Source organism: Bos mutus, chromosome 16 (assembly GCF_027580195.1).
Source record: "Bos mutus isolate GX-2022 chromosome 16, NWIPB_WYAK_1.1, whole genome shotgun sequence".
Lineage (NCBI taxonomy): Eukaryota > Metazoa > Chordata > Mammalia > Artiodactyla > Bovidae > Bos > Bos mutus.
Window position 1 is genome coordinate 45,950,861 of NC_091632.1, and position 144,179 is coordinate 46,095,039.

The 144,179-nt window shown below is 38.2% G+C and overlaps 1 protein-coding gene across 6 annotated transcripts; it reads right to left on the bottom strand.

Annotated features, from left to right (window-relative positions):
* Positions 1-29,171: 29,171 nt before the first annotated feature.
* Positions 29,172-118,681, bottom strand: SUCO (SUN domain containing ossification factor). 6 transcript variants are annotated; one of them, XR_011467298.1, is made up of 25 exons: positions 118,475-118,681; positions 95,185-95,293; positions 93,096-93,206; positions 90,659-90,819; positions 86,049-86,186; positions 85,664-85,817; positions 81,676-81,799; positions 80,850-80,986; positions 79,749-79,816; positions 73,006-73,113; positions 70,586-70,691; positions 68,044-68,064; positions 67,788-67,843; positions 66,976-67,067; positions 66,136-66,201; positions 60,231-60,299; positions 59,203-59,293; positions 54,467-55,627; positions 46,803-46,890; positions 44,014-44,118; positions 41,957-42,111; positions 41,418-41,509; positions 41,059-41,149; positions 32,402-32,457; positions 31,127-31,201 (listed from the first exon to the last, which is right to left on the bottom strand). XR_011467298.1 is itself a non-coding variant. In XM_070385281.1 (24 exons), exons 1-24 carry the CDS (start codon positions 118,534-118,536, stop codon positions 30,758-30,760), a joined length of 3,762 nt encoding a protein of 1,253 aa, XP_070241382.1. In that variant the 5' UTR covers positions 118,537-118,681; the 3' UTR covers positions 29,172-30,757. The 6 variants fall into 6 exon arrangements, 5 of the variants coding, with proteins under 5 accessions (XP_070241382.1, XP_070241381.1, XP_070241380.1 ...); XM_070385281.1 differs by lacking the exon at positions 41,059-41,149 and having other exon boundaries at positions 29,172-31,201; positions 80,850-80,974; XM_070385280.1 differs by lacking the exon at positions 41,059-41,149 and having other exon boundaries at positions 29,172-31,198.
* Between the last annotated feature and the right edge of the window lie 25,498 nt (positions 118,682-144,179).

Consider the following 144,179-nt stretch of genomic DNA (forward strand, 5'->3'; position numbering starts at 1 on the left):
TGCAGAAATCTTTACAGAGTACCTGCACTTTTTCACTGTAATGTAATTCACTCTGTAATCATCACCCCATTTTTGGTAACAACAGTCCAATTTTCTTTGAGAAATTTTCCACCCTCTCTGTCTCTGTGATTCAGTTGTAGCTGATTCCACCCGGAATCGTACTCCAGGGATGGACTCAGGACTCAGACTTGGTCAGTAAACCATGAGTTTTAGTGGCCTTAGTGACTGGGTCAGAGCTGGCCAAGTGCCACAAGCTAGGCCATTACTGAGCAGCTCTGGAACCTTACTGGAGCTATTAGGAAAGAAGTACTCTTGCTCTTCAGGGGTTATTTGTAACATAGAGAGGAGGCCTAGACCTGCTTGTCTAGTCATCTATGTGGTAGTGTCTAAGAAAGCAAAGCTGAGAGGGGGGCAAAGGTAAGTACCTGAGGATATTACCAGAGTATCTGATTCTAGGGGCCCTTACTCTTGGAGATCTACCCCTAAATTTTATAAACTGCAAGGGCCATAAAATTTTATTTTTAAGTCCAAACCTATTTGAATTGGGTTTCTGTCACTTAAAACCAAAACAGACTGAATAAACCCATAACAAGAAGGGTGGATGAATGGACAGAGTTGGGAGAAGAGGAAATATTTCATTGAGGAGGTTAACTCTGGGGTGGGACTTGAAGAATTATCTCCACTGATTTAATTTGATGTCTTTAAAAAAAAGTTTGGGTCCATTCAACTGAACATTCATATGAAGCAAGGAAACAATTCAAGAGAAAGTGCAAATCTCTCTGGCTGCTTAAAAAGAGTAGGATCTGTAATGAAAGGGCAGTGACAGTGTTTGGGGCAACTGGCCTAAGTCTTGCCAGTCCGTGAGAAGAGGAAAGGTCAACACTGCCCGAAAAATGAGGGCTGCCAGGTGGCAGAGCAGAGCTCACCAGAAGAGCAGGGCTCATCCTGAGCTGACAGAGAGACCTCCACCCACCTAACCTTCCAGTGAAATTCAGTGTGAGAACATGAAACTGCTTTTCATGAGGTTTCACCTCCTCTAACTCCCACAATGCTTTCCAGGTCCCCAGAACATAATTTGTATTTTAGAGGCACCTGAAGACGTCTGAATCAGGGTTCATCATCAGCCACATTTTCTCTATTGCTCAAAACCCAAGTTTGTTTTTTTTTTTTAATAAAAGCTATCCCCGATCTCAAGGTCCTTCCTTTTCTATGACTTCTGTCCCTCCCTGTGTTTATCCAGAACAAACAGGGTGGACATTAGTCCTTTGATAAAAGCACAACATTAGACCTTCATGACTGACTGCAATCCTACTTTTTGGGCAGATGGCTTGAATTCTCATTGCCCTTCCTGATTGATTTCCTGATAATCATCAGTCCCACTTCCCTCCTCCCCAACCCCCCGCATCTGAAGTCGAAAGAAAAAACAAATTAGACTGAGGTGCCACCATAAAGCCAGGAATCAATCAGTCATTCCATCAACAGCTCCGAGCACTTGGCACTACAAACTACCGTGGGCATACAGTGGACACAAGCTACACCCTGTCCTCAGGGAATTTACACAGTAAACCACCAGTGGGGACCTTGTGTGTAGCTCTCAGATTATAAAACGGCTATAAAAGTTGGGGGCAGTCAAAAGATTTCACAGTGATGTCATGATGTCATCGATTAGTTATGATTTCATAAAATACTAACTTAAAAAATATATATATAATATGCATGCATGCACAAATGTGTTTGTATATACTTATATATGATGTATAGCACTCATTCTATTGAATATTCCTAATAATTAAACAATGTCAAATGGTAAAAAAAAAAACCATGATACATTTCTGAAGCCATGTCATACTGTGTGTTCTAACAACCGCATTTATTTGAAACATTTTTAAAAGATCTCCTGGCCATCTCCTTCCCTGAATGGGGACAGTGCTGGTGGCTGGTTACCCGCAGTGGGCCCGGGAAAGGAGCACATCTCAGAGCCCCTTGGCTCCTCTCTTCATCACTGAGCTCCTACGTGTGACGCCCTCACCACCCACCTCAGGGAGGCAGACAGAGCAAGCCAGTCCTCCAGCTCAGGCTCCCCGTGGTTAGAAAAGCCGCGCTGAAGCAGAGAAGTCCTCATGTAACAGTAACTGCATTACAGGTGTGATAAATATTCTAGACACCTTAAAATTAGTGTTGTATTAAAAAGGAGTAAATCCTACTTGGACTGAGGGTGGAGGAATGGACAGAGCTGGGAGCAGAGGAAACACTTCATTGAGGAGGTTTACTCTGACATGGGACTTGAAGAATTATCTTCACTCATTTAACCTGATGTTTAAAAAAAAAAAAAAAGTTTGGGTGCATTCAACTTAAAGCTCATAGGAAGCAAATAAACAATTGAAGAGAAGACAAACTGCAGATTTGATCTGTGACCCGAATCTCCCTTGCTCAGTGTGATCAGAACCCCTGGACAGTCCTGCCAGCCTGGCTCTGCCCGTTCCCCAGCAGCGAGGTCAGTGGCAGCTGCAACCCTGACTGTCCCATCCATGACTAGCCCTCCTCTTCCAACGTAAGGCACACACAAGTAATGCCCATGGGTGAGCCTTTCCCTGCTGCCACCCTTTCAAGGCACAAGCTTCCCAGCCAGCTGCCCAAGGCCACTCCTTCCTCCTCCCCTCACCCGGGGTTCAAGCCTGGTCACTTTCTTCTGGGGCGGCTCTGACACAGCTTGAAAGTCAGGGTTTCCAGAGATGAGACACATCAGAGGCTGCTCTGCCCACAGCCCTCTGTGGTCTGGCTCCAGATCTCAGGTGTTCCAGAGTGCAGTGGAACAAGAGTGTGCTCCACTCAAGAAACAGAAAATCAGCCCTCATCTTGTTCCAGGGGTGGCAGCACACGGGCAGAGGGAGCCCCAACCCTGCGTCTTCTAGAAAACCGAGCCAGCCTCTAGGCACCGGCACTGGGGTTCTCAGAATTTTAGACAAAGGATGCTTTAACCACGGAAACTCAGGCGGCGGCAGCCAGATGCGACCACAGCGCGCAGCAAGTCAGACGCGCTGGTCAGAGGTGGAGCTGTGCCAGGAGCAGCGATCAGTGTTTGATGCTTGTCAGTCATAAATATGCATCCTGTTTACCTAAGTCATACCGAGTAAGTACACACGGTTAAGTCCTAGCCTGTTGGCACAGGACATATGTTCTTCATCTTATGTGTGTGGTGTGTGTGTGAATATGCAAATATGAACGTGCAAATGTGATATGTGAATGTGCAAATGATGGGTACACTAGTATCTGTTTCACAACCGGGGAAAGTCAGCTTTGCCTCCTTTGACTCACTAATACAAGACAGTATTTTACACTCATTAAGAAGCTGCCCCTAAACCAAAGGACACAAACAATGTGTGTCCTTTAACCTGGTTTTCTAGGTAACCACGTGCACCATTCTGTGATTTGACAGCAGAAAAAAATGCTTTTCTTACTGGGAAAGAGCATGAAGAAAAGACAGCAGGATTCTCCTCCCACCCGGCAACTCCCTTACTAAAGACCTTCACAAAGATGTCCCTTTGATTGTCAAATATTTATAAAATATTAAGGAAATACCAAGAGATACCAAGGGAACATTTCATGCAAAGATGGGCTCCATAAAGGACAGAAATGGTATGGACCTAACAGAAGCAGAAGATATTAAGAAGAGGTAGCAAGAATTCACAGAAGAACTGTAAAAAAAAGATCTTTATGACCCAAATAATCACGATGGTGTGATCACTGACCTAGAGCCAGACATCCTGGAATGTGAAGTTAAGTGGGCCTTAGAAAGCATCACTACGAACAAAGCTAGTGGAGGTGATGGAATTCCAGTTGAGCTATTTCAAATCCTGAAAAGATGATGCTGTGAAAGTGCTGCACTCAACATGCCAGCAAATTTGGAAAACTCAGCAATGGCCACAGGACTGGAAAAGGTCATTCCAATCCCAAAGAAAGGCAATGCCAAAGAATGCTCAAACTACCACACAATTGAACTCATCTCACACGCTAGTAAAGTAATGTTCAAAATTCTCCAAGCCAGGCTTCAGCAATATGTGAACCGTGAACTTCCTGATGTTCAAGCTGGTTTTAGAAAAGGCAGAGGAACCAGAGATCAAATTGCCAACATCCGCTGGCTCATGGAAAAAGCAAGAGAGTTCCAGAAAAACATCTATTTCTGCTTTATTGACTATGCCAAAGCCTTTGACTGTGTGGATCACAATAAACTGTGGAAAATTCTGAAAGAGATCGGAATACCAGACCACCTGATCTGCCTCTTGAGAAATCTGTATGCAGGTCAGGAAGCAACAGTTAGAACTGGACATGGAACAACAGACTGGTTCCAAAGAGGAAAAGGAGTACGTCAAGGCTGTATATTGTCACCCTGCTTATTTAACTTATATGCAGAGTACATCATGAGAAAGTCTGGGCTGGAAGCAGCAGAAGCTGGAATCAAGATTGCCGGGAGCAATATCAATAACCGCAGATGAGACCACCCTTATGGCAGAAAGTGAAGAGGAACTAAAAAGCCTCTTGATGAAAGTGAAAGAGGAGAGTGAAAAAGTTGGCTTAAAGCTCAACATTCAGAAAACGAAGATCATAGCATCCGGTCCCATCACTTCATGAGAAATAGATGGGGAAACAGTGGAAACGGTGTCAGACTTTATTTTGGGGGGGCTCCAAAATCAGTGCAGATGGTGACTGCAGCCATGAAATTAAAAGATGCTTACTCCTTGGAAGGAAAGTTATGACCAACCTAGATAGCATATTCAAAAGCAGAGACATTACTTTGCCAACAAAGGTTCGTCTAGTCAAGGCTATGGTTTTTCCTGTGGTCATGTATGGATGTGAGAGTTGGACTGTGAAGAAGGCTGAGCATCGAAGAATTGATGCTTTTGAACGGTGGTGTTGGAGAAGACTCTTGAGAGTCCCTTGGACTGCAAGGAGATCCAACCAGCCCATTCTGAAGATCAGCCCTGGGATTTCTTTGAAGGGAATGATGCTGAAGCTGAAACTCCAGTACTTTGGCCACCTCATGCGAAGAGCTGACTCATTGGAAAAGACTCTGATGCTGGGAGGGATTGAGGGCAGGAGGAGAAGGGGACGACAGAGAATGAGATGGCTGGATGGCATCGCTGACTTGATGGACATGAGTCTTAGTGAACTCCGGGAGTTTGTGATGGACAGTTAGGCCTGGTGTGCTGGGATTCATGGGGTCGCAAGGAGTCGGAAACTACTGAGTGACTGAACTGAACTGAACTGAAGGAAATACAGAAGTCTTCGAATGATTACACACTGTCTGGTGGGAGATACTGAAAAGTAATTATATACTTAAACCTTGTGGTGAGAGCAGGGACAGGTGCCACATAAACCAGGATGGGGGTCACCAATGTTCCATGGGCAGGGTGGGGGTCATAGAAAATATTTCAGAGGTTGTGATGGGTCTCGAGCAGCTAAGCCCCAAGGAAGGGAGAGTCATTCCCAGCAGACACAGAGCAGAACAGGAAAGCAAGGCGTGTTCTGCAGGCTGCCAGGCAGGAGCTTACCCTGCTGACTTTCCCTATGGTACTTGGTGCCATCTGTCATTTTGTACCTTTGCTTGTGTCTGTCTCCCCTAACTAGAACATAAGTCCCCTGATGGCAGGGACTTTGTTTTGTTCTCTGCTATACCCTCAGCACCTAGAACATACTTAGAATGTAGCAGGAATCATAAACACTTGCTGACTACATGGATGTTGGCAGGAGTGTGAAATGAAACTGGACAGTCAGGCAGAGTAGCCCACACCTCCGTGAGGGTCTTGTGTGAGTGTGGGCATGAGCTTTGAGATCTGGCGCAGCATTTACAAACTGGCAGCCCATAATTTACAGACTGCTCATACAGCTGAATATCAAAAACACAAACAACTCAATAAAGAAATTGGCAGAGGACCTAAACGGACGTTTCTCCAAAGAAGACATACAGATGGGCAAGAGGTACATGAAAAGGCAATCAACATCTCTAATTATCAGAGAGATGCAAATCAAATCTACAATGAGGTATCACCTCACATCACTCAGAATGCCATCATCAAAGTCCACAAACAATAAATGCTGGAAAGGGTATGGAGAAAAGGGAACCCGTTTACACCATTAATGAGAGTGTCAATCGGTGCAGTCACTATGGAGAGCAGTACAGAGGTAAAAATAGGGCCACCATGAATGTTTGCATGCTAAGTCACTTCAGTCATGTCTGACTCTTTGCAACCCTATGGACTATATAGTCCACCAGGCTTGGTTGTCCATGAGATTCTCCACACACGAATACTAGAGTGGGCTGCCATGCCCTCCTCTGTTGGAGTTGCACTGAAATAATTTTCACAAACACACAGGATTATGAGAAACAGTGCAGGGAGAGCTCGTGAAAGAGTAATTCCCTGAGGAAAGTGCTGAGAGTATATTTATTAGAAGCTTATCTGACAGCTCAGTGGAGTATCACAAAGACCAGAAATCAGGAACAAAGGCAAACATCTGAGGGAAATGGAATGCACATGTACACTACTTCCTTGAGCTAAAAAGGATTATGTGGGAATCATAAGGAGCTGTTCTGTGTGCAGAACAACATCTGTAGTGGGCTGATATGTCAGCCAAAATATTTGTCTTAGGGGCATGAGAATGGCTACACAAGAAAGAGCACAGCTATAAGACAGCAGCATCAGGAAGCTTCCATCAGCCTCTTATCCTCTCCATCAGAGGGTAGAGAGAATGAAAACCACAATCACAGAAAACTAACCAAACTGATCACATGGACCACAGCCTTGTCTAACTCAGGCTGAGTTAGAAACTGAGCCATGTTGTATAGGAACACCCAAGAGATGGGTCATAGTGGAGAGTTCTGACAAAACATGATCCACTGGAGAGGGGGATGGCAAACCACTCCAGTATTCTTGCCCTGAGAAATCCATGAACAGAATGAAAAGGCAAAAAGATATGACACTGAAAGATGAATTCCCCAAGACGGTAGGTGCCCAATATGCTACTGGAGAAGAGTGGAGAAATAACACCAGAAAGAATGAAGAGATCGGAGCCAAAGCAAAAACAGCATCCAGTTGTGGATGTGACTGGTGATAGAAGCAAAGTCCAGTGCTGTAAAGAACAATATTGCACAGGAACCTGGAATGTTAGGTCCATAAATCAAGGTAATTGGAAGCAGTCAAACAGGAGATGGCAAGAGTGAACATCGACATTCTAGGAATCAGTGAATTAAAATGTACTGGAATGGGCAATTTTAATTCAGATGACTACTATATCTACTACTGTGGGCAAGAATCACTAAGAAGAAATGGAGTAGCCCTCATAGTCAACAAGAGTCTGAAAATGAGTATATGGATACAATCTCAAAAATGACAGAATGATCTCATTTTGTTTCCAAGGCAAACTATTCAATATCACAGTAATCCAAATCTATGCCCCAACCAGTAAAGCTGAAGAAGCTCAAGTTGAATGATTCTATGAAGACCTACAAGACCTTCTAGAACTAACACCCAAAAAAAGGTATATTTTTATAATATGGGGCTGGAATGCAAAAGTAGGAAGTCAAGAGATACCTGGAGTAACAGGCAAGTTTGACCTTGGAGTACAAAATGAAGCAGGGCTAAGGCTAATAGAGTTTTGCCAAGAGAATGCACTGGTCATAGCAAACACCCTCTTCCAACAACACAAGAGAAGACTCTACATATGGACATCACCAGATAGTCCATACCGAAATCAGCTTGATTATATTCTTTGCAGCCAAAGATGGAGAAGCTCTACACAGTCAGCAAAAACAAGACTGGGAGCTGACTGTGGCTCAGATCATGATCCCATACTGCAAAATTCAGACATAAATTGAAGAAAGTAAGGAAAACCACTAGACCATTCAGGTATGACCTAAATCAAATCCCGTATGATTATACAGTGGAAGTGAGAAAGAGATTCAAGGGATCAGATCTGATAGACAGAGTGCCTGAAAAACTATGGACAGAGTTCATGACATTGTACAGGAGGCAGTGATCAAGACCATCCCCAAGAAAAAGAAATACAAGAAGGCAAAATGGTTGTCTGAGGAGACCTTACAAATACCTGAGAAAAGAAGAGAAGCAAAAAAAAAAAAAAAAGAAGAGAAGCAAAAGGCAAAGGAGAAAAGGAAAGATACACCCATCTGAATGCACAGTTCCAAAGAATACCAAGGAGAGATAAGAAAGCCTTCCTAAGTGATCAATGCAAAGAAATAGAGGAAAACCATAGAATGGCAAAAACTAGAGATCTCTTCCAAAAAAATTAGATACCAAGGGAATATTTCATGCAAAGATTGGTACAATAAAGGACAGAAAGAGTACAGACTTAACAGAAGCAGAAGGTATTTAGAAGAGGTGGCAAGAATACACTGAAGAACTGTACAAAAAAGATCTTCATGACCCAGATAACCACAACCTCACTCGTCTAGAGCCAGACATCTTGGAGTGCAGAGTCAAGTGGGCCTTAGGAAGCATCACTAAAAACAAAGCTAGTGGAGGTGATGGAATTCCAGCTGAGCTATTTCAAATCCTAAAAGATGATGCTGTGAAAGTGCTGCACTCAATATGCCAGCAAATTTGCAAAACTCAGCAGTGGCCACAGGACTGGAGAAGGTCAGTTTTCATTCCCATTCCAAAGAAAGGTAATACCAAAGAATGTTCAAACTACCACCCAATTGCACTCATCTCACATGCTTGGAAACTAATGCTCAAAATTCTCTAAGCAAGACAGCAAGAGTACATGAACTGAGAATTTCTATATCTTCAAGCTGGTTTTAGAAAAGGCAACGGAACCAGAGATCAAATTGCTAACATCCATTGGATCATAGGAAAGCAAGAGAGCTCCAGAAAATCATCTACTTCTACATTATTGACTACACCAAAGCCTTTACCTGTGTGGGTCACAACAATCTGAGGAAAATTCTTCAAGAGATGGGTATATCAGACCATCTTTCCTGCCTCCTGAGAAATCTGTATGCAGGTCAAGAAGCAATAGTTAGAATCGGACATGGAACAATGGACTGGTTCAAAATTGAGAAAGGAGTACGTCAAGGCTGTATATTGTCACCCTGCTTATTTAACTTATATGCAGAGTAAATCAAGCAAAATGCCAGGCTGGATGAAGCACAAGCTGGAATCAAGAGTGCCAGGAAAAATATCAATAACCTCAGATATGCAGATGACACCACCCTTATGGCAGAAAGTGAAGAGGAACTAAAGAGCCTCTTGATGAAAGTGAAAGAGGAGAGTGAAAAAGTTGGCTTAAAGCTCAACATTCAAAAAATGAAGATCATGGCATCCGGTCCCATCACTTCATGGGAAATAGATGGGGAAACAGTGCAAACAGTGTCAGACTTTCTTTTTCGGGGCTCCAAAATCACTGCAGATGGTGACTACAGCCATGAAATTAAAAGACGCTTACTCCTTGGAAGGAAAGTTATGACCAACCTAGATAGCATATTCAAAAGCAGAGACATCACTTTGCCAACAAAGGTTCGTCTAGTCAAGGCTATGGTTTTTTCTGTGGTCATGTATGGATGTGAGAGTTGGACTGTGAAGAAGGCTGAGCGCCGAAGAATTGATGCTTTTGAACGGTGGTGTTGGAGAAGACTCTTGAGAGTCCCTTGGACTGCAAGGAGATCCAACCAGTCCATTCTGAAGGAGATCAGCCCTGGGATTTCTTTGGAAGGAATGATGCTGAAGCTGAAACTCCAGTACTTTGGCCACCTCATGCGAAGAGCTGACTCATTGGAAAAGACTCTGATGCTGGGAGGGATTGGGGGCAGGAGGAGAAGGGGACAACAGAGGATGAGATGGCTGGATGGCATCACTGACTCGATGGACGTGAGTCTCAGTGAACTCCGGGAGTTGGTGATGGACAGCGAGGCCTGGCGTGCTGCGATTCATGGGGTCGCAAAGAGTCAGACACGACTGAGCGACTGATCTGATCTGATCTGAGTTCACCAGGATCTTTTCCAATCTAAATTGTCTTGCTAAGGCTTCCTTCTTCACATGTCACCTGCTATTCTATCTTGATAAATGGGTTTCCAACCTCTTAGCCTGAGTTCCTGAGAAAGCAATGGCACCCCACTCCAGTACTCTTGCCTGGAAAATCCCATGGATGGAGGAGCCTGGTGGGCCGCAGTCCATGGGGTTTTAAGAGTTGGACAAAACTCAGCGACTTCACTTTCACTTTTCACTTTCCTACATTGGAGAAGGCAATGGCAACGCCCTCCAGTGTTCTTGCCTGGAGAATCCCAGGGACGGGGGAGCCTGGTGGGCTGCCGTCTATGGGGTCGCACAGAGTCGGACACAACTGAAGCAACTTAGCAGCAGGAGCAGCAGCAGCCGGAGTTCAGAATGTCTGGTTTAGAGATCCCAACATGATAGCAAGCCTCCAAAATAATCTCCCAATGACCCATACCTCCCAGTATTTATGACCTCCCACAGTGAAACTGAGTTGTTACAATGCAACAAATAGAATGAGACAGAAGTGACATTGTGTGACTCTAAGGACAATTCATAAGAAGCTAATCATCACACAAGAAGTCGGACTACCGTGAGGCCTCGTGCTGGGAGGAAGCCTAAGCTAACAATGGGGAGATGCCATGTAGACAGAGTCCCCTCGTGTCCCACCTGAGATGCCAGACATGTGAAAGCCATCTTGACTCTCAGAACCCATCTAACTACATACAAAGAGGTCCATCATATGAGACTCCAAGCGAGAACCAGCCAGTTGAACTCTTTCAACCCACAGAACCATGACAAATATTAGTAAATTGTGTTAAGCCACTGCGTTTTTGGTGACTTGTTACAGAGCAAAGGTAACTGAAACACACACATTGCCACTTATTCAGAATGTGGCCTTAAGGATATCATTTGTCATCTTCAAGCCTCAATTTCTTCATCCTTAAAATAAGGAAAATATCAATAATAGTACTAACTTTAGAGTTTTTGAAATTCAAATTAAACTATGAATGGGAGTACTTAGCCTTGAAGCAAGCGCATCATCAGTGCTCAATAAATGTTAACCATTATTTAATTTTACTTTTCATTACTACTGTTGTTGAAGTCTGTCTAGTGGGTAGCATCTTTCACAACCAGAACACTGAAAAGGGAAGAGACAGGGAAGGTATGGATCGACAGAGTCAAGGAGGGTGTACATGGAGAAGGCATTTCTCAGTGTGGTGTGTATGTCTTGCTCACACGAACTCTAGAGTGCCAGGCAATTGGCTATTTTCTCCATTTTGGTGCCTGCACTAAGGATTCTGGAAACTCCTATCAAGTCAATAACTTAATCAAAAAACTTTATTGAGCACTGACACTAAATGGCAGGCACCGTTCTAGGTGCTGAGGATACAGCAGCAAACAGAAACAGATAAAGGCCTCTGTCCTCATGGAGCTTCCATTCCAGTGTTGGAGGAGATAGCAAATAAATTTTAAAAAGATGTAGTATGGCAGATAGTGATAAGTACAATGGAAAAAATAAGTAAGCTAGGGTGATAATGTAGGTGGGGTGGAAGAAACTGGGTTGTAATTATAAGTAAGTGGGTCAAGGAAGGGCTCCCTGAGCACAGCAGAAAGTGAAAGAGGTCTCTGGGATGGGGAGGGACCATCATATAGAAAGACCCACTTTGTCCTGTGAATGTAACCTGTAAGTTCTAACATTCTCCATTTCTGACTGATTCATTTAATAATTCATTGCCCTTGTAATAATATTTGAATTGTTATCTGTTTTCTGAAAAGTATAATACTTGTGAAGTTCTTTTTAAAGTAAGAACAAGAGCTTTGGAATTTCCCTTTTCTTTATCATTAAAGAATGTCATAAATCTTGAAAAACAAAAGAAAGATCCAAACATAAAAATGAACTAAAGTCTCATATTGTTACCTCTACTGTCAATCACAACTGATAAATATTTATGTCTTCTCCCAATAATTCTGTGAGGTAAATGCTATTATAAATTATCCTTAATTTACTCAGTTATTTTTTTATCCTACTGTGCTCAATTTCTCTTTTAAGCTACTTTAACTTCTTTTTGGAGCAAGGCAAGATGATGCATTAGTCAGGTGAAGGTGGGTTAAGCAACAAATAACCCCCAAGTCTCACTGGCCTAACACAACAGCATATTTCTCATGCACAGAAAGTCCACAATGGCTGGGCTCCACTATGTCTTCATTCAGGGACCCTAGTCAGCTGAGGCATCACATTTACACTGTCAGCAGGGAGAAGGCAAGATGGACACTGTCACCAGCTCTTCAGTGTTTCTGCTGAAAAGAGCACAAGTCATCACTTCTCCTCAGTGAGGGAGGGAAGGAGGGGGAGAGGGAGGGTGTGTGTGTATATGTTCTAAATGCCTAGAAGTAAAAGAAAATAGATACTGATGAGAAGTTTGTCTACCATAGATGGATAGATGGAAATGATAGATGATAGTAGGTAATAATTGATGGAAGGGAGGGAGGGACAGAGGGAAAAAGAAAGAAAAAGGAAAGGAGGAAAGGAAGAGAGAGAGAAAGAAAGAAAAGAAAAACTAGGTGAAAGAAAAGAAAAACTAGTAAAAGAAAGGAAAACTCAGGCTTAGAAATGGTCAAACATTTGCACATGGTGAAAATGTTTATAAACAGCCAAATCAAAATCAGAACCAAATTCTACTTGCTTTTTCATACTAGTCTTAGAGATAGAATACCTGGACTCCCTGCTGCTGAACAGAGTTCTCTGATACCAAGTCAGATGTTATTTCATATCAGGTCAGGCACTGAATGTGCCTCTCTGACTGGGTGTTAAGTGGATCTCTGAATTTTGTTTTCATGAAGCACAATTTGAGAACCTCTACACTTTTTTTCCAGCAAATTTTAAAAACTATCATTATTCAAATATCAATCACCACAGAAAACCTCAGCTCCACAAACACCACTGTTCCATGGGAATGTGCTTTGAGAATCACTATGATGAATGTCTCACTCTGGAGTATTTTCTACCACCAACAACAAATTCTCTGATTCTCCAGACACCAACTGTGTATTCAACAACTCAATGCAGTTCTGACACTAACTTCCCAGAGTCCCTCAGCATTTAAGGGCTCAGTCTCACAGACTGTGTTCCACTTCAGGTGCCAGTCAAAAGCCCTGGGCCTCCCATACTTCTGACTGGCTATAAAACAGGGTTCAAGCTTCCATGCTGTTTCAGGTCACACCACCCTCCTAGCACACCTTGTGCTTACCAATCTCAGACTCTCCAAACACCATTGATTAGGAGGTTTTAATGGAGGTTTCATTGTGTAGGTGTGATCAGGTAAAGCATTGACCACTGGTGACTAATTCAATCTCCAGCCCCTCTGCTGCTACTGCTGCTGCTAAGTCGCTTCAGTCGTGTCCGACTCTGTGGGACCCCATGGACTGCAGCCCACTAGGCTCCCCCGTCCCTGGGATTCTCCAGGCAAGAACACTGGAGTGGGTTGCCATTTCCTTCTCCAATGCATAAAAGTGAAAAGTGAAAGTGAAGTCGCTCAGTCGTGTCCGACTTAGCGACCCCATGGACTGCAGCCTACCAGGCTCCTCCATCCATGGGGTTTTCCAGCCCCTCTACCTTCCCCAGAAACTGGGGGTTGTCTTTCTGGCAACCAGCCCGCATTCCCTACTTTGTTTAAGAATATCTTTTCTTACCTCTCCAGGCTGAGACAAGATGCAGTTTTTCTGCCGGCTCTGTTGTCATATCCTGAAATGAAGATCCTGCGTGCCGCAACAAAACCTGGCACAGCCAAATAAATAAATTAAAAAAAAATTTTTTTTAAAGGAAATCACTTTCTTAATAAAAAAAAAAAAAGAAACTTCACCAGATTTGTTCCCACCACCGACCCTGACCCTAAAAGGGGGGAGGGGCAGGGGCAGGGGCAGGAAAGACTTAAAATACATTGTATCAAACTTGGAATTTTAAACTTATTTGAGAGTGAAAGAGTCCTTTGAGAAACTGATAAAAGCCAAAGACAAATACCAATTAGCTTGAAATTCTGCAGGTTCCTCAGATACCTTCTCCAAGCTCAGATGAACTTCCATCCCAGACCCTTGCTTCTCAAAGGTTGGGGGTCCAGGGAGACCCATCAGATCCCTAGGCAGAGAGATTCACACTCTACACTATACTCCCCCCTACTGTAAGGGACACACCTGGAACCACCATCTGAGAAACCTTTTGAATAATTAGAAGTGGATCCCACATGTGTCCTCAGTCTTTGAGTTGCTCAAGAAAAATCCTTCCTCCAGGTGGGTCACCTCTTTGATGTGAAGTAATTCTTCCATAAGCGAGAGTCATTAGGGAAGAGGGAAATTTTCCTGAAATAAAATACATGTCAGGATTTATCTTGGTTTTGATCCAGACTTCTGAACTCAATCTTCCTGGTCATTTGTGTCTTTAGTTTATTCCAGGCCAGTTACTGGGACTCCCCTGGTAGCTCAGTGGTAAAGAATCTGCCTGCAAAGCAGGAGACACAAGAGACACGGGTTCCATCCCTGGGTCAGAATGATCCCCTGGAGAAGGAAATAGCAACCCACTTCAGTATTCTTGCCTGGGAAATCCCATGGACAGCAGAGCCTTGAAGGCTACAGTCCACAGGGTTGCAGAGTCAGATTCAGAGTCAGGGTTGCAACTGAGCACTGCTGCTGCTGCTGCTAAGTCGCTTCAGTCGTGTCCAACTCTGTGCGACCCCAGAGACGGAAGTCCACCAGGTTCCCCCATCCCTGGGATTCTCCAGGCAAGAACACTGGAATGGGTTGCCATTTCCTTCTCCAATGCATGAAAGTGAAAAGTGAAAGTGAAGTCACTTAGCCGTGTCCGACTCTTAGCAACCCCATGGACTGTAGCCCACCAGGCTCCTCCATCCATGGGATTTTCCAGGCAAGAGTACTGGAATGGGGTGCCATTGCCTTCTCTGCAACTGAGCACAGCACATGCCAATTTTAAAATTTAGATTTTTCTCTTATTTGACTTGGGAATTTTTTTCTATGTCCTTCATGGAGAAATGCAATGAAGAAAATGAGGAAGTGACACTTTTCCCCACTCCGTGCCTGAAAGAGATTAAAAATTCCTAAAGTGTCACAGATTATAGATCTATAAATTAATTCAGCGGATTAGCCCAGAATAGAAAGGACCTGTAAGGTTCCATAATCACAGCAAAGGCTACTTTCTTAATCCCTGTTGGCCATTATCTTAAACATAAGCCTCCAGTCTCAACGTAACTGAGTGGGACCCTATGGGGGATCCCATGTCCTCTGCTTTAGCTCCTCTTGCAAGTATCTAGATAACAGTATCTGATGCACATTTCCCAAGTTGTTTTACAGATGCCAAAGTGAAAGCGTTAGTTGTTCAGTTGGTCTGACTCTTTGTGACCCCACAGACTGTAGCCCGCCGGGCTCCTCTGTCCATAGAATTCTCCTGGCAAGAATATTGGAGTGGGTTGCATTCCCTTCTTCAGGGGATCTTTCCAACCCAGGGAAAATCTACCACCAAATGGCAGAAATTACTTGATACTCAGGAGCACAGAGGCTCTGACATACTGGAGCCTGAGGATTAACGATGTGACTCCACCCTATTACCTCACCATCAACCAATCAGAGAATTGTCTATGAGCTGATCCCATGCCCTGAGATGCAAAATGCCTTGCTGAAATCCACTGGGGAATTCAAGCTTTTTGAGCACTGAAGTGAAGTGAAGTGAAAGTTGCTCAGCCATCTCCAACTCTTATTACCCCATGGACTGCACCCTGCCAGACTCCTTGGCCCATGGGATTCTCCAGGCAAGAATACTGGAGTGGGTTGCCATTCTCGTCTCCAGGGGATCTTCCCAAACCAGGGATCGAACCCGAGTCTCCTGCATTGCAGGCAGATTCTTTACCGTCTGAGCCACCAAAGAGGTTTTGAGCACTAGCTGTTCCGAACTCCCTACTTGGCACCCTGCAACCAATGCTTTACTTTCTTTCCCCACAACCTGGTGTCTGGAGACTGGCTTTACTGTCACAGGCAAGCAGACCCAAGTTTGGTTTGGTAACAACAGAGAAGAGATAATATTTGGAGGCCCCACACCTACTAATTAATCTCCATAAGCAGAAAAACTCATGTGGTGTTTCAATAATGGCATCTTCATATAATAAGAGAAAGCCCAAGATGAGAGGTAAGAATCTGATGATCTTTGCCTTGGGAGAGAAACTGAAGTCCATCTGGTTAGTGACCAGCTATGGTCATGAAGCTCAATGTGCCTTATGCCTCTGAGCTTTTCAGGGCTTTTTGTGGGTAAAATGCCCTCTGATGGCCATTCAGGGTAGTCTCAAATCCTACCCTTGCCCAACAATGTCTACCACCACTGCTTCCATTGCCTGGGAAACTCCTATTCATTCAGTTTCTCTCTGAAATCTGTTCTGCCCAGACAGTGGTACACCCTCTGTGTTCCTCTAACTAGAGCACTTAAACATGATATACTATTAATGGCTGTCTCTCTGCGTTTCTCTTGTCAACCCCTGCTTACTAGACTGAAGTTCCTAAGTTAAGGGACTGTCTTAAAACAGCCCCATCTGAGGCCTCAGCATTTTTTCTTGGGGAAGCTTCAAAATTACAAAGTAACCCAAATGATGTTTTAGACAGACTTTAACTAGGAATACCTGAGTTAAGACATAACTGAAGAAGGCATATCCTTTTAAGTATGTAATCTCAGAAACCTCACAGTTCTAGTGAGGGAGAGGAGACAGAGATATCTAAGAAAATTTTTATCATTATACTATAATAATAATAGTACAGGGATACATGAAAGGACAAACGTTGTTAGAACATCTTTTTCTAAATGAGTACATACACAGTCTTCTTCTGAAAGTTATGAGGTTTGTTTCATGGAAGTCACGTGTGTGTGTGCAGGCAAGTGGGTGGATGCCCACATGGACTTGTCCAAGCTGTGCCCATGAGAGACAGGAGTAGGCCCAGACTAAGGCAGGAGATCAGGTGGACCTGACTTTCGCTTCTTCGGAGGCTATGCCATGAAAGAAAATGAGACAAGACTTGACATAGCCCAGCAGCACCTGGATTGGGTCTGCTTGGTTGGCCCTTCTAAAGGGCTCCTTACATTAGGAGAATGTATTCTCGGTCTATGAGGATTTTCAAGTACTGGGTGGCACGCTGAAATGTTACTATTTTGGATATATATTTGATTAAATTAAAAATTTATTTAAATTAAAAAAGTTTTTAAAAAAGTACTGCGTGCTGTATTACTCAGGAAAAGTGTTTTGAATAGGAAGTTTTGAAATGGGTCAGGCAATAAAGGGTCATCTGTTGGATCCTTTTTGAACTAAGGGTAATAAATCAGTTAAGTTGCTTGATTCCACAGAAAGAGTCCTAGACCTACAAAACTTGTGATGAGGGGGAAATAAGTTCATCTAACTACCAGTGGAAGTTTGCATCTGTAATTCTTCTTATAGGAAGTTGAAATATATTAGTAATTAATGTTCCCCAGTGGCAATCTTGAGGACAAATCTTTTCTTTAAATTTCATTTAATTGTCTTTTAGTTATGTGACTCCTCTTTCATGAATATTGCAGAATAGAAATACAAACTCACAGCCATTTTTCAAAAATAGATGAATTGATCATTTCTTTACTGTAAATAATAGTCTCTGAATCAGTTTACAGTTCAGACTCTCACTTATTTTTACAATCAAACAGCTGACTGTGTGTGTGTGTGTGTGTGTGTGTGTGTGTGTAGCAGTGTCTGACTCTTTTGCGACCCCATGGACTGTAGTCTGCCAGGCTCGTCTGTCCATAGGATTTCCAGGCAAGAGTACTGGAGTGGTTTGCCATTTCCTCCTCCAGAGGATCTTCCTAACCCAGGGACCAAACCCACATCTCCTGCACTGCAAAGTGAATTCTTTATCACTGAGCCATCAGAGAAGCTGTCAGAGATAGCTCTAAACTGATCCACACTATAGTTAAAAAAAAAACACCACCACTCTAAAATGCCTGCTGCTGCTGCTGCTAAGTCACTTCAGTCATGTCCGACTCTGTGCCCCATAGACGACAGCCCACCAGGTTCCCCTGTCCCTGGGATTCTCCAGGCAAAAACACTGGAGTGGGTTGCCATTTCCCTTTCCAATGGAAGAAAGTGAAAGTGAAGTCGCTCAGTCGTGTCCGACTCTTAGCGACCCCATGGACCTCAGCCTACCAGGCTCCTCTATCCATGGGATTTTCCAGCCAAGAGTACTGGAGTGGGGTGTCATTGCCTTCTCCCTAAAATGCCTAGAGTTCTTTATTTGCTCTAACTATAATTAGGCAAACAATTGCCAGGGATTTCCAGATGGCACTAGTGGTAAAGAACCCACCTGTCAATGCAGGAGACTCAAGAGACGCTAGTTCAAACCCTGGGTCCCCTGGAGGAGGAAATGGCAATCCACCCCAGTATTCTTGCCTGTAATCCCAGGGACAGAACAGCCTGGTGGGCTACAGTCCATGGGGTCGCAGAATCGGACATGACTGAGCAACAGAGCACACATAATGAGGCAAACAATGGCCAGAGTTAGCCTGGGATAGGCAATATGGCCCTGTGATAAATATTTAAGGTATTTCTGAGTGATTTGATAAACTTGGTCACTCTGGGATTCATAGAAACATGCAGATCAAAACCCTAGTGAGGCTCTTGCGATTCATGTGAAGGGTGCTCTGAGGCTGTAGGGGGAGATCAGAGACTCTTGGGGGAGAAAAGAAGAGCCACAATTTCCGCTCTCTGCTGTGTTACTAGTTGTTATATTTAAGCTGAGCCTCTTTGATGTAAGACACATTAACATTTCACACTCCCTCAAATCAATATTCTTTTTCATGTGGGGATTTGAGTCATTTTTATACTTACTCTTTAAAGTTCCATAAACCATCAGTTCAGTTCAGTTAGTCCCTCAGTCACGTCTGACTCTTTGTGACCCCATGAATCGCAGCATGCCAGACCTCCCTGTCCATCACCAACTCCCGGAGTTCACTCAGACTCATGTCCACTGAGTCAGTGATGACATCCAGCCATCTCATCCTCTGTTGTCCCCTTCTCCTCCTGCCCCTAATCCCTCCCAGCATCAGAGTCTTTTCCAATGAGTCAACTCTTCCAATGAGGTGGCCAAAGTACTGGAGTTTCAGCTTCAGCATCATTCCTTCCAAAAAAATCCCAGGGCTGAATCCTTCAGAATGGACTGGTTGGATCTCCTTGCAGTCCAAGGGACTCTCAAGAGTCTTCTCCAACACCACCGTTCAAAAGCATCAATTCTGTGGCGCTCAGCCTCTTCACAGTCCAACTCTCACATCCATACATGACCACTGGAAAAACCATAGCCTTGACTAGACGGACCTTTGTTGGCAAAGTAATGTCTCTGCTTTTGAATATGCTATCTAGGTTGGTCATAACTTTTCTTCCAAGGAGTAAATGTCTTTTAATTTCATGGCTGCAGTCACCATCTGCAGTGATTTTGGAGCCCCCAAAAATAAAGTCTGACACTGTTTGCACTGTTTCCCCATCTATTCCCCATGAAGTGATGGGACCAAATGCTATGATCTTAGTTTTCTGAATGTTGAGCTTTAAGCCAACTTTTTCACTCTCCACTTTCACTTTCATCAAGAGGCTTTTTAGTTCCTCTTCACTTTCTGCCATAAGGGTGGTCTCATCTGCATATTTGAGGTTATTGATATTTCTCCTGGCAATCTTGATTCCAGCTTGTGCTTCTTCCAGCCCAGCGTTTCTCATGATGTACTCTGCATATAAGTTAAATAAGCAGAGTGACAATATACAGCCTTGACGTACTCCTTTTCCTCTTTGGAACCAGTCTGTTGTTCCATGTCCAGTTCTAACTGTTGCTTCCTGACCTGCATATAGGTTTCTCAAGAGGCAGGTCAGGTGGTCTGGTATTCCCATTTCTTTCAGAATTTTCCACAGTTTATTGTGATCCACACAGTCAAAGGCTTTGGCATAGTCAATAAAGCAGAAATAGATGTTCTTCTGGAACTCTCTTGCTTTTTCCATGATATAGCAGATGTTGGCAATTTGATCTCTGGTTCCTCTACCTTTTCTAAAACCAGCTTTGACATCTGGAAGTTCACAGTTCACGTATTGCTGAAGCCTGGCTTGGAGAATTCTGAGCATTACTTTACTAGCGTGTGAGATGAGTGCAATTGTGCCGTAGTTTGAGCATTCTTTGGCATTGCCTTTCTTTGGGATTGGGATGAAAACTGACATTTTCCAGTCCTGTGGCCACTGCTGAGTTTTCCAAATTTGCTGGCATATTGAGTGCAGCACTTTCACAGCATCATCTTTCAGGATTTGAAATAGCTCAACTGGAATTCCATCACCTCCACTAGCTTTGTTCGTAGTGATGCTTTCTAAGGCCCACTTGACTTCACATTCCAGGATATCTGGCTCTAGGTGAGTGATCACACCATCATGATTATCTTGGTCATGAAGATCTTTTTTGTATAGTTCTTCTGTGTATTCCAGCCACCTCTTCTTAATATCTTCTGCTTCTGTTAGGTCTACACCATTTCTGTCCTTTATTGAGCCCATCTTCGCATGAAATGTTCCCTTGGTATCTCTAATTTTCTTGAAGAGATCTCTAGTCTTTCCCATTCTGTTGTTTTCCTCTATTTATTTGCATTGATCGCTGAGAAAGGCTTTCTTATCTCTTCTTGCTATTCTTTGGAACTCTGCATTCAGATGCTTGTATCTTTCCTTTTCTCCTTTGCTTTTCACTTCTCTTCTTTTCACAGCTATTTGTAAGGCCTCCCCAGACAGCCATTTTGCTTTTTTGCATTTCTTTTCCATGGGGATGGTCTTGATCCCTGTCTCCTGTACAATGTCATGAACCTCCGACCATAGTTCAACAGGCACTCTATCAGATCTAGTCCCTTAAATCTATTTCTCACTTCCACTGTATAATCATAAGGGATTTGATTTAGGTCATACCTGAATGGTCTAGTGATTTTACCTACTTTCTTCAATTTAAGACTGAATTTGGCAATAAGGAGTTCATGATCTGAGCCATAGTCAGCTCCTGGTCTTGTTTTTGTTGACTGTATAGAGCTTCTCCATCTTTGGCTGCAAAGAATATAATCAATCTGATTTCGGTATTGACCATCTGGTGATGTCCATGTACAGAGTCTTCTCTTGTGTTGTTGGAAGAGGGTGTTTGATATGACCAGTGCATTTTCTTGGCAAAACTCTATTAGTCTTTGCCCTGCTTCATTCCGTATTCCAAGGCCAAATTTGTCTGTTATTCCAGGTGTTTCCTGACTTCCTACTTTTGCATTCCAGTCCCCTATAATGAAAAGGACATCTTTTTTGGGTGTTAGTTCTATAAAAGGTCTTGTAGGTCTTCATAGGACCGTTCAACCTCAGCTTCTTCAGCGTTACTGGTTGGGGCATAGACTTGGATTACTGTGATATTGAATGGTTTTTCTTGGAAATGAACAGAGATCATTCTGTTGTTTTTGAGATTTCATCCAAGTACTACGTTTCAGACTCTTTTGTTGACCATGATGGCCACTCCATTTCTTCTGAGGGATTCCTGCCCGCAGTAGTAGATATAATGGTCAACTGAGTTAAATTCACCCATTCCAGTCCATTTTAGTTCACTGATTCCTAGAATGTCGCGTTTACTCTTGCCATCTCCTGTTTGACCACTTCCAATTTGCCTTGATTCATGGACCTGACATTCCAGGTTCCTATGCAATATTGCTCTTTACAGCATTGGACCTTGCTTCTGCCACCAGTCACATCCACAACTGGGTATTGTTTTTGCTTTGGCTCCATCCCTTCATTCTTTCTGGAGTTATTTCTCCACTGATCTCCAGTAGCATATTGGGCACCTACTGACCTGGGGAGTTCCTCTTTCAGTATCCTATCATTTCGCCTTTTCATACTGTTCATGGGGTTCTCAAGGCAAGAATACTGAAGTGGTTTGCCATTCCCTTCTCCAGTGGACCACATTCTGTCAGACCTCTCCACCATGACCCGCCTGTCTTGGGTGTCCCCGTGGGCATGGCTTAGTTTCATTGAGTTAGACAAGGCTGTGGTCCTAGTGTGATTAGATTGACTAGTTTTCTGTGATTATGTTTCAGTATGTCTGCCCTCTGATGCCCTCTTGCAACACCTACCGTCTTACTTGGGTTTCTCTTACCTTGGACGTGGGGTATCTGTTCACGGCTGCTCCAGCAAAGCGCAGCCACTGCTCCTTACCTTGGAAGAGGGTATCTCCTCACCGCCACCCCTCCTGACCTTGACGTGGAATAGCTCCTCCATAAACCATAATAGATAAGAATTCTGATTGTCTGCTCCTGAGGAGAGCAGACCTTTTGTGACCAGTGATAAAAATACTGTTCATTTCTACTGAATGTTGCCTGGTTCTTAGAATTGGATTGTGCAAACTTCCTTACCCCTTAAAGTTAAGTGTTGTGGTGGTCCATCCCAAATACATAATGATCACAAAATATTTTACCTCATTGAATAAAATATCTCTTGAAAGAAAGACTCATCCTTTTTCTTTTTACTTAAGTATAGTTGATTTGCTGTGTTGTATTTGTTTCATAATAGTGTATGAAGTAGTGTATAATCCAGTTAGACATATATTTCTTTTTCATACTCTTCTCATATTATGAAATAGTGAATATAACTCCCTGTGCTATACAGTAGGTCCTTGTGTATCTATTTTATGTATAGTAGTGTGCATTTCTTAATCCCAGATTCACAGTTTATCCCTCTCTCTACTTCCCCTTTGGAAACCATAAGCTGGTTTTCTATGTCTACTTGTATGTCTGTGTCTATGTTTTCTATGTTTTCTATGTTTTCTATGTCTACATGATTCTACTTATGTTTTCTATGGTTTACTTGTATCATTTTTCACATTTCGCATTTAAGTGCTATCACACAGTTTGTCTTTCTCTGTTTGACTTTCTTCACTTAGATAATCTCCAGGTCCATCCATGTTGCTGCAAAATGCATTACTTCATTCTCTTTTAAGGCTAAATAATATTTTATATATATATATGTTCAGTCACTCAGTCATGTCTGATTCTTTGCAACCTCACAGACTACAGGACTCCAGGCTTTCCTGTCCTGGACTATTTATTGGAACTTGCTCAAACTCGTCCATTGAGTCGGTGATGCTATCCAATCATCTCATCCTCTACTGTACGCTTCTCCTCCTGCCCTCCTGCCCTATCTTTCCCAGCATCAGGGTCTTTTCTAATAAGCTGGCTCTTCACATCAGGTGGCCAAAGTATCGGTGCTTCAACTTCACCATCAGTCCTTCCAATGAATATTCAGGGTTGACTTCCTTTAGGATTGACTGGTTGGATCTCCTTGCAGTCCAAGTGACTCTCAAGAGTCTTCCCCCACACCACAATTTGAAAGCATCATCTCTTTGGTGCTCAGCCTTCTTTTTGGTCCAATTCTCACATCCGTACATGACTACTGGAAAAATTATAGCTTTGACTAGACAGACCTTTGTTGAGCAATGTGATGCCTGGGCTTTTTAATATGCTGTCTAAGTTTAACATGCTGGGCTGGAGGAAGCACAAGCTGGAATCAAGATTGCTGAGAAATATCAATAAACTCAGATATGCAGATGACACCACCCTTATGAGAGAAAGTGAAGAAGAACTAAAGAGCCTCTTGATGAAAGTGAAAGAGGAGAGTGAAAAAGTTGACTTAAAGCTCAACATTCAGAAAACTAAGATGGTGGCATCCGGTCCCATCACTTCATGGCAAATAGATGGGGAAAGAGTGGAAACAGTGGCTGACTTTATTTTTCTGGCTCTAAAATCACTGCAGATGGTGATTACAGCCATGAAATTAAAAGACGCTTACTCCTTGGAAGGAAAGTTATGACCAACCTAGACAGCATATTCAAAAGCAGAGACATTACTTTGCCAACAAAGGTCCATCTAGTCAAGGCTATGGTTTTTCCAGTGGTCATGTATGGATGTGAGAGTTGGACTATAAAGAAAGCTGAATGTCGAAGAATTGATGCTTTTGAACCATGGTGTTGGAGAAGACTCTTGAGAGTCCCTTGGACTACAAGGAGATCCAACCAGTCCATCCTAAAGGAAATCAGTCCTGGGTGTTCATTGGAAGGACTGATGTTGAGGCTGAAACTCCAATTCTTTGGCCACCTCATGCGAAGAGTTGACTCATTTAAAAAGACCCTGATGCTGGGAAGGATTGAGGGCAGGAGGAGAAGGGGATGACAGAGGATGAGATGGTTGGATGGTATCACCGACTCGATGGACATGGATTTGGGTGGACTCCAGGAGTTGTTGATGGACAGGGAGGCCTGGCATGCTGCGGTTCATGGGGTCGCAAAGAGTCAGACACGACTGAGCGACTGAACTGAACTAAGTTTGTCATAGCTTTCCTTCCAAGAAGTAAGCGTCTTTTAATTTCATGGCTGCAGTCACCATCCACAGTGATTTTGGAGTCTTTAAGAAAATAACATCTGTCACTTTTCCCACTTTCCCCCCTTCTATTTGCCATGAAGAGATGGGACCAGATGCCATTATCTTAGTTTTCAGAATGTTGAGTTTTAAGCCAACTTTTTCACTCTGTTCTTTCACCCTCATCACAGTACTCTTTAGTTTCTCTTTGCTTTCTGTCATAAGGGTGGTGTTACCTGCATATCTGAGGTTGTTGATATTTCTCCTGGCAATTCTGATTCCAACTTGGATTCCTCCAGTCCAGCATTTCACATGATGCACTCTGCATATAAGTTAAATAAACAGGGTGACAATACACAGCCTTGATGTACTCTTTTCCCAATTTTGAACTAGTCTGTTGTTCCATGTCTGATTCTGTTGCTTCTTGATCTGCATAAAGGTTTCTCAGGAGACAGGTAAGGTGGTCTGGTATTCCCATCTCTTGAAGAGTTTCCCACAGTTTGTTGTGATCTACACAGTCAAAGGCTTTAGAGTAGTCAATGAAGCAGTATGTGTTTTTCTGAAATTCCTTTGCTTACTCTATGATCCAATGAATGTTGACATTTTGATCTCTGATTCCTCTGCATTTTCTAAACCCAGTTTGTACGTCTATCTGGAAGCTATCAGTTCATGTACTTCTGAAGCCTAGCTTGAAGGATTTAGAGCATTACCATGCTAGTATAGGAAATGAGAGTTAATTTTATGGTAGTTTGAACATTCTTTGGCATTGCCCTTCTTTGGGACTGGAATGAAAACTGACCTTTTCCAGTCCCGTGGCCACTGCTATTTTCCAAATTTGCTGACAGATAGAGTGCAGCACGTTAACAGTATCATCCTTTAGGATTTTAAATAACTCAGATGGAATTGAATCACCTCCATTAGCTTTGTTCATAGTAATGCCCAATTGACTTCACACTCCAGGATGTCTGACTCTAAGTGAGTGACCACACCATTTTGGTTATCTGGGTCATTGTTTTTTTGCAGCTGGGTATTCTTGCTGCTACTTCTTAATCTCATCTGCTTCTGTGAAGCCCTTACTGTTTCTGTCCTTTATTGTGCATATCCTTGAATGACATGTTCATTTGATATCTCCAATTTTCTTGAAGAGATCTCTGGTCTTTCCTGTTCTATTGTTTTCCTCTATTTCTTTACACTGTTCACTTAGAAAGGCTTTATCTCTCCTTGCTATTCCCTGGGACTTTGCACTCAAGTGGGTTTATCTTTCCCCTTCACCCTTGCCTTTCAGATCTTTTCTCAGCTATTTGTAAAGCCTCCTCAGACAAACACTTTGCCTTCTTGCATTTCTTTTTCTTTGGGATGGTTTGGTCACCACCTCCTATAAGTTACAAACCTCCATTCATAGTTCTTCAGGCACTCTATTCACCACCCCCACTGTATAAGGGATCTGATTTAGGTCATACTTGAATGGCCCAGAATTTTCCCTACTTTCTTCAGTTTAAGCCTGAATTTTGCAATAAGAAGCTCATGATCTGAGCCACAGTCTGCTCCACAGGTCTTGTTCTTGCTTTTTTGCTGAGTGTATAGAGCTTCTCCATATTCTGTTGTAAAGAATATAATCAACCTGGTGTTGACCATATGTTGGTATCCATGTGTAGTCTCTTGTGTTGTTGGGAGAGTGTTTGCTATGACCAGTGTGTTCTCTTGGCAAAACAGCCTTTGCCCTGCTTCATTTTGTACTCCAAGGCCAAACTTGTGTCCAACTCTTTGTGGCCTGCCAGGCCTCGCTGTCCGTAGGAATTCCCAGGGAAGAATACTGAGGTGGATTTCCATTTCTTTCTCCAGGGGATCTTTCTGACCCAGTGATCAAACCCACATCTCCAGGACTGGTGGGCAGATTACCACTGCGCTACCAGGGAAGCCCCTATATATATAGTTCTGGCTCCTATGGAGTCACTGCTTTGCCCTGGGTCGCAGTGCATGTGAAATCTTGTGTGTGCCCTCCAGGAGTGGAGTCTCTGTTTCCCCCAGTCCTGTGGAGCTCCTGCACTCAAGCCCCACTGGCCTGCAAAGCTGATGCTCTGGGGGCTCCTCCTGATGCCAGGCCCTCAGGCTAGGGATACTGATATGGGGCTCAGATCTCACTCCTGATGGGGAGAACCTCTGTGATAAAATTACTTTCTAGTCTGTGAGTTGGTCAACTGCCAGGTATGGGATTTGATTTACACAGTCAAAGGGCCCCTCCTACCATCACATTGAGACCTCATCTTTGGATGTAAAGTATCTTTTTTGGTAGGTTCCAGTCTTTCTTGTCAATGGTCTTTAAGCAGTTACTTATGATTTTGGTGTTTTTATGAGAGGAGGGAAGTTCAAGTCCTTCTACTCCTGCCACCTTGTCTGGAATTGAAGGACTGCTTTTAGTTTGGATGCTTGCTGTCTTTTCCAGCAGTGTGTGCTGGCTGCCATTGCCTTGGTATTTGGTGTGCAAGCACAATGCACAAAGGCCCATGCACACTCCCAGTAAGCAGGGACCATGATCAGGACCCCCTCCCAGGCCTCCCAGGGGCAGCAGTGGTCCATGATGTCCCGGGACAGCAAGGCTAGCAGTTGGCACTTGCTCCTGTGTTTCTCAGTAGCAGTGACAGCCTGCCTACTCCCAAGGAGAGCAACTGGTGCCTGCTCATGGGTCCCTAGTTATGGGAGTGGCCTGTGCCCATCTCTGGAGCCCGTAGCAGTGACAGCAGCTTGCACCTACCCCCAGAGCTCATGTTAGGTGGTGTCTTGTTGCCAGAGAGCCCAGGTACAGGAAACAAAGCTCCCCTATGGTGGTCCTGCCCCTCTTCTAACGTACCCCCCCCTACCCAACAGTGGTGTCTTGCCTCTCTGGCAGGCCCCGGCCTCCTCTGGGTGCACGATTAGTCGCCACTCTCCAGCCTCATCAGGCTGTCTCTACACCGCCAATCCCTCTCTCTCTGGGTCTGACTCTGAAGCCCGAGCTTTGGCACCTAGCCTCACCACACCAACAGATGAGCATGTCAGCCAGGGTACACAGGGCAGAGGTGTGAACCATCTGTGCAGGTCCTTCCACTGTAACCAGTTGCTGCACTCTTCCTCCAAGGCTCTGAAGCTCCCCCTCCATCTAAGTTGATCTCCCTGCAGGTGAGGGGACTTCACAGCATGGGGGAACCTTTCTTCCTTCACATCTCCCTCCCTAGGGTGCAGGTCCTGTCCCAATTCCTTTCTCCCTCTTTCTTCTTTTGTCCTACCTTGTTACATGAAAGGTTTTTTGCCTTTTGGAAGTCTGAGGTCTTCTGCCAGCATTCAGTAGATGTTCAGTGTGAATCATGCCACTCGTAGATGTGCTTTTGCTGTATTATGGGAGGAGGTAAGGTCCACATCCTACTCCTCCATCATCGTGATTCCTCTCCTGTAACTGTTGACTTTTAAGGGTGTTGAGTTGAAATGGTAAAAGGGAAGTCCATCTTTCAGCCACTCTTGGAAGTCAAGGACAAAGACAGGAAGCACTGTCTTTGCCCTAACAAAAAATTAGGTTTATCTGAAAATGTTATTTGGAGAGTGTCAGCTTTTCCCCTCCCCTACAGCAAAGAGAACTTTCCTTTTAGTGAAAGAAAAATGATTTGGGAATGGGATAAGAAAAATCAGGGTGTAAAGGGAGCTTAAGAAAGCCATCATTGTTGTATTGTTTGGAGGGATGTCTCATGCTTCTGTTGCATGGTTTTGTTATATAAAATGGAGAATTAAAACAATTCCAAATGGACATGTTGGTTATTATACTATGATTTTAAATTTGTTTGACTAGAGTAACAAATATACATTTATATCTACTTTATATTCATGCAGACAAGTTTACATATTCAAATTAGGGGCACATCAAAAACTGGCAAGTAAGTAAGTGGCAAAATAAGCACAGTGACTGGCGATACAGTGCTGAAAACAGCTGCTGCTAGGCAGAAAGAAATCCTTGATTGGCAAAGGTCAGGGTGCAACATGGGAGTGTGGGGGGTGTAGTGACAGAGAATAGAGAACTGCTACCTTTCTGTGCAAGGCTTACTTAATAAAATGATTTCATTCCTCAAATTTTATAACTCTATCTGAAAAAAAATCCAATTAAAAGGACTTCTTTACTTTGTATTCTTGCTCTTACAGATCCCTCGGTTTCTTCTTACTGTTTTAAAGCTTTTCTTAATATCAGAAGAAATAAAATGAAGCTAATTACCAAGGAACATTGAAAGCCTATTTTATACACACACATACACATAATTTGCTTCTCACCAGGCACAAATCTATTATTGGCAAGACTTTCTGCTTTTATCCTTCATGTAAGTATAATCTGAGAGAGGAAAAACAAACCCCAAATTGTAAAATGTGCTATATTTATATATGTAAAAAATTTTAAATTAGTCTTAGAGATGGCACCTAGTAAGAGGAAGGCACATATGTGTAGCCCACTGAATATTTAAAACTCTCTTTCAGTGTTTGAAATGGTGCAATTCTGACTGTATAGGGAACAAAATATTTATGTGAAAGTTCAATCCGTTTGTAGTTGGCGGAATGTAATCACATATTTAACAAGATGCTGCTGTATTTAATTTTAAAAATTCGTTTTTAAAATTTAAAAAATTTTAATTTTAAAAACGAATCTATGTTCAGAGTATTAAGTTTGTAAGTTCTCCTTCAAAGAACAGAAGAGCCAGTGATTAATAAAGACAAGTGTTCAGATTTATTTGGAAATTCACAGTTTCTAATGGCACTACAGCTCCGTAGTTATATTATTAAAAGTCTTCTTTCCACAACCCTGGATGCTGCACACAGATGGTGTAACTTCCTGCTCTACCTCTGCTCTCATCTGGACCTCTTTTCAATGGGTTTCTATACAATCAGGCCCTCTTGCTCTGAATGGCTAATTGTACAGACTGGAAAAAAATGTAAATCATCTAAAACATATTGTTACCGTAAAGCAGCAACTTAAACAAACAAAAGAGGCTTTAAATAAGTCACATTACGAACAATACCCCCATAAGGTATTAGACAAGTTTAAAAGTTATTACTAAAAGTGCTCAATAACTTATAACTTAAATTTTACAACACAAAACAGTGAATTCTCTCCCTTTCAAAAAGAAACTTTCCACTTTTACTCCATTACTGTATAAACACATACTTAGAAATCATTTGATTCAAAGTCACTGCCAATTATTTTTAAAGAAAAGAGACAAAATGAATACAAACACATTGACAACACACATGTATATCTGCACATTTGTAGCCAATACAAAGCAAACACCAAGGAGTAGTAATCCCTTTAGACTTGACCAATTAGACAAGGCTTGACAAACTCACTAGCTGGTTCTGTGCATATGTACATAGGCAGTGATTATGAGGCCTGGACTCACTGGACAAACTTTTAAATTTTCCTTTTTTAAGAGAAAACAACAATCTCAAAGTCAAGAGGATTAGTGCTTATTGTGAATGTTTAAAATGTACCATAGCTAAAGGAAACCCTTAAAAGTGGCTAAATGTGTTTAACACGTGAATTTATAGGAAAAAAAAATTATTTGCAAATACCAATCATTTGAAGAAAAAAAAATCACGTAGTTGTTTTTTCCTCTCACTGAATTAGTAACCAAAGGAAACTAGTGTGAATAAGTTAACTGAAAATAGCATTAAAAGTATCACCACTTACCTAGAAGAATAGACCTAAAAATTCCATCAAGTGTCTGTTTCAGGTGAGTTTGCTAAACAAAAGTCTACCTGGCCAAGTCTTTAGGATCTTTACACTGTCTTAACTGATTTTTACTGAACGCCAGGCACAGATCACTTTAAAGCCTTGTAGTGTTTGCAGCTTCAAAAACTAACAAAGTTATAAAAGAAATCAAATGACAGAAAAAGTTCTTCCTCCTCTTCCAGTGGCATTATAAATAGACAAAAGGCACATAAATATGGGAAGGTGCAAGAAATAGGAACAAAGCTAAAGGAAGAGGTTTAGGCTTTCATTCCTATCCCACCCAAGCAACTGGGCTTCCAAATTACTTTTGTCCCAGTAATTAATTAATCTGTGAAAAAACATCTTTATAAAATGTCTACCATTGTCCTTGCAGTCTTGTAAAACTGCAGCTCATTAACCAAGATTGACATAATCCCACCTACTTTTTAAAAAGGCAGAAATCATAATTTCTGAATACTTTTCCCATTAATATGTTCTCCCTCCCCATACCCTTCAAATACCACAGACTGTTCTTCAAATAACAACAAGGAAAAGTCTCCACTATGAAAAGTTTGATTAATTTTAGATATGTCCCGAGACTGCTGTAACACCAAATGTTCCCACGGTGAGCTCTTTGTTTCCTTTGATTATGTCATGCAGACTCGGCAGTGATCCTGACTTAGTCTGTATTAAAGTTTTTATCAATTTTCCTTGGTCTTGGACTTTAGATCGCCTTCGTTTCAAAGCCCTCTTCTCAGTTTTTGTCTTTTGAGACTGTCCATTGCACAGACTTGTGCAAGCTGAAATGCCACAAAAATAAGACTCTTCTGACTGTGATGAAGTTTCTGAGCTTCCTTCAGATGGAGGACCCTTATAAGAAGAGTGATAAACTTCTCCCATATTAGAAAAATCTCTCTGGTTTGTAAAAGGCTTTCTTCCTTTTATGTCTCCGTTGGCTACAGGGTGCAATGGATCAGCCGGCTTTATGGTCTCAATTTTTTCAGTTTTGTACTTGCAGCGTTTCTTCTTTAACACAAGTAAAAGAAAGGGTAGGAATTAGACCTCTGACAGTACCTAATCAAACATTCAGAGAGCTGAGCTACTGGAGTAAAGTGCCACCTCCTGGTGGAAAGTGGAAGTGCTATAAACAGCAAAACATACTGTTATGTTCTATACAGATACTGCCATAATTAGCTTTCCACTTTGTAATACTACTCAACCAAATTCTTCATTTATCTGTCACCTCTGAATATAGATTAGGTATCTGAATGCTTATTATGTGCTATATATTCTTCCAGTTGCTTTCATGTGTATCTTACTAACCCTGAAAGGTGAGCATTTTGTCCTTGACTACCAAATGAGAAAACTAAGGTTCATAAGTTTGATTTCCTGTCCAAGTTACATGGCAGTAAGTGGCCAAGTTAGGACTGAATCCTAGGCTATTTGGTTTTAATGGTCAAGTTCTTCAGCCTAGAGACAAACGTTGTTTGCTTAGTTGCTAAGTTGTGTCTGACTCCTTTGTGACCTCATGGACTCCTCACTCCATGAGATTTTCCAGGCAAGAATACTGTAGTGGGTGGCCATTTCCTTCTCCAAGGGATCTTCCAGACCCAGGGATAGAACCTGCGTCTCCTGCATTGGCAGGCAGATTCTTTACCACTGAGCTACCTGGACCTCTAATGAGTACAACTTACTTTCAGAGGCAAAATGGGAAAAACCCGCACTTGTAACCAAAAAAGTCTAAGTATATTTTGATTTTTGCCACCTCTTTAATAGGTCATTTAAAGAAGATACAAATTCTGAGTTTCAGTTTTCCCACTTAAAAAATGGGGAAAGTATCATTTTCAGGTTGATATGAGGATTACAGGAATAGGTATACACACTGTCTGACATGCACTGATAATAAAGAATGAGTATCAACAAGCGGTCAGCAAGTTTTTTCTGTAAAAGCCAGAGACTAAATATTTTAGGCTTTTCAGGTCACATACTCTCTCTCCTATTCACTTTTATTTTATAACCCTTTAAAAATGGTTCCAGGATCATAATAAAACAGGCCATATATGGCCTATGGGCAACAGTTTGCAGACCCTGTAAACAAATCATTATCATAACTGAAAATAAACAGTAAGTTTAAGGACCAGTAAAGGTTATAGTAAAACTTTCACCTATTTCTTCATCTACATCCACATAACACACCAATACACTTGAAAGGAAACAAAGCATTACCTTTTTTTCTGGAGAGAACTTGAGGGGTTCTACAATGTACAAATCACTTGGGTCTACTGTAAGAAAAAACAAAAAGGCAGATATAAAATGTAAAGTAGATTCTACTATGATTAAATACTATAACTATTATCCATTTATGATTATTTTCATAACAGAACCAATGAACTTATATTTGTAACAGGTTAAACATATATTTATGCATTTGAAATTAGTAAACCTAAAGCAACAAGGTAGAAGAGGGCACCATTCTTATCCTGGGCTTGACTGGTCATCATTGAATAACTTGAGTTTTTAACTAACAGCTGGCTCTCAACCAACACAGTAAGGATCCTTGTTTGGACCAGCTTTACCCTCTTGTTGTTTAGTCGCTAAATCGTGTCTGACTTTTTTGCCACCCCATGGACTACAGCTCACCAGGTTTCTCTGTCCATGGGATTTCCCAGGCAAGAATACTAGAGTGGATCTTCTATCTTGGGGATAGAATCAGTGTTTCCTGCATTTGTGGGCGGATTCTTTACCACTGAGCCACCTGGGAACCCTCTATCCTCTGAACTTGATAAGAAAAATAACATTACCAGGTAAGCTAATACCAAACTTACAGATCATATGAACATTTTTCTAAAAGACTAAACTCCACATTGTGTTGCAATTATGGGTTAATTATGTGCAACAAGCACATAGTATGAAAGTCAGTTCAAGGAACATACACACAAAAGGAAGTTTAACAAGTTTTTCCTAATTGTTTATTACTATGATTTACTGTGATCAAAACTATGATTTATTGTGATCAATACCAGAACACTCTGGTACGATAAGAAAATCAAAAATACTTAAGGTTCTAAGGTTTCATTACTTTAAGCACATTCAAGACAGCTTTACTGACAAGATAAATGTACATATAAAAGAGGGGCTATGAGATTTTAGTCCTATTCAACCCACTAAAAGTAAATGATTTATGGTTTGATGCAGGCGTTAAGTTTGTAAGTAACAAATTCATAATAAACTTCATGTACCAGAAATTTACTAATAACATGATTCAATGAATTATTATTTTTCACATTATGTCTTAGAAACTTGTAGAGAAAGTCATCAAATATATAAAAATATCCAATGATTCCTTTAAATAGTCATTTCTACTAGATTACTAATCTCATTCAAATTGCTTTTTAAAAAAAAACAAACACGATGTCTACTTCTAGGAATGATTGCTAATGGTTTTCAGATCGAATTTTCCACTAAAAGCAATGTTTTTTGTAAGTCACCAACAGCACTTCCCACTCCAGTACTCTTGCCTGGAAAATCCCATGGACGGAGGAGCCTGGTGGGCTGCAGTCCATGTGGTTGCGAAGAGTCGGACACGACTGAGCGACTTCACTCTCACTTTTCACTTTCATGCATTGGAGAAGGAAATGGCAACCCACTCCAGTGTTCTTGCCTGGAGAATCCCAGGGACGGGGGAGCCTGGTAGGCTGCCGTCTATGGGGTAGCACAGAGTTGGACACGACTGAAGCAACTTAGCAGCAGCATCAACAGCACTTACTTAGGCTGTCAAGACTAAGTAAGTAAGTAATCCCAGGCCACAATTGAAGGAAAAGCAGGAATCCAGGCCCGTCAAGTGAAACGCAAGTCATTTTTTCCCAGAGACCTTGCCACCACTGTCTGGCAACATGGAATCATACTGCATATTCCTAGCCAGGGAGACATCAACAACCGAAGTACAGTTTCTACTGAATGCACGTTGTTTTCACACAATCATAAAGTTGAAAAATCAAGTCAAATCATCATAAATTAGAGATGACCTGTACATTATACTCTTTCAACAGAAAATTACAAGGCATTTTAAAAAGGGTAAACATAGTTTGAAAAGACTAAACAAGCATCAGAACCAGAGTTAGATGTGACAGAAATGTTGACATTATTATTAGATCAGGAATTTTTTTAAAAAATACATTAAGGATGTAAATTGAAAAAAATCAGACAACATGCAAGAAGAGATGGATAATATAAGCAGAAAAATTCTAAAAAGGAGTTTAAAAAATGCTAGATAGAGATCAAACACAGGAACAAAAATGAAGAATCCCTCTGGGTTCATTAATAGACTGAGTAAAGAACCACTAAACTTGAGAATATGATGATAGAAATTTCCAAATCTAAAATACAAAGAGAAACAAGACTTAAAAAAAAAATTGAACAGACTATCCAAAAACCATGGGATGACTCCAAAAGGTGTAACGTACAAGTAATGAGAACACAGGAGGATAAGGAAGGGAGAAAGGAATAGATGCAATATTTTAAGTAATAATGACAGAATCTTCTCAAATTGACATCAGACTGTAACCACAGCTCCAGGAAACTTAGAACAACAAGCAGGACAAATGCCCAAAATACTACAACGAGGCCTATCATATACAAATTTCAAAAAATCAAAGATATAAGCTAAAATTGAGGACCTAAAATTGCCAACAGACCTGCTTTACAAGTAATGTTAAAAAGCAGTTCTTTAGAAAGGAGGAAAATAAGGTAGGTTAGAAACCCAGTTTTGCATAAAGTAAGAGCATCAGAGAAGGAATAAAGGAAGGGAAGATAAAAACTTTCACTTTTCTTATTCTTAATCCATAACATAACAATTTGTTCAAAATAATAATAGCAACAAAGTACTTGAGTATGCTTATGTAAATAGACAAGATTAGGTAAAAATAAAAAGAATGACAGCACTGATACAAGGGATGGAAGGGAGGAATTAGAAATATTTTGTTGTTACAAAATATATGTACTACTTCTAGAGTAATATAGTGTTATTTGAAAGTGGACTTGTATTAGTTGTAAATGTATACTGTAAACTCTGGGACCCTAAAAAAAAAAGTCATAATTTTTTAACATATGCTATGAAAGGAAAAAAATGAAAACATATAATTTGCTCAGTTAAAACCACAAAAGGCAGAAAAAATGTGGAAGACAGTAACAGGAATAAAGAATGAGGGCAACAAATAGAAAACAGTAACAAATATAGCAAATACAGTTGGATAAATATCAAATCACTTTAAACTTAAAGGCCTAAATACACCAATTTATAAGACTGTAAAAGTGGATCAAACAACAAGATTCAACCATATGTTGCTCATAAGAAGTCCACTTTAAATATAAAGATATATAGAGATTAAAGACACAAGGATGAAGAAAGATATACCATGCTAACACAAATCAAAAGAAAGCAGGAATGGCATATTAATTTCAGAGAGAGTAAACTTCAGAGCAAGGAAATTTATTCAGGATAAAGAGGATATTTCATGATGATAAAGGGGTCCATTATCCAAAAAGCATAACAATCTTTACTCTGTATGCATCTCACAGAATGGCAGAATACATGAGGCAAAAACCGGTAGAACTACAAGAAGAAACAGATGAACCTACTATTACAGCTGGAGACTTTAACACTCCTCTATCTGAAGATCCAGCAAGCAGAGAATCAAAGAATATGGAAAATGTCAATAGCACCAAAATCCACTGCGTTTCTACATACCAGCAATAAACACAAACACACACAAAACGCAATTTTCAACAACATCAAAAAATATTCTAGAAATAAAACTTTCAAAAGTTTGGCTTTTTGGAGTACACAGAGATGCTACGTTCTTCCCAAATTGATACGTAGAATCAATGTAATCAACCAAAAGCCTAATAATTTTTCAATGAAACACTTAATAAATGATTCTAAATTAACATGGAAACAAAGACCCAATAATGGCTGAGCAACCTAAAACAACTGAATTTCATACAAATTTTACAATGGATTTCCTACCTAAAACCACATACAAAAAATCAATTCCAGGTATCTTAGAAATCTAAAAATAAAAACCAAACACTAGAACTATAAGAGAATATCATTCATAAACAGTAAAAAAAAAAAAAAAATCTGTTTAAACAACACAGAAGAAGCAATAACCACACCGGGAAAAAAAAATCCCAGAAGTTTGATTACATTAAAATTAAAAGCTTCTTTTTCTTATTTAAAAAGACTCCATGTAAAAGAAAAGAAAATAAATAGCCTCAAGAGTGAAATAAGATTATCTGCAACATTAACGAACTAACAATTAGGATACAAATTTTAAAAATAACTATAAGCCAACAGGAAAGAGGTAAACAACCAAATAAAAGAACAGGCAAAAATTTCAATGTCCAAGAAAGTCAAATGATTAAAAGGCCTAAGTAAGCATGCTCAACTTCACTAGTAATCAGGTAAATGCAAATTATAACTAAAATAAGGTTAACAAACACTTTAAAACTTGACAATTCTGACTGTGCGCTGGCCAAAGTGTAGACAATGGAAATTCTCATGGTACTGGTGGAAGGATAAACTGATACGACCACTTTGGAAAAGTATGCCATTATCTTGTAACTTATAGATTAGCATACTCTACAACCCAGCAATTTTACATCTAGGTAATATTCCTAGAGGGGGCTTCCCAGGTGGCTCAGCAGTAAAGAATACGCCTGCCAAGCAGGCAGCTTCAACTCCTGGGGCAGAAAGATTCCATCCCCTACTCCCTCCACCCCAGATGGAAATGGTAACCCACTCCAGTACTCTTGTCTGGGGAGTCCCATGGACAGAGGAGACTGGTAGGCTTGCAAAAATCCATGGACTTGCAAAAGTATAGGAAATGACTTAGCAACACAACAACAAAAATATTCCTAGAGAAACTTAGGCAACTCTCTGCCTATATACAAACAAAGGGAATGTTTACACCAGCATTATCTGTAATAACCCCAAACTGTAAATAACACAGCAGAATGGATAACTACATTGTAATTTAGTCAGTTACTGAAATACTATACAATATTGAAAATGAAGTACAATTATGTATACGAACCTTACAAATAGAATGTTGAAGGAAAGAAGGCAAAAGGAGTATATATAGTATAATTTCATTTATCAAAAGCTCAAAACCAGGCAAAAATCCAATTGTATTGCTGAGAAACACAAACACTGATGGTAAAACTTATGAAAATGAAGATGACAACTAATTCAAAAATCAAGATAGTTACCTCTACAAAAAGCAATACCAAAAGTGCTGGTCTTGCTCTATTTCTTGATCTGGGTGTTAGTTACACAGGTGTTCACTTTATAATTACTCTGCATGTTGTACATTTCAGTTTTATGCACTTTTTGGTATTTCACAACAAAAATGTATTACAAAAATCAAAATAGTTTAGGTCTACTTGGATGGTCAACAGAAGTGAGAGATGCAAATCTAAGTATAATCTATAAAACACTGATGAAAAAAATTAAAGAAGGTACAAACTGAGCAGTATCTCATGTTCATGACTGGAAGATTTCATATTGTCAAGATGTCCATATACTACCAAAACGACCTACAGATTAAGTATAAGCCCTATCAAAATTCCAATAGTATTCTTTTTTTTAATGAAATGCATCTTAAAATTCATATCAAATCCCAAGTACCTTAAATAGGCAAAGCAATTGTGAAAAAGAAAAATAAAATTATAGGACTCACACTGCCTGATTTCAAACACAGTAATCAAAACAGTACTGGTATAAAGACAGACATACAGAACAACAGGGGGAAAGAAAACAGTCCAGAAATAAACCCTCACACAAATGGTCAAATAACCTTCAACAAGGGTGCCAAGACCCTTCAGTGGGGAATGAACAGTCTCTTCAATGAACACTGCTAGAAAGCTGGATATCTACATGCGAAAGAATGAAGTTGAACCCTTATCCTACATCATATACAAAAATTAACTTAAAATAGATGTGGTCCTCTTTGTTTTTGCTTTTGTTGCTTGTACTTTAAATGTCACATCCAAGCCCAGTGTTACGAAGTTTCTTTTTCCAAAAAGTTATAAAAACTTTATAACACTGGCCTTGGCAATGATTTCTTGGATGTACTAGTTAAAGTACAAGCAACAAAAGCAAAAAGAGACAAAGAGGACTACATCAAACTTAAAAAGATTTTGTCCATCATAGGACAAAATCATCAGAGTGAAAATGCAACCTACAGAATGGGAGAATGTATCTGTGAATCATATACTTGATGCAGGATTAATATCCAGAATATACAGAACTCCTACAATTAAGCAAAAAATAACCTGGTTTTAAAATGAGCAAAGGACTTGAATAGACATTTCTTCAAAGATGATTTACAAATGGCCAACAAACATATGAAAAGATGATCAACATCACTAATCATCAGAGAAACACAAATCAAAAGCAAAATGAGGTATCACCACACACCCATCAGGATGGCTACTATCAAAACAGAAAACAAGTATTGGTGAGGATGTGGAGAAATCTGGAACCACTATGCACTGTTGGTGGGACTGTAAAATGATGCAAGCACTATGGAAAACACTGTAAAGGTTCTTCACAAAATAGAACTACCATATGATTCAGCAATCGCGCTTGAGTACACAGCTGACCCTCTAATAACATGGGTTTGAAGTCTACTTATACATGGATATGTGAGTCTATTTATATGTGGATTTTTTTTCAACAGTAAATACTATAGAACTACATAATATTTGGTTGGCTGACTCCATGGATGCAGAACCTCAAAAATGGAGGAACCACGGATATGGAGGGCTAACAATAAATTATACACGTATTTTCAACTGTACAGATTCGGTGGCCTTAACTCCAGCACTGTTCAAGGGTCAACTACATATCCAGGACTGAAAGCAAGGATTTAAAGACGTATTTGCACACTCATGTTCACAACAGCATTATTTCACGATAGCCAAGAGGCAGAAGCAACCCAAGTGCCCATCAACAGATAAATAAACAAAGTATAGTATCTATCTGTACAACATAATATTATTCAGTCTTTAAACAGAAATCCTGTCACATGTTACAACATGGATGAAACTTGAGGACATTATGCTAAGTGAAATAAGCCAGTCAGAGAAAGATGAATAATACATGATTTCACTTATATAAGGTATCTGAAATATTCAAATTCACAAGAACAGAAAATACATTGATGGTGACCAGGGGCTGGGAGGAAGGGGAAAAAAGGTAGTTGTTTAATAAATACAGTGTTCCAGATTTACAAAATGAAACACTTCTGGAGACCTGTTTCACATCATTGTGAACATACTAAACATTACTGAAGTATATATATAACAATTAAATTTCTAAGAGAAACTTAAATTTCAAGTTGGTAAATTTTATGTTGTATGTTTTTTTACTACAATAAGAAAACAAAATAAGAAATGGGCCCTTCTCATAGAGTTTGGAATTAAAAATAAGGCAAGTACAAAGATGGCTAAAATCAAAGTAGACAATAGTAAATTTCATAAGATGATATTTAATTCAAATTAGGAGAAGAAATAAATGAATTAATGAATAGCAGAATCAGAATTAGTTTCTTGACTATTGTACTCAACTTTTTAAATTATAAAGATGAACCAAGATGATACAGTTGTTTAAAATACAAGTAATACTACTATCAGGTACAAAAGGCTATATTCTACCTGGCCTTGAAGAGTTACATAAAAAGAAAAGAAACAGTCAGGCTTTCAACTAATTTAGAATGGGACTAGAAATGCTGAGAAGGAAAAATACCTCAACATATTGGTATTTCATAATCACACGAATACAGCTAAAAGATCAACAATACTAAATGTTAAATCTTAATATGGATGTAGAACAAATGGAACTCTAAAAAACAGCTGAATGTTCACACAACATTCTTGGCAAACTGTGTGGTGGTATTTACTAAAGTGGAGTAGACAGAATCTTATGATCCAGCAATTCCATTTCTGCTATATACCCAACAGATGTGTGTATGCAAGAAAATAATCCAATGGAAACGAATAATGAATAGTATGTTTGCATAAGGCAACACTAACTACAACTATACTCAACGACATGGTGAATCTCACAATATCAAAATAAGCAGTGACTCTACTGAGAGGAAATGGGTAATGACTAAGGAGCACAAGGAAGTTTCTGGGGTGCTAGATAATGCTGTACTTCTTAATGTAGGTGATGGTCACATAGTTATGTGTGGTTTGTGAAAATCCACCAAACTTTATAAATGATTAAGTATAAAATCCTGTACAAATTATACTTCATTAAAAAAATTCAATTATAAAAAGACGTATCAGCCAAAAGAAAAAAAAGAAAAGAGCAGGAAGTAGGAAGAAATTTACTATTTTTAAGTAAACATACATGTTTACGGATTAAGTCCGTAAAGTTTCATGGTAACAGTAAACCAGAGCAGCACAGGAATGATTGCCTGAATGATTTAATCAATTGAAACACACTGCTCAGTTACTAAATCCTAAAGAAAGAGAATCCAATGATTATTAAGAAAGCATTAGCTGAAATATACGATTAATTATTTTAATATTGCTATGAAGATATGTCTCAGTAAGCACTAATTACAGTACTAATATTAAAAAGTCATGTTGATATATGGCAAAAACCAATACAATATTGTAAAGTTAAAAAATAAAATTTAAAAAAAAGTACTGATATATGAAAGCCACTCAGTACACATTCATTCATTTATTAAATTTAAGTATTCATCAAGTGTTAGACTATGGAATACTATTATAGACCTTGGACTGTAAAAAAGAAAAAGATTTATTTTTCATAAAGTGCCTCACAGTCCTAGAGACAAAAGGGGTCCTACCTGTATAGGAAGAGGAAGCAGATAAGCACAGGATACTATGGGAGCACATTCAGGTTTTCCATATCTGCTGAACTTTCTCAAACACCCCTTTCTAAAAAGAAATACTTCTAAACAGGAGCATGTGCAAACAGGCTATCAATGGCTAATTAAACTAAGCCCCCCGTCCCGCCCCACCCTCTGGACTTTTAGGAACAAAGGTAAAGTGTGGAAATGGTAGTGGCTTTGACACAGCACAAAGGCCACTCACACCCACTGTTCGGTTGCAGACGGTCTCCAACACAACATTGACATTATACTTGTTCTAGAAGGAAGCTAGATTCACTTTTCTGTATACATGTTACATATGCACAAAAATCTACCTTCTTTCCCAGTTAACTGTAGAGACTTGGATCTGATGAGTGGAAATGAAGTTCTCCTTTTCAAACTCATATCATCATAGGAAGAAAAACACCTAACATTAAGAAAAATCAACATTGGGAATGATGAGTAAAATACATATAATTTACTCTGTATTTGGGGTTAGGTGAATGCTAGAAAACTGTACATGCCATATAGGACTTATCTCTAAGGTAACACTCCAGTTATAGATACCACATGTAAAAAAAAAAATTCACCAATTCTTCTCTAAAAGGTGCTGTATTAAAATACCTATTCTCCTCCTCCCCCTTCGAATTCCACATTGAAGTATCTTTCACAACCACTACTGGGTTTTTTATGTATTTAGTGTTTTCTCTATCAGAGTCTATAGAACCTTCCAGGCACAGGACCCTCTCACTAGTTCCAAGTTTTTAACATTTTGGTTTCAAGATAATCATATGGGGAGAGAAATTATCTCAGTATCTTTCACTTGCTCAAGTTTCTCAAATAAGAGGAAAATTGTGAAATAATGCTGACTTACCTTTTAGGGCTTGGATACTGATTACTTTTAGGAAGTTTTGAAATATAATCTCCATCAAATTGAGAAGTGTTTCGACAACGCTGCATACAAAGCATCAGTCCCAAGACAACACAGAGAACCAAAGATATGACAAGATAGCTCTGTCGATCTGAAACCTGAGATGAGAAGAGAGCTTAATAACAGTTTGAAAATCATATTAGGAAAAAACACTGAAATCTAAAGTTCAAAGGACAAACCATTTTAAACATTTTTTTCAAAGTTCTTCAAAATCATAAATGCAGGCCAAGTCCTTTGCAAATGTACTACAAAGGCAACGTTCTCCTTTTTCTTCTTTCCCCCTCTCAATCTTTAAAAATTTTCAAACCCATGGAAAAGTTTAAAAAATAGTACGATGGACATATGTATGCCTTTCACCTATGTTCTCCAATCTTACATTCTGCTACATACATTTCATTTTTTATCATTTGTACTATCCTTTTGAGTGAGGAAAAAAAAATGCTCCTACCTGTCTTTCTCATACAAAACTAAACCACCCATTACCCAGTGATTTAAGCCTAAGGATCACCCTTAATTCCTTATGACCTACATCCAAATTCCCAACAAGCTTGTCCTTCTATCTCTTAACTATATCCTGAGTTTAGCAACTCCACACTATTCCCCACTCCTAAAATCCTAAACCAAGCCAACACCACCTCATTCAGGCTATTTCAATCACTTCCTTAATTGGTCTCCTCCCTACTTGCGCTCTAGATGGTCTCAAAGAAGCAATTTTCCACAGAGCAAGTAGGGAGCTCAAAGTGCTGTCGATGAAATGATCCATGTTACTTCTTTACTTAATACTTTCCAATGACTTGCAATTATGAGAATAAAATTCAAACTCTAAACTGCCTACAAAGGGCTACATGATCAGGTCTCTGCCGATTTCATGAACTCATTTCTTACCCTCACCTCTCACATTCACTCTGTTCCAGCTACACCAGCTTTCTTCTTCCTTTTTTGGTTTTTTGTTTTTGTGAATTAAGACCTTTGTTGCAAAATTAATTATCAAGCAAAACATAAGAAACTATGCACTTGGCTTCATGGGCCAAGTGCATAAACCCACAGGAATGCCAGGCGACAGTGCAAACTACAGAATCCGGGGATGAGGTAGGTCTCCATGAACAGACGTGGAATGATGTCTGTTATGTATTGCACACCAGCCTTCTTTCCAACCCCAAACACACTGCACTGTTTTTAATCACAGGCCCTTTGTCCTACTTCTGCTACTAACAGGCATGTTCTGACCCCAAGCTCTGTGTGGATGCTAACTTCTCTTGAGCACTCAGTTCTAACGCCACTTCCTCAGGTAAGCCTTCCAACACCACCTGAGCCAAAGCAGCAACACTTAGAGCACCACCAGTCCACACATAAACGTGTCATTCTCTACCAGGGGCTACTGACTGCTGTATGCCTAAACCAAGGACTGGATAGTTCATGCCTGACACACATTTGTGTTGCAATAAATGCTTCTTAAATCAATGAAAAGTTTGTTTCATTAAGCAGCTTAATGGGGCTTCCAGGTGGCTCAGTGGTAAATAAAAGAATCCACCTGCCAATGCAGGAAACGCAAGAGACACGGGTTCAATCTCTGGGTTGGGAAGATCCCCTGGAGGAGGATACGGCAACTCACTCCAGTCCAGTCTAGAAAATCCCATGGACAGAGGAGCCGGGTGGGCTCTAGTTCATGGAGTCACAGAGATGGACACAACTGAGCAGCAGCAAGCAACTTAATAATAAGCTTTTCTGAACTGAAAATGAAGTATATACTGCAACTACCAATGGTTTTCAAAAGGCCTAATAGAACTGCTTTATAACTGTATTGTAGCTAAGGCCTAAGCTATGAAAGCCATGTTTTCCAAAGCATTATGATAATTAATGTATTTCCATAACTTTAAACCACCACATTCTGGTGTTCTGTAAAAGCTCTCTATAAATGACAATCTTCTTGGATTAAAGTTCTTAGATATGAAACCAATCTTTATGACACTGTTTCCTACAGTACCATCAGTAACAATTACCTCATGTTTTAATTCTGCTACTGTTGTTGATAAATTTGAAACAAGCTGTGTCATGTTGGTCAGCTGTGCTTGCAGCAATTGGATGGCTTCAGTTTGCCGCTGATCCTATAATAAAGGAAGAAATAAATATTTTCCTTTGTGTTTCATGTACACATTAGCTACATTATAAATTCAAATAAAATAATCTAGAAAAACTGTTAAATTCCTCAAGGCGGAGTGACATATTAATAGGTAGCTCTTAATGAATGAATATTATAAATCTGGACCAGAAATTTAAAAAAAAAATCTAAAACCCTTAAGAATCTAATTAAGACTTCAACCTTTCTCCCCGACCTGAGCAAACAAAAACACCTTTTGCCATTCACTGCTACCATGTAGAATATTGCCTAGCAAATTCTAATAAACTACTTCTCAAGTTAATGTGGACTCTGTATGTGTAAAACAGTATATAACCAGCTATCTGCAAAATTGTCATTTTGTCAAGTGTGATTTTTCTAAACCAAAGCAGTCAATACAAAGACACACTGAAAAATTTTTGAAGAATGTTTCTGGATACAAAGCAGGCTCATACCAAGAAGGTCTTAAAAGTTCTATTTCAGAGCATGATAGGGTGAAACTTAGGAAGTCACACAGTCAAAAAACGACAATGGATAATCTAATCAAAGCTAGGTTATCACCAGTGAAAAGAAATTCATCAAGAACACCCATCTATCAGAATTTTAGAAACTTATAATGAGCAAACATATATTTATTTAAAATATCACTTACATGCATATTTTAGAAGCTTATGCAATATGCTCATGGTCATGAACCTACACTAAGAAGACTGTACTGAAAATGTGTACTTACTAGTAAATTTTGGAAGAAGGAAAAGAAGGCAGCAGGAAGTCAAGAAAATCTAGCACTTTAATTTAGGATCTTATGTGAAATATCTACATAGCCATTTATGATTCTAAAGTTAAATATTTTAACTTTACATTTAAATAAGTTTTAAGTCTGGACTATGTATGGGGGTGGGTGGGGGTGGAGAGTAGGTGGATGTATAAAACTGTAACAAGAAGTTTCACTTACTTCCCTCACTGTGATCCACTGTGGTACTTTCTATCCTATTTCATCTTTTTAAAATGCTGAATGTGAGTCATTAAACTGTTTCTTTTGACTCACATTTGACAAACACTGATAAACTGCAGACAGTTTTAAAGGATAAATTATTAAATTTATGATATTGGTTAACACTTCTAATCAAGATTTATTTCCAATAGTGCTAATGGTACACAAGATTATTTTAAAAGTACTTAAAGAATCTTTCATAAAACATAGACTTACATAGAAAACAAACAGAAAATATAGAGGGAAATATTAAAAATAATAAAGAACTAAATAAATACTGTGTTCATGGGACAGAGGACTTAAGACTATTTAAAACATCAACTCTCCAAATTGATCTATAAATTCAACATAATCCCAATCAATACCCAAACAGGTTTTTGTTTCTGGTAGCAAATTCTAAAATCTATGTTAGTCAAATCCAGATTAGCCAAAACAATTTTGGAAAGGAAATGCAAAGTTGGAGGATTCACACTATCTGGTTTCAAGAGTTCCTATATAGCTAGCCATCACAACAGTGTAGTATAAACAAAAAGACAAGTAGATGAACAAAACAGAAGAGAAGCCCAGAAACACAGCCACATGTATATGGCGAATTGACTTAAAATAAGTGCAAAGAAAATTCAGTGGTGAAAAGATAGTCTTTTCAACAAATGATGCTGGAAGAAAGGAATATTCACATTTCTCAATCCCCTAGTCCTCACAAAAAAGCACTTTGATTCATACTTTATAACACTGTAACACATAGAATTTAAAATAGATCATAAACCAAATGTAAAACTAAAACTATAGAAATTTTAAAAGAAAACATAAGCAAACAATCTTTGTGACTTTGGGTTAGGCAAAGTTTCTGCAGAGCAAAGAGAAAACAGGTAAACAGGGCTTGAACAAATTCTGCTCTTTAAAAGAATGAGAAAACAAGTAATGGATTGGGAGAAAATATTTGCAAAGCCTGTCTCTGATAAAGAACTTGTACTTAGAATATGCAAATAACTTTCAAATCTCAACTGAAAAAAAAAAGTAGGTTGGAAGAATTTTACTTGGAACCACAATTATGTGTCACAAATTCAGAGTAAGATGCAACTCTGCAACTTGAGACTTCTTTACCTCATTTCATCATCCTTTAGTCCCAAATAGCCTTTAGAAAAGTATAAAATTTCTTCATCATGGTAACAAACCATAAAAACAATTATTCATGAACATCACATTTAATGGTGAAATACAGAAATCAATCCCTTAAAATCAACAAGACAGGGAAATGGCTACTATCACCAGTCCTATTGTATCACTGTATAGCTCTAAGTAAGAGATAAGAGAAAACAAGAAGAAAAAAATACAAGGATTAAAATGAACTAGAGCTGTTCTTACTTACAAACAAAAACTGTCTATATAGAAACGCACAAATTATTTTAGAGTTTAACAAAATTTCAAAAAAGACCACTACTCTTCTACCCACATATATATATATACAAATCTTGAAATGTAACATGAATAATGCTCAAGAAAATTTTCTCTTGGGTATATACTGATACTAAGGGCTAGAAATAGAAAGCACTGTATTACACAGTAATCATCAACTATCAGGGAAAAAGTGAACGAACATTACTGATCCTTCTAACCAGACAGAGCCTATAAAATTCAATGGAACTTTATGTAAAAAGTAAGACATGAAGATGACCAACCTGCTCCTCTGCTATTCTTGAAGTATTCTGAAGTTTCACTATTGTTTTATTGAAAGCCTTTTGCATTTCTTCCATTTGTTTTCGGTACCTATGGAGTAACAATTGATTTAAATTGGTTTTAATTTCTTATTTACTAATTTATTTTTGGAAATATACTTCTGATTTCAACATACGAGATAAAGCCATATTTCCGAAAATGACTCTTATTGAGGTCTGTGCAATAAAGGAAAACTTATAAAGGTAAAATAAAGAGGTCCCTTGAGGTATTTGCTACCTCAACAGCAATTCTATGCTCCTTGTTGCTATAGAAGATTTACGGTCAAATACATAGTCAATTTATAACAAAAGATCTATGAATACACAATGGGGAAAGGACAGTCACTTCAATAAATGGTGCTAGGAAAACCAAACACCCACAAGCAACAGAAACTGGACCCCTATCTTACACCATACACAAAAAACTCAAAATGTATATAAGACTTAAATGTAAAAACTGAAACAACAGAACTCCTAGAAGAAAACATAGGCAGTAAGTTCCTTGAATTCAGTCAGAAATGTTTTTTGGATTTAACACCAAAAACAAAAACAGGTTGAACTATATCAAACTGAAAAGCTACACAGAAAAAGAAACCATCAACAAAATGAAAAGGCTACCTACCAAATGGGAGAAAATATATGCAAGCCATTAATTAATCTTATAAGGGGTTAATACCCAGTATATTGAGTACATCCAGAATTCATACAACAGCAAAAAACAAACCATTTAAAAATTGGCAGAGAATCTGAATATTTTCCCAAAGAAAACAAATAGATGGAAGAAGATGAAATGATACTCAACATCATAAGGGACATGCAAATCAAAATTACAATGAAGTTATCACCCCCCACCCCATCTATTAAAATAGCTATTATCAAAAAGACAAAAAAATAACATGTTCGAGAGGATGTATAAAAACAAGAACCCTTGTACAGTTGGTAGGAATGTAAATTGGTGTAGACACTACAGGAAGCAGTATGGTAGTATCTCAAAAATTTTAAAGCAGAACTACCATATGACTTAGCCATTCCACTTTAGAGCATTTATCTGAAGGAAACAAAACACTATCCTGCAAAGATACCTGCATCCCATATTCACTGCAGCATTATGTACAATAGCTGAGAAGTGGAAGCAAACTAATCAACAAAAGAATGGATAAAGAAATGTGGTGTGTGTATACCATGGAATATTATGCAACCATAAAAAAGAAGGAAGTTTTGCCATTTGTGACAACATGGATGGACCTTGAGGGCCTATGCTATGAGAAACATGCCAGAGATGGACAAATATCACATGATCTCAATTACATGTGGAATTAAAAACAAAAATCTTAAACTCATAGATACAGAGAACAGACTGGTGATTGTCAATTGCAGGGGGAATAAGTGGGCAAAGGGTACAACTTAAAATGATGAAGTAATAAGACTATATGAAAAAGCAAAAAGATAGGACACTGAAAAGATGAACTCCCCAGGTAGGTAGGTACCCAACATGCTATTGGAGATCAATGGAGAAATAACTCCAGAAAGAATGAAGGGACGGAGCCAAAGCAAAAACAACACTCAGTTGTGGATATGACTGGTGACAGAAGCAAGGTCCGATGCTGTAAAGAGCAATATTGCATAGGAACCTGGAATGTCAGGTCCATGAATCACGGCAAATTGGAAGTGGTCAAACAGGAGATGGCAAGAATGAATGTCGACATTCTAGGAATCAGCAAACTAAGATGGACTGGAATGGGTGAATTCAACTCAGATGACCATTATATCTACTACCGTGGGCAGGAATCCCTTAGAAGAAATGAAGTAGCCATCATGGTCAACAAAAGAGTCCAAAATGCAGACTTGTATGCAATCTCAAAAATGACAGAATGATCTCTGTTCATTTCCAAGGCAAACCATTCACTATCACGGTGATCCTCCAAATCTATGCCTGAACCAGTAAGGCTGAAGAAGCTGAAGTTGAATGGTTCTATGAAGACCTACAAGACCTTCTAGAACTAACATTCAAAAAGATGTCCTTTTCATTATAGGGACTGGAATACAAAAGTAGAAAGTGAAGAAATATCTGGAGTTAACAGGCAAATTTGGCCTTGGAGTACAGAATGAAGCAGGGCAAAGGCTAATGCAGTTTTGCCAAGAGAATGCACTGGTCATAGCAAACACCCTCTTCCAACAACACAAGAGAAGACTCTACACATGAACATCACCAGAGGGCCAACACCGAAATCAGATATATTATATTCTTTGCAGCCAAAGATGCAGAAACTCTACAGTCAGCAAAAACAAGACCAGGAGCTGACTGTGGCTCAGATCATGAACTCCTTATTGCCAATTTCAGACTTAAACTGAAGAAAGTGGGGAAAACCACTAGATCATTCAGGTATGACCTAAATCAAATCCCTAACGATTATACAGTGGAAGTGAGAAATAGATTTAAGGGACTAGATCTGATAGACTGCCTGATGAACTATGGACAAAGTTCGTGACATTGTACAGGAGACAGAGAACAAGACCACTCCTAAGAAAAAGAAATGCAAAAAAGCAAAATGGCTGTCTGGGGAGGCCTTACAAATAGCTGTGAAAAGAAGAGAAGTGCAAGCAAAGGAGAAAAGGAAAGATGTAAGCATCTGAATGCAGAGTTCCAAACAATAGCAAGGAGAGATAAGAAAGCCTTCCTCAGTGATCAGTGCAAAGAAATAGAGGAAAGTAACAGAATGGGAAAGACTAGAGATCTCTTCAAGAAAATTAGAGATACCAAGGGAACATTTCATGTGAAGATGGGCTCAATAAAGGACAGAAATGGTTTGGACCTAACAGAAGCAGAAGATATGAAGAAGAGGTGGCAAGAATACACAGATCAGATCAGATCAGTCGCTCAGTCGTGTCTGACTCTTTGCGACCCCATGAACAGCAGCACACCAGGCCTCCCTGTCCATCACCAACTCCCGGAGTTCACTGAGACTCCCGTCCATTGAGTCAGTGATGCCATCCAGCCATCTCATCCTCTGTCGTCCCCTTCTCCTCCTGCCCCCAACAGTCAACTATTTGCATGAGATGGCCAAAGTACTAGAGTTTCAGCTTTAGCATCATTCCTTCCAAAAAAATCCCAGGGTTGATCTCCTTGCAGTCCAAGGGACTCTCAAGAGTCTTCTCCAACACCACAGTTCAAAAGCATCAATTCTTCGGTGCTCAGCCTTCTTCACAGTCCAACTCTCACATCCATACATGACCACAGGAAAAACCATAGCCTTGACTAGACAAACCTTTGTTGGCAAAGTAATGTCTCTGCTTTTGAATATGCTATCTAGGTTGGTCATAACTTTCCTTCCAAGGGGTAAGTGTCTTTTAATTTCATGGCTGCAGTTACCAACTGTAGTGATTTTGGAGCCCAGAAAAAGAAAGTCTGACACTGTTTCCACTGTTTCCCCATCTATTTCCCATGAAGTGGTGGGACCAGATGCCATGATCTTCGTTTTCTGAATGTTGAGCTTTAAGCCAACTTTTTCGCTCTCCACTTACACTTTCATCAAGAGGCTTTTTAGTTCCTCTTCACTTTCTGCCATAAGGGTGGTGTCATCTGCATATCTGAGGTTATTGATATTTCTCCCGGCAATCTTGATTCCAGCTTGTGTTTCTTCCAGTCCAGCGTTTCTCATGATGTACTATGCATATAAGTTAAATAAACAGGGTGACAATATACAGCCTTGACGAAATCCTTTTCCTCTTTGGAACCAGTCTGTTGTTCCATGTCCAGTTCTAACTTGCTTCCTGACCTGCAAACAAATTTCTCAAGAGGCAGATCAGGTGGTCTGGTATTCCCATCTCTTGAAGAATTTTCCACAGTTTATTGTGATCCACACAGTCAAAGGCTTTGGCATAGTCAATACACAGAAGAACTGTACAAAAAAGATCTTCATGACCCAGAAGAGCATGATGGTGTGACTGCTCACCTAGAGCCAGACATCCTGGAATGTGAAGTCAAAGGGGCCTTAGGAAGTATCACTACAAATAAAGCTAGTGGAGGTGATGGAATTCCAGTTGAGCTATCTCAAATTCTGAAAGATGATGCTGTGAAAGTGCTGCACTCAATATGTCAGCAAACTTGAAAAACTCAGCAGTGGCCATGGGACTGGAAAAGGGTTAGTTTTTATCCCAATCCCAAAGAAAGGCAATGCCAAAGAATGCTCAAACTACCACACAATTGCACTCATCTCACATGCTAGCAAAGTAATTTTCAAAATTCTCCAAGCCTGGCTTCAGCAATACGTGAACCGTGAACTTCCAGATGTTCAAGCTGGTTTTAGAAAAGGCAGAGGAACCAGAGATCAAATTGCCAACATTCGCTGGATCATTGAAAAAGCAAGAGAGTTCCAGAAGAACATCTATTTCTGCTTTTATTGACTATGCCAAAACCTCTGACTGTGTGGATCACAACAAACTGTGGAAAATTCTTCAAGAGATGGGCATGCCAGACCACCTGACCTGCCTCTTGAGAAACCTATATGCAGGTCAGGAAGCAACAGTTAGAACTGGACATGGAACAACAGACTGGTTCCAAATAGGAAAAGGAGTACGTCAAGGCTGTATACTGTCACTCTGCTTATTTAACTTATATGCAGAGTACATCATGAGAAACGCTGGGCTGGAAGAAGCAGAAGCTGGAATCAAGATTGCCGGGAGAAATATCAATAACCTCAGATATGCAGACGACACCACCCTTATAGCAGAAAGCGAAGAAGAACTAAAGATAAAGAGCCTCTTAATTCAAGTGAAAGAGGAGAGTGAAAAAGTTGGCTTAAAGCTCAACATTCAGAAAACTGAGATCATGCCATCTGGTCCCATCAGTTCAGTTGAGTTCAGTCACTCAGTCATGTCTGACTCCTTGGTACCCCATGAACTGCAGCAGGTCAGGCCTTCCTGTCCATCACCAACTCCCAGAGTCCACCCAAACACCCATGTCCGTTGAGTCAATGATGCCATCCAACCACCTCATCCTCTGTTGTCCCCTTCTCCTCCTGCCATCAATCTTTCCCAGCATCAGGGTCTTTTCAAATGAGTCACCTCTTCGCCTCAGGTAGCCAAAGTATTGGAGTTTCAGCTTCAACATCAGTCCTTCCAATGAATACCCAGGACTGATCTCCTTTAGGATAGACTGGTTGGATCTCCCTGAAGTCCTAGGGACTCTCAAGAGTCTTCTCCAATACCACAGTTCAAAAGCATCAATTCTTCAGTGCTCAGCTTTCTTCACAGTCCAACTCTCACATCCGTACATGACCACTGGAGAAACCACAGCCTTGACTAGACGGACCATTGTTGACAAAGTAATGTCTCTGCTTTTTAATATGCTGTCTAGGTTGGTCATAACTTTCCTTCCAAGGAGTAAGCGTCTTTTAATTTCATGGCATCCGGTCCCATCACTTCATGGCAAATAGATGGGGAAACAGTGGAAACAGTGGCTGACTTTATTTTTGGGGGCTCCAAAATCACTGCAGATGGTGAATGCAGCCATGAAATTAAAAGACACTTGCTCCTTGGAAGGAAAGTTATGACTAACCTAGACAGCATATTAAAAAGCAGAGACATTACTTTGTCAACAAAGGTCCATCTAGTCAAGGCTAGAGTTTCTCCAGTGGTCATGTACGGATGTGAGAGTTGGACTGTGAAGAAAGCTGAGCACTGAAGAACTGATGATTTTGAACTGTGGTGTTGGAGAAGACTCTTGAGAGTCCCTTGGACTGCAAGGAATCCAACCAGTCCATCCTAAAGGAGATTAGTCCTGGGTGTTCATTGGAAGGACTGATGTTGAAGCTGAGATTCCAGTACTTTGGCCACCTGAGGCAAAGAGCTGACTCACTGGAAAAGACTCTGATGCTGGGAGGGATTGGGGGCAGGAGGAGAAGGGGACGACAGAGGATGAGATAGTTGGATGGCCTCACTGTCTCAATGGACATGAGTTTGGGTAAGCTCCAGGAGTTGGTGATAGACAGGGAGGCTTGGCATGCTGCGGTCCATGGAGTCACAAAGAGTTGGACACAACTGAGCAACTGAACTGAATAAGAATATAACATATAGCATGTTGACTACCGTTGATAATACTGGATTGTATATTTCAAAGTTGCTAATAGAGTAGATCTTAAAACTTATCAATAGGAAAAAAACCTGTAACTAAATAGTGATATTAACAGATTTACTGTGGTAATCATTTAGAACATATACAAATATTAAATCATTGTTATACCCGAAATAACATAATGTTACACATCAATTACATCTCAATTAAAAAAAAAAGGTTTACCATGCGTGATTTCAGTGGTTCCTTAGTGGGCGTAAAAAGGGTGGGAGTGGGGAGAGGCTTGAGCAAGTTATGATGCAAGCATGCACACACACCCACATATAATTTGCCAATAAAGTATATGTATGAATTAAGAAGCAATATCTTTTAGCATATAATGATGATTTTGAGGCTGAAACTCCAATACTTTGGCCACCTGATGCAAAGAGCTAACTCATCTGAAAAGACCTTGATGCTAGGGAAGATTGAGGGCAGGAGGAGAAGGGGACCACAGAGGATGAGATGGTTGAATGGCATCATCGACTCGATGGACATGGTTTGGGTGGACTCCGGGAGTTGGTGATGGACAGGGAGGGCTGCCTGCTGCGGTTCATGGGGTCGCAAAGAGTCGGACACGACTGAGCGACTGAACTGAACTGAACTGAATGACTTTAGAGACATTTCATTAGTAGCATTTTAATTTAGGAGGATTAGGAAAAGGTAGTATTTCAGAAATTCTGGGCACTGAGCTCCTTGTGGTTACAAAATGTTGGAAAAGTCCTAAGGCACAATGACACTTAAGGAACAACAACAATAACAAAAATTGGCTTAAAAAGTGGAGAACTGTGCCAGGGGTCTTCATCACTGCATAAGCAAACTGACATTGCCTCTGGCATTTTATAAGCACAAGAAGATAAATTATTACAACTAGGACTAGGATTCTGGATACTTGCTGAAAGAGTTCAAATGTTGCCTAATTATCTAGTTTAGTCTATTCCAGTATTCACTTATTTAAATTCTTAATTAATACCTAGTCAAGTTCCACAAAGAGCTTTAAGGTCTATAAACTTTAATTTTTCCATGACTGCTCTGGGAACGAAACAGCAAAAGTAGCTAAAGTTAAGCAACAGGAGAAAGGAGAAACTGATATAGATAATTCAAATTTATTATGTCACTTAGTATTTCTAAAAATGAAAATCACTTCTTAAAATTACTGACCAACATCCAAATAACTTTCTCTCTCCAGCTAAAATGCTGCTTATTTCTATTACATTCATTGTTTAGCCGCTAAGCTGTGTCTGATCTCTTGCGACCCCATCAACTATAGCCTGCTAGGCTCCTCTGTCCATGGGATTTCCCAGGCAAGAATACTGGAGTGGGTTGCCATTTCCTTCTCCAGGGGATCTTCCTGACCCAGGGATTAAACCCATGTCTCCTGCATTGGAGGCAAGTTCTTAACCATTGAGCCCCCAAGGAATCATGAGATAATTAAATCCTCTCTTTTAGTCAGATTAGACTCTGCTACTTAACTCACTGTGCAAAGTAGATTGTGCTAATTCATAAGAAAGCTTACCTTTGACTAAGTTCCTCCAGGTAGCGACCACTGAGAGACATGTTAACTTCTAAGGCTTTAATACGGTTATTAAGTCTCATAAATACTGATTCCTTTTGGTTTGATCCATGTACAAGATTTCCATTAGCATATCCTAGATCTGAGGAGTTTTGCAATTCAGCATAAAAATCTGTAGCTGTCCTCTGTAACCCTCTTAAAAGGACATCTTCTGGAGACTGTTCGTCATCTTTTACTTCAGGTAATGAAGAAGAATCCACCACAGGAGTGGAAATTTGCTTTGGTGTGTCAGCTATGTTCATTTTGGCTTCCCCAGCTTCAATGTCTGGCATAGTAGCTGTGTTTACAGGTGGCACTATTGTTTCAGATGGCTTTGTGGTAATTCGCATGGAGTTTATGTCTTCTTTTACAACATTATCCATTACTTTATCAAGTATTTTTGTTTCGGAGATCACAGTTGGTTTCTCTATAGAACTAAAACTCTCAGACCTTTTTTCTGTTTCATTATCAACCTCAACAGAACTGTCTTGGGGAATCACTTGTGATGGTGAATGCCCTGCCTCATATTTAACAGGCTCAGATACTTCTATTTTAGATAATGAGTTGATTTCTGGAGTAACATCTAAGAGAACAGATTGAGAAAGAGTTTGAGGATGGCTTGGTTCAAGTTCAATTGCATCTAAAGTGTGATTAATCAAATCTTCCTGGAGCACACCACTTAAATCATCTAGAACACTGGTTTCAGCGTCCTTTTCCTTATTACTGTCTGGCTCTCCACCTGGAGGCTGCAATAATGAAACATCTACTGGTTCTTCAGGAAGTACTAGTGGTGGTTCAGCTGACATAAGATACTCTTTTTGTTTACTCAGAGCAGTTCTGCTGCGTTGCCGATAACGAGCAACTCTAACTGAACACCATTTATATATATATTCCGAAAAACTAGAAATACAACAAATTGTGGTGAGTTCACTGCAAAATATTTGTGTCTCTGACTCAAACCAAGGTGATGTTTCATCCTCTTGTTCACCACTACCCAGAAGGGTCACTGTAGAAGGACTTGCCTCCTCCTCTTCTTCTTGAACTAGCTGTACAATGGGACTTTCTTTTGTAGTATCTGGTGACAATGACTCGATGTCATGTACGTGTCCTTCAGTGGTTTCAAACCTAGAAATACATATCCATAATTATGCTTAAGGAAAATAAATGTATCACACATAAGATAAAAAGAAGGGGCAGTACAGAAAACACTCAAATTTACTTTGAATGAATTACTATCCTTTAAATCACTTTCATTATAAAAACAGTATTATTCAGGAATGGTACAGAAAGATAATCTATCAAGTGACAAGCCAGATGATTCAAATCACCATATTTACCAAATCAAGTTTGTCTTTAATCCCTATTTAAGAATAGTTTGTTATGCGAATATTTCCATTTACTGAACATAGTACCTTTACTGAATATATTTCCATTTAGTGAAGATAGTATCCTTCCTCCCATATTCATCAATATCACAAGCTTTATCACCCCTTATATCAGAAACTGAGCTACCCAAGGGCTATGCAAGTCCCAGTTAGAACAAAAACCCAGGACTCTTACTACGAATGCACTTTGTGCCTGAGTATCCTACTTTCAAGAGTCATCCTACAGTTGGCCCTTGAACTGTATGCAGCGAGTCAGAGCTGCAGCCTTACACACTGTGTAACTTACAGCCTGTCCTCCATATCCACAGTTCCTCTGTACTTTAGTTCTGCATCCACAGATTCAACCAACCGAGATCATCTGTACTGCAGTATTTACTAACGAAAAAAATCCACGTGTAAATAGATCTGTACACTTCAAACCCATTATTCAAGGGTCATCTGCAGATTTCTCAAAGATCATTTCTCTGTGGAGATTTGAGGAATTTCAATGTGGCATTACACACACACACAGGATTATCTGCTCTAGAAAGAAGAAAATATCCCTACTCCCCCCAAATAATCACAGTATTATCTAGGCTAATTTTCTGCTATTGAAAGCTAAATACTTAACCATTGTAATGGAAATCCTGGCTAATAATAAACTATTAGTGTCACTAACTTAGTCCTATCTTTGGTCTCTGGAGTATGCGTGTCCAGTAGGGAAGAGTGGGGAATTCAAGCTGGTGGGAACAGTGTTGAAAATTATGTGGTCCCTTCCAAGATAAAGGTAATGAATTTCTAGGTGCAGGCTTTGTAGCAACAAAGGTATAATTTGAAAAAAACAAAGTAATTTGAATACCAAAAAGAAATTTTCATATGTAAATTTTCCTACTGTGAAACACTACTAAAATTGCCAGGAAATGTCTTTAAATGAAGTCTAATATCATAACAGCAAAAGTAGGAATAAAAAACAACCACCAGTATCTAGGGACTTCCTTTGCAGTCCACTGACTGGAACTTTGTCTTACAATGCAGGGGTATGAGTTTGATCCCTGGTCAGGAGAAGGCGATGGCGCCCCACTCCAGTACTCTTGCCTGGAAAATCCCATGGACGGAGCAGCCTGGTAGGCTGTAGTCCATGGGGTCGCTAAGAGTCGGACACGACTGAGCGACTTCATTTTCACTTTTCACTTTCATGCATTGGAGAAGGAAATGGCAACCCACTCCAGTGATCTTGCCTGGAGAATCCCAGGGACGGGGGAGCCTGGTGGGCTGCCGTCTACGGGGTCGCACAGAGTCAGAAATGACTGAAGTGACTTAGCAGCAGCAGCAGCAGCAGGAGGCTAAGATCACAGATGCTCAGAGTCAAAAAACCAAAACAAAAGTAATATCATAACAAATTCAATAAAGGCTTTAAAAATAGTCCACATTTAAAAAAAAATTTTTTTCTACAGAAAATTTTTTTTAAAAGACAATATCTAAAAGCTGGACTTTCATTTTGTTGATAATAAAATAGTAAACAGACTAAATTAAAACATAATTAGGCTAAGCTTCCCTTAACAGATGATACAGATATAGACAGCTGTATATAGTCTCTACACAATATTTCTTACAACTAAATTGAATAATTTGGTAAAAATTAAGTTATACTATCTTTGTGTTGTGCTGTGCTTAGTCACTCAGTCGTGTTCTTCTCTTTGCGACCCCATGGACTGTAGCTTGCCAGGCTCCTCTGTCCATGGGGAATCTCCAGGAAAGAATACTGGAATGGGTTGCCATGCCCTTCTCCAGGGAATCTTCCCAACCAGAGAAGATCAGGGATCGAATTCAGGTCTCCCACACTGAAGGCAGATTCTTTATCATCTGAGTCACCAGGGAAGCCCTATCATCTATATACACTCTAATCAGAGTTACACTTTTAGAAACTCAAACCTGGGAAAAGAAAGTAAGTCATCATTTCATAAAAATTTTTGAGTGATACTGTATCATGGATTCTTTTATTTTTTTCAGAGGACTGCCATATAATCATCAAAAAGAATTTAAAACAAACATACATGAAGAAACATTAAGTAAAGAAACTTATGTAAGAATATCTACTAAAAAACAAAACTCTAAAGCAAAAGAGTAAAAACTGCTGCATTAGCCAGATGTGGTATCTTTCAATAAATATTTACACACACACACACGAAGGGGTAAATGTGTGTGTGTGTGTAAAATAAAATTAATTTAGTTTTGAAAAATAAAGACATACTATGTGTTAGTCACTGAAGAACCTAGTTACAAAACCGAGACAGATCCACATAATTAGAAACAGCAAGAATTTCTATCCCAGAGATTTCTTAGGACCATCTAGGAATCAGTAACACATAATGTTATATTTCAGGAAAACACAAATTTGACACTGTGCCCGTCAAAGCACAAAAATCTCATTTTTAAATTAACATAGTACCTTGAAATTACAGCTCCAAAGCTCACTGAGGTTTCATTACTTATTACCTTGAACTGTTTCATGTAAATATCTTGCCTCATTATGTAGAGTTCCTCTGAGAGAAATGTCTGTCAAAGTTTACAGGGAGTATATCTAATGAAATATACATAGCTAAATTTATAATAACTATAACCAGATTATCCCAATAACCCAAATCATTAATAAGCCTATCTATTTTAGATCAGAGGTTGAGGTACAAACCTTAATCACCTCTACCTCTGGTCTAGAAAAGACCAGAATTTGAGTAAGCTCCGAGTTGGTGATGGACAGGGAAGCCTGGTGTGCTGCAGTCCATGGGGTCACAAAGAGTCGGACACTACTGAACGACTGAACTGACTGACTGACGCATATATATCCCTGCCCAAAGTAACCACTGCAACCTGGGGAAAGACCTGTATCATTCAATTTCAGAAAATGAACACTCCAAGAGTAAGCTGTGTGACCAACACATCGTTTAAAAATCACTGCTCTAAGTATTTCAGGTATCCTGTATAGCTTTCTAGGCATAGCACAGATATATAAATAATCAAGGCTTTTAAATCCGAACTCAATAAAAACAGGTCTTTAAAATTTGTCCTCAAACTTATACCTGCAGAGTTAATTATTTGCAATAAGGAAAAGATTAAGTATTGTAAATAATAAAAGTAACACTATATCAAAATAACGCACATTTGGTCTATCTACGGTGAACTGCCAGTATACAAAAAGCAACTCAAAGATGTTTTAAGTGGCTGTGGAATGTCTGTCCCATGATTCGGAGTTTTTCATTTTCCACAGATCACAAATACCTTTTTATGTACAAGTATATCTCTCTTTTAATAGAACTCTAATATCCCAGTATAACTTACTCATGTGATGGAACAGGAGCTGAAACAGGAGCTGATTCAGGCATTTTGGGTGCAGCTGTGGCAGAAGCATTCTCAGATATAGTTTTATTTCCTATTTTAAGAAAGATGTCCATATTGAGTTTAATTTTAAAAAGCTATACCATGAAAATTTCACTATAACAAATAAGGAACTTTAGATTCTTCAAGGGAGAAGAAAAAAGGCAAACAGGTTTTCTACTGCAGACTCTGCTTTTCTTTTTTTCCATCAAGTTCTTTTAAAAAGAAATAATCATTGAAAGTCACAACTATAAGTAGTGCATATTCTTTCTCAACTTCTCAGAAAATTAAAGCAAGTAACTATGAGTTTTGTGTAATCTTACATGATTAATAAGACACTGGAGTTAACTAAAGAGAATAAGAAGAAATAAATGGGACATTTTAAGTTTGCACTTAGAACTAAATTTTATTAAAGTATATTTGACATACAACATTATATCCATTTTCATGTGTACAACGTAGTGATATGACATTTGTATACATTGCAAAATGATCACAATAAGTCTAGCTGCCATCTGCCACCACACTGCATTCCCCATGTTATATATTACAACCCCATGACTTATTTTATAAATGGAATGAAGTATTTTTGAAAACAAAAAAAGGGTAAGATTGTTTCCCCTTGTTCATAATATTCATATTTCTATTACTTTCTAAATTGAATTGCTATTTGATAAATAAAAGCATACTTCAAGTAACCATTAGAGCATCAAAACCTCAGGAAAGAACTAGGGATAAAATCAATACTTCTACAGCAGGTTAAGAGTGAAAAATCAAATTAATGATTTTTATATAGACAAGATCCTATTTATTAAAGAGAACTTGTGAAATTCAAATAAACAATGAATAATAGAAGATTGGCAAGTTCCTTTGAATGGTTTCTGTATTTCTAAATAAAAAAATCAAACTGCTTGGCTTATTAATTAATTTTACTAACTAGGAAGACCCCTGGAGTATCATATATTTAAAAGACCCATAAAATGATTAGGTACCTTCTGTCAGGTCTTCAGTTTTTGCTCCCAGAATATTAGCGGCAATATTCACCATATTTAGAATGGCATCTAAAACAAAATTCAATCAGAAAAAGATACTAATACACCTAAATATTTTCATATAACTGATATCAGATAGTAAAAAACCATTTGTAATGGTCTTTTGCATTTTTTGGACTAATTACCTTTTCGCTCACCTTACTATTAGTCCAATACAGGATACAAATTTCAGGCAAAAAGTATTATATATAAATCTGAACTTTTATATTCAGAAGGATTTTAAAATCTAATTATACTTTTTTTACAAAACTTCTCCAAACCTTTCAGCAAATACTACCTTCAGCATATCACAAGATTCAAGTTATATTCAGCATATAGCCTGCACTGAGACAGGAAAAAAATGTGACAACCCATAATTTACAGAAAAGCCTTGTTTTTTTTTTTTTAAAGAAAAGGTTCTACAGTTTAAACCAAAAACAAACAAAAAATCCTTTTCCTAAACATGTGTCTTTCATAGGTAAAAATAAATAAAATAGGAAGATTATTCTTCAAAGGACAGCAGAAAGACTATTTTCAACTATGAATATAAAATATCTAAGTAATATGGTTAAATCCCAAATTGACACTGCATAGAATCATGCCTTTGATGACTTATAACAATGTTTAATGGACAATAAATGACAAATTCTTTTCTGAACTGGGTGAATATAGGCACAGGAAGATGAATTAAAAGTCAAAGTCATAAAACTTAAGTGCTGTAGGTAAAGCAATCTGCATACTTTCTAATTCTTCCTCTCTTTCCAAAGTGGTTATCTCAATGATGAGTAAAGTGCTACAAACCTTAATATCTACATAAATGGCTGAAGATACATGAGGACCACGAAATATCATAACTCCATAAAAAGCTGGCTTGGAACAGACGACTTCCTTCTAGTAATTTAATGTAATTTCACAGGAAATTAAATTCCAACTCCAATCTAATCTCTGAAATTCTACTAGAAGGTAATTCACCAGGTTTTTCTACCATTAAAATACTAACATCTGGCAGGGGCTACATATTAAACCTCATCACTTTTTTCCATCTTGGTTTCCTTTCCTAAAAGAGATCTGAGTTTTCATCACACATTCATGAAAACCAGAGATGTGAGAAGTAGGAAAGGATCTAAAGAAGGAAAAGCTAGCATATTCAGAAGGTTGGGAACAAGCCAAGCACTGTCACCTGGTGCTGATACTGTAAACATACGTTTTATGACAGGTAAAAATAGGAGATTTTAGACTTTTAAATGTGATAACTAGTAGTACATAATTATTAATTTTAAACTTTACATAACTATGATTCTATAATCTGAAAGACAACAAGCAGTGGTACTTTGTTTCCAATCATTACTTGAACACACAAAAGCTTTATATTTGCTTTTGAAATATCTAGGATTATAGGTCAATCCTGTCCTTTCACCTGGGAAATTGTAAAAACAGAGAAGCAGTCTTAGAACTTAGGCTAAACGACACCTCAGCATAAAAACAGGAAATGGAAACTCCATTCCTTTATAAACAAAACTTAAGTAGCAATGGAAACTCTGTATTTCCTCATAAATCAAATTTTAATGTCAACCAATATTGCAAGGAGATCAAACCAGTCAATCCTAAAGGAAATCAGTCCTGAAGATTCAGTGGAAGGACTGATGCTGAAGTTCCAATATTCTGGCCACTTGATGTGAAGAGCCGACTGATTAGAAAAGACAGTGATGCTGGCAAAGATTGAAGGCAGGAGGAGAAGGAGACGACAGAGGATGAGATGGTTGGATGACTCTATGGACATAAGTTTGAGCAAGCTCCTGGAGTTGGTAATGGACAGAGAAGCCTGGCATGCTGCAGTCCATGGGGTCACAAAGGGTCAGGACATGACTCAGCGACTGAACTGCACTGAATATTTCAATAGTAGTATCTGATCCTCTACTTAGCCTGATAGCTGAAGTTCAATCAAAATTGACTGCTCACAGAACCCAAATTCTGAAATTAAGTTTATATTCTAAGTCCCTTATACTTGCTTCAAAGGGCAATCTTACTTCAGATTTCAAATTTTTGCATTTAAATTTTTTGGTATTATTATTAAAAGCTTTAAAAATCTGTATCTGTTGATCTGTGTAGAGAAAGAAGTTTTAGAGTACTACTTTTTAATATAAATTTTTATACTAGTACCTAAAATAAGGAAGATTTATACATACTACTCATCATTTAAAAATATTGTTTATTATTTCAGAGAGCCATTTGGTAACAAAAGCAAAATCTGGCAGATTCTTCTCAGCCCATTTAACCTATTAAGAAATAATCTTGCTATGTTCACAGAATGCTGTCAAATACAGTTTTTTTCTTTTGGGAGAAAGCAGCTTTGTGAATTTTCTTACCAGTCTCACTTTGCATCTAAACACATGACTACTTGTCACGATCATAATCTAATCACTGAAAAGCCTTCAGAAAGGCTAAAGGGTAAAAGCAACAATTTGGAATATAGTGCGATACTAGACACCTGCTCTCAATTTCTCATGGATTTGCCAACTCCTTTCTCTTGAATTGGGTAACTTATTCATCCCATCCCATTACTTTAGGAATGAAACTCTCTCCTACGGACCAAATATCAACATGTTATATACACTAAGTCCCCAACACACCAATGGCTCTTTTTGATACAGAAAACCAAATGCCTATGCTACAACACAAGACAAACCAGTAAAAAAACTACTTCCTCCTATGTGTACTGAGCTACTAACTCTGCAACACACCTACCTTCATTCTCTGTTACTCCTTCTAGGATCTTAAAATAAATACATTCATAAAAAGTATTCTGACTTAAAACAAAAACTACAGTTTGTCTTAAACTTAGGCAGAAAGAGAAGCAGAAATCTGGCCCTTAGCAAATCTGATGACTCTAATAAAATACAGATCATATTTAGAAGTAAAGGCAGACTTGCAAGAATATCAAAGTAGAGAGTGGCCTGGAAGAGCCACATGACCAAGCACAAGTAGAGTAGATTGATACGAAGAATTTCTGTTGATGTAAAATATGAAAATGCTCTAGCTCAAGAATGTAAACAAAGATTCAGGCAGAAGAGTCCCAGAATTGGCAAACATAGAAAGCCAAGAATGTTGCTCTAAGATAGTACTCTCTCCTTTCTGGAAGTTCAGTAAATTATATAATATCAAAAATGTCTAAATAAGCAGCATGCTTATTAGAGTAGCATGCATGCTCTTTGACAATCAAGTCCCATTAGAAGCAACATACTCTGGTGACATATATTTCCTGTGACTACCAATTACTCAATAGCAAAAGAAAAAAAGAGTTTCTCTTTTAAATTAAAGGCACAGAATTCTGTTTTGGAGACACTGTGTAAATATTAAAAATAAATTAGGTGCAAAATTGGCCAATTTCAAGCTAATTTAGAAAGTGGTGATGATTATAGTCAAATTCAGACATTCCACTGCCAGAGACGAGCTCTTTGGCCTGATTCCACCTTGTTATTTTTTCCTAACATTATATTACATTGGAGAAAGTAACTAGGTCAAGCTCAAAACCAGTCTAGACTATTCAGAGAAAACCAGAAGGATATAGGTATCAAAGGCAGCAGTATTAGGTCATGCTTATTAACTTAATAACAGCAAAGTCTTATCACTCAGCTACTACCACCTCTCTTGTTCTGAAACATCAAGAAATGGATATCTTTTTAAACCTCTCATACTTGGGCTCAGCTGATATCCTCCCATCCACCTTGTCTCCACTATACAAAATTTTTCAACACCTAGGAACACCAGAACGTAAATGGACTGCTCTTCCAGAAAGCCATAGAAACAAAAATGAAATGTGTTACCAAGAAACATATCTTCAAGGAAAAAGATCCAGAAAATAGGGTCTAAAAAAATTCTATGTCTCATTAATTAAAATAATACATCAGTCAGAGAAGTGATTACAAATAAGGAAATGTCCTCTACTGAAAACATTTTAATGCTGTCTTGGAGTTAATCCCACAGGAAGATAGAGAAAGAAAGCAAAATATCAACAAAATTTTCCCCTATCTAAAACTATAGTAAATCATTACTTCTGGAAGGTGCTCCTTTGTTCCCAGTAACCACCAAAAACTAGAGAACTTTTAGTCTGGGGCTATTTTCTGACCCCATAAAATAACAATGCCGCCTCACAGCTAAATCAGCATTACTGAATTATGATATGATGACTATTACGTAATATAAACTTTAAATATATTAAATATAAATAAATATATTTAATTTAAAATATAAATTTTAAACTACAAATTTAAGGACAAGAACAAACATCTTAACATCCAATTAAATAAAATAGCATCATTGTCTCATTCCTAAAAAACTATCCCATAGCAGCGAATGAGGCACCTGTTTTTAATGCTATCATCAGCAGAAATCGCTAACTGCTAAGTCACTTCAGTCGTGTCCGACTCTGCACGACCCCACAGACGGCAGCCCAACAGGCTCCACCGTCCCTGGGATTCTCCAGGCAAGAACACTGGAGTGGGTTGCCATTTCCTTCTCCAATGCATGAAAGTGAAAAGTGAAGTCGCTCAGTCGCTCAGTTGTGTCTGACTCTTAGCGACCCCATGGACTGCAGCCTAGCAGGCTGCTCCGTCCATGGGATTTTCCAGGCAAGAGTACTGGAGTTGGGTGCCACTGCCTTCTCCAAGAAATTGCTAAGGATACACTTAAAAGTAATCAATAATATCTAAAAAGTCAGTTGACTAGCAACAGAGTAAAAATATATTAAGCTAATCTATAACAAAGTTAAATATTACATAAAAGCATTCCCTTTATGCAGTTATTTTTTAACATTCTTTTTCCTATTCCCTAAGAAAGTCCACTGAAATCTATAGTCTTCTATGGAGAGGGAGAGGACAAGAAAGGAAGAAAGGGAAAAAGATAAAAGATGAGAAGAAAGACAAGTGACTCTTAATTTCATATAGTGTAGTCACCAAATATCTACCTAAGTATAGGTACTACTGGTTGAGTACCTTAAAAAGCTATGAAGACAATATAGACAGTGAGACTGGGATTCAAACAACTCAAGAGTAAAATAAAAACGCACAAATCGTCTTCTATGTTACTAAGATTTACTTTCATTAAATTCAATTATTAACCTCCAAATAAAAAGTCCTTATTTTGGGGGACTAACCAAAAATAACAAATGTAAAATACACCTACCTGCATTCTAACAGTAAAAATAAACTGTCAGTCGGTAAACGTCTTTCCAGGAGTCTACTTGGCTAGCCTATCTATAAGTTCAGATAATAGGCTGGCAAGACAAGAAGCTAAACAACTAGTATCTTAGTCCTTTTTTTTTTCAGTTTACAAAGAGTGTATTATTATCACTATTATTGTTACTGCTTGGGAATCACCATTATCATGAATAAGAACAGCCTTTATGCTTTATAATTAATCAGGAAACTAACCATATCCATACATTAACAAATCCTCATTTGGTAGGATTTCACTGATGAGTACCACTTCCAAAATAAACTCCTTTCCTACCAAGTATGATTACCTAGATGCTCTTATTTATATGGTCTAGGACCTCTTTAACAATTCTTTCCCCAAGTAAATTCATATCCCATTCTTCACTCTAAGGAACTTGCCTAAAAATATAACTACTTCTTTTTGTAAAAGAACCGACCTATGTTTGCATTTTGCCTCTCTTCTTTGTTTACATATATTCTACTTTATTCCTATGAAAATACTTTAAAAAAGTATTCTTTGATTTCAACTCAAAGTTCAACACTAAGACAGAAGGAGCCCCCTAAACTTCAAAACAAAATGTTCACATATGCCGGGAAACAGAAGTTGAGATATACTTTAATAATAGTGACTAGAAAAACCCCCAAATACTCACTTGTAGCAGAACCAAGAAGGTTTTTTGAGGATTTATCCTCCCCAGTATTATAATCCAGTGGGTAATCTGTTCAGAGAAAATGAAGGTTAATTATGCTGAGAATTATCTCAGATGATATGTTTAAAAGCACAAATTATGTCAAGTCAGTTGACAAAACAATTTTACAGTTTTCATTATACATCCAAAGCACATTCACAAAAAAGGAAATTCATAAACCATTTATCAAACAGATAAAAACCAAAGAATATATTTCTACTGCTTGCAAAAATTTTAATCACATTTATAAGACTTTTATTCAAGCTTTCAGTGTAGTTTACCAACCCCTAGTAAATGACTTCACTTATGGGAAAACTAGGGAATGCAAAAATTAGATTTTTCAGACTACAGTTTAAGACATCTTAAAACAAGAACTTAATAAAATAGAAATGGAAGGTGTCATAAAACATTCTCTGACCTCTGCAGGCTCATGGGAATTTCTCAAAAACTCATGCCTCAATATGCTTGCTTGCTTGCTCTTAGGCTAAAGGCAAATCAAAGAAACTCATGCTCAATTCTACTATGTCAGTTGCCTTTGAGTAATAGGCTTTGGGGCCTGGCATAGGGATATAACCATAATTTATTAGCACTGGGGTAATGGAAGGGAGTTTCAAGTCAAATAACTGATCAACAAGCAGAAAATTATTTTAGAAAATAGGTTTAGGAGAAAATTAGTTACTAGGGTTAAAAACAAGGAATAAACTAAAGACTAATCATCATGGCAGTCTTTTTAAGTGACCTACATTTACCCATTTAAAAAACAAAAACATATACATAAATAGTTACTTTTTAAAAATCACTCACCATAGTCCTCATCAAATAGTTCTTGACGTTCTGACTGATACTGGGAATCAGCAATCTCTTCATATTCTTCCACCATGCTAGTGCCAAAAACCCTGTTAACAACAATTTCATTGAAGTTTTTCATTAATGTCTTATTAAGACTCATCTCTTCATAATAAATGACAAACTATAATAATTTTGGTTGTTTTGAGCATCGTTAACTTTGAACTCAAAAACAATGACTTTCTCAATCCACTGTTTTCATTACAATGTTAATCTATTTAAGGCATTTAAAAATATAATGACTAATAGGCCAATGACTTACTGGCCTAAAATGTTTCCATTTATTATCATCATATCAAGCAAGCTAAACTGAACATATAAAATGAAGGTTCTTTTTTCCTAACAAAGGAAAAAAAAATTTTTAAGGAGGATTCACAAATCGTGGTTTATTCAGATTGTGAAACTTACATAGCAGTTTAAAGAAATCAGAAATATACTATTACGGTCATTATCAAATCATACTGATAGATACAAAATGAAACTGCAAAATACATACAGTTCAGCATAAAAAATTTAAAATACTTTTTTCAAGGATATAATTATGAATATAAATTCTCAAAAAAAATTAGAAATGATACATGCCAAATTCCTATCTAAATTTTTACACTTTTCTAAACTGTATGCAAAAGGAAGAAAGGTTTAGCAGTATATTTTTTATGGTGTTATCTCACGTAATAACAAATGATTTCTTCACTTTAAATATACTGGGATTTTTATGTTGCCTTTTTTTCTTTTTAAACCACTCAGTAAATATTTTTGCTCTGTATTACCTTATAAGGCTTAATGGACAAAAGTGCTCTGATCCAAAATGTGATACCAACTCCACCTAAAGAATAAAAGCACACAAAATGGCAAGCCAGCACAGTGTATGTGAAATTATCTAACAAAATATTGTTTTTTCATTACAGTATTTCTAAAAATAAAGTCCTAATTTTCCCCAAAACTAGTATTTGTAAAGTTTTGCTTTGCCATGCAATAATATGTCATGCCCTATTATTCAATATTGCAAAAGAGAAGGTTGCTAACCTTTATGTACTTGATGAACATCTGAAGCAAGAGAAAGGAAAAGAAAAAGAAATCAGTTCCGAAGTCTGAATAACATGCCATAAGCAACATTCAATATTTGTAAATTATATTGTATAATTAAAGTATAGAAAGCAATATACTGTGATGGATAACATTGTAGTACTCATTTCTTTGCAGAAACCAAAGCAATGATTTGCATTTATTTTTACCATCACAACTAGAAAATATAGTGCAACTGTAATGAAATAAATTAACTTTAACCTAAAATCCACTGCTGCTGTTTTATTTATCCATTAGATCTGAAAGCATTCTAAAAGTAATTAAAGCATATCTAGAAATAACCTGTCTTATATTACACTAAATATTATAAATGTTATCATGTATATACCTACATATTAATACATTGATACCTATATGTGGCTATACATATCTAATGAACATACATATTGATAAAAAGATTAACATAATAAAAAATAATATTTATTCTTGCACAATACTATATACAAACTATTTTGGGGAAAATTTGGATTTCTGACATGCTGCTATTTTAAGTATAACTTATAGAACTAGAGGATATTTATCAATTCATTTTTAAAATATAAGCTATTAAAAAGCATTTTTTAAAATATGGGTTTTAATTCTTTTGGGATGAGCAAAACTCAGGTAAACTTATATAACATTTATCAATATAAAATAAGAATCAGAAGTAAATGTTTTTTGCTTTTAGGTTTAAATCTACCAAATAGGGCTTTTAAGAAAACCAGTCATCAAAATGCTCTATAGTCTCCCATTATAAAGAAGACAAAGTAGGGAGCTTTATATAGGATTTTTCTGTTATCACTAATAAAATGTTCTGTTATTAACAAAGTAGACTCTATAAAGAATGATTCTTGGAACTATTTCACAACATGTGAGCTGTGTTCATTGCAAAATCAGGTATTGTATCATCTGCCAAAGTATTTTATGTATTTTTTTTGGCATTACAGTATAGAAACTGCTACATAAAAAGGTCATTAAACTGGTTCAGAATTCACTTTAAAAAGAAACTGAAAATGTATCATCATTTTTCTGAACACTGTTGAATCATTAACTGAAAATATCAACTGTACTTTAAAAACAGCATTTTTATAAAAATATTTTTATATGGAGAGTAGGAATACTACAAGTTTACCCATTTACAGAAGCCAATTTAATACATGCTTACAAAAGACACAGAAAGTAAAATCCCAAGAGACGAGTAGGTAGGTATAAGTTTTCACATTTAAAGAAGAAATAATTAGGAAGAAAATTAGAGCTGCTGTCATTCCAAAAGGTCTTACTAACAACACAGTTGTACTTTAAGGTATGGCTATAGTATCATAAAGAAAAAAAAAAGGAAGAAGTAAAAAGGAGTAAGAAATTCCCATATTTTGTCTAAATTCAAGAGTGATAATAATTCTATTTTGGTAGATAATTCACCTCAAGACTGGTGAGAGAGGCAGTAGGAATTTATGGCTTTTATTAGAGTATAGTTGATTTACAATGGTGCATTAGTTTCCACTGTACAGCAAAATTTATCATATATATATACACACATACATATATATATACACACACTCTTTTATACACACTCTTTTAGATTCTTCACCCATACAGGTCATTACAGAGTACTGAGAAGAGTTTCCTGTGCTATATGGTAGGTTCTTATTAGTTACCTACTTTATGTATAGTAGTGTGCATTTGTCAATACCAGTCTCCCAATTTATCTCTCCTCCTACCCTCCACGTTACCCTCTGGTAACCATAAGTTTGTTTTCTACATCTGTAGTTCTATTTCTGTTTGTAAGTAGTTCGTTTGTACCATTTTTTAGATTCTACATATAAGCAATATGACATGATATTTATCTTTCTCTGTCTTATTTCACTCAGTACAATTTCTAGGTCCATCTGTGTTGCTGCAAATGGCATTATTTTGTTCTCTTTTATGGCTGAATAATATTCCATCATATATATGTACCACAGCTTTTTTATCCATTCTTCTGTCAATGGACATTTAGGTTGCAGCAGGAATTTAAATGCTTAAAACTTTATTTGAAATTGTTACTTAGACATATAATATTTCACCTGAATATACAAAAGACAAAAAGCTATAATGAAAAATAACTGGGCATTAAAATAGAAATCTCAGAATCAGATTTTGATAAGAAACCAGACCTGCTTTAAAGACAGCAGTGAGTAACTGATTCAGGTTTTAAAATATAAAGAAACATAATATTATAAAGATGACATTTTATATCAAGACTTCAAAAATATTAAGAGTTATAATTTGGAATTTCATCAAAGCCAAGATATCAAAAAACCAGCCTAGGTTTCCAGTTACATAAAAGGGAATGTATTAGTATTTGTCCCATAAAATAATATATTCAAGAAAGAATTATTTTATTAAAAGGAATACAGCAATACATTTCCTCTTAATTTTTCTTATTTCTAAATAGGTGAGGTATCAAGTATGAATAATAGGTATGTTTCATTATAGAACACAGTTCTGTAAAGATAAACATTACCTTCACATATTTTGCATACATCTGTTCATCTAAAGGGAAACTCTGGACATTCCTCTCATCTCTACCATGGAAAGTACCCAGCTTAATCCATTTATTTGTAGGGTATCTAGAAAATAAAAAAAAAATATTAACATTCCTTTTTAGAAAATCATAAATCACACATTGAGAGGTCCTATCATTTTCAAATGAGATCTTGTACTTTTTTTCCCCCTCTCCAGGTAACACATTCACTTAACATAGTTTAAATATGAGTTAAGCATCAAGTTGAATAAATACATTTTCTTTTCCAACTAAACTCTGACAGGTTTCTCCTTATGAAGAAAGACTATCTTGAAAAATCACACTATCAAATAGAAGACAAGAAGAAGACAAAAAGAACCAGGAGTGCCTCTTGGAGTTTTAGAGGGCTTCCAAGTAAACTGGAGGCTTTAAAACAGAAAGTAGCCAAGAGAGTGTTTTGGAAGGATGAGGTACTACTCTTTATGTACCAGTGTGTGTGTGCTCAGATTGGTGCTTTTGAACTGTGGTGCTGGAGAAGACTCTTGAGAGTCCCTTGGACTGCAAGGAGATCCAACCAGTCCATCCTAAAGGAGAACATTGGTCCTGGGTGTTCATTGGAAGGACTGATGTTAAAGCTGAAACTCCAATACTTTGGCCACCTGATGTGAAGAGCGGACTCATCTGAAAAGACCCTGATGCTGGGAAAGATTGAGGGCAGTAGGAGAAGGGGGCGACAGAGGATGAGATGGTTGGATGGCATCACTGACTCAATGGACATGGGTTTGGATGGACTCCAGGAGTTGGTGATGGACAGGGAAGCTTGCGTGCTGCGGTTCATGGGGTCGCAAAGAGTTGGACATGACTGAGCGACTGAACTGAACTGAAGTGTGCGATGATATAAAGCATAAGTACTGGTTGAAAGGGAAACAGAAAAAGTCATTTACTATCATATTTGAATTTCACAGCACTTACACAGCTTTTCCGATTTTAAAGGAAATCTAATGTAAAAGCCCCAAACTACTGTTTTTCTTTACTACAGCATTTAGAGAATCCCTCAAAGTAATGAGTATTCTCTTATCACACTAAAAAAATACACTTTACTTGTCATAACTGAACACATTCATTTGACAGGTAAGAAAATTACGGCTTAGGGAAAAAGGAAATGATCTGAGCAAAGTTAGTTAAAGAAAAATGAGTAAGAGATCTTCAGAAATCATTTTGAAAACTGTATATAGGCAATGCTACATGTAGGGTAGGGGAAGAAACACCACAGAAAATTCTTAATAGTCAATAATAAAAGAAGGATTAAATAAATAACAGCATCCTACATGGTAACATCGCGGGCACTCAAAAAGCATTTATGGAATGAACAAATACCTCCATCTGGAGGAAAATATAAAGTATTTATTAAAAACGATGTGTTTAAAAAAAAAAAAAGGATATTCTCAAGATGTAAGCATCAAAACTGATTTTTGATAGAACTATGCAAGGAGATCCAACCAGTCCATTCTGAAGGAGATCAGCCCTGAGATTTCTTTGGAAGGAATGATGCTAAAGCTGAAACTCCAGTACTTTGGCCACCTCATGCAAAGAGTTGACTCACTGGAAAAGACTCTGATGCTGGGAGGGATTGGGGGCAAGAGGACAAGGGGACAACAGAGGATGAGATGGCTGGATGGCATCACTGACTCGATGGCGACTGAACTGAACTGAGTTCACTGAGACTCACTCTCAGTGAACTCCGGGAGTTGGTGATGGACAGGGAGGCCTGGCGTGCTGCGATTCATGGGGTCGCAAAGAGTTGGACATGACTGAGCGACTGATCTGATCTGATAAACATATAAATGTGTATAAAAGACTGGAAGGGAATGTATTAAAATGTTAATACAGTATCTTTCGTTGATAGAACTGGGATTCTCTACCAAATTCCTTAGAATGTATGTTTCCCTTATAATCACACATATATACCAAAGTTTTTAAAATAAACCTTAACAAAATCATATGCTATAAAATGATGTAAAATGAAATATTCATATATGTTTTTAATAACTTTTTAAAGAAATGTTTGGAAGCAATACAGCATAATAATTAAAAGTAAGGACTTCAAAATCATAGAGATCTATGTTTGGATCTTGGTTGTCCAACTCACAAATCACGTGACCTAGATAGGCTATTTAATCTCTCTCTGTTTCATCTCATAAGGGAATAACATCAGAGGGTTGTTATAAGCACTATATAAGTTAATGAAAGTAAACTAACAAATGACTACCCTACAACAGTATTATTACTGTTCTTCCAAATGGATACAAGTTGATTGAAACAAAAAACAAAATAATTAAAGTTTTAAAACATGACCCATTTTAAAATTTTTATTCTGAAAATCCAATATTAACTCCATAGAAACCAGCTTTAGAATTTACCTGTCACTGATAGAAACCAGAAAGTCTTTAGGAGTAGAAGAAAATAATTCATAATTTGCAATATCAAACTGTTTTACTTGAATTGGTTCACAGAGTTCAATAACAAACCTTTAAAAAGAGCACAAGACAATTATTTAGATAAACCAACTAGAATAACAATTCATATTAAACACGACATTAACAGCTTACATAAACTAGGCCTCCATTAAGTTATTCATTAAAAAAATGTAAGGAAGGAAGAGGATTTGAGAAAGAACACCCCTAAGTATTCCCTAAGCACAGCATTAGTGGGGAAAAAAATACTGATTTTGTCCTACAGTATTTTTTTAATAAAGATTCTTTTCTAATGACAAAGCTCATTCTTGGAGAAGGAATGATTTGACGAAGAACTAGTAAGAGTGTCACCTGACTAGTCTAGAGGGCAGTTTGGCCATATTATCTCAAAAGGTACCACAGCTGTTGATTCAGCAATATACTCTTAGAAATTTAATCTATGGACACACAGCTCCAAATGATCACCCTTGTATATGCATCTTAATAAACACATCAAAGCACAGTTTATAAAAGTGAGGGCTGGGGGGAGGGAAGTCAACCTAAATGTTTAATACAGAGGACTGATTGACAAATTATGGCCCCATTCAGACAATGAAATAACAAACAGCTATTAAAAATGATACTTGAAAGTATATATTGCATTTATATAAAAATATAGAAAATACAGACCAATGTATAGTGATAGAAAACAGATCTGTAATTGCTATGGGGGTAAGGGGTGGGAGAGAAAAATTATAAAGGAGCATGAAGAAAATTTTGGGGGAGACAGATTATGTTTATTATCTTCACTGTGGTGATGGCTTCATAGATGAATACATATCAAAACTTATCAAATTGTACACTTTAACATTTTACAATTTATTTTACATGTAGTTTTTTATATGTCAAGTACGCTTCAATAAAACTGTTTTTAAAAATAATACCACACTAGTGAATAAAACAAAAAAAAGCAGACTCACAGGTACAGAGAACAAACTAGCGGTTACCAGTGGGGAGACGGAACAGGGGATGGCAAATAGGGGTAGGGAAAGAAAAGTAAGGATTATTATGGAACTATATGAAATCACGTGTGTGAAATTTTTGAAAAAAAAAAAAATTATATTTGAGATACGTATCATGGACCTGGAAAAGATGCCACAAAATATTGCTATTTAGGAAAACATTAACAGTATGGTTCTGCTTGGCATTTGGGGAAAGAAATACTCATGACATCTAGGACTCTAATCAATACTTTAATAAACTAATTATTATATCAAATGAGATTATATACACTGACAAGTAAATGTTAAATTAAAAGCATTACAATTAACATATTGTGTTAATGTTGGGGAGCAACAGAACTGAATTCCAGAAGATGGTAAATAAGAACAGCCATGATTCAGAGAACAGCTCCTGATAAAAAGTAAACTAAACGGTTGCTGAATGTTTAGTCTGTGTCAGGTACCATTTTAGATGATTTATGTCCATGCTCTGATTTAATTCTTACAACCAAAATGCATAGGAGATTATCTCTATTTTACAGAATCTTTCAATTGGTTACTTCACATTTTTCCTTTCTGCCTTTTTAAAATAAAACTTGTTCCCCTCTCCAAAGATGTAGCCAAGCATATAGTCACTAATCAAAGACTGTTTTTCCCAGTCTTGGCAAGGTTACTTAATTATGGTGATGGGATATGGGCAGAAGTCTCCAGTGCAACTTTCAGGTCAAGCCTTCAAAAGGAAGCTGCTACCTCTACTTCTGCTTTCTCCCACCTTACAGGTCACAATGAGGATGTGATAGGAAGAAATCATCACAGCAATGCAGGCAGGGACAACATCTCGGGAGTGGTATGTGTCCTTTAATTGTTTTCTATTATACCCCTGCCCCACATATCAACTTGAGGTTTCTGTGTCAGAGAAAATTAACTATCTTTTTCAAACCACAGTTCATTCGTCTCTGTTAAAAAGGCAGAATCAAGAGCCCTAACTAAGAATTATTTAGCAAGTAAGTAACAAAGTTAAAAGTTAAAAGAGACATCTATCTGGCTCCAAAGCCTAAACACTGTACTACCACCCCAGGGAGAGGAAATTAAAGAAAATCAGACTCAGATTTTGCTTTTTATTTACAAATCTAATAGAGCACTAATAAGAAAAAGCAAATTCTCCTCTACCTCTTTTGCATACAACATTCTCAATTTCTAAGAAGATATGAGCTATATTATTGATACTATTAAAATAAATTTTTGGACAAATGTATTACCAGGTGTACAGTCAATCCACCAAGAAGATTTAACATTTCTAAAACTTATATTAAAGTGTAACTGAGCAACTTCACTTTCACTTTTCACTTTCATGCACTGGAGAAGGAAATGGCAACCCACTCCAGTGTTCTTGCCTGGAGAATCCCAGGGACGGGGGAGCCTGGTGGGCTGCCGTCTATGGGGTCTCACAGAGTCGGACACGACTGAAGCGACTTACCAGCAGCAGTAAACATTCATAATATATATATAAAATTAGTAGTACATATGTTATTGTGCCTCATAAAGGTTGATTTTAAAATGCTTTTTTATCTAAGCCTCATCTTTTATATTTTCTTAGAAGTAGATAACACATGTAAATTAGTTAAACTATAAAAGCTGACACATCTAATTTCAACATACTTCTCTTAATTAATAGTAGGTCAGAAATCTTAAAAGATCAGTGAAGTAGCAAACGTAAATATAAGAGTACTTTGATAAAATACCACGTGTCAAAATTTAGATGATATGAACATATTACACAAATCTGCAAATGCAATGCAATCCTTACCAAAATACCAATGACATTTTTACAAAACTAGAATGCATAACTCTAAAATTTAGGTGGAAACACAAAATACCCCAAATAGCCAAAATAATCTTGAGAAAGAACAGAGCTAACCTTAGACTTATCTGCAAAGGTACAAAGAAAAGATTTTTTAACTATAAGAGAATACCATGAACAACTTCATTACAAAAACCTTCAAAATGGATTAAAGCCAAATTTCTAGAAAAATGTAATTAACCAAACTAATTTACTAAAACTAAGTTGAGAAGAAATAGAAAACCTATTTTCTATTTTCTAGAAAACTCACGTATGGGCTTCCCAGGTGGCGCTAGTGGTAAAGAACCCACCTACCAATGAAGGAGACTTAAGAGACAAGGGTTTGATCCCTGGGTCAGGAAGATCCCCTGGAGGAGGACATGACAACCCACTCCAGTATTCTTGTCTGGAGAATCCCATGGACAGAGGAGCCTGGTGGGCTATACAGTCCATGAAGTTGCAAAGAGTCAGAGAAGACTAAAGCAACTTAGCACACATACAGTCTCATAATTACTGCTTTTAAATATGGTTTTTAAACCTTGCCACCTATTCACACAAGTATGAAACAATGCATGCACAAGCTTATTTATAATAACTATCTGTTATGGCAAAAGATTACTATAAACAACCCAAATACTATCAACATAAGAGTAGTTAAATCTTGGTACAAGTATATAATGGAATTTCATGAAGTTATCAAAAAAAAAAAAAAAGAAAGAAAGAAAAAGTTTTATGTATGAATGAAATAGAATCATCACCAGAAAATTTTAAGTTAAAACTTAATTCAAGGTGATAAATATTATGTATAATATGCTGCTGTGAAAACTGAGAGATAAATAAAATCTCTATGTTTTTGCATAAAGAAAATAAAAAGGTATCTAAAAATTCAACAGTGAATAGGAAGATAGATGATAGACTGGAAGTGTATTTCTCATTGTAGCTCCTCTACCTCTTTTAAACACCTTTTTGAGTTTGAGCCACATGAATGTCCTATCTTTGAAATCACATATTTAATTTAAAATTAACATCTTCCCTGAAACATGGAAGGCTTTACAGTTGAGATTCAAATTTAGAATATCTTGAGAAAAAAGAAGCTTGAGATATCATACTCCCTAACTGCAGATTATACAACAACCCTACAGTAATCACAACAGCATGGTAGATACAGAAACAAGACACACAGATCAGCAGCTCAGGACAGAGAGTCCAGAAATGACCCCACGAACATAGGGTCGATCCACCCATGACGAAGAAGACAAGAAGAAAGTAAAACAAACTCGTGGCTAACAGGAGGCAGAGGGAACGGGAGGGACGAGATAGGGGTACAGAATTAAGAGACATAAAATACTATACACAGATTAAATAAGCAACAAAGATATATTGTACAACACGGGGAAATATACTCATTATTTTGTAATAACTTTAAATGGAATATAATCAAGAAAAATACTGAAGCACTATTTTGTACACCTGAAATTAATACAATTTTGGAAATCAACTATGTGCTTTAAGTCGCTTCAGTCTTGTCTGACTCTTTGTGACCCTATGGGCTGTAGCCTGTCAGGCTCCTCTGTCCATGGGATTCTCTAGGCAAGAACACTGGAGTGGGTTGCCATGCCCTTCTCCAGGGGATCTTCCCAACCCAGGGATTGCACCCACATCTCTACATCTCCTGCACTCACAGATGGGTTTTTTACCACTAGCATCACCTACACTTCAGTAAAAACAAAAACAAAAACAAAAAACATATCTTATAAGTATTAGGTTAGATGCACTGCCTTCAAAATAAGGAATAAGATGAAACTGCCTACTATCACTACGCACAATTTTCTCAATGATCTAGCCAGCGTGTGATGACAAAAAGAAAGTAAAATATAATAAAAAGGATTAGAAAATTTTAAAAAGGAGAAAAATATGTAGGGAAGCTATAATTTTCTATGCAGAAATCCTCAAAGATTCTACATATAAACTAATAAAATAAGAGACTATAAAAAAGTAGCTGGATCTAATACTCATACATTAAAAAAAACTGGATGTCTAAACACAACATTTTATTAATTTTTACTGGAGTATAGTTGCTTTACAACGTTGTGTTAGTTTCCTGCTGATACCCACAAATGAATTTAACAAAAGATACACAATACTTTCATGAAAAGTTTAAAAAAAAAATAACTGAAAGACATTAAAAACAATTTAAAGATATGCCCTATATAGGATAAGGTAAACTCAAAATTTAAAAGTCAGCAAAAGATGCAATACAATCCCAAACAAAATCCAATGGGACACTTGGGGAACTCAATAGAATAAGTTTAAGATTTAACAGAAAAAAAAAAAAGAAAGCAAGCAGCGGCAGAACAATCCAGTCAGTCCTAAAGAATATGGTACAAAAACCTGCCCTACCAGGTATTAAGGTGTATGAAGCTAAAGAGTGTGGTGTTTCTGCAGGTAATGATAAACTGACCGAAGGAACAGGACAAAGAGTATAGAAACAAATTCCCATATATAAGAGAATTTTATGATAAATGTATTATTGTAAATCGGAAAAGTGTGAATAAACAATTATCTAAAAGAGGAAAACGGGCTTCCCAGGAGGCTCAGTGGTAAAGAATCCACCTGCCAAGCAGGAGATGCAGGTTCAATCTCTGGGTTGGGAAGATCCCCTGGAGAAGGAACTGGCAACCCACTCCAGCCCACAGACAGAGGAGCCTGGCATGCTACAGTCCATGGGGTTGCAAAGAGTCAGACGTGACTTAGTGACTATACCACATCATTAATCAATCAGTAAAATAGTGGTGATTTACCTCAATTCTTTTTTAAAATAGCTGTTTTTGATCAATGAAACCAAGTAATCTAATAAAACTTTTGGCATATTAAACATTATTTTCCCTATATATCCCCCATAAGTTTCTTTGTCTATATTCTTAATGGAAGAATTAGATTGAAGCAATGAAGCCAAAATCCATGGAGACTTACCAGATGCCTCTGACTTCTTCACATCCGATTTCTAAGCAAAAGCTGTCAATTTTAACTGCTATAAACATTTTTCAGATTTTCCTCTCTCTTCTTTATCCAAATTGCCATGCCTTAATTAAAGCCCTTATTTTCCACATAAGCTATGACAGCAGGTTTCTAACTGGTTTCACTGCTTCCAACTGCATTATGCTGTAGGCCATCTTTTGAGGAAAACCCTTTCCAAAATGCCAGTGAGGTCATGTCATTTCCTTACTTAAACTTAAAACTACCTTACTTACTACCTTACTTAAAATTACTCCCTATGGTCTTTAAGATAAACATCAGAAACTTTTAAGCTGTGTATACATAGCATGAATGGCCTAATTACTGCTAAACTGAGTCTCTTGGCTCATCTTTCATGATTACTCTAGTTGTACCTCTATTCTTGAAATCACTAAAACAGCTTCTTCAGTTTGCTCCTACTTACAGCTGCCCAGAAGACATTCGCTCCTATTAGCTGGTCTCTTCTTACAATTCCTGAATACCTCTGTCTCCCTTATCTGTGACTTACTTATGAATTCAAGGAATTAATTCTTCAAGATTTAGCTCATAAATCACCTCTTCTAGCAAGCTCATTCTCTTCTGCAGTTATATATCATCTCTGTTTCTACAGTATCTTTTCAGCCATACTTTTCATACTACTTGATAATTGTTGAACTAGATCTGTCAATTTTGTGTGACATCCTTAAAAAGAAAGACATTTTAGGTCCTTAGACCCCAGAACCTAAGGAAAGTATAGTACCAACACCAATCATAAATGCTTATTAAGTGAATATATGAACAAATCAATCTAACCCTAACATAAAAGGTTTATATATATATATGAAGCATACTTTATTAAATTTTATATTACTTACCAAATTTTAGTGCTGCAAGGATTCAACATATAAAGATCCATATTTTCTATAAGAATAGCAGATGTGCTCTATTTTAAGGGAATAAATTAAAGAAAAACATTTACTTCAACTCTCAAGTTTTCTAGGTTTTCTATATTTTTAGATATTAAAATATGCCTAAGAGACTGAAACACCTGGGAAGAAAGCATAACAGCGGCTAAAATTTACAAGTTTTGTCTATACTATGCTAAGTAAGGCTTGTAATAAAACAACTAAAATTAAACATCTGTTGCTATAGAAGCAAAATGATTTTTCCTATTAGCTATTTCCTTTTAAAACACAGGTTTTAAAAGTTTAAAAACCAAGTATATCCCCTTCAGTAGGTGAATGGATAAACTATGGTACATCCAGACAATGGAGTATTATTCAATACTAAAAAGAAAGGCGCTATCAAGTCATGGAAAGACACAGATGAAACTTAAATGCATATTACTAAGTGAAAGAAGTCAGTCTGAAAAAGCTACATATGGTATGATTTCAACTATATGATATTCTGGAAAAGATAAAACTAGGGAGACAGTGAAAAGATCAGTGGCTGTCAAAAGCTGGAGGACGGAAGAAGTGAATAGGTAGAGCACAGAGGAGTTTTAGGACAGTAAAAATACTCTATATGATACTATAATGACAGATACATGTCATTATACATTTATCCAAACCCACAGAATATATAAGAGTGAGCTCTAACGTAGACTATGGATTTCAGGGGGTAACAATCTGTCAATATAAATTCATCAACTATAACAAATGTACCACTCTGGTGGGAGATGTTGGTAATGGAGGAGACTAACGTATGTGGGGACAGGGGGCATATGGCAGATCTCTGGACATTCCTCTCAATTTTGCTGGGAACCTATAACTGCTCTTAAAAAAAAATGGTGCAATGCATCAACCAATACACCAAGAAATCACATAAGAAATTATGTCTTTAAAAGCATAATCTTGCACTTATTAGTGGATTAGGAAAATAGCTCATGTTAAAATATAGTTTCCAGGAAACCACTGCTTATATTTAATAAAATCTCTAGCTTCCTATATGTATAGAAGAATTTTGTACTTAAGTACCTTGGCTTCTGGGTTAGCTGCCAAAATTTTGGCACCACATTCTACTGAAGCATAATTATTTCGATTTTTCTGGACCTTTTTTGTGGCATGTAGACCTCCATTAGAAGATGGATGCATTGACTGACCTGCAGACAAACCTTATTATGAACATATATATATGATGATTATGATTGAAAATACCCACAACAAACAATCTCAAGAACAACAGGCTGCCATCTAGAGTCCAGGTTTTAATACTAAAGAGAATGTTTTTAAAACCCATATGAAACAGCTTTATATCCTTAGTAAACAAATTAACTACAAAAATCCACATTACTTGACTTATGCTTAGTGTAATTCATAAAATGAAGTTTACTATGAGAATCAAAACTTTTGCATATACATTTTACTGTATTAAGGATAGAAGTTTAAAAAAAAAAAAAAAGAAGTTTATCCATCACTAACCCCAACAAAATTTTTAACTCTGAGACTTTTACAATGACAAAGAGAAAGTGTAATACTTTAGTCCAATTCTGTTTACAGTTTAAAGCTTTATGACTGAGAACTTTCCATGTTTCAACTTTCCTCTTACAAACTGAGATGGAAAATCAACTGCTTTGCCCACTTTATCTTATTTTAGCCTTGTTTAATAATTTACAATAATGTATTTTAATTAAGATTAATAAGACACAGACATAGACAAATTCCATGTGGGCAACCAAAAGCATATTGGTAAGTTTCACCTTTAAAAAGTTTTCAGAAGTTTTACTTTATTTTACCAATTAAAAAGAGAAACTGCATATTTAAACCAATCCCTTAAAAAAATTACATTATAGTGCTTCCTTACTTTTTTCTTTTTCTACTTCCATAACTTTCTTCTTCCATTCATCAAATGTTGGTATATCTTCTGGGTCTTTGGAATTTGTGACAGGTGTAGGGTCAATTTCTCCCGGCTTTGTATAATCAGAACTCTGAAAGAAATGTCAAAAATAAATAGATTTCAGGTTTCAAAGAATACAGAGAAAACAGAATAAATTACACTAGTAAATACAAATGTTTCTGTCAAATTAAACTAGAAGTCCAATTTTATAATGAATGATAGTATTTTGGAAAAAACAAAAACATACAAAGGAAAGTTTTGGTTTAACTTAAAAGCTGAGTTTCTCTCTGAAGAATTAAAACCTTCTACCTGAGTATCACAGGATGAATCCCTTCATATGTTAGCAGTATTAGCATGGGTTGTAATAAACTCTATATAATTTCATAAGCCAACAATTACCCATACAAAAACTGTACAGATACTATAATTGCTGTGAATCCACCTTAAAATCTACATTAAAGTAATATATATTAAAGCAAGCTAATTTTAGAGGTAGTACAGAGCAACTAAGCTTGCATACATGCATGCATACTGTTTCTACTAAATCCTTAATAAAAAGTACCATTTATATAACCAATAAAGACCTACATTATAGCACATGGAACACTGTAATAACCTATACTGGGGGAAAAAAATCTGAAGAAAAAGTTGATATACATATATATACAACTGATTCACTTTTCTATACAACAGAAAGTAACACAACGTGCTCAGTCACTTTAGTAGTGTCCAACTCTTATACAACACTATCAATCAGCTATTGTTGCTGTTGTTATTTAGTTACTAAGCGGTATCCAACCCTTTGCAACCCCATGGACTGTACCCACCAGGCCCCTCTGTCTATGGATTTCCCAGGCAAGAATACTGGAATGCGTTGCCAGTTCCTTCTCCAAGGTATCTTCTGGACCCAGGGATTGAACATGCAACTCCTGCTTAGGCAGGTGGTTCTTTACCACTGAGCCACCAAAGATTTCAATAAAAAATTTAAAAATTAAAGTATCATTTATATAAAATTCTAAGGTGGCTGTAAAAACTTAAATGTGAAAAGCAAAGCTTTAAAGAAAGTATAGAAAAGATATCTTCATGATTCAGGCTGTACCAGGATTCAGCAAGATGAAGGAAAGCATTTTTTAAAAGGCTGATAAAATCTGGCTAGATTACAATTTGAAAATTAAATTTATCAAAAGGCCATACACCACACAGTTCAATAAGCCACAGACAGAAATATATGAAACACATTCAGACAACAAAGGATTATTACTAACCATAAATACTGCCTACAAATCAATAATGGGGAAAAGTGGAAGAGGAACAGCCAACTGAGTAAAGAGAAAATACAAAGTGTTCACTCTTAGTAAAATCAGGGAGTGCAAATGAAAACTAAAGATAATAAAGTATACCAAACTGATGGAGGTTAAAATGTGATAGCCTGTTGAGCCACGGACATCTATGGACTGCTAAAGTGAGTGTGACATTTAGCAATATTAAAGATATGCATACTCTATGACCCAATAATTTAATTCCCATGTATAAATATCAATTAAAACATACATATGTGCCTAAGAAAATATGCATAAGGACACTTATTACAGCACTATTCATAATGTCAAAAAATTAGAAATAATCTAAATATCTATGAATTGAAGAACAGGTAAATTGTGGTAGAATCAAATATAACAGTGAAAACAAAGAATAAATAAAACTCAAAAACAATGTTGAGTAAAATGATATTTAAGAATGACATCATTTTATGTTTCAAAATATGCCAAGTAATAATAGTATGTATTGTTTATAGCAATGAATATTTGAAAAAAGCTTAAAAATATACTCTAAAATGTAAACAAAAAACAAATTCAAGATAGTGGTTATATCTGAAGCGGAGAGAAGATATGTAACTGGAGAGGGCATACAATTCAATCTGTCATTTTAACCTTAATTAGAAGAATGTATGCAAGGATGTTCATTCCATTTTAACATTATTTCTGTCTTCCTAAAACAATACATAATGCATTTATTAATAGTGCCTTGAGAAGTATACAAAATCTATTTAGACCATAAATCTTGGAAAAGGAAATGGCAACCCACTCCAGTCTTCTTGCCTCGAGAATTCCATGGACAGAGGAGCCTTGGTGGGCTCCAGTCCATGAGGTTGCAGAGTGGGACACAATGGAGAGACTAAAACTCACTCACTTCAGTAAATGGCACAAATCTCATATTAGGGTACATTTTTGAGTACTAATGCTAATGTGTATATTAGTATAACACACCAACCCGAATTTCTATAATCTTGCTTTAGGAAGACAAACTAGCAAATTGGTTCCTCTACAACCTCCATGTTGGGAGTGTTTTGCAGAACACACAAGCTTATAAAAGTATGTAGCTATTTAAAAACTAATACACAGAAAATAAAACTAAAAGACCAACATTACACTAATTTAAAAATTAAATAATAAAAATTTAGTTTAAGTGAGAAAATAAACAAATATTTATAAAAATTAATCTAGTTGAGATGCTTGAGAGTAAAGCCCAAATACTAAAAGAAATACAATAAAAAGTAAGAATACACACACACTCTTTGAGGGCCAGGCAGAGCACTCTCTCTCACCTCTTAGCAACAAATATAAAAACTAAACAACACAATAAAATTACTTTGCAAAGCATTATAACAAGCAAAGGAATGGAATTTACAATTAATTACTTTCTAAATTATTTAATACTCCAAAAGAGCTGTCAGAGAATGAACGTTATCACAGAGTGTCCAGTAGTTCTATACACCATCCAGTTGAGAATAGTTCTGCCCAGTTAAGTCTGTGTGAGTGGGAGAGCTTATCCCTGTTATCTCAAGGATCTGCAAGACACTGCTGTGAATGGTCAAGGCGAACAAGCAAATCTTGGGCAAAACTAGCTGCATTGCTTGAATTCTAGATTTGGTACTTAAATAGCTCAAAGAAGACATTTTTGTAATGTTTGTCTAATTTTATTTATGCCTGTGGTACTTGACAACTGAACCGTAACACACACTTGTCTTGGTTTCACTGGAAAATTATTCCTACAAGATCTTGGACTATGAAATGTTAACTTCCTACATTTATAAGCAGCATTACAGAAACAGCTAGCCCAATGATAGTCAGGTCTCCAGAATGAAATTTAGTTAGTAATGAATGCAGATTCACAGAAAATATGTAAAAGAAAAAGTGGAGGACAGAAAAGTTAAATGAGAAACAAACAAATACAGATGTGGCACTCAGTACTTTGAACTCCGATTCCTCATTTTGTTTTTGTTAAGTTCACTGAGTGGCCTTTCTCTCTTTTATTTAGTTATTTCTTAGATGAAGGGAATACACTTCTCTGCCAACATTCTTTCAGGAAATTCTGTACTGGCCTGTGTACTGGCCTCCACATGAAGTCAAAGTAAAAACTCAAAAAGAGAAAAGAAAATACAACTATTATACAGGGATGAGCCTTGCCTTTAAGAATCATATTCGTTAATATAAGCTGGTCTAGTTGTATTTTGCACACAAATAACAAAGGGTAAAATGTCCCTTTAAAATAATTCTAGTTGAAGAGCCTAAATTTAATCCTGTATTACTGAGTTATAGTTTGAAGATACTTAAAACAATCATAACTTCTATAAAGCTCTCTTTAAAAATTGCTTAAAAAAGGACTTTATGCATCTGGTACCAAACAGTCTATGGCGGCAGAAAACCATTTATAATTAAATACAACCAAAGAAAGGTCATACTTGGGACAACTTTATATATGAACATTACACTGGCAATAGTTTCATGAAGTAACCACTTGCTCTCTGGGAGCACACTTCACCTCAGTTCCACATTTATCACTAACTATTGATCCCTTAACTTTATGGCAAATACAATTAACAAATTACAAGATTAGTTAAAAACGAAAATGCATTGTGTAACAAAGTAGGAGACAGTGCATGTTATTTACCTACCTCATTTTTTAAATTATTTGAAGAAGCATTCAATGCAGATTTTGGATCACTACCACCCTGATCACTTGATGAAACTTTTGATTCAAATTCTGATTTTGTTATCTTTCCTTTGCCGTGCGAAGATGACACATTTTCTATATGTTGGCCGACAAGGCTATTTGAAATCAAAAGGCATATTAAATCAACAAATTTCAGCTGAATAACAAGTACACACAAATCCAAACTATAAAAAGTGTACATGAATACAAAGTAAACCAAGAAAGGAGCACAAAGAAGTTTCCTCTCAATCATAAAGCTGAATTAAGTATGCACCAAAGTGTACTCAAAGGTGACACTGCCATTTATTATAGAATCATATAAAGGACAAACAACAGCTCACACTCACCTTTCAGGTGGACTGACAAAGGAAGGCTGGTCAACTGGAGCATTTGCATCAAGGGCCTCACCAACATCACAATCAGTTTCAGAATGCTCAGTTTCCCCTGGCTTGGCTATAGGGATAGTACCAGAGTCTTCTATTTCACTAAAATAGAAACAAAAAAGACGATCTGACAATTTAATGGACATAATGCAGCATAAGTTAAAAGTGATATTAGTGATTTCCAAAACAAATCCAAGCCAGGAAAAAATGCTTTATAGTTCTACAGAGGGTTTTCAAGAATTCACATACTGTAAGTTGTGTAAAGATTTAAAACATGTGAACTGTAGACCCTGGATCTGCTGGTGCTCTTGCCTGGCCTCTAAATAGCTGATTACCAACATTTAAAACAAAATATTGTAGGTTAATATTTGATTTTGTCAAAAATAAGATTTTTAAATTATTTATTCTAAATGCATCTTCTCTCATGTTTCACTTCTATTAGTACATCCTACCAATATTAGAGTTATTGCCTACAGTATCAAGAAATCATCTATTATCTCAAAATGCTTTACTAAAGTTCTTAAAGCACTTTCATAATTTCATTTAAAATATCAGATCAGATCAGATCAGTTGCTCAGTCGTGTCTGACTCTTTGTGACCCCATGAATCACAGCACACCAGGCCTCCCTGTCCATCACCAACTCCTGGAGTTCACTGAGACTCACGTCCATCGAGTCAGTGATGCCATCCAGCCATCTCATCCTCTGTCGTCCCCTTCTCCTCTTGCCCCCAATCCCTCCCAGCATCAGTCTTTTCCAATGAGTCAATGCTTCGCATGAGGTGGCCAAAGGACTGGAGTTTCAGCTTTAGCATCATTCCTTCCAAAGAAATCCCAGGGCTGATCTCCTTCAGAATGGACTGGTTAGATCTCCTTGCAGTCCAAGGGACTCTCAAGAGTCTTTCCCTACCTTACTTTCATTTCACTAAACAATCATGTTCAATATAATGAGAAAATAAGATGTACTGTTCAGATATATAGTATCTAGGCTTAAATACTAAGTGTTTAACATTTTAAAATTTTAAAAACTATCATTATTTCTAAGCATGTCTTCTGTTCCCTCGTCCCTTACCAGGGCAAACTCCTAAACCCAGTCCCTCATATTCTAGAAAAGAGAAAAATAGTACTGATGATAAGAATTGTATTAATTGATGCATATATTCTTACTCTATGCCAGATACTATCCTATACATTTTACATAAGCTAACTCATTTGACAAAGGATATGTTTAATATACTATTAAAAGAAAGGGGTTTTTGTTCTTTGTACTGTTGCTGAAACTAGGCGTACAAAACAGATTTTCTAAATTAAGGAAACTTTCAACATCACTAATCATCAGGGAAAAGGAAAATCAAGACCACAAAGAGATATCTGTCATATGGCTATTCTCAAAAAGTTTACAGGGATTTCCCTGGTGGTACAGTGGTTAAGAATCCACCTCCCAATGGAGGGACCTGGGTTCAATCCCTGGTCCGGGAACTAAGATTCCCTATGCTGCCGGGCACCTAAGCCTGTGCACTCCAACTAGAGAATAATCCCCACTCGTTGCAACTGAGAGAAAGCCCATGCACAGCAATGAAAATCCAGTGCAGCCAAAACTAAATAAATTCCAAAAAAAAGAGTAAGTAACACATGTTGGCAAGGATGTGGAGAAAGGAGAACCCGTGCACACTGCTGGTGGGAATGTAAATAGGTGCATCCACTATAGAAAACAGTATGGAGGTTTCTCAAAAAAATTAAAACTATGACCCAGCAATTTCACTTGTATGTACTCGAAAAAAAACAGAACACTAATTTGAAAAAATACATGTACTCAATGTTCACAACAGCATTGTTTACAATTTCCAACTCATGGAAACAACCTAAGTGTTCACCAACAGATGAATGGATAAAGAACCTGTTGTATATATATCCACACATGCAATGGAATGCTACCCAGCAAAAAAAAAAAAGAATGCAATCTAGCCATTTGCAGCAACATGGATGGACTTGGAGGGCATTACGCTAAAAGTGAAATAAGTCAGAGAAAGATAAATACTGTATGAGATAACTTATCTGTGGAATCTAAAAAATAAAACAAATTAGTGAATGTAACAAAAAAAAGCAGACATACAGATATAGAGACGAAACTAGTGGCTACCAACGGGGAGGGTTCAGTTCAGTTCAGTAGCTCAGTCACGTCCAACTCTTTGTGACCCCACATACAGCAGCACACCAGGCTTCCCTATCCCTCATCACCAACTCCTCAAGCCTACTCAAACTCATGTCCATTGAATCGGTGATGCCATCCAACCATCTCATCCTCTGTCGTCTCTTGCTCCTCCTGCCTTCAATCTTTCCCAACATCAGGGTCTTTCCAAGAGTTGGTTCTTTGCATCAGTTGGCCAAAGAATTGGAGTTTCAGCTTCAGCATCAGTCTTTGCAATGAATATTCAGGACTGATTTCCTTTAGGATTGACTGGTTGGACCTCCTTGCAGTCCAAGGGACTCTCAAGAGTCTTTTCCAACAACACAGTTCAAAAGCATCAGTTCTTCAATGCTCGGTTTTCTTTATAGTCCAACTCACACATCCATACATGACTACTGGAAAAACCATAGCTTTGACTAGACAGACCTTTGTTGGTAAAGTAATGTCTCTGCTTTTTAATACGCTGTCTAGGTTAGTCATAGTATTTCTTCCAAGGAGCAAATGTCTTTTAATTTCATGGCTGCAGTCACCATCAGCAGTGATTTTAGAGTCCCCAAAACTAAAGTCGGTCACTGTTTCCCCATCTATTTGCCATGAAGTGATGGGACCAGATGCCATGATCTTAGTTTTCTTAATGTTGAGCTTTAAGCCAACATTTTCACTCTCCTCTTTCACTTTCATCAAGAGTCTCTTTAGTTCTTCCTCACTTTCTGCCATAGGGTGGTATCATCTTCATATCTGAGGTTATTGATATTTCTCCCGGCAATCTTGATTCCAGCTTGTGCTTCATCCAGACTGGCATTTCGCATGATGCACTCTGCATATAAGTTAAATAAGCAGGGTGACAATATACAGCCTTAACGTACTCCTTTCCCAATTTGGAACCAGCCTGTTGTCCCATGTCGAGTTCTAACTGTTGCTTCCTGACTTGCATACAGATTTCTCAGGACGCAGGTAAGGTGGTCTGGTATTCCCATCTCTTTCAGAACTTTCCACAGTTTGTCGTGATCCACACAGTCAAAGGCTTTGGCGTAGTCAATAAAGCAAAAATAGATGTTTTTCTGGAACTCTCTTGTTTTTTCAATGATCCAGTGGATGTTGGCAATTTGATCTCTGGTTCTTCTGCCTTTTCTAAATCCAGCTTGAACATCTCCAAGTTCACGGTTCACGTACAATTGAAGCCTGGCTTGGAGAATTTTGAGCATTACTTTGCTAGCATGTGAGATGCGTGCAATCGTGCAGTTGTTTGAACATTCTTTGGCATTGCCTTTCTTTGGGACTGGAATGAAAACTGACCTTTTCCACTCCTGTGGCCACTGCTGAGTTTTCCAGATTTGCTGGCATATTAAGTGCAGCACTTACACAGCATCATCTTTTAGGATTTGAAATAGCTCAACTGGAATTCTATCACCTCCACTAGCTTTGTTCGTAGTGATGCTTTCTAAGGCCCACTTGACTTGACATTCCAGGATGTCTGGTTCTAGGTGAGTGATCACACCATCGTGATCATCTGGGTCATGAAGATCTTTTTCTGTATAGTTCTTCTGTGTATTCTTGCCACCTCTTCTTCATATCTTCTGCTTCTGTTAGATCCATACCATTTCTGTCCTTTATTGTGCTCATCTTTGCATGAAATGTTCCCTTGGCATCTCAAACTTTCTTGAAGAGATCTCTAGTTTTTCCCATTGTATTGTTTTCCTCTAATTCTTTGCACTGATTGCTAAGGAAGGCTTTCTTATCTCTCCTTGCTATTCTTTGGAACTCTGCATTCAAATGGGTATTCTTTCCTTTTCTGAAGGAAGGAACAAAATAGGGGTGGGGGAATGGGAGGCACAAAGTATTGGGTATAAGACAGGCTCAAGTATGTAGTATAAAACACGGGGAATAGAGCCAATACTTTGTAATAACTGAAAATGGAAAGTAGCCTTTAAAAATGCTGTAAAACATTTTTAAAAGAGAGAAAAAGAAACAAAATATTCCAAATATATCTAAATATTCTGAATATTTATTATCAAGCTTGAAAAAGTTAGCTATCATACAAAGACATATTATGAATGGAATAACACAGTAATACTTAATGGAAATGAATACTCTGACATTGGAATTTTTGATAATTATAGGGAAGATTATTCAGTTAAGCACCATGTTTCTTAAACAAGAATCTCACTTTACCTATATTATGCAGATAATTCATGCCTGGGATACAATCAGCCTCCCTGAGTTAGACAGAAGTATAAATACTCATTATGCCGTAAGATCATTAAAAAAACACAAAACAAATGCATTATTGTATAGGTCTGCTATATAGACTAAAGGTCAAATTTCAGTATCAAAGAAATTCTTCTGTCATTATCTAATGATGTTCTTTTTTTCTTTGTAATGACTTACTCAAGTTTTGAGATTGGAGTGATCTCTGAGGTAGATGAACTGGAAATATTTTCAGTATTTTCACTGTCCACAACTACACTGGAAGAATCTTCATGAACATCAACTGTAGGGAGTGTCTCAGTCACAGATGGACTTAACTTTTTTGACTCCGTATCCTGTTTCTAAAAAAGTCAGTTGTATTTAATGTTGGGATTAACAAATTCTCTCTTTATTTGAAGATGATATTATAAAAAGTATGTCTCAAAAGTAACAATATAATGTTCATTAAAAAATTACTTTTATAAAAGTCCCTTCTTCTAACACAAACACCCTAAGGAATACATCTCATATTACAATACAGGCTCTATAGATTTGTCATAGCATTTCATAAACCAGGACAAAGCAGCTTATCTTTCTTCTTTCCTATTTTGTATCAGGACCTACAAAATTTCTTACTATAATTACCTTAATGTATCCTATAGCAACACAGAAATCCTATGTAAATACATGAAACAGTATCTATTAAATAGCATTACTATTTATTAGTATAAAATACTATATACTAGAATTTAATATATAATAGTATATATTAAACTAGTATAAAATAGTGTACCACATAGTTTTTTGTCCCTGAGCAGTTTAGAAGATAATGTGTATCAAGAAATAACAATACAAGGCATGCATAAATAACATTACAAAGCAATACACAATTCTGGCTGCTCTTTTAAGGACTGTATGTTGTTTCACTCTTCCAAAACATAATCTGAAATGTACTTAATACCTACTTATGTTTGAAAACCTCTTATAAGTACTTCCCCCACCAACCAACTCCATATAGAATTAGCCATTCCCCTTCTTCTATGCCTCTACTGTTATCTGTATAGACTTTAATCACAGCATCTATAACACCTCAATTGCCCTTATTTATTTCTCTTCTTCAATTCCATTATAAATGTCTTGAGTACGGACTATGTTTTCTTGATCTTCATGTTCTTAGTGCCTCGCATGTACTAGTACCTAGCACACAGTAGACAATACTTACTGAGTATCAAATGAGAGAGAGGTACTCATGCTCAGTTCAAAGAAAAGAGAAACTAAGGACTACTATGAACTAGAAGAACTAGCACTTTGAAGAAAAGGAGAAGGCAGTACAGCAGCAGAAAGAAAATAAGAGGCAGAGTCAGAAGAATATAAAATAAGGAATGTGATATAAAATAAAAATGTAGAAGAATATAAATATAAAAAAGAACATAAAATAAATAATGTGATATAAAACAAAAATTCTTTATAAAATAAGAATATAAAATGAAATGTGATCATTTGAGGAATTTACACTGGAATGAAAAGTTAGCAAAAGAATACAAATAGTTTGTATTTTATGACGGAGGCTTTGAGAAAAGAACTATCACATTATTATCAAATACTGCATTATCATTCAACATAAAAAATTAATAAGATATTCTACACTCTTTTTTCTCTTTTATTAATACTAAGTCTCCAAAATCGATGTGAATCTTATACTTACAGCAAATCTCAACTAGGACTATCCACATTTCCAATGCACAAGAGCCACAGGTAGCTAGTGGCCACTGTACTGAACAGCACAGGTCTCTAAAGATGCAGTAAGCACTTCAATATATTTGAATAAGAGGATACCATGAGGAAAATTCAGGAAAATGAACAATGGCAAGACTGTTTGGGATACACATATAACTGAAGGGCTACAGAGATCACTGTTCCCTTACTCTTATGCATAAATCTCTTCCAAACCTCCTCCAAAATTCATTAAAATGCAATGTACTATATCTCCCTAGATAACCCAATAAAATAACTCTGGCTGTGTTTTTTTTAAGAGCATTTTCCCTCCTTTTAAGCTGAAATTTATTTTCGTTAATATTTAAGATATTTAGTTTTTCCTTAGTCCTTCTTCCTTCCAGATCAAACATCCCCAGTTTCTTCAGTTATTCCTGATATTAAATGGTTTCCAGATGCATCAGCATTCTGATCAACTTACACTCTGGTCTAGTTTTACATATTTCATAAAAGCTGGTATACAAAATGAAAAATACTTAGGATATAATATGAGAGAAAAGGGGAAAAAACATAATCTATTAATGATTATTAATATTCCACACTAAGTGATAAAATTTGGTATCAAAATATTCTGTATTCTACATACAAATACTTTAAGTCAGAAAAAATGTCCCCTGACAGCTGAAAACCTGAGAGAAGGTAAATAATACTGAGCCAAAATGAACCTAAAAAGAAAGATTTACAGCCAAACCCATACTACAAGGAAAATGGTCACATTTACTATTACATTGGTAATTCTGTTGCATGGTATCACAAAAAGAAAGGGGAAAAAAAATACACAATATGTTGACCAAATAAATGTATTCTATGTTGTAAAGTGGTTTGAAAAGCCATATCATTAAAAAATCAAAGCAACAAATCTTACCTGTACATTCACAATGTAATCATCTTTTAATTTGTTTTCTTCTGGAGGAACAGGTAAGCTTGAACCTACTTTTCCCGATAATTCAGCATTGACAGGTCCCCCTCTTTCATCCTATATTGCAACAAAGAAAAGGCCGACTGATGAAAGTGCTTCACAAAATAGTCCTGAAGCAATATTAAGACTGTCTTTCTATACAACCAAAACACTTGATTGTGATTTTAATAATTTTGTTTCCATGCTTATTGTCTTCCTTCATGTATTACTCTCCTTACTGCTTCACTTCAAATGTATACTACATGTGTACACTAGTGGTATAGTAATGAGCATAGCTGCCTTCCAAACATACACTACATTTGATTTCTTAATACGCACTTTAGTCCTACCACCCAGCACTGTATGTTAGACACACAGTAAGATCAGTAAATATCTGGTAAATATATACGCTTATAGCTTTTTGTGTCATCTCTTTTGATACTGTTAAGTTAGAATTTCAGATATATTGTCTTTAAATGTATATTCTAGCATACAAGTTTCATAAAAGCAAAGTTCATATCCATCATATTCTAACCCTGTAAAGAACATAATAGGTAACCAAATGTTTACTGAAAGAATGTCTATTTCCCCTTCCTTAATGCTTTGCTTAAATCATTCTTAACATTTAAGTCTTATTTCTCATCAAAGAAGAGATTAGCTTTAAGTCTTACAGATTGTGCATAGAAGCATACAATCACACTTTTTTTGGAGAGGTATCCAGCAAGAGTCTTCAAAATTTTAACTGCTCTATTCTTGAAACAGATCCTGTATAACTCAGAAATATAAATCCATTCTAAACATCATGCCAAAAAAAGAAAACACCCAAGCATATAATTTAAAGTTTATGCATCCACAATCACACACACACACAAATGCAGACACAAACATGCACGTATAAACACAGCTGAGAGCCTCTCAATCAAAAAAGTACTTAAATAAATTTAACACATCCATATAATGGAATAAAAATGTAGCTATTCAAAATAATACAGTAACATACAAAGGTATCCACAAGATATTGCTGGGGAAGAGGGGAAGTCAACTTGTGCAATATTTATGACATTTTACTAAAAATTAAAACATTAATTTGTGAGCTATGATGTATCTACACCCAAAGAAAATGGTCTGAGTGTTTTAATAAGAAACGCAAATTTTGGTTCCTTTGGGGATGGGAAGGGGATACAAAGATGAATATCTTACAGTGTGTATAAATTATTCCTCTAATTTAAAATAAGTACATTGATTTTCGGGGGGGATGAGGAGGAGCCAAATCTAGCTGAAGTCAATAACCACCTTTTACCATTTAAAATGATAAAATAATAAACTATTTAGAGACCATCAGATTTTTTGGCCTCTGTCTATTCACTCTACCCAAATGTATGAAACAAAGTACATAGCCAATCATTTCAGATTCTCTCTATAATTCTCATTTCTAATAGTTTTTAATTTATAAGACTCAGGTTTCTTTAGAAACACTTTAAGTAGTTAAAGTATTAAAAAGAAAGTCCTAGTCTTCAGTTCTCTGAACAGGCACTATTTTTCTCCTTACTGTAGGACTGCTGCTGCTGCTGCTGCTAAGTCACTTCAGTCGTGTCCGACTCTGTGCAACCCCATAGACGGCAGCCCACCAGGCTCCCCTGTCCCTGGGATTTTCCAGGCAAGAACACTGGAGTGGGTTGCCATTTCCTTCTCCAATGTATGAAAGTGAAAAGTGAAAGTGAAGTCACTCAGTCGTGTCCGACTTAGCCACCCATGGACTGCAACCTACCAGGCTCCTCTGTCCATGGGATTCTCCAGGCAAGAGTACTGGAGTGGGTTGCCATTGCCTTCTCCATACTGTAGGACTACAATATTCCAAACACAAGCAATAAGAATAAATAAATATTTTTAGGTTAATTTCAGAATTACCTAAGTAACTTCTCAAAGTATAGCAAAGAAAATTACAAATCTCCATCAAAAATAATGTCACAGTATTTTTGAAATATTTTTATTCCAAATGTTTTGAGAAGACAGAAAGCTAATACACAAATTACAACTTCATCTTTATTTAAGGTACCTTTTTCTGGGATTGTACATCTTCATTTTCTAGTGCACAATTGTCATCTTGAGAGTAATACGATGAAGCTGAAGAACTCTCTTTACAACACACATGCCAACTGGGAAGCCTGTAAAACATCCACCGACACCATCAAAAAAAAAAAAAAGTAAGGTCGTTAAAACAACATATTCCATACCATGAACTAGAATTTGAGGCAATAGACAATAGATGGTTCTTATCCTAATGTTCTTGACAATTTGACAATTTAATGATGAAGACAAATGTACATAAGACAAAGGTTTTTTTATTTAATACCCTAAGAAAAATATAGTGTTATCAGCACTCCAAGTAAGGCATCATTAATCTCACAAAGGTAAAACAGGAAATACTTCACAATAATAAGAGTATCTGACAATTATCACAGAAAGAACAGAGAAAGCTGACAAACAGCTAACCTCCTCAAAAGCTCCAGATGCCACTGATATTCTAAATTCTACCAAATATTTAAGAACAGATAATGCTGAAGCTACCTAAACTATTTCAAAGTATAGAAGTAAAGCTTCCAAATTATTTTATAGGGAACGTAACAATGATATCAAAAATTAATGGAAACAGTACATATATATAAGTACTATAGGTTAATAATACATATGGAATCAAACACAAAAGTTCTGAAGAAAATAAAAAAGAAAAAATCTCCATTAACATACCAAAGATGTAACACACCACTGTTATGGTCAAGTAGAGTTTAGCTCTGATATTCCAAAATGGTTTAAAATACATTTACTTTGCTATGCAAAAATACCAAGGAAAAGAAATCTCAAGATTATCCTCACCAAAGGACATTTGATAAATTTATGCAGGCATCAAGATGTTGAAATTAATAAAATAGTAATAAGTAGATATTTAACATGGGGAATACATAGTACATGCATAACACATAAGCCTAAGAGTCACTATCATAATCAGTGAAGAAACTGAAATACCCCTATTTAGATCTGAAACAAGACAAGAATGTCCATTATCACTAGTATTACATAATATGAGGACAAAGGCAGTATAAAAATGAGAAAGGATACAGTAAAATTATCATTAATTGCAAATGAGTTTATATGGTTGGAAAACTAAAAAGTGTTAAAAGAAGACTTGGGTATAAAATAATATTCCTAACCCACTCCATTACTCTTGCCTGGAAAATCCCATGGAGGAGGAGCCTGGTGGGCTGCAGTCCATGGGGTCGCTAAGAGTCAGACTGAGCGAATTCACTTTTCACTTTCATGCACTGGAGAAGGAAATGGCAACCCACTCCAGTATTCTTGCCTGGAGAATCCCAGGGATGGGGGAGCCTGGTGGGCAGCCATCTATGGGGTCGCACAGAGTCGGACACAACTGAAGCAACTTAGCAGTAGCAGCAGGTATAAAATTAAGAAAGAAATCAACAGATACTCTACTCAAATCATTACCACCAGTTGTAAGAGTTAACAGAAGAAAAGTCCCCATTTATAATAGAAACAATAAAATACCAAATATAAACTTAGCGAGAAATGTTCTACACAAACACACATATGTGTTCTGTGTTCTTAATAGTAAAAATATTTGAAATTGATATTATTTTAAGTTGAAAAAAAAAAAAGTCAGTTTTACACAATTCAAAGTTATATGGAAGATCTGAAAACCACACACTGAAGTTGCAAAAAAGAAAGCGTTAAAAAAATTAGACAAACTGACTCTAAAGTTCATATAAACAGCATGCTGCTGCTGCTGCTGCTAAGTCGCTTCAGTCATGTCCGACTCCACAGACAGCAGCCCACCAGGCTCCCCCGTCCCTGGGATTCTCCATGCAAGAGTACTGGAGTAGGGTGCCATCGCCTTCTCCAATATAAACAGAATAGTCAATAAGATTTTAATGTGGGGAAATTAGACATCTAAGAAACCACAATAATTACAACAATATAGTAGTGAGATGAAAGAGTAAAAGAGAATTCCCAGGGTGACTGCAAAGAGAATTTCATGGATGACAGCTGTATGTACACAAAGAGGGCAACCGAAACTAAACTGGAGGTCATCAGAAGCTCTGGAAGAGTCCTCTTTTGGAGGACGGAATTAACAGCACAACTTAGAGGAGTCTCTGAAAATCTCAAGAACAGATCTACACAACTAGCAGATAATTTGTAATTAAAGAGAAAAATAAGAAAACACAAGTCAAATATTAGCCCCATGAAAATGGAAAAGTAGAACAGAAAAAGGAAAAGTAACCATGTTTTACCACATGGCTCAGCTGTATCATTTATAGTCATGAATACTGATCTAATCCAAATTATGACTGAACTACATTACCAGGAGAATCTGATCATTTGCAGTAACATACCTAAAAGTGACATTAAAACAATTATTTTAGAGACAAAGAAGTAAACAAAATTCATCAGGTAAAAGATCAAAGTGGTTTCCTTGGAAAGGAAAAATGAGGAAAGAGGGATGAAGGACTGACTTCTTTGCAAAAGCAAATAAACAAAAATCCTTGTAGAGCTACCTGACTTTTTGTTACATCATTTTGATAAAAATTAAAATCAAATAAAAGAGCAAAGTACATAACAACATACACATATAGTATGCTACTATGTGCGCACATGTTTACTAAAGGCACTTGTAGGTCCATAAATTTCTCTGAAAGAATTAAAAACAAAAGGGGAAAAAAGCACCACCGTGGTTGCCTCCAGGGTGGAAAACTGATTGACTGGATAGATGGATATTTTTCACTTTTTAATACTCTAAGTCTTCTGAATTTTGAGCCATAAGAATATATTACTTATTCAAATTGTCATATAGATATATCATTATTTATTAAACATTTCTTTATTGACAGATTTTTGCATTGTTTCTCACATGGGTGTTTGTAGTTGTATTTGTCAGGTATATATACACACATTTGGGACAACAAAAAGTTTCAGATATTCAAAACTAGGGGTGTTAGAATTTTGGTGATTATGCCCCCTTATTTTCTTTATTCTTTTCTATACTTTTTAAATTTCTACTACGAGCATATACTACTTTTATCATCAGTAATTCTGCATGTGTATATGTATATATAAATCCCAATATTCACAGTTAGTGTGAAGACAGCCAAAAGACATTAAATCTCATGAGACTTATTTTTACTATCACATAATCAAATTCCATTATCCGAAGTTAGGAGCTTTTTGGGCGAGATTAGCTTTGGAATCTGCAGTCCATGAGGTTGCAAAGAGTCAGACACAACTTGGCAACTGAACAACAACAACAAGATATGAATCAGTGGACTCAGTAGACTGTCCTCCCCAATATGAGTGGGCATCATCTAATCCTTTAAGGGACTGACCAGAAGAATTCGCCCTTTTTTCCCCTGCCTCACTATCTGAGCTGTGGCGTCTCATGTCTAGCCTTTTTACTGGGATTATATCTTCTGCTTCACTGGTTAATAGGCGTTCAGACTTGATCTGAATTATACCACTGTGTTTCCTCAGTCTCCAGCTTTAAGACAGTAGAACTTCTCAGATTCCATAATCGTGTGACTCAACATCTCATTTTACATATAAAGTGGGTTCTATTTCTCTGAAGAACCCTAGTATACCTGACATTAGTATGTAATACATTATTAGCTTATCTACCCTATTGATAAAGCTATAGAGTAGCTTTATCAATAGTATCACTGTTTACCTCTAATATATCAGTCCCTATATAAAGACAGATGCTAATTAAAGACAGACCTGCAAAGATATCCTTAATTTTGTGTGTAAGAAAAAAGCCTAAAATAGATAAAAATGATCACCAACTAAGAACTGTCAAGAAATTTTAAATCACCAAAGTAAAATGAAATAACACAAACCCACACCAACTACACTGAAGAACAATGAATCTCTATAATACACTCTTTACTGTCAACAAGTTCTCCCAGGTGAATTAGATACGCATGCCCCATCATTAAGAATCACTGGGTCACATTAAAATAGCTGAGGGCACTTTGCTGCATGACTAAATGGATCTGATTCCATACTACTGAAGCAACTTTCAAAAACTGTACTGTGAAAACCCCAAGCCTGATGAAATTACTTTCAAAAGTTTTAAGAAATTCAGCACCAGAAATCACAACTAGCAAGATAAATGGAGCCCCTGTGAGCCCCTGACACTCTCCCCTCAGACTCTATTACTATTGATTAAATTGATTGTGAGCCAAGTATATCGTCTTACACTTAAACTCTTTGAGAATCAATTTCATATCCCTAACTACTTTAGCCCCTCCCCACATAGCCAAAACCTGCAAACATTAGGTGTTTAACAAATACTTACTAATGAGGGTTCTTAGGGGAACTGTTTTGCAGCACACAGCAGAAACAAAATTCAATCACTTTTCATTCCTCTTCCCATCAGCCCCATCTCCTGCCTCGACCACTACCACTACCTCCCCAACTCAACCATCCATCCACCACCCCCTCACACAAACACACAAACTCAAAAAATAGAATCTGGAAAATAAGAGGACACTTGTCTCTTCTTGTCACCTCCCCGCCCCCACCCCGCTAATGTGGCATGGATTCACCATTCATATGGAAAGGTATTAACTTTTAGAGTAGATGTAATTAAAAGTCTTGTAAAATTTGCATTTGAGTGTCATTTAGGATAGAAAAAGCTAACCACCTTCTAAAACCTGTAAACTAAATTATAAAGCAGAATAATTTTTTATTAAAGAGGAAAATATAGGGCATATTACAAAATATTAGAGCAGAAGACTACAGGTCAAAACTGGTAGGTAGGATGCAGGTAAAACAGCAGCAGGAAAGCTATCCTTCTGAGCATATCTGGAGACAAACTGAACACAAAAGAGCTCCTCTTTCAACTCAAGAAGATAAAGGACAGTTTCAATCTAAGGAAAAAAGGAAGACTCTTAAGGACAGAAATCACTGAGAGAAAACCAAACCAAAAGATTAAAACCAAAAGTTGGTTCTCCAAGGAAAATATTAAAAAGACAAACCTCTGGAAAAACTGGTAAAGGAGAGTTGGTGATATGAATTAACAAAATATGTTCTAAAAGCATGAAATAACCACAGGCAAGACATACTTTTTAAAATCATAAAATATTAACAGCTATATATACTAATATATTTGAAAACTCAGAAGACATGGATGTTTCTAGAAAAATAACAAAACTGGGACAAAGTATACAAAAATTGGAAATCACTGACAATAATTTAAAAATTTTGAGCGGATTAATCAACACCTTATCTAGAGAAAAGGAAATCCCAATCTTTTACCCCCTACTTTTTATTTGGAAATAATTTCAAGCTTTCAGAAGAAATGCCAACATAGTAAAAAGAACAACCGCAAACCCTCTCTACCTATTGTGACCCATTTGTCCCATCATTTGCCATTCTCACAGCAAGTTCATGGCCCTCTCTTTCCCCACTGCGTGTAATATATCTCGAAGTATCTCTGTACGTATTTCCTCAGAATAAGGATATTTTCTTACACAACCACACTACAATTAACAATCTGAGGAAATGTTACACTGACACAATAATCTATGTCCCAGTAGTGTCCTCTCAGCACTCCCCCTCCCCTCCTCAACCCCAAGCCCAGAATCAAGTCTAAGACCATGTCCTGTGTCTTCAGCCTCCTTTAACCTGGAACAGTTCTTAGTCTTTATCTTATGTGGTACTGACACTTTTGAAGGACATAATCCTTTTATTTTTAAATCAGATCAGATCAGTCGCTCAGTCGTGTCTGACTCTTTGCGACCCCATGAATCGCAGCACGCCAGGCCTCCCTGTCCATCACCAACTCCCGGAGTTCACTGAGACTCACGTCCATCGAGTCAGCGATGCCATCCAGCCATCTCATCCTCTGTCGTTCCCTTCTCCTCCTGCCCCCAATCCCTCGCAGCATCAGAGTCTTTTCCAATGAGTCAACTCTTCGCATGAGGTGGCCAAAGTACTGGAGTTTCAGCTTTAGCATCATTCCTGGGATTCCAAAGAAATCCCAGGGCTGATCTCCTTCAGAATGGACTGGTTGGATCTCCTTGCAGTCCAAGGAACTCTCAAGAGTCTTCTCCAACACCACCGTTCAAAAGCCTCAATTCTTTGGCGCTCAGCCTTCTTCACAGTCCAACTCTCACATCCATACATGACCACAGGAAAAACCATAGCCTTAACTAGACGAACCTTTGTTGGCAAAGTAATGTCTCTGCTTTTGAATATGCTATCTAGGTTGGTCATAACTTTCCTTCCAAGAAGTAAGCGTCTTTTAATTTCATGGCTGCAGTCACCATCTGTAGTGATTTTGGAGCCCAGAAAAAGAAAGTCTGCCACTGTTTCCACTGTTTCCCCATCTATTTCCCATGAAGTGGTGGGACCAGATGCCATGATCTTCGTTTTCTGAATGCTGAGCTTTAAGCCAACTTTTTCACTCCCCACTTTCACTTTCATCAAGAGGCTTTTTAGTTCCTCTTCACTTTCTGCCATAATGATGGTGTCATCTGCATATCTGAGGTTATTGATATTTCTCCCGGCAATCCTGATTCCAGTTTGTGTTTCTTCCAGTCCAGCGTTTCTCATGATGTACTCTGCATATAAGTTAAATAAACAGGGTGACAATATACAGCCTTGACGTACTCCTTTTCCTATTTGGAACCAGTCTGTTGTTCCATGTCCAGTTCTAACTGTTGCTTCCTGACCCACATACAAATTTCTCAAGAGGCAGATCAGGTGGTCTGGTATTCCCATCTCTTTCAGAATTTTCCACAGTTTATTGTGATCCACAGAGTCAAAGGCTTTGGCATAGTCAATAAAGCAGAAATAGATGTTTTTCTGGAACTCTCTTGCTTTTTCCATGATCCAGCAGATATTGGCAATTCGATCTCTGGTTCCTCTGCCTTTTCTAAAACCAGCTTGAACATCAGGAAGTTCATGGTTCACATATTGCTGAAGCCTGACTGGAGAATTTTGAGCATTACTTTACTAGCATGTGAGATGAGTGCAATTGTGCAGTAGTTTGAGCATTCTTTGGCATTGCCTTTCTTTGGGATCGGAATGAAAACTGACTTTTTCCAGTCCTGTGGCCACTGCTGAGTTTTCCAAATTTGCTGGCATATAGAGTGCAGCACTTTCACAGCATCATCTTTCAGGATTTGGAATAGCTCAACTGGAATTCCATCACATCCACTAGCTTTGTTCGTAGTGATGCTTTCTAAGGCCCATTTGACTTTACATTCCAGGATGTCTGGCTCTAGGTCAGTGATCACACCATCGTGATTATCTGGGTCTGTGTATTCTTGCCATCTCTTCTTAATATCTTCTGCTTCTGTTAGGTCCATACCATTTCTGTCCTTTATGGAGCTCATCTTTGCATGAAATGTTCCTTTGATATTTCTGATTTTCTTGAAGAGATCCCTAGTCTTTCCCATTCTGTTGTTTTCCTCTATTTCTTTGCACTGATCGCTGAAGAAGGCTTTCTTATCTCTTCTTGCTATTCTTTGGAACTCTGCATTCAGATGTTTATATCTTTTCTTTTCTCCTTTGGTTTTCACTTCTCTTCTTTTCACAGCTATTTGTAAGGCCTCCCCAGACAGCCATTTTGCTTTTTTGCATTTCTTTTCCATGGGGATGGTCTTGATCCCTGTCTCCTGTACAATGTCACGAACCTCATTCCATAGTTCATCAGGCACGCTATCTATCAGATCTAGGCCCTTAAATCTATTTCTCACTTTCACTGTATAATCATAAGGGATTTGATTTAGGTCATACCTGAATGGTCTAGTGGTTTTCCCTACTTTCTTCAATTTAAGTCTGAATTTGGCAATAAGGAGTTCATGGTCTGAGCCATAGTCAGCTCCTGGTCTTGTTTTTGTTGACTGTATAGAGCTTCTCCATCTTTGGCTGCAATGAATATAATCAATCTGATTTTGGTGTTGACCATCTGGTTATGTCCATGTATAGAGTCTTCTCTTGTGTTGTTGGAAGAGGGTGTTTGTTATGACCAGTGCATTTTCTTGGCAAAACTCTATATTAGTCTTTGCCCTGCTTCATTCCGTATTCCAAGGCCAAATTTGCCTGTTACTCCAGGTGTTTCTTGACTTCCTACTTTTGCATTCCAGTCCTGTATAATGAAAAGGACATCTTTTTTGGGTGTTAGTTCTAAAAGGTCTTGTAGGTCTTCATAGAACCATTCAACTTCAGCTTCTTCAGCGTTACTGGTTGGGGCATAGACTTGGATTACTGTGATATTGAATGGTTTGCCTTGGAAACGAACAGAGATCATTCTGTCGTTTTTGAGATTGCATCCAAGTACTGCACTTCGGACTCTTTTGTTGACCATGAATACCGTGGTCCTTTTTTGAGGTTTGTCTTACCCTTCATCATGACCAGATTCAGGTTATATATTCCTGGCTGGAATCCTTCATAAGCAATGTGTCTTTCTCAGGGTACTATCTCCAGAAGCACAGGATATCCATCTGTTTCAGTACTTGCAATTCCACTTTTACATACTTAAGAGAAATGAAAACTGTATGTACAAAAACGTCTGCAGTAGCTTTTACTCCTAATAGCCAAAACCTGGAAGCTGTCCAGATGTTCAACAACAGGAGAATATAAATAAACTGTAGTATATTCATACAATGTATTATACTAGTTCTCACAATCAAAAGGAATGAATTACAAATGAATGAAATAAGATGGATAAATCTTGGAAACATTACACTTGAGTGAAAGAAGTCAGACACAAGAATAAATACTGTATTAATTCTATTTAAATAGGTTTCCAGAAGTAGCAAAACTAACCCATGGTGATAGAAATCAAATCGTCAGTTGCTTCAGGGAATTCTGTAGAATGCGACATGAGAAAACATTCTGGAGTGATAGAAATGCTCTGCATCTTGATGGGTGTGAGTTACACAGATGTATGTATTTGTCAAAACTGATCCAACTATACAGTTGACAACATGTGCACTTAGCTGTATGTAAATTATTTCAATTTAAAAAATAAGCAATAAAGTCAATATTTTCCTCCCCAGTAATAACAAGATAGATAATAAACCATTATCAGTAACAATTTTTTAAAATAATTTAGAAATTAACCTTAAAAACTACACAACCATTTACAGAGGAAAAAATGTTAACTCTAATAACGACCACAAAATGAAGAGACAACTGAAGATCTAGTACGTTCATAGATGGAGTGCTGTTGACAGCAAAGTAAAGACAGCAATTCTCCCTGAACTACTTCAGCACTCCAGTATAATTCTTATCAAAACACCTGAAGGATCCTTACCATATAGCACCGGGAACTCTACTCAATACACTGTAATAACCTATGTGGGAAAAGAAAATGAGAAAAAATAGATACATGTATATGCATAACTAAATCACTGCTGTATGCCTGCAACTGACACAACACTGTAAATTTACTATATACTCCCATATAAACTAAAAAAAAAATTTTAAGAAAATCCTAGAGAAAATAACCTGAAGGATGTTCTAAATATGGAAAAACTTATCTAAGAATAACTATATTGACAAAAAAAAGCAAAGGAAAGTGGTTCACCTTGCCAGATAATGAAGATTTATCACAAAACCACTCTAATTAGTCTATAGTATTAGGACAGCAAAAGATAAGCAAATGGAACAAAATACTCCCAAATGCATTTGTTGGTATAAAGTCTCTCTTTAGAAGCAGCATACATGCAAAGGGCTCAATAAATACTCAGTGAATAAATGACATCAGCCCTTCCTGAGGCATCTGTCACACTATGCAGAATTCACATAACGGTGACTCCAGTAACTAAAACAAGTTAGTTTTTTTTTTTTTTTTTTTTTAAGTGTTAGGTAGAAGGAAATAGGAAAAAGAATGAGATTAATAGCATTATACCATTTACGCAAATTTTAAAACATATAAACAAAACATTAGTTTTGGAAGAAATCAGAAATCTAAGTAAATACATGACGATTAACTGGAAAAACACATCAAATATACTCCAGGGTAAATGCCCAACATGGGGGAGATAGAAGCGAAAATGAAGATAGACTATAAAAGAGTAATGATGTAAAGTGGAGGGAAAAAGGGGGACCTATAAAGAATGTAGCATAAACTGAGTATGACCAATCTGATCCTAAGTATCTGATGTCTCTAGAAGAGAACACAGTCTTTCTCTAATGTGTCAAGCTGTTTACATTAAAATATTAATTTAACTTTTACAAATAAAGAAACTTAACCTCAGAAGTTAATTGGTCAAAAGTCACTCAACCAATCTAGATCTCTCCAAAGCCTATCATCTTTGTACCGCTACATTTCCCATGTCATATTCTCTAGTCAACAGATAAATGAAAAGAAAGGTGAGAAAATAACATTAATCCATTCTCTTAAGAACCGATCATGTTATTAAGGCTAGTTACTGCAGATACAAATATAAGAACTACCACAAAGGAGGGGCAATGTTTACCCCTTGATTTAGATAACAGCCCCAAGAGACAAAGTTTTGTAGTGTAGTGGCTAGGGCATGGACCTCAGAGTCAAAACGTGTTGTTGTTCAGTCACTAAGGCCTGTCCAACTTTTTGTGACCCCATGGGCTGCAGCACTCCAGGCTTCCCTGTCCTTTACTATTTACCAGAGTTTGTTCAAATTCATGTCCATTGAAATGGTGATGCTATCTAACCATTTCATCCTCTGCCACCCCCTTCTTCTCCTTCAGTCTTTCCCAGCATCATGGTCTTTTCCAAACAGTCAGTTCTTCGCATCAGGTAGCCAAAGTATTGGAGCTTTATCAATAGTCCTTCCAATGCATATTCAGGGTTGACTTCCTTTAGGATTTACTGGCTTGATCTCCTTGCAGTCCTGGGGACTCAAGAGTCTTCTCTAGCACCACAATTCAAAAGCATCGATTCTTTGGTGCTCAGCCTTCTTTATAAACCAACTCTTACATCCTAGGTTCCCCCTTTTATTATGTGCATTCTCTTGGACAAACTAATTACAAAAGCTGTAAGTCTCAATATAAACACTGTAAAACAGGAAAATGAAATAATGCATGGGCAATGCTTCAGCTGAGCTGCTCAGTTGTGTCCCACTCTTTGCAACCTCATGGTCTGTAGCACACTAGACTTCCCAGTCCATCACCAACTCCCGGAGCTTGCTCAAACTCACATCCACCGAGTCAGTCATGCCATCCAACAATCTCATCCTTTGTCGCCCCCTTCTCCTCCTCCCTTCAATCTTTCCCAGCATCAGGGTCTTTTCTAATGAGTCAGTTCTTCGCATCAGGTGGCCAAAGTCCTAATGGAGCTTCAGCATCAGTCCTCCCAATGAATATTCAGGACTGATTTCCTTTGGGATTGACTGGTTTGATCTTGCAGTCCAAAGGACTCTCAAGAGTCTTCTCCAACACCACAATTCAAAAGCATCAATTCTTCAGCACTCAGCTTTCTTTATAGTCCAACTCTCACATGCATATACGACTAATGGAAAAACCATAGCTTTAACTAGATGGACTCTTGCCGACAACGCAATGTCTCTGCTTTTTAATATGCTGTCTAGGTTGGTTATAGCTTTTCTTCCAAGAAGCAAGTATCTTTTAATTTCATGGCTACAGTCACCATTTGCAGTGATTTTGGGAGCCCAAGAAAATAAAGTCTGTCACTGTTTCCACTGTTTCCCCATCTATTTGCCATGAAGTGATGGGACTGGATGCCATGATCTTCATTTTTTGAATGTTGAGTTTATGCCAGATTTTTCACTTTCCTCTTTCATTTTCATCAAGAGACTCTTTACTTCCTCTGCTTTCTGCCATTAAGTGGTATCATCTGCATATGTGAGGTTATTGATATTTCTCCTGGCAATCTTGATTCCAGCTTATGCTTCATCCAGCCCAGAATTTTACATGATGTATCCTGCTTCCCTGCTGGCTCAGATGGTAAAGCGTCTGCCTGCAGTGCGGGAGACCCGGGTTCAATCCCTGGGTTGGGAAGATCACCTGGAGAAGGAAATGGCAACCCACTCCAGTACTCTTGCCTGGAAAATTCCATGGACTGAGGAGCCTGGTGGGCTACAGTCCATGGGGTCGCAAAGAGTCAGACACGACTGAGCGACTTCACTTTCACTTTCTATTCTGCATATAAGTTAAATAAGCAGGGTGACAATATACAGCTTTGACGTATGCTCCTTTCCCAATCTGGAACCAGTCCATTGTGCCATGTCCGGTTTTAACTGTTGCTTCTTGACCTCCATACACATTTCTCAGGAGACAGTTAAGTTGGTCTGGTATTTCTACCTCTTGAAGAATTTTCCACAGTTTCTCATGATCCACAGTAAAAGGCTTTAGCGTAGTCAATGAAGCAGAAGTAGATGTTTTTCTGGAATTCTCTTGGTTTTTCTATGATCCAGCGGTATATTGGCAATTTGATCTCTGGTTCCTCTGCCTTTTCTAAATCCAGCTTGAACATATGAAAAATTCTCAGTTCACGTACTGTTGAAGCCTGGCTTTGAGAATTTTGAGCCTTACTTTGCTAGCTTGAGATTGAGTACACCTAGGTAGTAGTTTGAACATTCTTTGGTATTGTCTTTCTTTGTGATTGGAATGAAAACTGACCTTTTCCAATCCTGTGGCCACTGCTGAGTTTTCCAGATTTGCTGGCATATTGAGTGCAGCACTTTCACAGCATCATCTTTTAGGATTTGAAATAGCTCAACTGGAATTCCATCACCTCCACTAGCTTTGTTCGTAGTGATGCTTCCCAAGGCTCATTTGACTTTGCACTCCAGGATGTCTGCCTCTAGGTGAGTGATCACACCATCATGGTTATGTGGGTCATGAAGATCATTTTTGTATAGTTCTTCTGTGTATCCTTGCCACCTCTTCTTAATACCTTCTGCTTCTGTTAGGTCCATACCATTTCTGTCCTTTATTGAGCCCATCTTTGCATGAAATGTTCCCTTGGTATCTCTAATTTTCTTGAAGAGATCTCTAGTCTTTCCCATTCTATCATTTTCCTCTATTTCTTTGCACTGATTGCTGAGGAAGGCATTCTTATCTCTCCCTGCTATTCTTTGGAGCTCTGCATTCACATGGGTTTATCTTTCTTTTTCTCCTTTGGCTTTCGCTTCTCTTTTCTCAGCTATTTGTAAGACCTCCTCAGACAACCATTTTGCCTTTTTGCATTTCTTTTTCTTGGGGATGGTTTTGATCACTGCCTCCTATACGATGTCACGAACCTCCATCCATAGTTCTGCAGGCACTCTGTCTATCAAACCTCATCCCCTGAATCTATCTGTGCAATGCTTAGTCTGGCATAGAATATGCATTCATATGGCAGCAGTTGCTATCAGCTGCTGTCCTTCTCATCGTCTTTCATTTATCAAATTCCAAAGTAGTGAAAACAGTTGTCTAGGTATCTTGGTTCTAGGACCCTCTTTAGATGCCAAAATCCATGGATGCTCACGTCCCTTGCAGGAGGCCCTCAGCATCTTTGGATTCAATCAACCTCAGATAGAACCGGGTTGGATACTTTGAAGCAAATCAACCTCAGATGAAAATGGGTTGGATAATTTGAAGCATACAGGAAGCTACTCCAACCTCTTGCATTCCTTCTGGCTGCCAAACAAATGTGTATGAACTCACACCTACCTCTCTCCAAATATTTTCTATTTCTGCTCACAAAAGTTTATCAATCACCTCTCTCTTTTGAAAACAAGGTCCTTTTCTCAATTTTCAAGCTTCTCAGGCTATCTGAGACTTTTCTATTTCTGACCTCATTAAACTTCTTTCCCTAGTTTCTTCCTTCTCTTCAGAGCCTTAGTTTGCTCGTCACCTTTCTTTGTTCTAAGTATCTGCAGCAACTCCATGTTCAGTCAAAAGATTTTGTTTCCTAAATGATCCCCTCTACAAGAACAGCTCCAGCCAAAGTGTCGTCTTTACTGAAGTCTGTATTTAAGTGCCTATATAACATCTCCCTTGTAGCTTCCTTTGTGGCTCATCTGGTAAAGAATCAGCCTGCACTGCAGGAGACCTGAGTTCGATCCCTGGGTTGGGAAGATCCCCTGGAGAAGGTAAAGGCTACCCACTCTAGTATTCTGGCCTGGAGAATTCCATGGACTGTATCATCCATAGGCCCACAAAGAGTAAGACACGACTGACAGAATTTCACTAATAAAACGTCTCCACTCGGATATTCTACTCATCTCAACCGAAAGCTCCTTCTCTTTTAAAACTCTTTGCAACTCTAATTCTTTTTTAACACCTCCAATTCCTCTAGTTGCCCAAGTTAAAAGGAAAAACTTCACTCCTCTCTTTGAACTTTATTTCAGATTCATAATTTTAGACCCTAGAATTTATTTTCTCAACCATGGTCAGCTCCAAGAAAGCAGCTACTTTGTTTTGTCCACCAGAATCCTGCCAAACACAGCAAACAGAAGCCTCAGTAAACATCTTTTGACACTGAGATAGATGACAGAAAGGCAGTATCAAAAACCAAGAGCTGGTCAGAGGCAAACCAAAACCCAGTTCCTTTGAATCATAGCCCAATGCTGTTTCTACTGCATTGCCAACCTATCACCAAACCTATCACTGACTTGCTCAAAACCTCTGTTCAACACATCCTCTTCATCTCTACTGCCAAGTTAAGTCCTTGTTATGACAAACTTCAACTATTCCAATTGCTTTTCATTTAGTATTCATCTCTCCAGCCGTTCTTCTCTGAGAAATATCTAGTAATGATGTCAAAATAATAGTCTCCAAACACCACTTCTCTTGCTGGATCTTCGGTGCCTAACTCCTTGATTTAACTTGCAAAACCCATCATAATCTCCAGAAAACATTTGGCCCTCTGCATCCACAGGTTCCAAATCCGTTTATACAGAGGGCAAAGTGACTATGCCATTTTACAAAGCAGACTTAAACATCGAGGTGGGGTCCTGGAAGCAATCCCCCACAAATACCAAGGAATGACTTTATTTCCTTGGTTTGTCTGCTTACTATCATTTCCACCCATATCAAGTACACTGTCTCCTTTACCCACAACTCTTTCTCATTTCTCCTGACAATTAAGTACTGTCTGCCCACTGAAGGCAGGCAAGCAGAAGCACACACACATGCAAACTAGGGAAAGGCCACTGTTCATCTTAGTAGCACCAGTCTATCTTCTTTCAGTCTGTAAAGCGCCTGTATTCCACAGAAGCCAAGTTTTATAAACCACAGACGTCATTTCTCTTAAAACGAAGTCTTACCTGACAACTCCTGTCCAGTTTTTCTCTTCAAGCCCCTACTAACCAACTCAGCTTTTTGTACTGTTCACCAATGCTCAAATCAGGTACCTTAGAATGTTAAAAGTGCAAAAGAAAAATCTCAGAATTCATTTAATGTAGTAGTAACTACTGGAACACACAAAAGAATATTCCAAACTTAGCAAACTTCCAAGGTAAGTGGCTTAGGCACTTTTTTTTAAAGCTTCATGAATGAGTAATTTCAATATTCATTCCTCATTGAGTGAATCCAGTCAACCTCATTTTTTAGATAAGAAAACTGACAAAGAAAAGGTAAAGAAACTTGCCTAAGGCCACCTGTCAGCCTCCACGTAGCACAGGGTAGTGCTTAAGAGCACAGGCTCAGATTCAAAGGCTACTTAAATTCCAGTTCATTGCTTACGGATAATTTTGGCAAGTTGGTTAATTTTTCCGTGCCTTTCTTAGTCTCTTTAAAATGTGGTGACTATCTCAAAAAGAGTTTAATAAAGTCAAAATGAGTTAGTGCGGATAAAGCACTTAGAACAAAAATAAGTACCCAAAAAGGTTCACTGTTAATACAGGAAGGAAAGGATTACAATTAAGCTCTAACTTGGTTTCATGCCATTTTCACTATACCAGTATCTTTGTATACTTTGACATCAACTTGTATACTCCTCAGGGCAGAGCTCAAGTCTCCTGCTTCTTCAGCAACCCCCACCACATCCAATATATTGTTGGCAACCAAATAATATTTTGAACAAACATATGGATTCCTGTTTCTGAACTCTGATACCTCAGCCTAGGATCCAACTTCTGCCAAAGTATCCAGACTGAGTGAATAATAAGAACAGGGCTTACTAAGAGCAAAGCACTGTTTTAAGCACTTTACACATTTTCTCCTGTTACTGATTTCAAATACTCCATAATAAGAAATACAAAATAAACTTAGTATTTATGAGCTATGTCAATGCTACAAAACATTTTCTAACAAAGTGTTACTTTTACAAAAAATATAAAATAATTTTTAACTGAGTCATTACAAAAATGAAGTCCTAAAAATAAAATCAAATTTTCTTTCAAAAAACTCAGCATTTATGAAACAAATGTATACCAAAGGACTGATATACCGCAAATACTCAAAAGCAATTTTCATTCCCTTGAGACATGTACAATTTTATTTTCTTAAACTACTTAAAATACAGCCTTGAAAACAAAACAGGTGAACTACACCTGGCACTGAAGTACCATCTGCAACATGTACAGGTTTCCAACAAAAGGTATTGAGTTTCTCACTAACGTATTTCAAATATACAAATGTTTCTACATAAAGATGACTTGAGAGAATAATAAAGCACTTAAATTTTTAGTAAACTTATCTCTTTCCTTTCATTAAAAAGCACTAGACTATTAGGTATACATGCAGATTCATTTCTCTATTCACATTGTTGAGAAAATGAAAGATACTTTAAAGAGTACATGAACAGTTGAAAAATGAAATAACCAACAGCCAAAGGTAAGTTTGGTGCTGACATCTTTTGTTTTTTTCAGTGTCTGCCAAGACATTTTTTACTGTCTACTACTTGCATCTATTCCAATACATCCTCGGATGTTTAATAATCTAAAGAGGCTATTATGAAATACATCCACTTCTTTAAAAAATAATTCCAAAGGATATTATAAGTAAATTATTTATCATTTTTTTACTGAAAACACGTGTTCAGCTTTTACACAAAGACATCATACACCTTCTTTCACAGACTTTTTCCTATTTAGGCAATCTGGTTTCATCTCATTTGTCTGAAGGGATCTGACACTGTTTTTAACAACCCAAGACCTCTTTTAAGTACCAGACATTTTCTATGGAATGTATATCCCAGACTAAAAATAAACTTTCTTCCCAAACTTTTTAACATAAAGTTCCATAAGAAAGTATTTAATTTTTTCTACTGAGATATAACTGACATATAACATTATATTGGTTTCAGGTGTACAATATGATTCAATATTAGTATTTATGGCAATACGATCGCCACAAAAGTTTAGCTGACATCCATCATCACTAGTACAAATGCTTTTTCTTGTGATGAGAATTTTTAAGATCTACTCTCTCAGCAACTTTCAAACATACAATACATTATCATTACGTACACTCGCCATGCTGAACATTTCATTCCCAGAACAAGACAGACTTTTTTTTAAAGTCATCAATGATTTGGAGAAGGGTTATTTTATTATTTTACTTATTTTGAATATTATTTGATTCAGAAAAGCAGATTTAGAGTCTTTAAAGAGTTATAGAAACAAAACATAGGGAAAAAAATCTCCAGATTAAAGACAGAGTAGGGATTTTTCAAGGAAAAATTTTTCCCCAAGGAAATTTCTAATCATTATCTTTAAAAGGGGGGGGGGGAACTGCTTATACAAATATAAGCAAAAAAAAAATTAAGTTTCTTATTTTTCTGCTCACTTATGCATATTAACAAATGAGCAAGAAACCAGCAAAACTGTCAGAGAAAACGCAAAATAAAGGGTACAGAGACAAAATTACAAACCAAGCAATAAACCTCTTAAATCAATGAAAACTAGGTGACATACCCTCAGAAAAATTACTATTAATACTAAGGCCAAAAAGGCCAACAAAACAGACTACTCTGAATTAGGTTATCTATCAACTCTCCCCTACTGTGACTGCCACTTCACCATTCTCAAAACATTTAATGGATGAGAACTGAAGCTCACAGAGCTAACTTGTCCCAGGACACACAGCTAGAGATAGACCATATCTATTATAGAATACAAAGTCTTCCCTTCGAGTTCCTAAAGACCTTTTAAACTATTTTTTGTAACTATCTGTCAAATGTATGAGAATCGTTTAAATGTCAGGCTCCTCTCTTATTAGCTCTAAATATGAGCGCCTCCAAATGATCCTTTTCGGTGCAAAAAGAAAAAAAATTGACTTTTTTAGTCTTAAATAAATTAAACCACTCTGGTGGGAGATGCTGATAATGGAAGAAATTCTGCATGTGGTGGAGACAGAGATCAAGTATTAAAAGTAATCTCTGTACCTTCTGCTCAATCTTGCTATGAACCTAAAAATGCTCTAAAAAAAAGTTAACTTCTAATTTATTTAGCTTTACTAAGATTAATATAAGGATTCACACTCCATCTAAAGGTCAGCCAGTCATAACAGCAGAGACTATACAGTCTGAAAGTGAAGGAAAGAATGAAAATTCCACGAACAGTAAACCATAAAATATATTTTACTTCCAGCATATTGTGATGTAATGTCATTTACATGTGCCCAATGAAGCAGATTCGGGGATTAACTTATTTAGTTTTAACTAAACTGACTCTCACAACATGGAGAAGTGGCTCTGAAAAAAATTCCCACCAAGATAATAGTAAGGCAAGCATAAGCCAACAACAAAATCGCAGGGCTAAGTACAAGCTATTTTTCATCCCCATTATGATGCAAAATAATCTAGTCAGTCAATTACACAACTCTCACCAAATTATTACTTTTTAAATAAGAACAAAAAGGTCTGTTAACAAAGTATTAAGATTATTTTCCTTCTCACCTTTCTTAACCACCTAATTTGTGTCACTTATTACGTACACTATTAGTATATAAATATACTAATGCCATATTTGCACATGTATAAATCTTATAAACAATTAAGTACATAATAAAGCTATACACACAATATTTTTCTGATGAGTTCAGTTCAGTCGCTCAGTCGTGTCCGACTCTTTGTGATCCCATGAATCGCAGCACGCCCGGCCTCCCTGTCCATCACCAACTCCCGGAGTCCACCCAAACCCATGTCCATTGAGTTGGTGATGCCATCCAACCATCTCATCCTCTGTCGTCCCCTTCTCCTGCCCTCAATCTTTCCCAGCATCAGAGTCTTTTCAAATGGGTCAGCTCTTCGCATGAGGTGGCCAAAGTACTGGAGTTTCAGCCTCAACATCAGTCCTTCCAATGAACACCCAGGGCTGATCTCCTTCAGAATGGACTGGTTGGATCTCCTTGCAGTCCAAGGAACTCTCAAGAGTCTTCTCCAACACCACAGTTCAAAAGCATCAATTCTTAGCTGCTCAGCTTTCTTCACAGTCCAACTCTCACATCCATACATGACCACAGGAAAAACCACAGCCTTGAGTAGACAGACCTTTGTCGACAAAGTAATGTCTCTGCTTTTGAATATGCTGTCTAGGTTGGTCATCACTTTCCTTCCAAGGAGTAAGCATCTTTTAATTTCTGATGAGGGGAGGACACAAAAAAATCTGAATATCTACCACTTAAGGCAAGTGTTTTTTGTTTTTTTTTTTCCTTTTTTGAATGGCGATCAACAGAACGCAAGCAGACCCAAGAAGCTGAAAAAGTCAAGAAGTAGATTCTTCCCCTTAGAGTCTCAAGGAACCAGGCCTGCTGACACCTTGACTTTAGCCCAGTTAAGACTTATTTTGGACTTTTGACCCACAAAACTGATAATAAATGTATGTTGTTTTTAAGTCACTAAACTTTTGGTAACTTGTTACAGGGGCAATAGGAAACTAACACAGAGGATTCCTGGGACTTGGGGCTTTTACTGCTAAAACCAGGATAAGTTGGTCACCCTATTTTCAGGTTTTCAATGCCAGTAACAACATCTGGTACATAATGAGCATAATGAGCAAAAAACCTTTGTTGAATGAGTTTATGGTGAAATATATAGATAATGTACCCTTACTATGTTACAAAGATCTATCATATATATTCTCTCTCATATTATCATCCTAACAACCCTGTGGGCTGTGAACGAATTAGTTGTCCCACTTTTAGGATATAAGAAATAAGATTCAAAGACACCACAAAACATGTCCAAGGACACAGATCTATTATGTGATGGAGCCATAACTACAATATAGGCTTTCTAGCCCATAGTCAAAGGATTACAGCAATCAAGGATCCTATGAATCAGGCAGCCTAGGTTCAAATCCAAGCTCCAGAACTTAATAGTTGCTTTGCCTTAGCCAAGTTACTTCTCTATTTCCTCAACTATAAAATGTAAAATTAATTTATCAATAATACACATAGGGTGGTTGTGAAGATTAAAGGTGCTGAAGATTAAAAGCGCTAAAATGTACAAAGTATACACCACAGGTTTGACAAAGAGGCAGCTGACAATAAATAATAGCTATCATAATTATTCTTGATGTTATAGTACATTTATGCCTAAAATACTCTGTGCTACTTGATAATCACACAAAAGTATGAAAAAAGGAAAAAAATAGCAATCAGAATGAATAATAAAGATTGGATGGGTCTTCTGTGAAAGTAATCTAAGGTTAGAACGCCAGGCTGGAAAGACAAAAGGAGAGAGGAGACATAATCAAGATCTGTAAATATGTGACAATATAAATAAGGTGGTTATAAAATGCAGTAATATTGGTAGGATGAGGAGGCTGGAAAATTAGAAACTAGAGTGTTGTAGTATAAACATATAGCACTCAAAAATCTACAAAATGATACAACTTAAAAAAGAAAAGAATCACAAAATCTTGCAACACTTTATGAATGACAAAGACAAAAATGACTGTTTTGCAAAACCTGCTGAACCCTACAATGGCATCAAGCTAAGGGAGAATGGAGATGTTGAGAAATGACCTAACAGACCAGACTGTAGCAAGGACCAGATCGCCAGGTGAGTCAGTGACTTAATTTCATTATTCCAATTTCCCAAGGAAGAAAAGTCTCTTTACCAATCACACCATACACCACTCCTCTTCCTGATCTCATCATGACCCTTCCAAAAAATTCTCAAGCCTTAATATTCTACTTTAATGCCTTCCCAACCGCTTCAGTAAAGAGCAATTAAAATCTCTCTGAATTTGGCAGTGCAAACAAATCTCAAAACAAACTAACTCAGTTGTTTCTTAAACAAAAGCTTCTTAAATTTTGCACTACTTAAACCCTCAATATCCACTTTTCATTGTGAAAGTCAACAAACTTTACAGAACTTTATGACTATTGTTTTCAATAGGCCAACTGATTTCTTTTCCCCTAACAAGTCATGGCATCATCGACTCAATGGACATGAGTCTGAGCAAATTCCAGGAGACAGTGAAGGACAGAAGCCTGATGTGCTGGCAGTCTATGGGGTCGCAAAGAATTGAACATGACTGACCAAATGAACAACAAGTCATGAGCTCATTACTATTTCTAATGAATCAAGATGAGAAACCATATTGAGATTAGCTTAAGCAAAAGACAGCCAGAAATTAAACAAAATAATAGAAGCACAGTTATTATAAATCCACAAATGATTTTTAAAACTACACTAAAATGCTTGATTTCACTGCCACCAATCAATTTTTTTTCAATTCCATTTAAGGGTAGAAACTTGCAACTGGTAGATAAGTTAGTCCTGAAGACCACTGAATAGTTAGTATAAACAACACTATTTTATGATAATTATCAACTTGCTGAGACTAGATCTTAACTATTCCCACAAGAAGAAATGGCTATGTAATATGATAGAGGTGCTTAACTATTTCAACAATGGTAATCATATTACAATATGTAAACGTATCAAATCAATATGTTCTACAACTGAAATTTACACAATGTTATATGTCAGGTATATTTCAACTTAAAAAAGAAAAAAATCAGAGATCCTGGTGTGTTTTAAATGTGAATGAAAAGTGTAACCTCTTTGCCCTAAACCATTTCACAAAGTAAAGAAGAATAACAACATGGTCTAAAGATGGGCAAGATCAGGGAGAAAGAGAAAAAACACGTAACCTACAACTAAACAGCCAAAAGAAAGAAGTGGTTATGAATACAAGGTTTCCCTCTCTCACGTACAAATTTAAATTTAAAATGAGTGAGTGTACTCACTTCCTAAAAGCACTTTTTGTACCCAACGTGATGCTGATAAGTATTAAGATGAGATAACACTGGTTTTGCTAAAGGGTTGAGAGTAAATGTCAAAAAGGTCAAATTTCTTGTTCTCTAAAACGTCTATCAACCTACCACTCAAAATTCTTCAGCCAGGCAAGTGTTTTCTTTTCTTATTTATCTATTATTTTCTGGTACAACTTCAGTGTCTTTGGAATCCGTTAGACACCCCACATTAATGAAAAACAACTGTTGGTGTTTTGCGGAAATAAGCTAAACAAGAAACTTAGTTTACCTAGATTTTAATGTAACAGCAAATCACTTTGACTGAAGAAGCATCTGTTTAATCAGCAAACATCACACAGCTTTGAAGAAATCCCCTCGGAGTACAGAAGGGATTTTTCAAGTGCAATGGTAACGATCCTTTGACTGATAAGCTAGCTTTCTCTGCTCCTCCCCAAAAACCCAAATGTGCCAGGGATTAACAGAAACTCCATACAGAAACTTATAGACAAAGCACTCTTCCCGCCTTCAAAATGCAGGGCTTATCCTTCTATTACTAAGGGACATTATCCGAGGCACACGATCAGAAACACCCGTGCACACTACACCTAAGACACACTCAGCTACTGAACAGCTTATCATCTACTCCTTGAAAAAGGGCTTCATAACGCCCCCCAAAGTTTCCAAGAACAGCAACCCCAAAAGTATCCGAGGCAAAGACCAGGAGAGAAAAGGGCCAGGAGAACTACTGTTCGTACATTACTCACCTTCCCAAGTCACGTTGTTAAAATCGCCTATCGGGAACACGCCACATCCGACACGCTTTCTGCCCTTCGCACACCATGAAAACAAGTGGCTGGTACTAAGCCCGAACAACTTAGCCAGTCTCTATCTGAACACTACCCAAACACCCCTCCATCGCCAAGGGCCAGGGTAATTGGGTACAAAGGCACCTGGGCGCTTCCTCTGCCACTTAAGACTCTGTAAATTCCAAAATGCACCATGAAAACCTCCACACACAGTGCTGCCAGGCCAGTCCGCCGGGAAGTCACGGAATAATGTGTTTGTTGCCTCATAGGCGCCTCGGAGACCCGCACCCCAAAAGCCAGGATAATTTGGGGGTGTGACTCGGGCCGCTCCCTGCCCCGTCTCCCCTCAAGGGAAAGTCCCGTGTGGTCGCGGCTACTCACCAGACCAGGGAACACAGAGAGAGACAGGAGACCAGGGCCAAGGCCCGCCGGTACTTCTTCATCTTCTCCTCCTTCTTCCCCCTGCCAGAAGGCGGCACATCCTCCCTGCAGCTGCCACTGCCGAGGCCAAGATGGAGGAGCCGGAGCAGGAGAGTGAGGATGAGACCGAGAGTCCGAAGGGCTGCGGCGCTGGAGGACAGGCTCCTGAGCGGCTCGCGCGCTGGCTGCCCTCTCCCAGGGGCCCACGGCGGCGCCGACCCGGGCGCTTCACGGGACGACTCCGGGAACCGCCGCTTCCGCCGCGGCCGCCGGCTCGTCCGCGCCCGCCTTCTCCAGCCGCCACCTCCGCTGCCGCCCCATATCACCCCCGCCCGCCCCGGCTCTCGCTCCGTGCTGCCGGCGACCAACGGCCGCTGCGCACTCGCCTCTCAACAGCCAATCGCCAGCGGAGCCGCGACACCTCACACACCGCTGAGCTGGAAGGAGACGCGTCACCCACGTCCCGCGGCGCTCTCACCCCCACCAGCCTCCGCGCGGGCCACGCCCCCTCCGACGTCTCTGGCGGCTGACGCCGAAGGAGGAGGCCACAAAGCGGGAGAGCCGAAGTGGCCACCGCCCCGCCCACCTCAAGTCCCGCCCACTTCAGGAAGTCCTAGAGCACCCTTGTGACCCTCAGCCTCTTACCTACGCTGGTCCGCCCTCTTGCTCGGGGCGCGCGTAGTCCGCGCAAAGGCCCTTGGGAGTTATAGTTTTCTCTCCCTATAGAAACCTCCCTATAGAACCCTCGTTTCTCTGTCCCTGTCCCTGTCCCTCTTAGTATCACTGTTTTAAGAGGTCTGTGGTTTCGCTTCTTACCGAAAGACTGACAAGCTTTGGAAGTGTTACATGCAGTTTTCCTTTTTTGACCGCAGTTTGTGGAAAGGCCTAGAATGACGGTGGGGGGGAGGTGGGTGGGAAGCTATACTAATAAAATTTTAAAGGCGTTTTCCCTGTCAGTGGGCCGGGCCCATCGAACTAGATGCTGATTGGCTGGCGGGAAGGGGGGGTGTGTGCCAAGATTTCCTCTAACCTGATTGGTTGGAGTGGGACGACTTTCTCATCTTTTCCGCCTCAGGGAGAATTTCGCAGCCGGCCGGATTCCTCTGTTGGAATTGGCTCGATTCGTCTCTATTCTTTTGGATTCGTGCTTTGGGTTCGCTGTGGTGGGGTCAGAAAGGAAAACTGCGGCTCCTGCTGGGACTTTCAAGTTCTGGGGTTCACCGAAATCGGGGGAATTGGTCGCCTTCGCACGTCTTTCGTTACCGTCTGAGACGAAAAAATGACCGCTTCTCAATCTGTAAAATGAGCAATGTACCCACCCGAGATTTTTATGCCCCTGAGGCTTCTAAAGATCTCTCAGAAGCTAGTTTAGGGACCGTCTGCCTGAAAGTCCGCAATTCTTCTATCCCTGGTGATACATTTGTTTCAGACTCTTGACACTACCAGGGAAGTTAGTCGCTACCGAGTCGCTTATTTTCTTTTATAAAATAAGAAATATAAGTCAATGGTGTTTCCCCCCCCCCCTTTTTTTTTGCTATCAGAAACTCGGAACTACCTTCTCCAGAAAGCATCCAGACGATGGGAGAATGGAGACCAACTGTCCGATTGTCCAGTGGTCAAAGCAAAAGTATGAGGCACTTACTGCTTATGTGATTGAAGGAAAAAAGACTCCGTAAAATGTCCATCTAATCTTGAGCCATGTAATTCCTTGTAAACCTTCTAGGTTGAATTGTTTGTTAATTATATTCCCAGGAAACTGAATGTTTTGACTCGTTCCAAAATTCTTGCTATAAGTCAACTGGATATTTAAAAAAATTCTACAAAGCATGATTTGGTTTTAGAGGAATTCATCCTAAACTAATTTTTCTTGCAAAATGTAGAATGATCTGTTCATGACCCTTTTGGTGTATGACAATAAAGGCTCTTTATCTCTCTCATTGCAGTAGGCAAGCACTTAACTAGCCCAAGAGCAATATCAAATGATTAATATGTAAATTTAAAGGAAGGGGGAGCCTGGTGGGCTGCTGTCTCTGGGGTCGCACAGAGTTGGACACGAAGTGACTTAGCAGTAGCAGTAGGGACAAAAGAAGTATGGGGATTATTTTACATTCTTTACCATGTTGGGCACCCTCTTCCTTTCACTCCAGGAACTAGGTTATTCAGGACAAAGAACAGGTGCTCCTGAGCTGCTTCTCCATAGATCACAGCCAACAAAGTTCTGTTAGAATACATACTCATCTCAAGCCTGACAAGTTATCAGGTGCCTCTCTTGTATCCTGTCCTTCTCACTCCAAACCCACAAGTCCACATACAACTAGTAGATAGAATTTTTCTTCTTTTTTTTCCTCCCTCCCTTCTTTCCTTTCTTTCTTCGTTTTTCTTACAGTTGAGGTTTTAGAGTGACCCCTGTGGTAGGGTTGTCATTCCCTTATTATTAATGAATCATTGGCTACTACTGTTTCAAGCAATAAATATCCTTTTCTCTTTTTGCTAGTTTCATGTCTATAGCTTCATGTTAAGGTTTAATCTTCAGTCCCTTTAGCTTTTCATTTTTCTCTAGGATTTTTCATACTTTCAGTTCTCAGCTATACAATTGACTCCCAGGTCAACTCTAGATCCCAGCCTCTCTTCAAGTAGTGGCTGGACATAACACTTATTCTACCATCACTACATAAAATAGAACTTGCTTCTGCATAAATTCAATTTCCCCATAAATTAAGTTCTTCACTTGAGTTTCTATTTGCATTAATTCCTATTTGTTTTGAGGCCTCAGATAGGATAAGAGAAGTTCCGTGGAGCTGACCTTTGAAAAACTAGATGTTCTTCTACATGGTTGTTAAATATGAGAAAAAATAATGGAATAAATTTTATTCTAGCACAATAAATGTGATAAAATAAGTATCATATAAAATAAATTGAGTATAGATAACTGCCCTCATACTTAAATATATACCACATGCCAGAAAATGGCAAGAAAAATGTGTATTTAATCTTAGTGCAAGCTAACTAACCACCATCTACCACCTCTTAACTGTACTACAGTGATTGTCAACCAGCAGCAACTGTTTCCCTTGAGGGTAAATTGGCAAGTCTAAAAATGTTTTTGGTTATCACAACTGAGGAAGTGCTACGTCTAATGGGTAGAGACCAGGGATGCTACATCCTACAATGCAGAAGACAGCCTTACACAACAAAAAATGATTTGGCCTGAAAAGTCAAAAATGCCTAGCTTGGGAAACCCTCCTATAACAGAATCACCCAATTCTATAAAATCTATGAAGCATTGACTACACACATGTAACTTATGTGCCTTGCAGATCCTTGGATTATTTAGGGAGTCACCAAGGACAAGACACATGGTGAACAGGAGTTCTCCTGTTCTTAAAAGGTTAAAGACATAGAAACACTGGACAGGTTAAGTCCCTGCCAGGATAAAAATCAGATACTCTGTTTGCTCACGGTGAAAAAAAAAACAAGCAGATCTCAGATAAGAAGTCAACCCCTCTGGCCAGCTCCTTTGTACTTTGTCTCATATATAAATCACACTTTAAAAGCCCCAGAGAAGACATATTTGTTCAAGTTGGTGGTATTTGGTGAGCAAGCTTCGACATATTTTGAATATGTTGAAAATTTATCTGCCCTTTTCAATATTATAAAATACTGAGACACTGTGTATTACAGAGGAACAGCTGAGGCTCAATGAAATTAGATGCTTCCAGAGTAAAATTAGTTAGGACAAAAATCAGTGAAAGCCCAGAGAACTGAGAAAAGACTAATATAGAGACAAGGAAAGGGACTAAACCAGATGGGAAGAAGGGTGAATGTGGTGATCAGCACTTAAAAATATTATCTACATATAGATACAGTAGAGATAGAGATTTATTATTATTTGTCTTTACTCCATTTGCTGCTGTTTCTTTGAGTGCGTATAGATATGTGCATAGAATAGGACGTGCCTGTTTTATTTAGCCACTCCTTGTTTGAGGAGGGCTTCCCCGATGGCTCAGCAAATAAAGGATCTGCCTGCAATACAGGAAACATGGGGGGGGGGGGGCGGGTTTGATCCCTGGATTGGGAAGATTCCCCTGGAGAAGGAAACGGCAACCAACTCCAGTATTCTTGCCTGGAGAATCCCATGGACAGAAGAGCCTGAGGGGCTACAGTCCAAAGGATCACAAAGAATCAGATATGACTGACCAACTAAAATTGCTTGCTTGCCTGAGGAGAGCCTAAACTACTTTACCAAATCTACCTTAGAGCTCTGATGATGTAGCTACTTGAGGAACTAAAGGTAGAATTCAGAAGGAGATAAGAAAAACTTGGTTCTCTAGGACAGCCTGAGAACTCAGTTTCTTAACAGAAGAATCACAAACTGCAATGTCAGTCTGTTTAGTTCTGTTTATATTGCAAACAACAAAAGATTTCCCCTTAAAATCTTTGCACTTTATGACCACCAGTTTAGTCTTCTATCACTGGTTAACCATGCTAAAACATGGTTTCTCAACTGGGTACATTGGCTTTTCAATGTCTACTTTGAAAATACATGAGTTTAGCAGTAATGAAATCAGCCAGAGAAAGGATGACTCAGGAAGTGGGTGATGGAGAGGGAGAAATCTAAGAGGACTTCTGAGAAGGCATGTGGTCGTGACATGAATAGAAAAGTCAGGAGTTGCAGGTTTGTAAGGAAGATTAGTTTGATTTTAGAAGTGTAGTATTGAGCTTTAGGTTCTGGTGGAAGCATCTGGCAAGTATTTACAAATATATATTTCCCAAAAGGGAGTGAAACAAAGCAATTGATGATGACGTGTTAAGAGTTCTAACTGTTATGTCCTTCAGGGTGCTAATAGTTTAGTTGTGTCTGACTCTTTGCAACCCCAAGGACTGTAGCCCACCAGTCTTCTTAGTTCATAAGATTCTCCAGGCAAGAATACTGGAGTGGGTTACCATTCCCTTCACCAGGAGGTCTTCCCCACCCAGGGATCGAGCCTAGGTCTCCAGAATTGCAGGCAGATTCTTAACTATCTGAGCCACCAGGGAAGTCCATGGCCCCCAGTCCCTCCTGTATAATGCTCTCAGGTGAAGTTTCCTAAAACATTACCTCCTTCACATCCTTTTTTTCTGGATGAAGTAGGAAAGGATAGCTTTATTGTTTTGCCAGGCAAAGGGGGCCAGAACGGGCTCATGTCCTCAAAACTGTGGGTCCTAACTTATGGAAAAGAGTGAAAAGTTTTATATCAATTGTCCAAAGAGGGCAGGATCAGCTCGTGGACATTCTTCTGATGTGTTAGCGGTGAGCTAAGTGGAAACAGTGTCAGACTTTATTTTTTGGGGCTCCAAAATCACTGTAGATGGTGATTGCAGCCATGAAATTAAAAGACGCTTACTCCTCGGAAGGAAAGTTATGACCAACCTAGACAGCATATTAAAAAGCAGAGACATTACTTTGCCAACAAAGGTCCGTCTAGTCAAGGCTATGGTTTTTCCAGCAGTCATGTATGGATGTGAGAGTTGGACGGTGAAGAAAGCTGAGCAGCGAAGAATTGATGCTTTTGAACTGTGGTGTTGGAGAAGACTCTTGAGAGTCCCTTGGACTGCAAGGAGATCCAACCAGTCCATTCTAAAGGAGATCGGTCCTCGGTGTTCTTTGGAAGGAATGATGCTAAAGCTGAAACTCCAGTACTTTGGCCGCCTCATGCGAAGAATTGACTCATTGGAAAAGACTCTGATGCTGGGAGAGATTGGGGGCAGGAGGAGAAGGGGACGACAGAGGATGAGATGGCTGGATGGCATCACTGACTCGATGGACGTGAATTTGAGTGAACTCCAGGAGTTGATGATGGACAGGGAGGCCTGGCATGCTGCGATTCATGGGGTCGCAAAGAGTCAGACACGACTGAGTGACTGATCTGAACTAAACTGAACTGAAGTAGGAGTCAGCATCATCGACCTTCAGGTCAAACTGGTCTGGGGTCTACATGCTTGTGGGCCGCCCACCATCATTAATTGTTAACTTCTCCCATCTAGAAGGTGTTTCAATATCTACAATACAAGTCAAAGATATTGTTGTGTGTATCCTTTTATGGGGAAATAGGACCTTGCCCAACACTGCTCTTAACAGTTTGTCCTACCTGGTCTCCCTTCCGTAATTAACAACTACTTGTTTGACTCTGCCCATTGGAATTCAGGGAAGTTCATGGGGGTTGAATGAAGGCTATTTCCTATAATCAAAGAAATGGGGGACACAGAAAGGCCTTGTACCCAGGGGCCCCACAGAGCCCTGCATGATATCATTACCACATGCTGGGGCTGTGCTAAGTGTTTTCACATATTAATTAATTTAATCCTTGTGACACCATGTGATAGGCACCAGCCTTGTCCCCATTGTACAGATAAAGAAACTGAGGCATGAGCACACTAAGTAACTTCCTCAAGGTCACCCAAGCATCAAAGTTCGGACGTGAACCTAGGATGTAATGAGTCCTAATGGTGCCCACGTCCTATGGGAGGAACACAGCACCTGCTTTCTCAAGACCTGTGGGTGGCAGTACTGGCAGCCACGTGGGGGATGGTACTGTCCATGTGGCCACCTGCCACTGGCCAGGCACATCCGAGGCCCAGAGTGCCAGCCCTCGGGACAGTGAGGAACCTCCCATAGAGGACAAGATGCCGGGAAGAAGATGCATAGATTGAGGGGTGTGAAGGGTGCTGATGGGTGGATGTCTTGGGTGGGCAAGGGTCAGGGCAGGTCTCCCCAGGAGGAAACATCTGGGTGGAGATATGTAGCTACCCAGGGATTCAGGGAAGGAGTATTCCAGGCCAAGGAAAGAGCTCATGCAAACACAAACATCTTTGCCCATCACATCCTTTCTTTGGAAAGGAAAAAAAAAAAAAAGAAAAAGGAAAGAAAATCCCCAATAGCATTGAAATATTTGTTGAATAAAGTACTGCTTTTAAAGTTTCTCAGGATCCAACTCAGCTGACAGTATAAGACATATCCTCCACTGTTTCCTTTCAGGACTCAACCGTCTCACAGACCATGCTGCTTGCCAAGTTCTGAAACCCCTGTGTTCTCACTTCTCCTAATGTCTATCTCCCCAAGCAGTGTATCAATTCCTTATGCAAAGAGGTCATGTGTTATATATGTAAAACATGATGTTTTGTTTTTTTTACAGGAGCCAAAAAAATGATTTTTTACTTAGTTACTATTTCATTTGTCTAATCATACCAAATTACAATCTGCCCAATATTTTCAATTCCTAGGAATAGCAAACCCCTAAGTTTTAGCAACTGACTAGAGATACTAGCCAACTATCTCTTCCACTACAAGTAGCCAAATTAGCTTTTTAGCATAATACTGTTTGACGTGTATGTGACTAAACTTTTCTGGGTTTAAATTATCCTTGAGTAATCTGGAGAAATAATGTGTTCAACAAATATTTATTGAGCTTTTTTTATATGAAAGGTGCTGCAGTAGATTATTTGTCTCCAGGAAATTCAGTGTTCTTGTAGTTTCTTAATCTTCTTCCAGACTGCACCCTTTTGGCAGGCTCATGATACACATGAGTCCCTTCTCAGAGTGTTTTCAGGCAGATTCTTCACTGTCTGAATCACCAGGGAAGCCTTCAGAGTATTTGTAAGGGAATAAAATAAAATAATAGATTACAAAGGAAACCAATTAAACTGAAATACAGTTGTGAAACTATTTCAAAGCAAATTTGTGATTAGTAATTGAGTCTACCTGCCAAGAAGGAGGCGCAGGAGGTGTGGGTTCTATCCTTGGATTAGGAAGATCCCTTGGAAAAGTAAATGTCAACCCATTCCAGTATTCTTACCTGAAAACTCCCATGGACAGGGGAACCTGGCTGGCTACCGTCCATGGGGTCACAAGAGTTGGACACGACTTAGTGACTAAACCACCATTGCCAGTGGTGATTTTCAATCATCAAAAGAGTGATGAGTTTAAAATGTATTTTAAGATACCTACAATATATGGCACCCCACTCCAGTACTCTTGCCTGGAAAATCCCATGGATGGAGGAGCCTGGTAGGCTGCAGTCCGTGGGGTCACTAAGAGTCGGACATGACTGAGCGACTTCACTTTCACTTTTCACTTTCATGCATTGGAGAAGGAAATGGCAACCCACTCCAGTGTTCCTGCCTGGAGAATCCCAGGGACGGGGAGCCTGGTGGGCTGCGTCTATGGGGTCGCACAGAGTCGGACACGACTGAAGCGACTTAGCAGCAGCAGGAGCACAATATGTATCATGTGACATGGAGACTTCTATTAGTGACAAATTTCTGAGATTAGTTACCTCCATTTGTAATAAGAGAGAATTCTAAATTTCAGTAAAAGTTTAGTGAAAGTAAAGACATAATTATTTTTTGTCCAAGTTCATGGACCAGTGAATTTATATTTGGATTCTAAGTCAAGAATCCCTGCAGTAGGGCGTTATTTTTTAAATTGTGAGTTACAACTCATTAGAGGGTCAAGTAATCAATTTTCAGGGACATAAGTAGAACTTTTTAAAAAGCAAAAGGTAATAATTTATAAAATATTAGTGTCTCAGTAAGGGGTAATATTATCTCAGTTACTCCTGTTTCAGTGATATAAATGTCATATATATATGCACATGTATGCATGTTGTATATTTGTGTGTGTTCTGTTATATGTGTATATGCATATTGAGTTGCAGTATAAAACATATGTCTTAATGTGGGCTGCAGTAAAAATCAAGTGAAAGCCATCGCACTAGGGGAAATAAGATACATAAGACATGGAATAAATGCAACAAACAATACAAATCATATGTGTCACAAGATTTTAGAGGAAAAAGAAATTTTTTTCTTTCAAGGAAATCATCAGGGAAGACCTGAAAATGTAGTAGATTTAAGGTAAGCTTTGAAAGATGAGTAGTATTTGAATAGATAGAGATGTGAGGAGAACCTATTTCAGGTATAGAGAACAGTAAACTCTATAATTTAATTAAAAACTACCTTAACAATTTTTACCACATACCTTATAATTTTGGTTTGCCTGACATTTATTTGGTACTCTGTGTTTGACATAATCAGTGATAGTGAGTTCTAAACAAAAAATAAAGAAACAGGTATTTGTTGAATATGTACATAAAATAATTCACATTAGATCATATGATGACTTTAAAGACTAAGTATTAGAGATGCTATCCCCTTCGATAGCCTTCAAGAACAAGAAACAAGACATTCAAGAACATTAAAATACCAAAAAGTGATGCCAAGTACAAAGTGATCACAGTGAGTTCAAGATCATTAAGTTGAGTAAAAATAATACAGTTGAACACACACAATTACCTTTACTCACAAAACTCCATAAAACAACAGGAAAGTTTTATTTGTTCTTTGTACATAAAGTCACAAGGATGGAGAGGTCAGGTGAGAGAATCAAAAGAGCAAAACTTTGAAGCTGAAAATTATATTGATAAGGAAACAACTTCCTAATGTGACCTTCCAAGGACAATTCTGGTTTACCCTTATTGATGGTACTGGCATAATTAATAATAGTGGGAAATTTTACCTTCAAATATGTTCTTGTTGGAACAATAAATAATAATCTTCAACATAGCAGACATGAAAAAAATGAACCCTAATTAGCAACAGGAAATGGCAAGAACTGACTCGATTGTGACACAGAATCCCCAGAAAGCCCATTCAGGAAACAATACACCAAGTACCATGGGAAGTAAGGTTGATGGTATGTGTGTTTGGTAGTGTGGTAGTAGAAAGGGGTTGCAAATTAAAAAATAGAGACCCTCCACTGCTCTACATGGCTAAATGAGTGCCCTTCCCCTACCACCAGCAAAAAAAAAAAAAAAAAAAAACTATAGATTTATTATCAGGGGAATATAAAGGTAAAGCTTGGATTTGGGAACATCCAGCATAGTTTAAGCAAGCTCCAGGAGTTGGTGATGGACAGAGAAGCCTGGCATGCTGCAGTACATGGGGTCACAGAGTCGGACACAACTGAGCAACTGAACTGAACTGAGCATAGTTTAAAGCAAAAGTATCATGCAAAAAAAAAAAGAAGAAGAAGAGTATTTTTTGTGACAATCAGTTGGAAAAACTTGAATAAGCACTGGTCATTAATTAATAAATTATTTTTTCTTAGATATGATAATACCATTATGTAGGAAATGTCCTCACATTAAGGAGACTTATGCTGAAATATTGAAGAGTGAAATGTGGTGACGGCACCCTACTTTCAAAGATTCAAAGAGAGAGAACAAATAGGAGCAGCTGTTAACTTGAAGTGAGAAGAAATGAGACTACGAAGTGAGAAGAAATCTTAAATGAAAGTAAGAAATTGTAACATTGCCAGATATTGCCACCTAAAACAGGAGCAGGATACTAAAAAGAAGGAATCTGTCAACATCTTCCAAGAACTCTTAGGAAGTAAAGCTATGAAAAAAAAAAAAAAAAAACTCTACATAAAAAAATTGGAAGATAAAGTTGCGGAAATCATCTAGAAAGTAGACAAAAAGATAAAGGACTCATCCAGGAAGTCCAGACATGTATCTGAAATAGAAGAAGAGAGAAGACATAGATGAGATAGTAAACACTTTTCAAGACGTTTTCCTAGAGTTCAGAGTTTCTGTATTGAAAGTTCCCTAGTCAAAGGGACCAGCGTACTGGATAAAAATGGCCAACGCTAAGGTGCCCCACTGTGAAATTTGAGAACAATGGAGGCAAAGAGAAGATCACAGAAGTTTTAGAGACAGGAGAGAAAAATAGACCATGCACAAAGAATCAGGAATTAATACTAGTTTCAGACTTGTCTACATTTACATGGAAAGCTGAAAGGCAATGGAGCAGCATGTTCAAAATACTGAAGGAAGGTTATTTCCAACCAAGGATTCTTTGTTCATTCAAGCCATCAATCAATCCCCAAGTGCCAGGGGGAATAAAGACATTTTGAGACAGGCAAGATCTCAACAAATTTACCTGTTGGGAATTTCTCATGAAAAGAGATTTTGCTCTACCAAAACAAGGGAGGAAACCAAAAAGAAGAAGACATTTGATACAGGAAACAGGAAATCCAGTACAGAGGAAAGAGGTGAAAGGGATCCCCAGGGTGATAGTGAAGAAAGAACCCAGCATGACAGCTGAGAACCAGACATAGGAAAGAGGCAGCCATGCAGACTGGTGCAGGTCAGCGGCCCTGAGAGAGATGTTGTCAAGAAGATGACATCTGTAGAACATCTACTGGATCTGAGTGATTTGGTGGAAACTTAGATGTTTATGAAATAAAGAGTTGAATTAGTGAGAAGCACTTAGAAAACTAAAACATAACAATTTAGAAAACAGCCATGCAGAAAGTTTCATCTGTGATTAACATTTATATGATCTTAATAACAAACAGTAAAATTAAATCCAAACAAAATTATAACTGCATGAGAAGGATGGGAGGATTGGAAAGATTATAGGTTTCTGGTAGGAGTCCTTGGTCAGGAAAAAGAAAAAAGAGCAAAATCCTCAGCTTGCATAACTGAATGTCAATCAATAATGCCTAAAACTTGGAAAAATAGAAACAAAAAATAACAATACAGTTTTTGGGATATGGAGGCAAATATGAAAATAGCTGACAATAAGTAGTAGAAGCAGTTGATTTTTGATCAGGAAGAAATAGGAGGTGAGCAGTAGGGAATTGATTTTTTCATAACTTTGTTACAACTGTTTGATTCTTATGTGCATGTAAACTTTGGATTTTTAAAAAACTAATATTTCTTTTCTTTTTTTTGGCTATGTTGCATGGTTTGTGGGATCTCAGTTCCCCAACCAAGGATTGAACCTGGGCCACAGCAACAAAAGCCTGGAATGCTGGCCACTAGGATCCAGCCTAGTTCCCATGAGGGTACTCCCCCAAATTAAGATATTTCATTATAATGTTTGTGATTTGTGGCAAAATAAATTCATGTTTTTCATGTATTCATATTCTTTTCCTTTTCCATTTGTCTGTACTGGATCTGTGGAACAAAGTAAACTACCTGCTATGATGTGTTGATTTCACAATTGTTCATTCAGTGCCTAGATTTAAAAATCTGAGTCAAATATAAGAAGATAATAAAAAGTGGAGGTGTGGAGCAAATGAACACTTTCCTATTGATTATTTTTCTCTTTTAGAATAGGAAAGCCAGTTATTAGAACTGTTCTGGCTACTCCTGCTTTAGAACCACCTATTTAGTGTTTAAAATGTAACTTTTTCCAAGGCCTAAAAATTTCTGCTTCCCTCTGTTATCTGTATCTATTTTTAAACCATCTTTCTACTATTCCATGACGTGAAGCAACTACTTGGATAATTGAGGCATACTTACTTTGCCTCCTTGTTCAGTCATTATCCTGTTTTGAGGCCTAAACTGTGAAGATTGTTATATAGATCAAGTAATTTCACCTCTTCATTTTGCACAGGGAGATAATGGGATATTAAGGCATGTCAGTCAGTAAATCTTTAAAGGATCTGCATGAAACGATATTCAAGGTAAACTAGCATTGAAGAAACTTTGCAGTTTCCTTCCACAAAACAACTTTCAATACGTGACCCTGAAATGACTCAAACCATTTAATTGAACTCATTGGGAAAGTCTGATAAGAAAGCATTATACATTCATCATTCCATATCGCCAAATAATTAATGAAGAGTAACAAGGATGCTTCTAGGGAAAGTTGTTGAGATTATTGCATTTATATAGAAACTTTTTGTAGATCGGCTGAAAAGCCACTTTATAAAGTGTGGCAGAATCCTGCTGTGCAATCCCTCCACTCTGTGAATGTTGTAGTGTGGATTATTATATTCTGACACACACTACAGTTAGTGGGTCCTTCACTGGAGGGATGGGAAGTATCTTATTCCACCTCTGTCACCGCCACAGCACGTAGCATGAGTCTTGGTACAAAGGAGCCACTGAATCAAGTCGACCTATGAGGAAGATACTGGGGATGCTGACAATGACTGATAAAGTGGGACACTTAAATTTATTGGGCATCTTTTATATTCAGAGTTAGAGCTTTTGTGTCCATTCTTTCATTTAAAATTACAACTACATTAAAAAAAAAAAAAAACCTCAAAGCTACAGTGAAGCAATACGACCCTCCTTATATTACTTATATAAGATAGAACATTAGTCTCACGTTTTTAGAATGTTTAGATACATTCGTTCTTTATAGGACTTTATTAGGACTGTCAGTAGTTAAAGTTCCATCTTCCAAGATACGATTGAAAACAAAAACATACTCTAAGAAGTTTGGAAAGAGAGAAAAAAGAAAGGTTATTCCTGAAGAATAAGGATGAAGATGAAAGGGATTTTTGATCATTATGAGGAGAATTTAAATTTTGAATCCTTTAAAATGACTTTGATTAAATTTAAACATTGTATGTTTTTGATTTTACCTTTTTTCAAAAACTACTTATAGGCTAAAAAAATTAACATGATGCATTTATTTGCACAGTTGTGAGTAACTATGTACTTTTTAGTCAGAGACTCACATTTGTTGGAAATATCTTGACAGACGTATTTTGAATTAATTTATTTTTACTGTATTTATCTGCAATCCTGCTGATGTAGATTCAGTCAACTTGTGAAAGGTACATAAAGCATGTAATGAGCTGTGCTTCTGTTTTTTTAATTTGCACAAGCCGTTCTTTGGGTTTTCACTCCTCTTTGGTCAACTGCAATTTCTCCTAGATCTCAATTTTCTAAATTTTCCTTGTAATGGAATCCTCTGTAATAAGTATGGTTTCTTAAGCCCACCCTACAAATACAAAATCAGAATCTCCAGAAGACAGTCCCTGAAATCCATACATAAGAGGTGGTGTTTGCTGTCAAATAAGTTTGGAAACACTATTCTAAGACATTGTTCCCTCGTCTCCTTGAGCCATTATCTGTACAGGAGTATATAAAGCATCTCCATTGTTTTGGACTAAAAGTGTGGCTGTGGGGAAATTTGATAAACTTGATTCTAATTTCAGTCAGTTTTTAAGTTGTACCACCACTCTGATTAATGGACAACTCCCATTCTCATTGTAGAGTGAACAAGTGAAGTATATATGTATGAGATTTTCCTTTGCCCTCCTCCTCCCCATGCTCATTGAGACAAGTAAACATCCTAAGGCTGGAGTCTCATTTTTTAATTTTGCCTCTACATCTCACAGACCTAAGCAGAATGGTTTGGAGATTATTCTGCTAATCTTCTGCTGACCAGGCCCCAACTGCTATCAACCTAGATCTCCCACTTGGCAACGATGAGTGGAAGATATTTTTTAAAAAAGCTCCTTCCACTCATCCTCTCTCCCATGTACTCACTTTCCTTCTTTCCCTGCTCCCTCTGTTGGGTCTGTTTTGTCCTTCCATACCCAAATAATGGCTTTATATCTGTATTTACAAATATAACATAAGGGACTTCCCGTGGTCCCTCAGTGGTGAAGACTCTGAGCTTCCAATGAAGAGGGCACAGGGTTTGACCCCTGATTAGGGAACAAAGATCTTATGTACTATGCAGCATAGCCAAAAGAAAACAAAAAAATCTGACATAAATATAACACAGAACATAAATTTCAATAAGACAGGGTATCTCTCAACAGAACTTCCTGGTCTTGGTCAACATATTAACAAGCAGCAGTTCCCGGACTATAAACCAAACCATTTCAGTGATGAAAGTGAGGCCTTTCTTCAGCGGGAAAGCAACTTGCAGCAGATACTTGATATCACTGCACTAAGGGATCTCTCAGCTATCAAAAAAAGATCTGGGCCTGAAAATCTGGCTCATCTGGCTTTTTCAGCAGCAATTGGGTACAACTGACTTAACTGCAAGAAAAAGCATGACAACAGCTGTGGTAGATTTTATCTTCCCAAAATTGCCCTTGTCAGGAGGAGGACAGGAGGAAAAGGGGACGACAGAGGATGAGATGGTTGAATGGTGTCACCAACTCCATGGACATGAGTTTGAGCAAGCTCCGGGAGTTGGTGATGGACAGGGAGGCCTGGGGTGCTGCTGTCCATAGGGTCGTGAAGATTGGACACGACTGAGCGATTGAACTGAACTGAAAATTGTCACATAAACTTGTCTAGTTCCCCGTGTTTTTCTGGAACCTTGTCACTCCTCCATTAAGAGGCAGAGACTCTCTCTCCTCCCATTGAAACTAGAGGAGGAGGTGGGCTTTGTGACTGCCTGGACCAATACACTGTGGTGAAAGTGAGGCTGTGCGATTTCCAAGGTTGTGTCTTCTAGGATCTGAAAAGAAGACACAGGGAATTCCCTGGCGGTCCAGTTTTGAGATTCCATGCTCCCTAGGTGGGGGGCCTGGGTTTGATCCCCAGTCAAAGAACTAGATCCTACATGCCACAGTTAATACCTCTTGCAAATAAATAAATAAATAAGGAGCTATGGATTCTGCCTAGTTCTCTTACTTGGAAACACCCAAAGAAAATGACTTCCTACTATAAGGAAGCCCAGGAGATACAGAGAGGTCGCATGGAGATGTTCTGGCCGATAGCCTCAGCTATCGGAATGTTGACTTCCAGTCAACAGTCAGCATCCCCTGCCAGATTGTCTGAGTGAAGGAGCCTTTGGATAATTCCAGACTTCAGCTGTTGTCACCCCAAACCTTTCATCTTCCAGCAGAGGGCCCAGACATCATGGTGCAAAGATGAATCCTCCCTGCATACACTTATGTCCGATTCATGGAACCCATGAGCACAATAAAGCCCTGTTTACTCCTCTAGGTATGGAGATGATTTTATTACTCAGAAGATAACTGGAACAATGGCTAATACGCTGAAAGGAAGAGAACACAAAAGCTACCTAACATATCAAACAAAACATTAATCATGGAAATCCCCACACACGCATTTCTGTGAGAAAAATAATTGAGTGGCCTGTTGTAAACATGAGCTAGGAGAGATAATCCTGTGTTGTCACTAGAAGATTTGTGATCAAAAAGTCAACAAAGGTTGATGCATGATTTTTCAATGTTTCATCACATCTTATTTTTTTTAGGTTCATGATAGTTAATTTGGAAAATACAGATACTACCAAGAAAACAATCATTCCACTGCTCAAAGTCAACCAGCTAGTATTTTTTCTGTGTTCCTTGTCCTTCCTTTTTCTAAGCATCTTTTTTAAAAATCTCATTGAGACCACATTATTGATAACAATATTTTAATCCCACATACAGTCTTTTAATCCACTAGTTTAGTTCCCACCATCAAAATGGTCCTGCACTTCTCTTTTCTGCCCAGCTAAAACTCTTCCTTGTCTAGGAAGCCTACTGGGACCACCTAATTCACAAAGATGTCTACCTCAAAATCATAGCACTAATTCACTATGCCACTTATTTGTTATACAATCACATATTACTTCATGACACTTTATGTATTAATCTTTTAATATTTGTATCATATATTCTTTTCCATCATTCCTTGTCTTCCTAACAAGACTGAAAGAGACTTTAGGACAGAGGTGAGTATTTTAATCTTTCTATTCCCTACAGTACTGAATACATATATAGCAGGTTCTTACCTGAAAATACCACATACAGAGGAGCCTGGTGGGCTACAGTCCAAAGGGAAGCAAAGAGTCAAACACACTGAGTGACTGACAGTAAGCATAAGCACTCCCTGTAGCAGCAAATACATGTATGTATGTACTGCTGTGCTCAGTCTTGTCCACTCTGCAGCCCCATGGACTGTAGCCCGCCAGGCTCCTCTGTCCATGGGTTTCCAGGCAAGAATACTGGAGTGCATTGCCATTTCCTTCTCCAGGGGATCTTCCTGACCCAGGGATCAAACCTACGTGTCTTGCATCTCCTGCGTTGGCAGGTGGATTCTTTACCACAGTACCACCTGGAAAGCTTGGATATTATACACAGTAGGTATTAAATATTTGTTGAAAGAAAGGAAAAGTGGGAAGGAAGGAAGGAAAGATTTATTCCTAATATTTTACATATTTGTTTCATTGTTCTTTCATCTCAAAACTACATGAATAACAAACGTTTGGACTTAGTGGGAGAAGGCAAAGGTGGGATGATTTTAGAGGATAGCATTGAAACATATATATTACCATATGTAAAACAGATAACCAGTGGAAGTTTGATGCATGACACAGGGTACTCAAACCGGTGCTCTGGGACAACCTGGAGGGATAGGGTGGGGAGGCAGGTGGGAGGGCAGTTTAGGATGGAGGGGGCACATGTATACCTATGAAGTGTGTTAGTCACTCAGTCATGTCCAATTCTTTGCGACCCTATGGTCTGTCCATGGAATTCTCCAGGCAAAAATACTGGAGTGGGTTGCCATTCCCTTCTCCAGAGGATCTTCCTAACTCAGGGATCAAAGCCAAGTCCCCTGTACTGCAGGCAGATTCATAACCATCTGAGCTACCAGAGAAGCCCATATTGATGTATAGCAAAATCATAACGATATTATAAAGTAATTATCCTCCAATTAAAATAAATAAATAAACCACATGAGTTATCAATTATCAAGTTTGACATGTGTATGGCTATGAATATATATATATATATGTATGTATATGTATATAAATGCTTTTTAGGATTTTATCTTAAGGTCTACAAGGTTTCCATTATCTTTCTCAAATAGGTCTTTACTCTAGAAGCAAATGGGGTTGCGAAGAGTCGGACACAACTGAGCAACTTCACTTTCACTTTTCACTTTCACGCATTGGAGAAGGAAATGGCAACCCACTCCAGTGTTCTTGCCTGGAGAATCCCAGGGACAGGGGAGCCTGGTGGGGTGCCATCTATGGGGTCGCACAGGGTCAGACATGACTGAAGCGACTTAGCAGCAGCAGCTAGAAGCAAAATAGGGTATTGAAAAATGCTTTTTAACAATTTATTTTTCACAATTTATTGAGAGTATGTGATCCCAAATTGTAAGGATATGGGTACATAAACACTAGAGAACAAAAGCGCCAGGTGGTTTTGTCTGATGTGTCAAAGCCTTCAGCGTATGCGCAGACTAGACTGCAGGACAAGAGGGAGACTGCCTGAAGCTGTTCTAACACCAAGTTCAAACTTTCAGGAAAAGGCTAGAGAAGGGAAGGGAGAAGAATATAAACTATTCAGGTTTTAGTTTTGGCCAAGAGGATGCAGAAAGAGCCAAAAGCAATATCAGCGGCAGCATTTAGGAAGTTAAGCACAATTTAGTGGACATTTGGCCAACTGGGATATAGTGTGTGTGTGTTTGTGTGTGTGTGTGTGTGTGTGTGTGTGTGGTATGTATAGTGGTGTCTCCAAATGGAAAAGATGTTTCTAAAACGTTGAACTGGAGTTTGAGAAGCCTTGCTGAGTTTCTACTATCAGTATGACTGAGAGTTGCAGGATGAAGGCCAAAGTGAAGAGAGAGAGAGAGACAATTAGCACAGCTATACAAGAGGACTAGTGAAAAAGGGTTCTGGAAGGTACACAATCAGGACCAGAAGGTGATATTTTACTTTCATCACTTCTCTCTAGTTAGTCTCTCTGTTTTCATCGTCTACTTTCCTCACCCTCTCTTCACTGAGACACACACATGCCGCTTTTTTAAAGCATGCTGAATTTTATCAAGAGCATCATCTTCAGGTTCACTGTCAGTACGTTTTCATCATGGAGGTGAAATTTTGCCTGACACAAGTAAGTGCCACAGGTGTTCAGAGAAGAAGAGATGGAGCAAGGTGAGACACTCAAGGAAGGCGGAGGAAGAGATGGACCGAGGATGGAGCCTTCACGGATAGACGCACTTTCCCCGGCAGAAGGACCACGTGAGGTCCCATCTGTGTGCCTGTCGTGTTTTGGGAAGGGGATGGTGTTTTCCAGGCAGTGGGAAGAGCATACAGGCTAAGGTCTGGGGCCTGCCTCATAGACTAAAGGAAGAGAAATAAGTTCAGTCTACCTTGAGAGAAGGCTACAGGCGTGTCAGGGGACTACAGGAGATAAGGCTGTAAAGGTAGTTTGGGGCATATTATAGAAGGCCTTGAATGCCTCTTCAATCTTCCAATAGTCCTGTTCTCTTTTTTTCCCATTGGACAGCAGCCCTGGGTGGAACTGTTTCCATTTCCTTCCAGTGAGGAGCCAATACAGATCCTTGGCCTTAATCTTAAAAAAAAAAAAAAAAATCACCTAACAAATCTCTTACTTCTCAAAGACCAGCAGATGGTTATCTGGCTGGAGAAGAGCTAATATGCTTGATGGATGAACAGTTCACTCCCAGAGAAGACATTAATTATGAGAGAACAAGGAAATCCAAAGAACCTTCCTCTGAGAGCATCAGAACACTCAAATATTATTTCATTAATCTTAATATTCTTACAGTATTAAAAACCTGTTCAGATAGAAACTTTCAAGGGAAAGAGGGAGAAGGGAGAATACGGTCAAGGACAGGGAGAAAGAAAAACAAAAGAAGAGGGAGGAAGCTGGGAGAGAGGAGAAAGGAGTGATTAAGAAGGGGGCAAGAGACTTCCCTGGTGATGCAGTGATTAAGACTCTGTGTTCCCAATGCGGGGGACAAGGTGGGGGGGAGGGGCTCAGGTTTGATCCTTGGTCAGGGAACTAGATCCCTCAGGCTGCAACTAAAGATCTTGCATGCTACAATGAAGATCAAGGATTCTGCATACTGCCCCTAAGACCTGGCACAGCCAGATGAATAAATAAATATTAAAAATATAAGGGGGTGAGTACTGTAACTTTGTGTCCATTAAGATCCCCTTTGTGAAACTATTTCTCTGTCCTCCTGTGTGTTTCCAGAAAAACAAGCTTGGAAGTGTTGACCTACTGTCAAAGGAAGCTCCTATACCTTTGTCCTCTTTCATTGCTTTTACTGGCAGCAATGAGTGTACAGTTTAGAGTATGACTTTTCTATTTAAAAAAAAAAATAAGGGATTTATTTAAAAATGTAAAAATTAAGAGCTGAATACTGATAGGAGCAATGGGCTGACAAAAATAATGCCTCTTAGGAAATAGGGCCTTGTCTCATACCTTCCTGTTGCAGTTGCTTAAGAAACTAAAAATGCTTGATTAGGAAGCAGTTCGAGGGGATCTGCCTTGTGTACCAGAAATAACTGGGCAGAGCTGGGCTACAGAGAAATAGTTGTTACTTAGCACACTCACTTTGTTCTTAGGATGTGGGTTTGAACATCTAGATACCACCAGGGAATTAAAAAAAAACACCATGCAATCATGCTGCTGAGGGCCACAGGCTTGCAAAATAAACCACAAGGTCAGGCATTGCATCTCTTGCAAACTGTCATTTATCAAAAGAGATCACGGGAGCCAAAGTGATGCATCCTAAAGACAGTGATGTCCCTAGGAAGGGAATATAAATATACAAAAGTGAAATTAGCTATAGTATTAGAGTGATGTGCTTAGGAATAATTGACCTTGTTCCTTAATAGTCTACTTGATAACTTAATGTTAATTGGAGGTAAAACCCAGCATGTATCCATCCTGTATTTCCCTAAGAGAACCTTTTTATTTGCCAAAGGACATTTCATGTGAAGTTGGCACATTGTGTATTGATTGGGACAGGCTGTGCAGGAGTGTTTTTATCTTAAGGTCCCACATGGCTCCATGACCCTCTGATATCACCCATGTGATATCGCTTCGTTCAAGACCCAGCTGTCTTTGAACACATGTTGCACTAGGTTTTCAATGAGTAAATAAAATTCCCTAAGTGGGGGGGACAGGCCAGACCCATACAACTCTGTAATTCAAACCTGCTGTTTCATCTTTCATGCCTTTCTGCCACACACAGAACTTGTTGACACTACAAAAAGCAAACACACAAAGACATGGGAAAGAACAGATGGTTTCAGATCATGCCTCATGGCTGCTCAAATTATGCTTGCTCTATTCTTGGCTATTTCTGTGCAAATGACTACATGTCGATGTCTACATGTCAATACACCTCACAGACTCCAATAAAATGGAGACAAGGGTCAGAGTTGTAGTATCAGGAAACACCAGATTCTATTCCAGAACCCCAACTCCTCACTCCACACTGAGGAGGCCTTACTTAGGCCCTGAATTTCCCCAAGTCTCTGTACAATGAGAATGCTGAGACTCCTCTGAAGTTGAAGCAAGAATCAAATGAGGTAACACAGGCAAACAACGAAGAGCCAGAAGAGAGCAGTCGGTCACAAACATCAGCCGAGTCTGAATCAGTGGTGGCAGAGAATACCAGATACTTGAAAAATACCCATTGGGACTATTTTTAGTCTTAAAAGCCATTCTGCTAGTCAAGGACCATGTTTTCTGTGTTGTATTTACTAATTGCTCAGTAGTGTCCCTATGGACCATAGCCTGCCAGGCTCCTCTGTCCATGGAATTCTCCAGGCAAGAATACTGGAGTGGGTTGCCCTTTCCTCCTCCTCCAGGGGATCTTCCCAACCCAGGGATAGAACCCAGGTCTCTTGCATCTCCTGCATTGGCAGATAGATTCTTTACCACTGTGCCACCCAGGAAGCCTATACTTACTAATCTGGAGGTTAATAGAAAACTTCCTTTTATTTTCTCAACAATGAAGCAATGAATTGGGTTTTTCTCAATGAATCTTTTCAGTATTCAAGTCTAAGATCTGCACACTATTAAGTAGACATAAGCATTATTCAAGCCCATGTTGCCTTCTTTTCATGTATGTATATTTCCAAGAACCCTGCCTACAATGATAATCCTTGTGTTCTGCTTTACTTCTGAATATCCAATCATTGCTTCTGCAAATTCCTTTCATTAATGCGGAGAAAAAAATATTCTTTAGCTTTGCAAAGTATGCCAATTCCTTAAGAATATTTAAAGTTAAAAAACACAAATTGGACATATGATGACCATGCTCTAGAGAGCCTAAATGTCTACATTCTCAGGACTGGGAAGGGAACATCCTCACACTAAATGAACTGTGAAAGATGAAATGGGAGCTCAAAGGCTTGTGTCAGCAGACAGGGTGGAGCTGAAGTTGCCTATTTCTTAGCTCACTCATTATGACTCTGCAGGTGGGGCTCTCTCTGAGATCGCTGTGAATAAGCCAGGTGAAGACAGGGCTGAAGCAATCAGAGTCTTGCTGACCCAGGAGAAATTTGTTATGAATCTTTTCCTACTATTTTCTTTGGAGAAGAGGGAAGCTGACTCTTGAGGATATATCCAGAAATATGTACTCCTAGCCACATGTTTCTATTTGCTCACAAAGAATACAACTGGAGGGCAAAATAATTATGACCAAAACTGAACCCAACATTTAGCACAATAGCCAGAAGGAAGATGAGGAAGATGAGTAGATCAACCTAGAGGGGTGGGATTGGGGAGGGAGATGGGAGGAAGGTTCAAAAAGGAGGGGATGTATGTTTACCTATGGCTGATTCATGTTGAGATTGGACAGAAAACAACAAAATTCTGTAAAGCAATTATCCTTCAATAAAAAAATTAATTAATTAAAAAAAAAGAACCACATCTATTGTCAGTTCTGACTCAAGAGGACTCTTGAGTTGATTTTCTAATGCCTCTGTGCCTCCCCTTCCCCATCAGTGAAAGAGCTGACCACACTCCGGCAGTGGATTTGTTTTATTTGTTTCTGACTGTCACCCTTTCTTTCTTCTGGGAACAGCATCTCCTTATTTTAGAAGAACTGAAATTCCTCATCTTGCACCTAGCCCCACGTGGTTTGGATGGGAGCTGACCTCACTCTCCTGATCAGTCATTAGCCGCATCACCGGGCATGTGACCTGGGTTATAAGACACTCTGAGGCTTTCCCTGAGATTTTCATACTGGAGTTTGGGAGAAATGCCTTTCTTTCTAGCAGGGAAGGAATGGAGACTGTAGCCCGGAGTAGGAGCACATGAAGTTAGCAGCACAGAGAAACAGAGAGAAGAGAGAACCCTGCTGATACCCAAGTCCCAGTTCCAGTTCTCCCAAGGCTGGCTACAACCCTGGCCTTCCTGGGTCTGGTTGTGTGAGACATGGCAATCCTCTTACCTAAGTTAGTTCCAGTTGTGTTCCTGATCCTTACAATCAAAAGAATTCTAACTGACGTGCCCTATCTATCCAGAGATTACCTGAAGAATACAATTTCTCAGATGAATGGAGCAACATAAATATTTTACGTGGCACAGTAATGATAAACTGTTTTTCATCATTATAATCAGTGTCTAGAAAATAATTAGAAATGACAAGCAGTGCTGTTGTTGACTCTACTTGACAGGGTGCATAACTCATCTGAGAAATAACTGAATATTTGTTAACAACTGACTTCCTCTGTGAAATCTAGGTTTTAAAGCTATTTCAAACAAAATTATTTCCTAATCATCAAACCCAGCAAGCATTTTCTTCCTTTTCTTATGTCTTAATTCATCTAGCTGTGTTTGTAATCAGAGTCCTTTCTATCCTTGGGAAATTTTATCCCATCAATTGCAAGTTTCCATTTAGGAGATTCAGCTCTTTGTATCTTCAACCTCCATCTCCACTGCTTCTTTCCCATCTGCTCACATAGATCCTTGTATCCTCCTTATCTTGACAAAAAGTTCCCCCAAACCACATTCTCCTCGTGAGATACAGATAAAATTATTTTTCCTCTGAATCAAGTAAACCTAGAGAGGCACGATAGCCTGGCAGTCAAGAGTTGAACAGTTCTGAGTTTGAATCTGAGCTTCATCAGCTCCAGATTATCAGTAACACAATGTAGTAAATTCATGTGTGCTAAGTCACTCACTTGTATCTGACTCTTTGGACTGTAGCCCACCAGGCTCCTCTGTCCATGGGATTTTTCAGACAAGAATACTGGAGTGGGTTGCCATTTCCTTCTCCAGAGCTTTTTCCCAACCCAGGGATTGAACCTGCATCTCCTATGTCTCCTACACTCCAGGCAGATATTCTACCCACTGAGTCATCAAGGAAGCCCACTTACATAAATTACTGTTTACTCTGTATCGCAATATTCATCTAAAATGAGCATAATGATAGTACCTACCTAATAGGGTCTCTGTAAGGAGATAATATGTGCCAAGCGTTTAGTGGAATACTAGACACACAGCTAAGCTCCCAAATAAACACTGGTTATCATCATTATTATAATCTTGTCTCCACTTCTTCATGGGCTGATTTCTTTCCTTAACGTGTTGCATTCTCTATTTTCTCCTCTCATTTTACTCAGTTCAGCAGTTCTAATCATTAAATCATTAAATCCAATTCTTCTCAGTTGTCCAAGACCACTCTTCACCATCTCCTTTTTTAACCTCATTTCTCCTTTGGCTTCTCTGCTTCTCTTCCTAGCTCCCTAAATCATGTCTCTTAACCAGTTCCATTTTCTCCTTTAATTGAGGTTCTACTGCTATTGATTAACTGGTTTGTTTCTCAGTGGACAGCAGGGACATGTTGAAATTAGATTCAGAACCCAAATGCTGATGGAGTATACAGGTCAGGGAGAGGTCTGGACCACAGGGTTCTCATCAACGTAGGCAGGTTTTGTTTGGTGCCCAAAGTAAAGGATTAAAAGAAGAAGAAGATGAAGGACAAATCTTCATCCATTCAATATTCAGTGTTACCAGATTTAAGTCTTGGCCCACGTTTCGATTAGACACTATAAAATAAGATTTAAGTAAACTAAATAGCACATTAATTAAAAAAACTTGAATCTAGACGTTAACTTTTTAAAATCTTTCCTTTAGATTACCTTCACACTAATTAGTAAGGTAACTGATGCAAAGCGAATACATGGGTTATTCCCTGATTTAATGCCATGATCGGCCATCCCTCTTTCATTACAATTCCCCTGAAGTCGCCTACCCATTTCTGCTATTTTCCAGTGTTTTATCATTTTGTTGCTTTTCTGTGTCTTAGTGAGGCTTCCCATATGACGCTGTATTAAAGAATCTGCTTGCCAATGAAGGAGACGTAGGAGACTTGGTTTTGATCCCTGGGTTGGGAGGGTCCCCTGGAGTAGGAAATGGCAACCCATTCCAGTATTCTTGCCTAGAAAATTCCATGGACAGAGGAGCCTGGCGAGCTACAGTCCATGGGGTCACAAAGAGTTAGACACAAGTGAGCGACTGAGCAATGAACACTGTGTCTTACTGAAGCCTTTATTATTGAAACCTCACATCTGAGAAAACTTGGGAATGAAATCCAAGTTATCTCCAAAGCAAGAAAGACGCTCCATCATTCTGGGGGATCTGTTGTTTTACTTCATAAAAAATGAGATCTCATGCATCTTGTCCAGTGATGGGAACAATCATTCAACTTTAGTTTAAACATATCTTCTAAAGTTTCTAAATTAATCTTGACCCTGATACAATTAGCTTGGAAAGATCTTCCTTCCCATAGCCTGTCTTGTGAACTATTCTTGTCTGAAACTTCTAGGGGGTTACTTCCCAGTGCAATATTACTCCTGAGCAGGGACTGTGATTTTTCACCTTTAAAGCCCATTGTCTTTCATGAGGTAGATACAATAAATGAATGGAGAAGGAAATGGCAACCCACTCCAGTATTCTTGCCTGGAGAATCCTGTGGACAAAGGAGCCTGGTGGGCTGCTGTCCATAGGGTCGCACAGAGTTGGACACAACTGAAGGGACTTAGCATGCATGCCTGCATTGGAGAAGGAAATGGCAACCCATTCCAGTATTCTTGCCTGGGGAATCCCAGGGACTGAGGAGCCTGGTGT

Bases quoted from the DNA above. Each gene is read 5' to 3' on its own strand.
- SUCO (XM_070385279.1), bottom strand. From the start codon at position 118,536: ATGAAGAAGTACCGGCGGGCCTTGGCCCTGGTCTCCTGTCTCTCTCTG. The intron at 73,114-79,748 runs GTAAGTAATATA...CTCTTTTTAAAG, and splicing joins CCTTGCAGCACTAAAATTTG to GTTTGTTATTGAACTCTGTG. The intron at 32,458-41,417 runs GTAGATTTTTGT...TTTTTCTTACAG, and splicing joins ACAGTTAACTGGGAAAGAAG to TAGACCCAAGTGATTTGTAC.